The following is a 101,921-nucleotide window of genomic DNA, read 5'->3' as shown; positions in this document are numbered from 1 at the left end:
CCAAACCCACATCACAACCACCAATCCAACCTATAACCACCACAAAGCACAAAGCACAAATCACAAACTCACGTTAGAAATCACAAAACCCACATTAGAAATCACAAACCCACGCCACACCGTGGCAGAGATGAGCAGCGACAAGTCGGATTGACATTGGAGAAGATGCTTATAAAGTCTAAAATCATAAATTTCTTTGCTGAATGTTTATAGATTCTTTTTTTGTTTTGATTGAGAGAGAGAGTGATGATTTGAGATACATAGAGAAAACCACCACACAAACCCAGCCATTCTAAAAACCCACCACACAACTGTGGTGACAAGCAGCCCATGACAAAACCACCGCACAAACCCAGCCACTCTGAAAACCCACAACACAACCAGGGCGACAAGTGACCCACGACAATGATCAACATAGCCAACCACGGCTCCCAACGACCCTGCAGCCACATGAGCTATCCATTACACCAATCAACATACTCACGGCACCCAAACACAACGAAAATCACCGCACAAGCCTGGGCGAAGGGGAGAGGGGGCTAGGCTAGGCGGAGATAGTATAGCATAGTCATCGAAGAGTGGACGAGGTGGATGAAATCATACTGTTTGTAACTAAAAAAGAAATAGATTAAATTTTATAAGAATGAGGTGTAAAAATTATATTTTATACTATTTAATAAGTGATTGTCATATCAACATTTTACATAAAATAAGATAGTATTAAACTATTAATGATATTTGAAATTATTGAGACTTTTTTTTTTTTTTTTTTTTTTTTTTTTTTTTTTTTTTTTTTTTGAGAAGGATGTGCAAGAAATCATTACGAGGCTTTAGGCAGAATACAAACAAAAGACTTGATTTATAACAAAACTAATATTCAAGGAACTAATTGTTCTACAGATTATTATAAAAATATAAATAAATAGAAGGATGAGCCATGTTCAAAATCAAAGTCTGAGAACACTAGTTTATCAAAAAAAAGTCTGAGAACACTAAATGAACACTCAGTTAACGTTGGTACAAAGATGATATTTGTAAAACCGAAAAAAAAAAAAATGAAATAAATATAGTATGACTGTATGAGCTCCTATTATGAATGAATTTATTATTAAGAAACCTACGCTTCTCAGCAACGTTCACACAAATTTGTCCTTGAGACTTGAGAGACCTGTTCATATAAATTTGTCCTTGAGAGACCTACGTACACCGATCCAACATGTGTGATTGAGAATAAAACATGAAACAGCAACCCATCTTGTCCACAAAATAGCGTACAGAGATATAATAACCAAATAAACAACCAGTAGTATTATGCATGTGCAACATAACAGATCAATAAAAAATCGTATCATATCATATTATATTATATTATATATAATAAAAGTTGAGTTTAGATACTGTGGTTGCGACAAATGTTTTTATTAAATTGCAAAAATTTTATTAAATTTTTAGATTTTTAAAGAACTAAAATTCGTTCTTATCATTAAGTAGTTTGTCTCATGAAGATTCTAATTCATTCTTATCATTAATTAGTTTATCTAAAAAAAAAAAAAAAAAACTACTTCACATAAAAGAAAAACTACTTCACCTCACGTAAGTATTTTTTTAGTAGTTTATCTTAAAAAAAAAAAAAAAGAAGAAGGCTACTTCACATACTTCACGGAAAAATTTATAAATTTATTTCTTTTTTGTAGCTAATAAAATTAACTATTTTTTTGGATAAAGTATACCTAAACTTCTTGATTAGATAAATTCCTTTTTCTTTTTGTTCATATCAAGTTATTTTCTTCTCAAATCCTAGATCTATATTCTTATACACTAAGCTATTTAGTATTCCTCTCATTATGTGAGCTCACCCTCACAAAAAAACTGATTAACTTCGCCCATCATAACCAATTTTCGGATATAGAATTTCACCATATGAGTCAGGTATACCCAACTTTTTTTTGTTTTGTTTTATTTATTTATTTATTTTTGGATGTGAGGATGAGGCAAAGAAAAAAAAAAGAATATTTGAATTTGAAAAAGAGTACAACTAAGCCGAGTTTTATTTTTTATTTATTTATTTTTTAATGAACTCAAGTAGTTACTCATAAATACACACGAATGGAACACGATTTTCAAAACAGCAGGGTCTGATTATTAATTATTATTTTTTTCCTTTGGTTGAGTCTGAGTTAAACCGTGCAATTTTCTAAAAAAGAGAAAAATACCGAGCAACTTATAAATAATATTTATTTATTAGTAATATATGATATATATTTTTTGAGAAACAGATATTATTTTTTTAATGATGTTTTGAATGCCATATTTCTAATTTCTAAAGGGATTTTTTAAACTTTAGAAGTCCTATCCGATGTGGATTTAAAAAAAAATAGTTAATTTGATTTGCTAAATTTATTTAAGTGGATTATATATATATATATATATATATCATATCATATCATATCATATCATCATATTATATTATATTATATATTATATAAAAGTTGATTGTCTTCACCAAATTGAATAAATTTTATTAAATTTTTAGATTTTTAAAGAACTAAAAAATTCATTGATATCATTAAGCATTTTAACTCATGAGGATACTAATTCATTCTTATCATTAATTAGTTTATCTAAAAAAAACTACTTCACGTAAAAGAATTTTTTAGTAGTTTATCTTAAAAAAAAAAGCTACTTCACTCTACTTCACCTATTTCACGTAAAAATTTATAAATTTATTTCTTTTTTTGTAGCTAATAACATTAACTATTTTTTTGGGATAAAGTATACTTAAACTTCTTGATCAGATAAACTCCTTTTTCTTTTTGTTCATATCAAGTTATTTTCTTCTCAAATCCTAGAGCTACTAATATTCTTATACACTAAGCTATTTAGTACTCCTATCATTATGTAAGCTCACCCCCACAAAAAAGTTGATTAACTTCACCTATCACAAAAATCTAGAAAATGCAATGCAATGGCCCAAAACAATAATCAACTCAAAGAACAAAAATACGTTGATAGAGAATAGTGATGGTGGGATTATGAACCTTTGAATCTTTGATTCTTTGAACCAATTTTCCGATATAGAATTTCACCATATGAGTCAAGTATACCCACCCTTCTTTTGTTTTTATTTATTTATTTTGGGTGTGAGGATGAGGTAAAGAAGAAAAAGAATATTTGAATTTGAAAAAGAGTACAAATAAGCCGAGTTTTATTTTTATTTTTATTTTTAATGAACTCAAGTAGTTCCCAATATAAACAATGCAACACAATCGCCACAAGCTTGATCCAATGATTAGGAGGAAGAACAAGACAAGGAAGAGGAAATCAAGGTATGAATCATTACCAATTTTTTTCAAATATAAATGTAATAATGATCTTAAAATAAATAAACTTATATAATTCTCTTAGACTATATCTAATTATATATATTGATTTAATTAAGTAAATAAATCTATTTATTTACTATTTCTTAAGTTTAAATATTACTAAAAAAAATACTAAATGATGTAAGCGGAAAAATTTTAATTCTCTAATTTAATGAAATTAATTAGGTTAGAGAGAAAATCTCTTTGGAACCATATAAAATATTAAAATGAAATAAGATTTTTCAATTTTAGATTTATAGATAAAAATTTTATTATAATTTTTTTAATCGAATCTTTTACTAAACCATGTTTTAAATTATTTTATGGATTGCATTTATATATTCAATCTTAGGCATTTTCATTTATATCTATGTGTATATTGTGTTTTCTATGTTTTAACTTAAACTAAAAGAGTACTTCACTTCCAAAAAAAGAAAGTAAAAGAATAATTTATTTTATTATAATTTTATTATTTAATTTCAATGAAACTAAGAAATATTTTCTTATTTTCAGTTTACACGCAATTCTTGATTAAGCCCTATGCATTGTACGGAATTTTTGTACTTTCTTTTATTGAAAAAAAAGATATAATTTTTTTTTTTGTTCTTATCTTCTTCTCCTATAATTTCTAAGTTGATAAATTGGATTACAATCCAAATTCATCATCTAATCCTTTTATTATTAAGAGTAAATAAAATCCTATCTCCAAAATAAATGGATTGCAACACCATCATTTTGTTTAGTTGATTTTTTTTTTTTGGAAGTCAACCCCATCATTAATATATAATTAACTTCACCAAAAAAAAAAAAAAAGAATTGTATTCATCTCATTTTGGGTATTATTATTATTATTATTATTTTAGTCTCATACAATACACATTCATTATATAACTTAAAAGAAAAATATTCATTTATTTTTATTTTCTGTTTTATTATTTAATTTTAAGTAAATTAATTATAAAATTATCTACATATAAATTTTGATTAAACCGTGCATCGCACGGGCATAATGCTAATACATATGTAAACTAAAAAAAAGTAAATAATATAGATAAAATTGGACAATAAAATCAATAATATTAAAAATAAGAGAACAAATATTACTTGAAATTCATGACTAAAGTATATCGTGCAAGATCAAGTCTTTATCAAAATTAAAAATTATAACAGATTTATTAAAATACTTCCAAATAAATAATCAGATAAGAAATATTGTACAAAATCCTCAACAAACTTCTAACAGCATCTACATGGTTACAATAAGAAAACTTCCAACCCCCCACCCTCTCTTTGGCCAGGAGCCAAGGGGAAGGGGTGTTGTGACGAAATTTATGTTTTGTTTGGATGGAGAGGAAGTAGAGTGAGGGAGAGTAAGTTAAACCTTATTTGAATGTTTTTTAAGAGAGGAGCGGGAGGGATTTGGATGGGTTATAACTATTTCTAATACCTCATTTTTAATTCTTCCAAATTTTATAGATTTGGAAGGAGAATAGAGCATAGAAATGTTTGACCAAATGTACTACCCAATTTACACTTACCATATTAACAAAATTACAAACTATGTTATATATGTTAAAAAAACATCTATAACATTGAAAAATTCTCTCAAACCTCTCTTAGTTGCTCTTGAAAACTCGCTCTCTCTCTCTCTCTCTCTCTCACACACACACACACTCTCTCTCATGCCTAGCTTTCTCTCTCAAAGGTAAACTCTGTTTTAATTTCTATTTCATGGGTTTCTTTTGAGTTTGATCAAATAACTATGTTCTTATAATTGTGATTTTATTGGGGTAATACATGCTATTTGTGAGTGGGTTTCGAATTTGAGGGCTTTTTTCACTTAAATTTTAAAGTTTCAAAGTATTACTCATAAGGTGTTTGATAAAGTGCTTGATGAGTCTAGATTATGAACTTGCATAAATTTGTATCTCAATGATGATTGTAGCTATATATAGATCGGTGTTTCTTGTTTATTTTTTCTCTAAACACTTGCAATCCTACTAGTTCGTGATATATGGATGAACTGTGGTTAATCCTAGGCTTTGTGATTGTGTATACTGTGTAAGTTTGATTTTATGGTCAAGTCTTTTATATATATATATATATATATATACTAGATAAAAATTCTACTTTAGCCTAATTTAAGTGTATATGTATGTGAAATACCCTTCTAGAGACTTGAACTCTAATCCTTGCCCTCCATACTCTACAAGTACTTATACTTGTGGACTTTGATTATTGGTTTGTTTTTGTGATTTTTATTGGGTAATTTCTTGTTTTTTGTGAATGGGTTTCTGATTTGAGTTTTTTTTTTACTAGAATTTTAAAGTTTCAAAGAGTTACTCACAATGTGTTTGATAAATTGCTTGTTTGATTGTGTATAATCAAACTCACATGAGTTTGTGCAGCAATTGGTTTTTGAAAGTGTGTTTATGCATATTTGGGACAGTGGCTACTTTAAGTAAACAAAATATCATATTTTTTTAAAGAATTAATAAAACTTTGAATATTGGTCTTAACAATGGTTCTGCTTTCGCTTTTCTCCAATTTCATGAAGCTTTACACTGCTTATTCATCTATCTCGTTATTATTCTTGTTTTCTTTGTTATTTATGATACATATTATATTTTTTTTTATGTTTTTTCCTATTTGACATTCAAGTCAATTAGAACCATTTCAAAGTTAGAAAAGATATGGGGTTTAATCTAATTCTAAGTGTAAGGGGGGTAGGCTGTGCTAGTGGTGTTGGGCTGCCTCCTGCTGCACTAAACTCAAGTTTTCTGGATAGGAGAGTCGGGACCGGCCCAGCTTCAGCTTAAGTTGGTCCGGCTTGTGCACAAACTAGGCCAAGTCTGCCAAGGACGTGTTCATGGCAGGCGCAATTGTTTCAGATAAATCGTGGTAGGCAAACATAATAACAATAAAATAAACAGAAAATATCTAGTCACTTTAATGGGAAATTGACCAAACAGTCCTTAAAATCAATTACAACAACAATACCAATTGTTTTCTTTTTTTGCAGAAGAGAAAAAGAAGTAACAGGGGATATCAAATGTTAATACGCATGGGTTAGTCGGAATATTAGAGGAAATCGACCGGAAATCCAATTCGCAGGAGCAGAGCCACAAAAGGAAGAACGTTCCTCCTCAAAGCAGTCAATCTCTCAGGAAAAAGTCCTGCCGTAGAGGTTAACTGCCCTGAGGGAAAAGGGTCTGAGTGGTTTTCTGCGCAGATACTCTCGAGTTTTCTTATAGAGGGCCGGATTTCATGAGGGAGAGAAGGGACTAATCTACCGGTGCATGCCCACCTTTCTAATTCTCACTATTTCTTTTTTTCTCCTCACTTCGTTCTTTTTGTTATTTCTTTTAAGTTTTTTATTTTCTTAGTCAAAGTTCCTGTTGTTCCTCGCCTTCCTGTTCACGGCAAGATCCTCCTTTTATAGTGCTTGCTGTGATCAGATTTTACTGTTTTAGCCTTTAACTCCCTTTGTCTGGTCTGGGTGTATTGGCCGACCATTACTGTTCCGTCTGTGTGTCGCCCTCCCATCGCCAGACAAGGAAGAGTATTTTGTTTGCGAGTCTGCCGTGACACTCTTTTTCTGCTGCATTCCGGATTATTTCTCTCTCCTTATCCCTCACGGCATGCACCTAATGGTTCCAACTCAGCTTGTCTCTTTTGGGTAGTAAGCCATCCCAGTAGGACACCTCCCTGAAAGAGCCCAAGCCAGAACCTTCAAAATAGATTTTTCCCTTCTCCCCACCACCAAACCATGCCCTCTGAATCTTTGACCCCCCGACCTCATCATGCTCTGTATTGGCTGGGGGTGCTTGGGCCTTATGCGTGCTTTCATTCCATATGTGTCCAAAACTTACCTGCTGCCCATTCGTCTGCCGTGGTTTGGAGGCTCGCCATCTGTGTTTTTTTACCTCTTATGTGGGCTGCTTTTTGTTTTCCCGCTTTTTTTAGGAGCTGGACTTTATTTGATGATGGGTCTTACATTTCTTTAGACCTTTCCTTGGTTTCCCTTATTTCTTGCAATGTCGTTCTGTTATTCCTGCTGTAATAACTTAATCTTGTCGGGCCTCTTTTAGACCAGCCATTTATTCCTTCTCTTAGTGGCTTGGCATGGCCATTGGTTTGCTTTTATTTATGGGCTCCTATGTCCCTTTTGGCTTTCCCTTGGGCATCTTCAGCCCGTTTGCTTTCTTTGGGCTTCCTCGGCCCTTTTGCTAATTCTAAATCCCCATAAACTTTTTACTAACTTCATTGGGCTTCCCTGGCCCAATAACCTTGTTCTCATTCTTGGGGTTTATGGGCCTGCCATAAACCCCTTACTTTTTTAGTTTGCATTAGTTTGGGCCTGCGGCGGCCCTTTCTCGCTTTTCTACCTCATACACTGCCCATGGGATGCTGTTTCTCTCTTTCTGGGCTTCTTTGAGCCCACTTGCCTTTTCAAAACCCATTTGTTTATTTCTTGGGTCTGTGATCCATTATTCCTGCTGCTTGGGCCTAATGGTTTTGCTGTCTGCTTTGTCAATTCTTTGTTGCCCTTGTTATTAGGCTTTCTTTCTTTCCACCTGAATTCTCACAAATGACCCTCAACACTAAGCAATTATGGAAAGAATAACTAAACATAGTTAGTGTTGAGACAATGCTGAATTGAATCGTAATTACTACCTAACAATTAGTTTTGCTATTGCATTTCCTAATGCAAAATGGCATTAGGAGCAGTAAGTGAGAGTTATACATGTGATACTAACTTAGGGGGAAAAAAAAATAGCCTATAGAAAAATGCTAATGGTAAAAAACGTACCATTGTATCATTCTATTTTTATAAATTTTTACAAAAATTGGAGTTACTACTTCGAAGCCTACCTTTCCCTTCCCCCTCCCCTTGTGGCCAAAACTCATTGAATATAAGTAGCAGAGGAAGTTGCATATTTGGGCGCCAAATATGTAGAACAAAATTTGATTTGGCGCCAAATGTGTAAATTCATGTGTGATACATTAGTGTTCTGTTCTAAAAAGTTTCCGTAAATAAGTAAGAGCAGTATCGGTGGCATTTATATAGCCTTGGTAAGACTGATTTATTGTTTTAAATTGGAACAGATTGCTTCATGTTTCTACTTTATCAATAAAACCCACATGGTAAGCCAATTTATCATATGGGGTACTGGTTGTTAGTAAGAGAGGTGTCCTCAATGCATACATTAGGAATACATTTAATTGTTGCTTGAGTGCTAGGATGACAAAAATTATGCCTTTTCTTTTTGAAATTATTTTAATAATCACAAATATGAAACATATAAATTTTTTCATAGTTTAAATTGTGATTTTAATGTTAAATATATGTGCCACTTTGCTATCTGTGATTCATACAAAATAAGATTTTCTGCTTGGTATACGGTATACCACACCCAAATTAATACAATCCCTAAGAGAAAATGGGCAAATACCCCTTTCAAAAAAAAAAAAAAATACAGCATTTTGCCATCTTTCCCAAATTAATTAGGGAAATGCCCCTTTTCTGAAACTCGATTTTCTCAAAATCAAGTTATAAAAAATAAAAAATAAAATATTCTGGAGCCCTATAGTGGCATTTTGAGAAACCTATAGTGACGTTTTAAGGACCTATAATGGCATTTTGTAACTCGATTTCCATGAAGTCGAGTTACATGCAATTTTTTTTTCTTTTTTTTTTACCTATAACTCAAGTTCAAGGAGCTCGAGTTTCAAAATGCCACTATATGTCCTTAAAACGTCACTATAGGGCTTAACACGATTTTAAGAAAATCGAATTTCAAAAGAGAGGCATTTCCCTAATTAGTTTAGGAAAGGGGGCAAAATACTGGATTGGTTTTTTAAAAATGGCAAAGGCCAATTTTTCCCACAATCCCTATAATGCATCTAAGGTTAAGAGAGATAAATATGACAGTTGTCTTAAGTTCTTTTATATCAGAAGCCTTTAACCATTTGAACATTTAAGTAAAAAGTATGAAAGCATAAATTTTCTAAAGTCTAGGTATAAATAATCTATATCCTCCGATATCCTTTGAGACTTGTTTAATCTCCATAAATGTTAAAAATTAGATTTTAGGTTACAAAAATTAAATGCCTATGCATATGTGCTAGAGGACATGATATTTCCTAGAGGGAACATGGTTTGTCAATTAGTAATGGTGATAGTTTTATTTGTCTTGTAAAGTTGTTGATGATGAATATAGTACATACTGCATAGGTGAGTTTCTTTGATTGTGTGCATATTCTAGCATGTGCGCACACACATGCATTCAACATGTCTCTGTGTTTGCATGTTGTTCGTTGCTATGAAGTTGGTTCTTTTAGTTGTTTTTAGTGTGTTTATGCATATCATGGGTTGTAATAGCTTTGCTGCCATGGGATAATTTTATTAGATGGATATACAAGAGAATAAAAGGAAACGTGCATTGCAAATTTGGGAATGGAGACGTCGAATGTCAGTTGCTTATGTAGTTTGTTTTGTAGCCTATTGGTTAATACTTCGAAGGAGGCCTTAAAGGAGACAAGTAACTTACTCAATTAGTACTTTGAGGTTAGAAAGACAAACATTCGCCATTTTTGGAATGATCAAGATTTTGGGAAAGTCTAATCCAGGTTTGTCATTTATATTATGTATATATATTTGTTTCAATAACGGATCTACTAACATGGACTTGTACACCAGTTGAGTTAAGATGAGTTGTAAAAATAAATATGTTGCAATAAGTACTATGTGACCCTTCCTAAGCAGTCATAATTGAATGACAAATTAACCTCTTGAGGTTTGACAGACGACTTGACTTCTCAATTCTCACAATGATTATCTTCTCTTTGTTGATCTTCATTATTTGCAACTTTAAATATTGAGGTTTAATTCTAGTTATGATAAATTGACAATTATTAATATCAATCACCATTGGTTTTGGAAGCTATAATTTCTTATGTGCTAATTGTTTGATTACAATTAAACTTGTCAAGGTCATTTCATTATACTAATACAATTCTTATTTTGTTGCCATTTTTTAACAGTAAGCTAAACCTAAAGCAAAAGGGCTTAAGAACAAACCATTTCCAAACTACAACAAATTGGTTGAGCTTTATGGAAAAGATAAAGCAATTGGGGAACAATCTAAAAATGCATTGGAGATGAGGCAACAATGGGCTACTTCAACCAGAGAGGGCTCTATTGAAAACATTGAAGAAATTGATCATTTAGTTGCTCAAAATGAAGTTACTTTGAAGAGTTGTTCATTTGTTTTGGTTAAAGTCACTTCAAAGTTGTTGAAATTTGTGTGCTATTGCTTAGTAGTTAGTAGGGTTGAGAATTTTGGGTTGCTTTCTTTTTTGAACTTCAGCTGTGAACTATTGTTTAGTTTTTGAATAGTAAGTGGGCAAATGCTTGAGTTTATATTACATATTACATAGTAGGATCCCCTTTTTTACTTAATTCAAAGAGTCACTCTCCCTGACTTTTATTTTTTTATTTTTTTGGTCTCAATTCTTCTTTGAATCTGCAAAAATTAAATTCACAAACTAGCAAAATAAAAAATATTAAAATAATAATAATAATAATAATAAATGAAAGAAACACTCAAAATTCAATATTTCGTTGATTATTTTAGTAAACAAACAAACCAAACATTTTTTCCTATTTTAATTATTACCAATAAGGGATGGGTTTTTTTTAGTTAAATATATATATATATATATAATTAATCATAGATCAATGTTGATTATTTAATTCAAATAAAATATATATATATATAATGCATGTTGTAGTCACAATTATTTAATCTAACAAATTAATCATAGACCAATGTTGCAAGTCTATTTTCAAATAGGGGTAAATTCGTCTATTTAAATATATTTAATCATTTCCTCTTCTAATTTTTAAAACATCCAAACAAGAGGAAGGGCTGATTATTCCCATCCCCATACTTAATTTTAAAAATATCCAAATAAGTTGAAGACTAATCATTCCCCTTTACTTCCCTCTACTTTCCTTTCCCTACAAACTTCCAAACATAGCATTAGGATTAAAGAAAAAGCTACTCGAAAAGTATGCTCCTCAGCCTTCTAGCAGGGATGAGCACAAGAAACTCTTCAACATTAATACAACTACGTAACTACAACAACATGCTCAATGCATTTGCTACAATGGACTAAAGTCCAAGTTTTTTGAGAAGCTTGTACCATCTTGGAGTCTCTTCATTAAAAATGTTGGTCAAAAGAGAAACAAGAACTCCATTGCCTACAACCTGCATCAGTCAATATCCATACAATTAAGTTTGCAGGTGGATTTCTGGTCAGGGAAACTCAATTCAATGTGGAGCCAGATACAAAAATCCCTAGCGAGATGAGAGATGCCAGAAACTAGTGTCCTTGTTTTTCAACATATATTATATAGTTCAATACAAAAGATGGGCACAGAGATTTCTTATGAGTTCAAAATCTACATGTTAAGACTCAAACCCCAGTAACTGGTGCTACATAAACTGGACAAACCTGCATGTCATACCGGGTTAAGTTGAACCAACCTGTTAAAAACAAGCTGGTTTTGATTGTTACGGTCAAGACATTTATTTATTTTTATTTATGTTCTTAGATTTCTTTGTGCTTCCCTTTATACTTCCTGTGTACTAGGGCTAGAGCCTTTCCATTTTAAATTTTTTTTATTACTTACAAAAAATGATTGTGGAAAACTTAGTTGGGAGAATAAAAGTGATTGATTTCATTCCAAAGCACACCTGCAGTCCAGATAATGATGGCTGACTCAGTATTCTCTCAGCCACTTCCTCCGCACTACTTCCCCTCATGTTTGCAGAAACCTGCCAGTGAAGTGAGTAAGCAACATAAAACTAAATTTAAATAAAATGCAACCCCAGCAGAAGAACATGACATACCCTGAACTGACCAACAGTCTCCAAACGTTTCTCCAATCTTTTAAGAATCTTACGTGTTATGTCCAATGCACCTTCCCTCTGCATCAATGCTTTCCGACTTGCAACAAGAACAGCCTGAAGAATGTTGTATGACAAGATGTGATAAAGACAAAATGCAAAATTAACTGTGTAAGAAAAGCAGTTACCCGAAGTCCCTCTTTTAATAGCATTCTAGAAACTACAAAATTTGATGCTTGGCAAGGTCCAAGATAGCTAACCTGGCTTTTCAACACAATTCCACCTTTAATTTCTTTCAAGTCGTTTTCTTTCAGTGTTGTTCCACTACTCACAAGGTCCACAATTGCATCAGCTACGCCCATCTGAATTTACAGTAAAGACAAGTAGTCTATATAAAATTCATGTGGAGATAGCATGTATTTATTAAGCAGTCAGCTACACTTGATAACACCATTATCCAATACAAAATTTCCATTTTAACAAGTGACGTCATTATCCAAACCACGAACGTCTCAAACCAAAAGGCAACATTTTCCACGGGAAATATTATGTAACAAAATGAATTATTTTATTCATATTTTAATTGCTTTACATACAGAACTGTCACCCAAGACCCACAACTTTCCTTTAGAAGCCATTGCGTATAGCTCTATGTTATGACAACCTCAACCAATTGGATATTTGAAGTGCTAAATCTTATTAGGGAAAATACTGCAGAAAGAGCTGTAACGTGACAACAGACGGAACAAAACAAAACAGAACCATATATGATCATCCGTGTCGTTTGTTATCCACAGCTTGTCGAAGCATTCAGGATTCTTAATTTAGGACATATTTATCAACATTTTAGTGAGCATTATGCTCATCACCTAAAAACACCAAAAGGGAGAATGAAGGGTAAAGAGAAAAGGGTCATCATTTCTTTTTTCTTTTTTTTGGATAGGTAATAGAAGCTTTATTGAAAAGAGTACTTTGTGTTCACGATAGTGAACAAAATGTGCTTGAGGGGTCATCGTTTTTTCTTTCTCTATGGAGAAGAAGTGGAGAGAATTCAAAGGAAGACAAGTAATTTGTCCAATGAAAATCAATTATTTCAAGGTTTCATACAATTTTTATTTTATTTTATTATAAAACTAACAGAAGTAGAAAAGTAGCCAAGCTCAGTCATGCGGGCTTGTGACCCAGTCTGGGTTGCATTGTGGTGGGTTTGAAGAGTTACCAGACAGAAAAAAAGAAAAAAGAAAAAAAAAGAAGGTGGAATGTAGAATCTAAATTGCACTTTACAACTGTCTCCTTTCATATGAATTAAGGTCAGCTATACATTGATTCCACACCCCTCAAAATAAATAAATAAAGCCATCTTTTCCTAACCGGTGAAGCCAACAATATGGACTCCTCTGTTGGAGACTGCCTTCCCCTCTGCATAGCTCACTTAGTTGTGTTCAGTGAATGAGCTCAGCTATTTCAATTTCAGTCTTCAAACCCATCTTAGCTTCTATTTCTATTTTAGTTGTGCTTCTATCCACTTTTTATTCATTCTCTCAATTTCTTTCTGTGCCTTTTTATGAACTAGACCAACTTCCCCCCACCCTCCCACCCCCACCAAAGAAAAAAAACCCATAATAGCTTATTTATAGTTTCCATTCTTATCATCTTTCAAAAAAATTACGTCTCTAAGCAATGGGGGAAAATGAAAAGAGATTGTTCAGTGCTGTATACAGAACTGACAATCAAATAATTTATCTCATCAACCACTAATCTGGTACAACAGTAAAGAATATAAATAATTAGCTAACCAAAATAAACAATCTTCTTTAAAAGGGAAAAGAATATTAAGAATATGTTAATAACAAATAAATTGACTAGTAGGGTGATCAATATTCTGGATCAAAAGAAATTCTAAGCCTCTTCCCCAAGAACAACATGCATTGTGCTAATATATGAAGAGGGACTAGATTAACTATCTCAATGGACAGCAACAATTCAGTTCTAAATTGAGGAAAAAGAGAATAACAAAAAGAAAGAAAGAAATCGGCAAATCATAAAGAAAGAATGCATTTCTCACCGCAGGAGCTGCCTCCAGTGCTCCATCAGCAGTTGAAAAAGTCACATACTTTAGTCCATTTTCTTTCATAAATTTAGGACCTAGCTGTGCAGAAGGATAGGGCCGAAACTGAAAATGTTACAAAAATAAAAAATAAACTGAACTTTTCATAAAATAATAAAATAAAACACAGATCATACGTAGGTGAATCCAGTAGCGACTCGCAGAGGATTTTCAGCAGTCCATTGAGTCATTTGTGCTAGGTCTTTTAGAGAATTTATGTTCTCAAAAATCCCATATTTGGGAATCTGAAAGGACAAAGGATATACCAAGATTGTTATGATCGGTGATATACCAAGATTATTAACAGTAAAAGTTATGAGATAAGCAGTAAGTTTCAGTTGGCTATCCACAAGAACAACTTACCGCCAGTGATAAACGGCATTCCCCATACTTAAGAGCATCATGAACAATAATAAGATCTTCATTGCCCTGACAGCAGGAACAAAAATGATGAACTTTTAATGGTAATGCACTTCCTCATACCAATTCTTGATAAGAACACATGGATTTTTATTTTATTTTAAATAAGTAATAAAATTTCATTAAAAAAAAAAAAGAGCAAAATAAAGCACTATCCTAGTACACAGGGTCTACACAAGAAACAAGGAAATTTTGCTAGTTAAATTTCATAATGAGTCCATGATCTGCTGCTAATTGCAACTCTTCCCTTTGATAAAAGTGTCATTCCCTTTACTAAAATTCACATTTATGAGTATGGCAGAGCATCTACCAGCCAATTACAGGATGCCATTGCATTTATATGTCAGTAACCCCCAATATGGAGGGTCTTGGAAGCACTCTGCCTATTTTCCAAGGTGTAAACTACGTGCACGAGTTTCTATTGAGGTAATGACAAAGGGAGGAATGCTTAACATAATTAGTGTTCATTGGATGCATATGTGCGTGTTTAAGAGATTAAATTCTTCCCTGAAATAAATCTTACAATTTTTCTCTGGGTTCTAAGCAATGCTTCAGTATCTAACCCCCTTTTTTTATGAATGAGCAAATTTTTATTTAAAGGAAATACATCAGATCAGTACAAAGACATTATAGAAGCACAGCTGGAACAGCCAGCAACACAGAAAAAACACAGTAACACATAGCAGAGAGCAAAAGAAAGTGACAAAGCTTGCTTGAGTATCAAACCTTATGGGCATTTTGAATTATTCCAGTTAGTAACATTGAGTAATCAACTTAATAGGCATTCTTAATAACTTTAGCAACATTGAGTATCCAATCTTAATGATTTATAGATCATTGATTTTGAAGATGTCATAAACTAGGTTAGAATCAAACATCCAATACAAACCTAAAGTTCAATTTTTATTTAAATAAATATATATATACACACACTTGTGCACACTCTACAAGCATTTTCCTCATCAAAGTACATGATACTTTTTCAAACGTATGGCCTTCAAACTAACCACACAGAGAGAGAGAGATAGAAACTTCCAAATGAATATCACAAGAAAGTAGGGTTGGATGTAATGGTAGGAAAATTACTCTTAAGGCAGAAAGGGGAAGGCATTTCAGTTTTTACTTTTCAACTTATAAAGCAAAATATTGTCACTATGCCCATATATATGTAAACCTCAAAATAACACCCAGGGACCCAGTTACCCAAATAATGAACCAGAAACAGTTCGTAACTTAATGCTTACCTGGCCATATTCACTGACTATATCAAAACCCACAATACCAAGGTCTATATCTCCGGATATCAATCTCCGGACGATGTCTTTCGGCCGCTGGAACCAAACTTCCAAATCGGCAAGCTGCAGAACACATGGGTATTAAAAATATTGGCTACAGAATGTATTTAGGATTAACTATTTATATTATTGGTCAGTCACACAGGCATCCAATGGGTTTGAACCCAGGAAGTGCCATTATAACTGATTGACCTATGAATTATTCGAGCACACAATAACACAAACATGTGACAATTTTTTTAAAAGCTTCCTACACGTCTTTTCCATTGTTAGCTTTTCAAGCAACTCATACAAATTAAATCAAGTAATATGACACATACCCCACTGTACTTGCCCTAAGACGCTAGGTCAAATTACTGCATTGGGCAGCATTATATTCTGAGCTAACATCTAAGAATCTTTCATACATAGATTAATTTTTTCTTAGTTCATTTATTTATAAACTAAACCAAACACGCTAAACATGGCTAAAGTTGGGCATGACTCAAGTCCGGTTAATTGAGTCAAATGAGACTATTGCTGCATGCTGTAAAATCAACTGGGAATGCAATCTCAGCATTCTTTACTTAAACAAGTGCCAGACTCAAAACCAGTTGCTTATAAAGTATCAGTAGAACAAAAGTTTTCGCATACCTCAGGAATTTGCCCAACGTATTGTCGTGGTTTCTCTCGATTCACAGGCAATTGACAAGCCTTTTACACAAACAAAACAAAAGTTATAAGAAATTTCAATGCTATGCAATTTTCTCAGGAACCAAACAGAGAGGAAAAGGAAAAAAAAAAAAGAAGAAAAGAAGGGACAATGTGTACTTCGAGAAGCCTTAGAGTATCGGACTCCATGCAGCCTTTGCTGGGGAGGCCGAGACGGACCTTGGTTCGCTCGGGGACCCTAGCGTCGGACTGCTGCGACGAAGCGCAGCACACCAAAACGGTGCGTTTGAAGGGGAAAGAAGGCATTGAGGCTGAGAGGCATGGCTGGAGCATCACCGACATTGCTTTTTCGCGCGAAGTGCTTTTTTTGAAAGAGAGAAAGAGAGAGGTGATCCGCCGGTTTGGAGCAAAAGTCGGAAAAAATAAATGAGAAAGAGATGATTTTTTATAGTTAGGGTTTGCTTTACGTTACTTATGAGAAAGAGATGATTTTTTATAGTTAGGGTTTGCTTTACGTTACTTTATATATCCTTAAGTCATTCTACGGTACCTCTCAAAAAAAAAAAAAAAAAAAGTCATTCTACGGTACCCACATATTTTTTTAGTGGGTACCGTACCCACCCAAATCTTAACCGTGTATTTTTATTGTTTCAATCCTGACCATTTATTTAATTTAAGTAGTAAACCTATTACCGGCTGAATGGGTAGTGTATAAATAAAAAACCAAAAAGAAAAGAAAGAAACAGAGGACGAGCGATTGGTTAAAAAAAGAGAAAAAAAAGAGAGAGAACGAAAGAGGGCCAAGAAGATGAACGAGAGACCAGGCAAGCAATGTTCCACCTTCAGATCATCTGCCACTGTCATTGTTGATCATTTTTTTAGCATTTGAGAAGATGTTTATTTATTTATTTGCTGTGGTTTTTCGAATTGATTTCTCAGCTTCTTTGTGCTGATTCAGATTGATTTTAATTCTGATTCAGTTGTTGGGTTTTGATAATTTTCTTTTTTCGATTTGAATTCTAGGGTTTCGGAAAAAAATTACCGCCGGAGCATCCAGATTTTTGCTACGCTTTTTTGAATTTGTTGTAAGTATTCTATTTTATTCCTGGTTTTTTTTTTTCAAAATAATTGTTTTGTTTTTGGTAAATTTATTTGTAAATAAGTTTAGGTAATATATTTGATTGATTTTTTTTTTAGGGTTTCTGTTAATTGTGTAGTTGATGTATATATTGTGTTAATTATGGTTAATAAATGATGATTGAGAATATATGGTAAGAAGAAATTGTATTTCCGTTGCGACCATTTCAGAGTCTGAAATGCCTAACAATCTGGATCCTTTTGTTCTTGTATGTTGTGGCCCTTGAGCCTTGAAGAGTAATTTAAGTCTCATAAACTTTATGTTGTAGTAAATTCTTCATTCTAGATTATTTTACTAACATTGTTGGATGGTTGAACCACAATGTGGAAAGGAGGGAGAAGGAGTGTATATTATTTATTAAATTTATTGTCAGCATCTTTGCTTCCCTATAAAAGAAAAAGAGAAAGTCTAAAGGCTTAAGTTTAACGCAATATACAGAAGTTGAGTACAAACTATACTGTGTTCTGTGTTTGGTATTCAAATCTGGATTTTGATTTTTAATCCTTTTCCTCTCTATTTGTTGAAGTCACCCTATAACTTGTTACTTTTATTACTAAGATTTGTAAATATCAAATTTCATTTGTGGTTTCATAAGTAATTTCTACTGTTGTTTTATAATGTTCATTTCTATGCATAGATTTGGTTAATGTAGTTCCTGATGAGCAGAGCTGATTTGGTCTGGGTGCACAAAGAGGTCGGTATCACTCTGGTTGTTGTTCTTTCTTATTTTTGCAAACCCCTAGTGAGTTTGCAAACTATGAGAATAAAATCTTAAATTTAGTAGGCTTCTTTATTTTGGGGTCAAATATCCTCCATTTAATTTGTGTTTCTTTTAGTCCAACTTGTATGTATTACTATGTTATTTATTTGTACACACTATAAAGTTTATAACTTTGTGTTATTTAAGTTGCAATGTTTTAGTGGGCATACGTGCTAGGCGTTTGGGGGAATGACTAAACATCTATACTTGCAATTAGCATTCTCTATTTCTGTTTTGTTAAAACTTAAAAACTCTGTGGTCATTGTGTGATTTAGAACTTTTTAACTTTCGTTCAAGTAATATAGAGTCATAGACTTTGAAAGAGATAGTGAACCCCATCTTTTGTTTTCATTTTAAACTGGTTCCTGTCTAATCTGTAGGTTGTTTTTGTTCTCCAAGTCAAGAATATTTCATCTGGGTCTTACTGTTTTTTTATTTTTTCTTTTGGCCTTTAAATATAATAAACATGATTACTGCTTAGTTTTTGAATTTGATTGAGTTTTCTAGGTTCATATTTCATGGTTTTGGAGATGCTTGAGTCTCTTCCACTCATTGAGTGCAGCAACCTGAGGTTTTTTTTTTTTTTGGATAAATTGCAGCAACCTGAGTGTTTTTTGATAAACTGCAGGCTGCAGCAACCTGAGGTTTTTTGATAAACTGTAGCAACCTATTGTTTGTTTGATAAACTGTAGCAACCTGAGGTTAGTTCTTTTTCTTCCTCCTTTATTTGGTGGATATATGATGGCTTGTGGGAGATCTGCTTTTGGTTGTTGCATTTGGGAGTTTTGAACAACATTTGATGATTTGTTCTAAAAATGCACACCATGTGTTTGATGTTTTGTTCTATAAGCTTTGTAGTAGCCTAGTGGAGCTAGTGTGCCTATCTTATGCAATTTTAACTAACTAATTTACTTAATCATGGAGTAAAAGATTGAAAAATTTTCAATCAAATCTTGATGCAAAATAATAGATAGGAAATTGATAATGTTATTTGGATAGTGTCTTGTTGAAGTGGCATAGCATCTTTTTCTTTCTCTTTTTCTCTCCTGCTCAAAACTTACATTTAATATGAAGTTAAATCATTTTGCAAGGGTAGGATGAAGAATTGGCTCATACAATTGAAGTCCATGTAACAAGACCAAGCTCTAAAATAGAGCTGAAAGCACCCACAATCATTTACATTATTACTCAACTTTTAGATAATAAGAAACCTCTCAAAGGTTCATTATATGATTATATCCTTTTTTTAGCATGTTGTTGTTTACTAGATTTTTTTTATTTAATAAACTTATTATATATGATTTTGAATTTGTTGATATTGTCAGGTTGAGCTAGATGAGCCAAAGTTCTTGAATAATAATAGTTATATAAATAAATATCTAAGGCTCTATGCAAATAGTTATATCATGTAAATGCAAATATTTCTGTTGTCAGTGGAGTTGCAGAATGGATAATAAGAAATTGCTACAAGTTAGAAGTTGCCCTGTTGAGAACTTAAGAATGAATGATCCAGAAATGCATATGCTTTTGATTGTCTCTTTTTCAAATATAGATGTGAACAATACACATTGTAGTGGATTTTTTTAAAATGATTTTTTCCCTTTAAAAATGGATTTCTTTGTAGTTTGTATGCTTCTTTTAGATACTTTGCAACAAGAGACCGGCCTGTAGTTCATGAAAGTGAGTAATATATCAAATTAAATTATAAATATTATGAGATGAAAATCACCATATTTAGATCCAAGTGCAAGTAGGTGGTCTGATTTCTTTGGATCATCTATAGCACATACAAACAAAATTAGTGAATTTTGTTATTTCATATGTGAATTTATGGAAAAGTGATTTCTTAGTAAACAAATTGTGGCATATACATATGGAATATTTCCCTTGTCAATATATTAGTGGTATACTTCTCGATTTTAACTAACCTAGTAATCATAATAGATTTAATATATTTAGAAGTAAAATCTACCCCCACCTTATTGTGTTTAATACGTGTAAGTGACTTGTTGGAACAACTCATAAAGCCTAGTTTGCCTATCCAAAATCTATTCAAGGAGGCATTCATGGCTTCACAATGTTGTGAAGTCTTGTACCTAGAAAAAAATGACTTCTCATGTAAGATAATCTTTTGCATGAATGTGCATGATTGTCCATAATATCTAGATTGATTATAATTGTACTCTCCATTGATAATGATTATAATGGAACAATAAAAATTATTTTTAGTAATATGATAAATTCATATTTTGCAAGTCCAAGTTGTTACTAATAGCAAATTATTAGTTGGATATGATGACAAATTTTTACTCATTATCTTGTCAATTAGGTTATCAATGGCATTTTCATTACCTCATGTATTTATTAAAAATGTTACTAAAAATGTAGAAGGTCTAAGAAAAAAAATATTTTGAAAAAATATTTTATGATCTTAAATTCAAATTCAAATTTAGGTATCACAATGGAATTTCAAATCCTTTGTTGTATAAGAAGACCCAACCAAGGAATTTTAAAATTAATAGATTTCAAATCAAGGCATTTTAAATCCATTGGTTCAAAATAATCCAAATGTTGTCATCCAAATGAATTTCAAATATTTCGGTCATTTTTTAGGTTTTAGGGGTTTTCGATAATTTTTTAGGTTTCAAGGGCATTATGGTCATTTTTTAGATTCTAAGGGGTTTTTTTTTTGTCTTTTTTTTAATTAATTAATTTATTTTTATGTTCTATTGGTATTTTGGTCATTTTATAGGTTTTAATGGCATTATAATCAACTTTTAGGTTTTAGGGTCATTTAGTCATTTTTTTTAAATTCTAAGGGTATTTTGATAATCTTGTAGGTTCTAAGAGTATTCCGGTAATTTTAGAGGGTTTCGGGGGTATTTGGGCCATTTTATAAGTTTCGAGGGCATTTTAGTCATTTTTAAGTTTTTTAGTCATTTCGGCCATTTGTGGCAAAAATACTATCATATATGATATTGGTACTACTTAATGTGATAATGGAATCATTAAATGTGAGGAAAAAAAAAGGAACTATTGAATGTGACAAAAGTACGGTTATATGTGATGTTGGTACTACCCAGTGTGACGATGGAACTGTTAAATGTGAGTAAAAATTAAAGTACCATCGAATATGAGAAAAATACAGTCAAATAAAATGTTAGTACTGCTTAATGTGATAATGGAATCATCAAATGTGAGAAAAAAATAAATGAACCACCGAATGTGACAAAAGTACAATCACATGTGATGTTAGTACTGCGCTTTGTGAGACTGGTACCATAAAATGCGAGGAAAAAAAATAAGAGAACCGTCGAATGTGACAAAAGTACAATCACATGTGATGTTGGTACTATGTAATGTGAGGATAGTACCATAAAATGTGAAAAAAAAAAAAATAAGAGAACTATCAAATGTGACAAAAGTGCAGTCACATGTGGTGTTGGTATTATGCAATGTGTAGATAGTACCATCAAATGTGAGAAAAAAAATAAGGGAACTACAGAATGTGACAAAAGTATAATCACATGTGATGTTGATACTGTGCAATGTGAGGATGGTACCATCAAATATAAGAAAAAATAAGGGAACCACTGAATGTGATAAAAGTACAGTCACATGTGATGTTGGTACTGCGCAATGTGAAGCTGATACCATAAAATGTGAGGAAAAAAAATAAGGGAACCACTGAATGTGACAAAAGTACAGTCACATGTGATATTGCTACTGCGTAATGTGAAGCTGGTACCATAAAATATGATGAAAAAAAATAAGAGAACCACCGAATGTGACAAAAATACAATCACGTGTGATGTTAGTACTGCGCTTTGTGAGACTGATACCATAAAATGTGAGGAACAAAAAAAAGGAAATCATCGAATGTGACAAAAGTACAGTCATATGTGATATTGGTACTGTGCAATGTGAGGATGATACTATCAAATGTGAGGAAAAAAATAAGGGAACCACCGAATGTAACAAAAGTACAATCACATGTGATATTAGTACTACACAATGTGAGGATGATACCATTAAATGTGAGAAAAAAAAGTAAAGGAACCACCGAATATGACAAAAGTACAGTTATATGTGATGTTAGTACTACACAATGTGAGGATGGTACCATTAAATGTGAGAAAAAATAAGGGAACCACTGAATGTGACAAAAGTACAATCACATGTGATGTTAGTACTACACAATGTGAGGATGATACCATCTACTGTGAGAAAAAAATAAAGGAACCAACGAATGTGACAAAAGTACAGTCACATGTGATGTTGGTACTGCACAATGTGAGGATAGTACCATCAAATGTGATGTTTTGGTAACCTGATATAGCAGGTTGCCTATTAGTGGGTACCATACCAAAAAAAAAAAAAAGAGGGGTACTGTAGAATTACCCATCCTTATAATTAGGGTTTGGTTTACATTCAGTACTTTATATATTCTTGGGTAAACTATGTAATTTGTCCCTATCTTATACATTATATTTCAATTTGATCCCTAACCTTTTAATTGTGTGAATTTGGTTCCCAACATTTTAGTATCATGTCAATTTAGTTTCTACCGTTATCTTTTGAATGAAAATTTATGACGTATCTAATCGTCAAAACAAAAAATTAGCTTACGTTGATGAGACAATAAACTTAAATTTAATTTTGGTCATTTGTCATGTTAGCAATTTTCATCTAAGATATAACATCAGGAACTAAATTGACACGACATTGCAAGGTTAGAGATCAAATTGAAACAATTGAAAGGTAAGGGGTTAAATTGAAATATGGTGTAAAGAATAAGGACCAAATATGTAGTTTACCCTATATTCTTTTATTTTAAGAGTTATTCTATGGTACTTCATATTGTTTTAGTGGCTATGGTACCCACTCAAATCTTGACCATTAAATCTAATAGTTTTTAATCTTGATTGTTTATATTCAATTTAAGTGGATACCAATTAGTTATCGAGAAGGCAAGTTAACATATATAAATGGTCTTAGTTTTTATTTTAAATGCTTGTTAATTGCATATTACTGCTGCCCCCCTCTATTTGCGTGCTCTTGGTTTGTTTTGTTTCCTCTTTCTCTTTCATTAGTTTAATTTCAAAGCAATTGATTGCATAAGATTTAATATTTGAGTAATTCTAAGTGGATTGGACTGAGACCTTGTGAAAAATCAGTAGCAATTACCATTTAATTGCTTTTTGTTTTAGAACCCTGATTTAGTTACCATGCTTTTTGAGTGGAGTTGTGGTGTGTTTTTCTGTTAGAACATCTTTTCCTCTCTCTTGTGTGTGTATTTATTTCTTTAAAAAAAAAAAAAATTGCTTTTTGTTTTGGTGGGTTAATTTTGAAACTATTCTTACTGGACTGGACTAAATACCTTGATAAAAATCTACCTTATTAGTCAAATCCTTTATGGATGTGTTTATTAAATAAGTTATAATTTTTGCTTATTATGTTCTATGTATTGCTTCTGTAAATGAGTCCAAACACTTATAACATATTCTTTTAAAAATAATTACTAATTTTAACAACTTAACTTATCAGTATGAATAATTTTCTCTTTGTTTCCTTTCCAATGTCATCTTGTGCTAGGATTGATTTCTTAAACCATTAAGGTAAAAATTATATACATAAGAATCAGTGATGAATCACATGTACATACAATTGAAGTCCATGTAAAAAGATAACATCTAGAATGCATATGCACATACAATTGAAGTCAATGTAACAAGATCAAGCTCTAAAATAGAGCTGAAACACTGTTATGCATCCACAATCATTTACATTATTACTCAACTTTCTGATGGTAAGAAACTTCTCAAAGGTTAATTATATCCCTTTTTTAAGCATGTTGTTGTTTACTTGATTTTTATTTTTTATAATAAACTTATTATATATGATTTTGAACTTGATATTGTCAGGTTGAGCTAGATAAGCTAAAGTTCTCAAGTAATTATAGTTATTTAAATAATAACTAAATATCTAAGGCTCTATGCAAAGAGATATGCTCCTAACGAACATCTTTGTCTTTTTAAAGCACTAATAGTTATACCATTCAAATACATATGTGATGCAGTGCAAGGGGCACAACCAACAACTTTTACAAAGCTAGGACAGCACACAATACCCCAAATTAACACACAGCTTTGTTTAGGATGGACCCTTTCATTTTGCTGCTACCTGCCATTTTGCTTCTAATGAGTTGCGGGTTTAATTTGTTACTTTTTGAATTGTTAGGGTTTAATGCTTTTGAAACTATAAATTTTAATTTGTTACATTTCTAACTACTGGATTTAAAATATAACTATTTAATCATTTTTCTTTCTTTCTTTATATATATTGATTATAGAGAGCCCAGGACCTGAGCTGAAGCATGCGAATTTGCAAGGCACAGCGGCAAAGATTTACAATCCCAAATGACCTCGTAGAAGACTCAAGAACATACTTTCAAGACTACCAGTGAAGTCTCTCATCCAATTCAAGTGCGTATCCAAAGCATGACACACTTTGATCAGTCGCCAATTCGCTAAATCCCATTTTCAGAGAGCATCTCAAAAACCCAGCATGAACGTTCTTGTTTTTAGTAACAATTGTGGTTTATCGTTAGGTTATGAAACACCATTTCAAACCCGTGCTCTTGGTCAACCAGTTGATGTTGATTTTCAAGGTTTTCCATTGTGGGGTGAAGAATATGTTGAGACAAACTTGGCTTCTTGCAATGGCTTGGTATGTATTGAATAATATATAATAGGCGTAAACGTACATCCAAATATTTGGTTTGGAACCCATCTACCAAAAGTTGCAAAAACATACCAAGACCAACATCAACACCTGATTCAATGTCTTGTTGGTTTTACCGTTTTGGTTTTAGCTATTATTATTCCACTGATAGTAAGGCCCTACAAGATTTTCCCTTTTGATATAAAAAGGATTGAGATCTTTTCACTCAAGACCTTTACTTGGAAGACAATTCTGGTGGATGTGGACAATATTTGTAACCACAGTGTTCCATTGATCCCAAATACTACCTACCGCAATGGGGCAATTTATTGGAGTGCTAGGAAATATGTGAAGCCGTCAATCATTTATTTTGAATTAGCAAAGAAAATATTTCATAAGCTGCCATGGCCTGAATCTGTTTTGCATTGCATAAGAGACGGATCATCAGGAAAACGTTTCTATACATCGAGTTTATAGGAGCTGGGGACTTTTGGAGAACGCCTGTGTCTATCTGTGTGCACCGACAAATCCCGCAAAAACTTGTGTATTCAGCTATGGGAGATGAAGGAATCTTGGACCAGATTAGCGACCATTCCATATTTGGGCACTTGTTTGAGGCCTATGTGCGCCTCAAAGAATGGTGAAAAGGTTTTAATGCGGGAGACAGAAGTTAAACGTGTTGGAATGAGTTTAGAATGCTATTACAAATTGATAGAATACAATTTGACAGATTAAATCTATACAGGTACATTATATAATCCCAACCCAAAAATCGAGGCAGCTACATATGTTGAAAGCCTTTATCTGCAATGATCGGCTTGATGTGGGAGTGAGAATAATTACAATGAAACAGCAACCCATCATGTCCACAAGTGAGCTCTAACAACCAAATAAACTACAACTAGTCCCATGCCTGTGCAATATACATTGCAGAGCAATAAACAAAATATATGTAAACAAAAAAAAAAAAAAGTCAATAATATAAATATAAAAAATAAGATCACAAAAATTGCTTGAAAAAATTCATTACTAAAGTACATCGTGTATGATCAAGTCTGCCTTCTAGCTGGGATGAGCACAAAAAACTCTTCAACATTGATGCAAACAGCATAGCTGCAATAACATGCTCAACACAATTACTACAATGGACTAAAGTCCAAGTTTTCTGAGAAGCTCGTGCCATCTTGGAGTCTCTTCATCAAAAATGTAGGTCAAAGGGGAAACAAGAACTCCACTGCCTCCAACTTGCATCAGCCAATATCCAAACAATTAAGTTTGCAGGTGAATTTCTGGACGGGGAAACTCAATTCAATGTGGAACCAGATACAAAAATCCCTAGAGAGATGAGAGATGCCAGAAAATAGTGTCCTTGTCTTTTAACATATATTATATAGTTCAATACAGAAGATGGGCACAGATATTTCTTATGAGTTCAGAATCTACACGTTAAGTCGCAAAACTCAGTAACTGGTGCTACATAAACTGGACAAACCTGCATGTCATACCAGGTTAAGTTGAACCAACCTGTTTAAAAACAAGCTGGTTTCAATTGAAAAGGTCAAGACATTTGTTTCTTACGAAATACCTAGCTTGTCCATACATTAAAAGATCTTATCAATCCTAGGGGGGAGAGGTGAACCTTTCAAAAGCTGGTTAATTCTGTAAAATTATCCATCAGAGAAAGAGCAGATACCTCACAGATCTAAAACATTTGCTACTCTAGTATTATCTTTTAATCCAAAAGGCTAAACACTAGTCTAATGGGAAAATATCAATCCAAGCCACAAAATGACACACAAGTCTGAGCCAAAGAACTAACATTTTCCTCATGACACATAAGGAGAGACAGAAACACAAGCATACGTACAAATAATTAATATTACATAGAGATAAAAAAATGAACTTGTAAAAAAAAGATAATAAAAAGGCTCACCGCTCTCAGTTGTTTTACAGACTTGTACAATGCCTTTTTGGGTACACATATGACTATGGCAAAGTAATCTGAGGCTACCTTCCCATCACGTTTACGAAATACTGGACTTACAGTAGGTCCCTGCACAAATATAACGGATTAAGAAAAGCTCTTGAAATTCAGGAATGGTGATTAAAAATCCAAATCATGATTTGTGATTCACTCATCCAAATATGAAAACTAAAAATGGGAAACCTTGAGGGCGATTGAGGGCTTTGCTTCTTACTTTTTTTTGGAAATTTTGGATCTTAGATTTTTATTTTTTTTGTGTTCTTAGATTTCTTTGTGCCTCTCTTTATACTTCCAGTGTACTAGGGCCAGAGCCTTTCCATTTTAAAATTTTTTATTACTTATAAAAAACCATTGGGGGAAACTTAGTTGGGAGAAGGAAAGTGATTGATTTCATTCCAAAGCACACCTGCAGTCCAGATAATGATGGCTGACTCAGTACTCTCTCAGCCACTTCCTCTGCACTACTTCCCCTCATGTTTGCAGTAACCTGCCAGTTAAGTGTGTAAGCACCATAAAACTAAATTTAAATAAAATGCAGCCCCAGCAGAAGAACATGACATACTGTGAACTGACCAACAGCCCTCAAATGTGCCTCCAATCTTTCAAGAATCTCATGCGTTATGTCCAATGCACCTTTCCTCTGGATCAATGCTTTCCGGCTTGCAACAAGAACAGCCTGAAGAATGTTGCAAGACAAGATGTGATAAAGACAAAATGCAAAATTAACCGTGTCACAAAAGCAGTTGCCTGAAGTCCCTCTTTTAAGAGCATTCTAGAAACTACAAAATCTGATGCTTGGCAAGGTCCAAGATAGCTAACCTGGCTTTCCAACACAATTCCGCCTTTAATTTCTTTCAAGTTGTTTTCTTTCAGTGTTGTTCCACTACTCACAAGGTCCAAAATTGCATCAGCTATGCCCATCTGAATTTACAGTAAAGACAAGTGGTCTATATAAAATTCATGTGGAGATAGCATGTATTTGTTAAGCAGTCAGCTACACTTGATAACACCATTATCCAATACAAAATTTCCATTTTAACTAGTGACATCATTATCCAAACTATGAATGTCTTAAACCAAAAGGCAACATATTCCACGGGAAATATTATGTAACAAAATGAATTATTTTATTCATATTTTAATTGCTTTACATACAGAACTGTCACCCAAGACTCACAACTTTCCTTCAGAAACCATTGCATACAGCTCTATGTTATGACAACTTCAACCAATTGGATATTTGAAGTGCTGAAACTTATTAAGGCAAATATTGCAGAAAGAGCTATAATATGACAACAGATTGAACAAAACAAAACTAAACCATATATGATCATCTGTGTCATTTGTTATCCATAGCTCGTCGAAGCATTCAGGATTTTTAATTTAGGACATATTTATCAACATTTTAGTGAGCATTATGCTCATCACCTAAAAACAACAAAAGAAAGAATGATGGGTAAAGAGGAAAAGGGTCATCATTTTTTTTTTTTTTTTTGGATTGGTAATAAATACTTTATTGAGAAGAGTACATCGTGTTCACAATAGTGAACAAAATGTACTTGAAGGGTCATCGTTTTTTCTTTCTCTAAGGAGAAGAAGTGGAGAGAATTCAAGGGAAGACAAGTAAGGTGTCCAACGAAAATCGATTATTTCAAGGTTTCTTACCATTTTTATTTTATTTTATTATAAAACTAACAGAAGTCAAAATAGAAAAGTAGCCAAGCTCGGTCACGCAAGCTTGTGATCCAGTCTAGGGTGCATTATGGTGGGTTTGAAGAGTTACCAGTCAAAAACAAAACAAAACCAAAAAAAGAAGCGGAAAGTAGCATCTAAATTGCACTATAGAACTGTATCCTTTCATGTGAATTAAGGTCAGCTATGCATTCACTCCACACCCCTCCTCCAAAGGAAAAAAGCCATATTTTCCTTTTAAGAAACCTGTGAAGCCAACAATTTGGACTCCTCTGTCGGAGACTGCCTTCTCTGCTGCATAACTCACTTAGTAGTGTTTTCAGTGAATGAGCTTGGCTATTTCTATTTCAGTCACCCATCTTAGCTTCTACTTCTATTTTAGTTGTGCTTCTATCCATTTTTTATTCATTCTCTCAATTTCTTGTTGTGCCTTTTTATGAACTAGACCAACCTCCCCCCACCCTTCCATCCCCACCAAAAAAAAAAAAAAAATCCATACTAGCTTAATTATGGTTTCCATTCTTATCATCTCTCAAAAAAATTATGTCTCTAAGCAAGGGGGGAATATGAAAAGAGATTGTCCGGTGCTGTATACAGAACTGACAATCAAACAATTTATCTCATCAACCATTATTCTGGTAAAACAATAGAGAATATAAATGATTAGATAACCAAAATAAACAATCTTCTTTAAAAGGGAAAAGAATATTAAGAATATGTTAATAACAAATAAACTGACTAGCAGGGTGATCAATATTCTGGATCAAAAGAAATTCTAAGCCTCTTCCCCGAGAACAACATGCATTGTGCTAATATATGAAAAGGGACTAGATCAACTATCTCAATGGACAGCAACAATTCAGTTCTAAATTGAGGAAAATGAAAATAGAAAAAAGAAACAAAGAAATATGCAAATCATAGAGAAAGAATGCATTTCTCACCGCAGGAGCTGCCTCCAGTGCTCCATCAGCAGTTGAAAAAGTCACACACTTTAGTCCATTTTCTTTCATAAATTTAGGACCTAGCTGTGCAGAAGGATAGGGCCAAAATTGAAAATATCACAAAAATAAAAAAATAAACTGAACTTTTCATAATATAATAAAATGAAACACAGATCATACGTAGGTGAATCCAGTAGCAACTCGCAGAGGCTTTTCAGGAGTCCATTGAGGCATTTGTGCTAGCTCTTTTAGAGAATTTATGTTCTCAAAAATCCCATATTTGGGAATCTGAAAGGGCAAAGGATATACCAAGATTGTTATGATCGGTGATATACCAAGATTATTAACAGTAAAATTTATGAGATAAGCAGTAAGTTTCAGTTGGCTATCTGCAAGAACTTACAGCCAGTGATAAATGGCAGTCCCCATACTCAAGAGCATCATGAACAAGAATAAGATCTTCATTCCCCTGACAGCAGGAACAAAAATGATGAACTTTTAATGGTAATGCACATCCTCATACCAATCCTTGATAAGAAAACAAGGACTATTTTTTTTTATAAGTAAAAGAATTTCATTAAAAAAAAAGGAGCAAAAATAAAAGCACTATCCTAGTACACAGGGTATACACAAGAAACAAGGAAATTTTGCTAGTTAAATTTCATAATGAGTCCATAATCTGCTGCTAATTGCAACTCTTCCCTTTGATAAAAGTATCAGACCCTTTACTAACAATCCACCTCTATGAGTATGGCAGAGCATCTACCAGCTAATTACAGGATCCCATTGCATTTATGTGTCTGTAACCCCCAATATGGAGGGTCTTGGAAGCATTCTGCCTATTTTGCAAGGTGTAAACTACGTGCACAAGTTTCTATTGAGGTAATGACAAAGGGAGGAATGCTTCACATAATTAGAGTGTTCATTGGATGCACGTGTGTGTGTTTAAGAGATTAAATTCTTCCCTAAAACAAATCTTACAATTTTGCTCTGGGTTCTAAGCCATGCTTGAGTATCTTACCCCCATTTTTTTATGAATAAGAAAATTTTTATTTCAAGGAAATACATCAGATCAGTACAATGACACCATAGAAGCACAGCTGGAACAGCCAGAAACACAGAAAAAACACAGTAACACATAGCAGAGAGCAAAAGAAAGTGACAAAGCATGCTTGAGTATCTAACCTTATATGGGCATTTTGAATTACTCCAGATGGTAGCATTGAGTACTCAACTTAATAGGCATTCTAAATAACTTTAGTAACATTGAGTATCCAATCTTAATGGTTTATAGATCATTGATTCTGAAGATGTCATAAACTGGGTTATGATCAAACATCCAATACAAACCTAAAGTTCAATTTTTATTTATTTAATATACATATATACACACACACTTGTGCACACTCTACGAGCATTTTCCTCATCAAAGTAAAGGATACTTTTCCAAACGTATGGCCTTCAAACTAACAACCGAGAGAGAGAGAGAGAGTGACAAACTTCTAAATGAATATACTGGTAGGAAAATTACTCTTAAGGAAGAAAGGACAAGGCATTTCAGTTTTTACTTTTCAACTTATAAAGCAAAATATTGTCACTATGCCCATATATATGTAAACATCAAAAGAACACCCAGGGACCCAATTACCCAAATAATGAATCAGAAACAGTTCATAACTTAATGCTTACCTGGCCATATTCACTGACTGTATCAAAACCCACAATACCAAGGTCTAGATCTCCAGAAACCAATTTCCGAACAATCTCTTTTGGCCGCTGAAACCAAACTTCCAAATTGGCAAGCTGTAAAACACATGGGTATTAAAAAATTTGGCTACAGAATGTATCTAGGATTAACTATTTATATTATTGGTCAGTCACACAGGCATCCAATGGGCTTGAACCCAGGAATTGCCATTATAATTGATTGACCTATGAATTATTGGAGCACACGATAGCACAAACATGAGACAATTTTTTAAAAAACTTCCTATACATGTCTTTTCCATTGTTAGCTTTTCAAGCAACTCATACAAATTAATTCAAGCAATATGACACATACCCCACTGGACATGCCCAAAAACGCTAGGTCATATTACTGCATTGGGCAACATTATATTCTGAGCAAACATCTAAGAATTTTTTATATATAGATTAAATTTTTTCTTAGTTCATTTATTTATAAACTAAACCAAACACACTAAACATGGCTAAAGTTGGGCATGACTCAAGTCAGGTTAATTGAGTCAAATGACACTGGTAATGAGACTATTGCTGCATGTTGTAAAAAGGAAGGGAAAATCAACTGGGAATGCAATCACAGTATTCTTTACTTAAACAAGTGTCAGACTCAAAACCAGTTGCTTATAAAGTATCAGTTAGAACAAACGAGTAAAATCGTCTTACCGATTTGGTGCAACGCTTCTGCATTATAATATTCAATCGGCAAATCGTTTAGTCTTATCCAGACAGCAATGGAAGAAACGTTAGCCATCGCCGGACGAAAGTTTGGCGTCCACGGCCTAATGGACAGAAAGTGCTCACCGATAAACCACGGTCCCCTTTTCAGAACAGTTTCGAAATCTTCTCTCAAATAGAACCTTGTGAGAAAGAACCCATTGCCTAAGCCCACGCAATCTAATCTACCCGCTGGTTTCCATAAAGCCAAAAGCCTATTATGGAGGTAGTTAAACCCAACAGACCGGCCATAAACCTTCACAATGAGAGTTTTGCCCACGGTGTACGAATCCGTTGCTTAAGATCCTTGGAGAATTTCACTGCTAGAAGGCCGTCACGAAGAGCTTCAACCTCATCATCCGACTCCACATCATCTTCCATAAGGTCGCCGAAACTAAAAGCCTGCGTGAATGCTCCTGGAATCTCGCCTACCAGCTTTTCTTTGAACGAAGTTGCGTGGTTCCAGGGGCTGAAACCTTGACTTGGCGTTGAAGGAGTAGACTCCTGGCCATCTTGGAAGCCTGCATGGCTAACTTTTTTAACTTTTTTTATTACTACGTGCTAATTCCTCCTGTTCTTCTCTAGAAAGGGAGAGAGAGCGTTCCATATTCATTCTTTAAATGCGATGTTTCATGCATGTATCTTTCATCCATTAACACCAAAGGAGACCTTAATAAGTGAAAATTGGTGTTGTCATTTTAGCTAATGCTGACCACCCTTCCTTACATGGAGCTTTGACTAGAATAATATTTGTTACAGTTTGAAATGTTCTTTCAATTGTTGTTGTAGGGAATTAACACGAAATTCCCAAACCTATAAGAAACAAAATAAAGAAAACACATGTCAAAGAAAAAATAATCACACGTACAAGACAATATTTACGTGGTTCGGCAATTTGCCCTACGTTCAGAGAGTTGCAGGGATTTCACTCTTATCAGGGAAAAATATAAAATGCGATAGTACTGTTTTTCTCTCTCTTAAAAAGTACATCAAGAAACTCTAATCACCAAAACAACAGTTTTTATATCCTATGCACATGATTTCCAATGGACTACAAAATGGGCCAAAACTTGGGCATATCAGCCCAAGTCTCCACTCCGTAAACTAAACCTCTAGAAAATCACCCATTAAAAACCACACAACATCATTTCTAGTGGGGTCATCATCTGGATCAAACATAATTAGATTCCACAAAACTTAATAGCTGTATCACATCCTTTTATGTAAAACAAGTAGTTGTCACACTATGGTCCATTGACATTGCTTTTGTGGCCAACCATTCACATGAATTAACTTTCTTTTGTCAATCACTTATTTCTTTGACAGGACTCCAAGATGGCCCATTCCAAACATTATAGTTTATTTACTTATTTTTTAAAAAAAAAATTATTTCATTTTTTTTTTTTGGTGATGGAAAATGTTTCAAGTTTTTCGTCCTTGTACATAGGAATATAGGATATATAGATGATCATATTGCGACAAGTGAGAGCTAAGAATTAAGCAAGGTTGTGGGTAAAAAGCTCTTGTGAGCTATCACCATGCGAGTCTAAAAAGTGACAATTCTCACTATTACCTTAGATTATCTCACATTATTTATGAGTAAGATTTAGATAGATTAAGGATAGCGATCAAACATGCTAACTCTTTAAAGTAAATACAAAACTGAATTAAAATTGAACGGTTCTTGAGATGTGTGCCCCCTTGTAATAAGACATTTTCTCATCTTTTGGAAAGACAATTTGAAAATTTTTTTGGTTTCTAGTATCTCATGCTTTTGTGCAACAGGATTTATACGTTTTGATTATGGTCCATCATTGGTTTTGTGGTCCACGTAATACTACAACTTTCTTCTGTGACCTTGTTTGAAAGACTACTAGAGACCCAGTTCGGCTTTGTTGGCGTTTAAACAACAGTTTTTTATGTTTAAATAATACAATACGTATTTTTATAATACTTTTTCATTCATATGTATTTTCACAACACTTAAACAACGTTACTAAAACAATATTACCAAATAGGTCTTTTATCTTTCATTTACTTCTCATTTATTTTCGTGTAAAATATTTTCCATATATATATATATATGTAAGGACTCAATTTGTAATGACCCCAAGTTGGTGTGTTGGGTTTGAACGTTAAAGGCCCAAACAATAAATTTGTAGAGAATGGGCTGAAAGGCTAGGCCTTGGTCACCGGACGGTGGTCAGTCATGGATTTCATGGTAATCGCACTAGGATGAACCTAGCATATCTAACCAGACTTTTTCTCGGCACGGCCTGAGTGGCTCCGGTCCTTAGACCTCGTTCGAGGAGCTTCTTGATCTTATTATTCTCCTTTTGTAGGGCTCCATGGTCCAGGAGACGATTTGTCCCCCCTCCTTCTTGGCTGCTTTCCCCTCCTTTTATACTAGTTTTTCCCCTCTCTTATGCGTCCACGTGTAGGTTTCGCTTTTTAGGGCTGGTACTTGTTTTTTCAGCTCATACCCAAAGTGGTTGGGAGTGGTTGTAAAAGCTGAAGAGCATGGTGAAGAGCATGGACCTGTCAGACGCAGAGTACTTAATTGCAATATTGGTAGCCTTTTACTCGGGCCGCTCCTACACTGTGCTCGCCCTTTCTTTTAAGAGCGCTCTGGGATGCCGAGGACAAAATCGTCCTCGACTATATCCCTAGGCCATTCGAACTTTCATTGCAGGTCCTCGGCAATGCCTCTCCTCGGCTCGGGCCTTGGGCCCTAATGTAAAGTGAGCCGGGGTCCCAAATTCTCTGGCCCCACAATATATATATATATATATATATATTTATTTATTTATTTATATTTAAGTGTTTAGGCTGTTTAACACAATTAAAAATTGCTAGTCAAATTTTTCTCCAAAAAAAAAAAAAAAAATTGCTAGTCAATTAAAAGTATTTTAAATTTTTTTTGAGGAACCACATACTGGTGGCCACCACCCGGCTTGCCCATCACCACTGCCATTGTTACTGGCACATCATTTTTTGGGTTGCAACCAAAAAAAAAAAAAACCATTTCTCTTGAAATCATTTTTTTATTGAAAATCATTTTTGTAGGAATTTTATGCCAACACAAAGGAGACTTAATTTTGTTTTCTTTAATCACTGGAGTTAGACATCCACGAACAAGACCAACATTGTATTTTTTTTTTTTTTCTTTAAAAATGTGCACATGTGCCGCTTGCAAGCACACCACAAAAGAATAGAAGGGAAAAATGAATTCAATTTACATAACAAAATGAGAAAAAAATGGAATAACTTTGCATTTTTTTTTTCTCTTAAATAAAAATAATAATAGCTCAAATCAACCTCACAAAAAATTAGGCCAATAATATTTGTAAGAAACTTATTTAAATTGAATATTTGTGTCTTGTAATTCAGTGATATTACCTACTCCTGTGGATGGCAAATCTTTATTGGATAGAAATGCAAATCGTGTACAACTAAGTAATACCTAGATCAGAAAATCACTTGTGAAACTCTTGCTTCCCAGTTTTATCATAGATCACTCATATTGAGATGTGCACGTCATAGGATCTGTTGCAATCATTCTGATGGTGCAATTTTGTTGATTGTTCAATTAAAATGGTGCAATTCAACCTCTCAAAAAAAAAAAAAATGGTGCAATTCTTTATCAATTGGACCACCTTGAATTGGGTTTACATATGCTTGAAGGAGACAAATAGAATTAATAACATTGAACTCTTTAGCCAACGGGTTTTTTAGTCTGATTGGCAGCTGCATCTAATCCTCAGTCCCCTTATTGAAAAAAAAAATGAATTCTTTGGTAGCTGCCACATAGATCACATTGATTATATGTATATATTATTGCCAAGTATGATAGTGTGATTCTTTTTTTATTAAATAAAAAAGGGTAAGGAGTGCGTCCAATGTTGTGATTATGATAGTTTTTTTTTTAAAAAAAATTATTTTATTTTATTTATTATCGTTGTGGAACCAATGTTTGAGGGGTCGCAATGGGGTTGAGAAGACACCGGTGCTCTCTCAGGCGAGTTGACTGGGCCTACTCAAAACACTAGTGGTTTTAGGCAGTGGGAAATAATAGTTCATAAATCATATTAGTGTGTAGTTGAAGACCTGAAGATTGAAATGCCTAAAGTGAAACTTAAGTTATAACAAATTTGTTTTGAATTTGTGCATACAAGACTTGCTTTTCATTTTGAGAAGTCTTCGCAATATTTAGATACCTTTTTACTGATAAAATGAATTCTACGTTGTGTCATTGTGCAATTGTTTCAATTGCAATTTAGATGCATCATCTCTCGACCTTAGAGAGAGAGAGAGAGAGAGAGAGAGAGAGAGAGAGAGAGAGAGAGAGAGAGAGAGAGGAACATGGAAGAAATATCTAGTAGTATCTACCATGTGGTGAATGAAAAGAAATAAAAATAGACACACCTGTAGTGGGGTTAAATCTTGTAAGATAATGAGAATCTATCATGTACTAAGTCAAAAGTTTTATTGCCAATTTTGGGCAAGTCATTATCATAACTTCCATGTGTTGCACTTTCCCTGCTCTCGCTCTCAAACATGCCATGGGTTTCACCTGAATTGATGTCACAAATTAAAGTTGAGAGAACTCAAGCCAGTTCAATGACACAAAGATTAGGCAATTTCACACGTAATGAATCAACATCCTTTCAACTATCTAGAAAGCATCATGTTATCCATAATCACGGCACATCAAAGTCATTACAAATTAACTTGTCTTCAACCCCATCATAATCTATGATATGCTAGCTTGAGTTTCTCACCTTTTTTTTTTCTTTGCCTTCTGTCTGTAGTAATGGAATCGTTGGATTAAGGAACTCGAGGGGTTTTATAGCTCTACTATATTAAGTTCTTAAAATCATTGATATAAAGTCACTGATGGATTCTTAAAATTTTAAATTTTCATGGTTAGATAAATGGTTCAAATTTTGATATAATTATAAAATATAATTATAATACAATAAACGCATACTTCCCCTTCTTACATAAATAATGGGTCATACAATTAATTTAACTATTGAAATCCACTATTATATGAGACGAAAGAGTAAATATTTATTGTACTCCATAATTAGTTAATTAGACCAAATTTTTTCATATTAACTACTACCATTTTGAGATACATTTAGGATACTAATAACATTATCAAATTTTCATTTAAGCATGAAGCCATGAATAGTTAGAATTTTAAGAATTTCTTTTGTAATAGATCATCTTTCATAATTATTCCATTAAAAAAATACTTATTACATGTAAATGGTTTTATAAATCATTATGTAATAGGTTAGAAGAGATTCTTCCAATTTGGTTTGGAGAAAAACTATGTACATCTTTGATCTCTATATTGTACCTTGTCATGTTGACAAGATGATAATTATGAAGCCCATTATATATAAATTTGCTTATGATCTATAGTTTGCATTAAAAAATTTGGGACTCAGATTTTGTTGTTGTATTTTCCAAATAAAAATATATTAAAATTGCACCATAATTTCCTTCTTTGAGTAATATTTACTAAATTAACCACAAATTGTATCAATTAATATAAAACTCAAATTTCAACCCAATAGCCCATTCACAAAAGCCCTCAAATTATCCAAGCCAATAACCCATACCGATGGTCAAAACAAGTCCCAGGATTGAAGAAGTTCAGATTTGGGTCGTGGTACTAATTGGTTCAACACGTAAGTAAAGAGGGAAGTTTTTTGGTCTATTTTTTGAGCCAGCCCAAAATGGAATACATGTGCCTAGCCCGTGAGGCCTAACTCAAAGCTACAGACACAATCTCAATCATGATAACCTGTATAGAATGCTTTTTCAAGATTGATAAGCTACGAGTGCCTACGACCGAGTACAACACTATATCAGATAGTGTATGCTTCAACACGTCCAATGAAGTATTTATTGATGGTTGCCTTGCAAACTTCCAGGCATTTTGTTCAAATTTTGGAGTGGAGATAAGCTAGTACCCTACAAGAATGCAGACACACAACAATAACAAAGAAATACATAATTTGTGTATTTTACATTTTTTTTAAAAAAAAAAAATTTGAATTAACCATTGGCATGACCAGATTAGTTCATTTTTGCTCCTATTCAGTATAGAACCTTCAATTACAGTCTCTTTATAACTCAAATGCAATTTGGGTGACATTTTGTTTCAAAAATAAACTTAGTTTTTAGTCTACGATTGATGCAAACCATTGGATCATTTAAATCAATTGAAACCCATTTTAATGCTTCTCAGCAACTTAACCATTTCATTCATATCCTCTTTACGCATGAACCAAACCCTTTCCTCCATTATCAAAAGTGCCACTGCCACCTCTGCCACATGAACCATGCTCTGCACTGCCTTCACTGACATTGCTGCAACAATCGACTTCATAACAATACGTTTCATTCCGTTTCATTTATAAGTATAATTTCAGCACAAAAGTTCACCAAACGTGGGAAAGAAGGGAGCAAATAAATTCCTCTTACTTCTAGCAAGTATTACTTTTGAGGTAGTTCAGGTACTAAAAAGGTTTACGCTTGGCAAAAAAGTGTGACACTCAATGTCACTATATTGGCAGAAACTTCTTGACATAGAGCTACAAAACTGGGAATAACGAAGCCTAATCAATGCGTACGTACACTCGCTTGAATAAAACTTGTCAAAGTGTTCTTCAAAACACTGAAATTTGTAGGGTTTTCAGTATGAAACCTACAGTCAATAATGCTAGTTTCCCACAATGATACTTCGAAATTTTGCACCATATTGATATACTTTGTAGATAGATGCCATATCTAAAGTAACATCAATAATAATAGTAAAAGTGATGTGGATTTTGTTCAGATAGTATCTAAAGTTCAAAGTAAGTACACAATTTTTTTGTTTAACTCACACAAGATCCACAAGATGAATCTTCATCTTCTTCTTCCTCCTCAAATTCAAAATATTCTTCCGTAACATTAGCATCCTCTGGTGGAGGAATTATGGCCTCTTCAACAATTATCACTATCTCTTCATCACTTTGGAGGGCAAATCTTGGATTTTCTTTCGTAACTTGAAATGCTTCTGCTAGTTTCCCTTTCAACTTCTTCTTAAACCACCGGTGCTTCATGATTTCCTCAATGGCAATCCTCTGCCCATAGGAATAAAAGAAAAAAGAAAGAAAGCAAACATGATATAAACAACTTCTCAATCTATTTATCATAAATGATGAGAAAGACTTCAAAATCAATGACAGAACAGTTGATTAACAAAAAATTAAAAAGAGATCAAGGACAAGGACTAAATTAAAAGATAATTCCCCTATAGGACCCATGTCTATCTCTTACACCTGTTAGGCAATAACGCCTTTTCTACACTCCAAAAAACGTGTCATACACACCATACTTGTGCCTTTTGAGTTACATAACACATTTAAAAAAATAAAATTGGGTTTCCAATAGTCTGTTGTTGAATCCAGCCAACCCTACATGTTGACTCCTAGGTTTTCTATCATGATTGGTACAAACTCCAAGCAACCTTGGGTGCTAACTCCTAGGCGATTGTTATTGTTGTTCTTTACTATTTTGTGTTGCATCAAGTTTTGGGTTTGTCTATAATGTTTGAGAAAGAGAGTGAAAACTAATGTCTATGATCGTAGAAGGCCATAATTTTTTTTTTCTTTTTTTGATAGATACAATTTTTCAAGAAACTATAAAACCTCAAATCTCCCAAGACATTTCAGATTCAAAAAAGAGCCCCCCCAGAGGAGGAGGAGGAGGAGGAGGAGAGAGGGGGGGGGGGGGGGGAACACAATGTTGTTCACATCTTTCCAAAGCAAGTTATCCAATTTATAAGCAAAGATCTGCAACTCAGGGTCATACGTAGTTACGACTGTTATGTACCTTTCGAGGATCTACAACAAGCATGCGAGCAAGGAGATCCTTAGAATCTGGAGATAAAGAGTCTGGAAGAGAGAATGGACAGGCATTTGTTTCCTGCATAAGAATGATAAAGGAAGCATTAAACTGCTAAAATAAGAAACATTAATTTTAAGGATGGCCAAAATGAAGGTAGATTACATAAACATTACTGGCTTCCCCTGTATCATTTGGTCTATACTTTGGGTGTTCCCCCCACCAGCATAGTATAAAGAATCACTCCACATGACCATAAATCTGCCAACTGAACAAACATGAAGAAAAATTAAATAGGACCTGCAAGGTAAATGGTATTATATCCTTTGCACCCAATATAAAAAAAGAAAAGAAAAAAGAAGATACTTCTCAAACAAGAGGGCAGAACATAGTTTAACAACTTTTTGTTCTTCCCAGGCTGGAGAAGGGCTTAACTGTTTGCCTTCTGAAAGTATCTCACAACTTCCATTGTATTCTTTCACTCATCAACCCATGTTAAATTCCAGTCCTTAAAACAGCACTCTAGCTCAAGAAATAATCAATTTTCATATATTTATAGGGAAACTTTATAATTCATAACAACCCATTGTTATTCAATTGTCTCAGATTCCTAGAATTAGAATACATGAATCATCTAAAAACAACGCAAATCCAAATCTGACTTATTAGTTACTAACAGCAAAATAAATAAATAAAAATGAAGTCTGTAACAAAGGCTTAATGCAAATTATAAGGAGACAACAAACCTTCCCATCATACTCTCTCGAACAAACCTCAGGTGCACTATATTGTGGAGTTCCAATTGCTGACTTGAGTTTTGAATGCATCCGATATTGCTACACAAATAAAACACATCAGAGGAAAACACAATTCACATATACCTGAGAGAAAAACTTCCCATAACAAGTTGAATCTGTAATTAAACCTTTGAAAAACCAATATCACAAATCTTCAAGCATGGAAGATCACTTCCATCTAATAAGATGTTCTCTGGCTTCAGATCTCTATGGCACATTCCCTTCAGCACAAAGGAAGTTAAGGAAAAAGTCAAAAGCAAGCAGAGAAAGGTAACAAATATAATTCTACATATCAGGACCTACATATATTTTCCTAAAACTGAAATATATATATATATATATATATTAGTTTTTATTACCTTAGTGTGACAGTAGAAAACTCCTGATATAAGCTGCTGGAAATAATATCTGGCCTGAAAATTTGCAAAGGAAAATAAGTGAATATAATTCATAGTCTAAAACTCTTTAGGGGATCTTCTACATAACTATTTGTATTTTTCTAAACACTTTGTGATCATCATTGTGTTTTAAATGTTGGGCTGTTAAGAAGCAACATTATAATAACATGAGTGTAGCTAAAATTAGAATGCTAGGATAAATAAATGGAAATACACAAAAAGATAGGATTCAAAATGAAGAAGTTCGCTTAAAGATAGGAGTAGCCCCTAAAGACATAAAGATGATGGAGATTCGCTTAAAATGATTTGCTTGGTTTGCTTTATTTGCTTTATTTTCTGCATTCCCATTTTCTCTCTTTACATGCTTTAGTTCTTTGTTGTTTATGCTTGCAATATTGAACTTGGTTAATCACGTGCATTGGACTAATTGGTAGTTTAGGTAAAAAGTAATTAAGCTATTAATATATATATATAAGAGAGAGATCAAAAATCACATTAGTAAAAGTAATAAAAAAAAGACCTGTCAATTAAGCGAATAACAAAGAGTATGGCCTTAGATCAAGCAGAATGCTAGAAAATGATATGAACGGCCGACCCTAACTAATCATGAACAAAGAGTAGTCTCATATTTTAATAAAATTGCATACTTAATAATAAAATAAAATAAAAAGTAAAATCCAACCAGCTGGACTGGAATCTAATATATGGAGATTTTTCAAATCATGCAAAAGATCCACAAACTATTTTTCTATTCTTCCTACACATTCTCAACAAACAAACATGATACTACAAACCCACAATCACAAAACCTGAAGTTTACAAAATTGGAGCTTGCTATCAGTCAAAAACAATGAACAAACCGTATTTTCATTAAGCCCTTTGATAAAAATTTTATTATATAGATCTCCACCCTTAGCGTACTCCATCACGATGCAGAGATAGGTTGAACTCAAAACCACCTAAAAATTCAAAAAAGCCGCAAATTACACCATTAAAAATAATAAAAATAGAATTCAAACTGTTTTTTATAAGTAATGAAAAAATAATTTTGAGATAAAAACAAACCAAGTACGCCATGGGCGTACTCAGGGACTAGTACAATCAATCTCTCAAATTACAATGCTCGACCAAATCTAAAAAGGTCAAACAAGGAGCAGAATGAAAAACAACACTCCAATCCAACAAAGTACAAAGAAAAAGGGGAAAAAGGCCTTAATTTCAAGGATAGACCATTCCTATCCCTCAAAACTTCTAGCATTCTGTTCCCACCAAAGACACCACATGATGCAATATGACACAACATTCCAAAAATCTATTGCAATGTCAGCCTAAGGTACCCTGCCAAGCTGAAAACATATCAACAGCCATCTTTGGCATAAACCATTGGAGACCAAACAAAACGCACACCATTGTCCACATCTCATAAGTTATAGGACAATGAATGAGAAGATGATCAGTTGACTCCCCACTTCTTTTACACATTCAGCACCAATCCTATACAATAATACGTCTCCGATACCATATAAATCGTGGAAGCCACTATAAGAGGGCAATCACCACACCACTAGTCATGCCAAAACTTCACTCTAGTACCATCCCCCACATCAAATTGAAGAAACCAGGAAATTTTCAACCTCCCCATCTTATGGATTTACAAAGACTCACAGGTATAGGGCCCGGGCCCCAGACACACCTTTAGTGCACCATCGCCCCCCCCCCCCCCCCCCCCCAAACAGTAAAAAAACAACATTCACACCCATATTTTGCCTCTATAAACCTCCTCCAAAGAACCTCCCCTTCAGTTCCATATCTTCACCAACCACTTCCCTAAATATTAGAATTCAAACTTAGCCATATATACTCCAACAAAACCCATATATATATATATATATATATATATGCATGCATGTATGTATTTATTCATTAAAAGAAAAATTAGCACATGCAACACAAGCACGTACCTCCTTGAATTGGATTACGTTGGGATGATAAAGCGATTTCTGGATTATGATTTCTCTAGCCAGATATTTATCAATCTACAACCAAAAATAAAAAAAATAAAACAACCAATCAGAAGATATATAAACACATACACATACAGTGAAATTGGAAAAAAACAACATCCAGGTATTAGTCCCAAAATTTTTGGGTTCTACTAAGCAGACTAATTACGGTTAGCCACATTCAGTGGATCCATTCATAATAGAGCAGCTGTGAACCCGACACATGTATAAGCTAAGCACAGACATACAAAGAGTTATATATCATTGAGCTCTTAAGGACCAAACTTTCAGTTTGTTTTAAGGTTATGATAATGCAAATATATATACAAGAATTTTGAGGCAAAATCAAAGTGTTTAAAAAAAATATATATATATATATATATATATATATATATATTTATGGACTGGGAAAAAAAGTATGTACCTGATGACCACGCTTAAAGCATTTCATGGCAAAGAGTTCCGTGGTCTTTTTGTTTTCCACGAGCCATACCTCTCCAATGCTCTCATACCCTAGATATTCAACTTGCTTGTACTTTTCCATTGTGTCCTAATGGAAGGAGGTAAAATATTTTCCTTCAAACAGTCACTCAAAACAAATAGAAACCAAATAAAATCAAAACAAAATCAAAAACCCTAAAAAGAAACAAGATCTGAAACATAAATCATAAATACTAACTCATATCAAACAATCAATGCATTGCACAAAGAAAATAATGTCACAACCAAAACCCCCCAAAATACCCAGATCCGAAAACATTAAAATCATAAACCATAGCTCATATCAAACAACCATTTACAGCCTTTATTTATTTATTTAAGTTTTAGTTTAAAAGCTCAAATTGATTTTTTTTTTTTTTAAACAAAGCGTTTGGTAAAAATTGTCAAAAAAGTGTTTTTGAAAAATCTGAGTGTTTGGTAACACTTATCAAAATTGTTTTTGAGGTGCAAATTACTAAAAAAGATAATATATATAGGAGAATCTTTTCATACTTATGGGTTTACCTACTTATTAATAATTTATAGTTTTGTTGAGAAGGCCAACAAAAAGGATTCAATTTGGGTCTAGTGTTCTGTGCATTGAACCCAATAGGATGCTGTCACGTGTTCAAAAATTGTCATGCTGTGGCATCTCACCGGGTCTCATGCAAAGGAAACACTAGACCTAAGCCTCTCCCCAACAAAAGTACCCAACTTTTTTTTACCCCCAAACATGGACCATTATACCATTCAAATTTACTTATGTAGAGGCTTAGGCACTCTCCATTGTAGATGTAACAACCCAAAATTTTAAATCCAACAAAAGTACCCAACTCTTTTTCTTTTCTTTTTTTCAAACATGGACCATTATATTATTTGAATTTACTTATGTGGAGGCTTAGGAACTCTCCATTGTAGATATCACCATAGTTTTAAAAACCGAACCAGACTGACCAGTTGAATCAGGAACCGACACCAAATTTGATCCAGTAAAAACCCAAAAAACTGAGAACCATGAACAAAAGCGGTTATTTGACCATATCAATTTTTAAAACCATGGATATCACGCCCTAGAATTTTAAATATAGAAATCCAATCTCAAGTCAAAATGTCTATAATAGAACTAAAATATGAAGTTTCATAATATCCAAAATTTATTCATAAATCCAAACGTATAATAATTCATTAAGCTCCAAATAACAAAATAATTTGGACTCCTAAGATAAAACATAAACAATAATACTCATGACTCTTAAGTCTTAAAACAAAGTTTAAACTTCTAATACATATAGATAATTCTTTAAGAGTCATCATACATTTCAAATCACAGTAATAGTCCACTTGATGATTTTGTGATCACGTCCTAACAATATCTTGTGACAAATATCTTGTGATAATTCTTTAAGAGTTATCATACAGCAAGTGTTAGAACCTTAGGCTCAGCCTCAAAGTTATCAGGATCCCTTTTTTAGGGTTCTTCAGAAGACGGGGGGAAAAACTTCCACAATAGAAGAAACTGTGTGATGAATTAACCTTTGGATCCGTAAAAGTTTGTGGCTATTTATCTATATATGTATATATGAGCAAGTTTATTTTCGAGTGAAAATTAAATAACCATTAATTCATTAAATCTGCAAAATCTAACAGAGAAAATTCATAATTCATGCGGCTTTTGTCAAACTCACACAGATCGTCAACTCCAAATCCAAAAAATATATATAGATGAAATTTAATAAAAATATGAATACATACGCAACTATATATATATATATATATACACACAGAGAGAGAGAGAGAGAAGGAGATGTGAAAGGATACCGCAGGGTTTTCAGTGGAAGGGTTTGGACACTTTCGCGAAAAAGTGCAGTGAAAACTGTGAGGGAAAGAATAAAAATAGAGAAGCGTAACAGATCAGAAAGTGCGTATATATAAGTTCTACCACCCTTTTAGGGTTCTTCAGAAGACGGGGAGAAACTTCCACGTTAGAAGACGCTGTGTGATGAATTAACCTTTGGATCTGTAAAAGCATGTGGCTATTTATATATATATATATATATATGTATATATGAGCTGGGCCGGCCCTAGGCTTAGGCCTGTTAGGCCATTGCCTAGGACCCCTTAATAGAGTAGGCCCTAAATGTGGGGGCAATTTTTTTTTTTTTTATATATAAATAATTTTTTTTTTACCATTAAAAAAGCTCATAGAATTAAGTAATGTTAGAAATAGCGATAAGATAAATTTAAATAAATAGGTCTTACAAATAGACGTGTTACTAATTACAAGTAATTCAAATAGGAAAATGTTAAAAATACTATAAATTTTACTACATAACTTTTATTTATTTAATTATTTTTATACAAAATAAAAAGTCTACTTTAGTCTAATCTAAATGTATATGTATACGAAACTCTCTTTTAGAAACTTAAATATCAATCATTACCCCCATACCTCACAAGAACTTATACTTGTGGAGTGATCACTACACCAAGGGTGCGTGGTAGTCTCCATAACTTTTATAATTTGATATGACAATGAATATGATAGATGGGTTTCAACAAACTATTGAATGCATTTTTGAATGAATATTTGTGATTGGTGATATTTCTTTGTAATTGTCATGTTGTAAATTTTATAATATTTCTAGTATTTTTGTAAGCCTTATGTCATTGATCATAATCATTACAACACCGGTTTGTAGTAAAATTTGTTATAACTTTAGCATTTTCTCAACAACAAAAAAAATCATATTAAAAAGTAAAAAGAATGGATTTAAAAAAATATATTATATAAAATGCTAATTAAATATTATTTAAGTGATAACATAAAGACCCTATTTGAAGATTTCGCCTTAAGCCTATGAAATGCTTGGCCGGTCCTGTATATGAGAGTGTTAATGGAAAGAGAGAAGCTCATGGAAATTTGAGCAATGGGTGGCTTGGGAAAGAGGGTTTTGCAATTGCAAGACTACAAAATATATAATGTAATCTTCTTGCTGACGCACCCATTCCATAAACCTTTTCTAGAGCCTTCACTTTCTTTTTCCTCTTGATTGATTGGACTGGAGAGTGTATTTTATTTTATTTTATTTTATTTTTATTTTTTTGAGAATGGGTTGACTTGTTGAGAATGTTCCATATATATATTGATTAAAGAGAGCCCAAGACCTAAACTGAATCATGCGAATTTGAAAGGCACTACGACGAAGCTTTACGATTCCAAATGACCTTGTCGAAGACTCAAGAACATACTCTCAAGACTACCAGTGAAGTCTCTCATGCGATTCAAGTGCGTATCCAAAGCATGACACACTTTGATCAATAGTTGCCAATTCGCTAAATCCCATTTTCAGAGAGCATCTCAAAACCCCAGATGCATGAACGTCCTTGTTTTTAGTAACAATTGTGTTTTATCATTAGGTTATGAAGCACTATTTCAAACCCGTGTTCTTGGTCAACCAGTTGATGTTGATTTTCAAGGTTTTCCATTGTGGGGTGAAGAATATGTTGAGACAAACTTGGCTTCTTGCAATGGCTTGGTATGTATTGAATTACATATAATAGGCGCAAACGTACATCTGAATATTTGGTTTGGAACCCTTCTGCCAAAAGTTACAAAAACATACCAAGACCAACATCAACACCTGATTCAATGTCTTGTTGGTTTTACCATTTTGATTTTGGCTATGATTATTCCACTGATAGTAAGGCCCTACCAGATTTTCCCTTTTGATATAAAAAGGATTGAGATCTTTTCACTCAAGACCTTTACTTGGAAGACAATTCTGGTGGATGTGGACAATATTTGTAACTACAGTGTTCCATTGATCCCAAATACTACCTACTGCAATGGGGCAATTTATTGGAGTGCTAGGAAATATGTGCAACCGTCAATCATTTATTTAGATTTAGCAGAGGAGATATTTCATGAGCTGCCATGGCCCGAATCTGTTTTGTATTACATAAGAGATGGATCATCAAGAAAACGTTTCTATACATCAAGTTTATGGGAGCTGGGGACTTTTGGAGAACACGTGTCTATCTGTGTGCACTGACAAATCCCGCAAAAACTTGTGTATTAAGCTATGGTTGATGAAGGAATCTTGGACTAGATTGGCGACCATTCCATATTTGGGCACTAGTTTGAGGCCTATGTGCGCGTCAAAGAATGGTGAAAAGGTTTTAAAGCGGGAGACAGAAGTTAAACGTGTTGGAATGAGTTTAGAATGCTATTACAAATTGATAGAATACAATTTGACAGATTAAACCTATACTGGTACATTATATGATCCCAACCCAAAAATCGAGGCAGCTACATATGTTGAAAGCCTTTATCTGCAATGATCGGCTTGATGTGGGAGTGAGAATAATTAAGATGAAACAGCAACCCATCATGTCCACAAGTGAGCTATAACAACCAAATAAACTACAACTAGTCGTATGCCTGTGCAACATACATTACAGAGCAATAAACAAAATATATGTAAACTAAAAAAAAAAAAAAGTCAATAATATAAATATAAAAAATAAGATCACAAAAATTGCTTGAAAAATTTCATTACTAAAGTACATCGTGTATGATCAAGTCTGCCTTCTAGCTGGTATGAGCACAAAAAACTCTTCAACATTGATGCAAACAGCATAGCTGCAATAACATGCTCAACACAATTACTACAATGGACTAAAGTCCAAGTTTTCTGAGAAGCTCGTGCCATCTTGGAGTCTCTTCATCAAAAATGTAGGTCAAAGGAGAAACAAGAACTCCACTGCCTCCAACCTGCATCAGCCAATATCCAAACAACTAAGTTTGCAGGTGGATTTCTGGACAGGGAAACTCAAATCAATGTGGAACCAGATACAAAAATCCCTAGAGAGATGAGAGATGCCAGAAAATAGTGTCCTTGTCTTTTAACATATATTATATAGTTCTATACAGAAGATGGGCACAGATATTTCTTATGAGTTCAGAATCTACACGTTAAGTCGCAAAACTCAGTAACTGGTGCTACATAAACTGGACAAACCTGCATGTCATACCAGGTTAAGTTGAACCAACCTGTTTAAAAACAAGCTGGTTTCAATTGAAAAGGTCAAGACATTTGTTTCTTACGAAATACCTAGCTTGTCCATACATTAAAAGATATTATCAATCCTAGGGGGGAGAGGTGAACCTTTCAAAAGCTGGTTAATTCTGTAAAATTATCCATCAGAGAAAGAGCAGATACCTCACAGATCTAAAACATTTGCTACTCTAGTATTATCTTTTAATCCAAAAGGCTAAACACTAGTCTAATGGGAAAATATCAATCCAAGCCACAAAATGACACACAAGTCTGAGCCAAAGAACTAACATTTTCCTCATGACACATAAGGAGAGACAGAAACACAAGCATACGTACAAATAATTAATATTACATAGAGATAAAAAAAATGAACTTGTAAAAAAAAGATAATAAAAAGGCTCACCGCTCTCAGTTGTTTTACAGACTTGTACAATGCCTTTTTGGGTACACATATGACTATGGCAAAGTAATCTGAGGCTACCTTCCCATCACGTTTACGAAATACTGGATTTACAGTAGGTCCCTGCACAAATATAACGGATTAAGAAAAGCTCTTGAAATTCAGGAATGGTGATTAAAAATCCAAATCATGATTTGTGATTCACTCATCCAAATATGAAAACTAAAAATGGGAAACCTTGAGGGCGATTGAGGGCTTTGCTTCTTACTTTTTTTTGGAAATTTTGGATCTTAGATTTTTATTTTTTTTGTGTTCTTAGATTTCTTTGTGCCTCTCTTTATACTTCCAGTGTACTAGGGCCAGAGCCTTTCCATTTTAAAATTTTTTATTACTTATAAAAAACCACTGGGGGAAACTTAGTTGGGAGAAGGAAAGTGATTGATTTCATTCCAAAGCACACCTGCAGTCCAGATAATGATGGCTGACTCAGTATTCTCTCAGCCACTTCCTCTGCACTACTTCCCCTCATGTTTGCAGTAACCTGCCAGTTAAGTGTGTAAGCACCATAAAACTAAATTTAAATAAAATGCAGCCCCAGCAGAAGAACATGACATACTGTGAACTGACCAACAGCCCTCAAATGTGCCTCCAATCTTTCAAGAATCTCATGCGTTATGTCCAATGTACCTTTCCTCTGGATCAATGCTTTCCGGCTTGCAACAAGAACAGCCTGAAGAATGTTGCAAGACAAGATGTGATAAAGACAAAATGCAAAATTAACCGTGTCACAAAAGCAGTTGCCTGAAGTCCCTCTTTTAAGAGCATTCTAGAAACTACAAAATCTGATGCTTGGCAAGGTCCAAGATAGCTAACCTGGCTTTCCAACACAATTCCGCATTTAATTTCTTTCAAGTTGTTTTCTTTCAGTGTTGTTCCACTACTCACAAGGTCCAAAATTGCATCAGCTATGCCCATCTGAATTTACAGTAAAGACAAGTGGTCTATATAAAATTCATGTGGAGATAGCATGTATTTGTTAAGCAGTCAGCTACACTTGATAACACCATTATCCAATACAAAATTTCCATTTTAACTAGTGACATCATTATCCAAACCATGAATGTCTTAAACCAAAAGGCAACATATTCCACGGGAAATATTATGTAACAAAATGAATTATTTTATTCATATTTTAATTGCTTTACATACAGAACTGTCACCCAAGACCCGCAACTTTCCTTCAGAAGCCATTGCATACAGCTCTATGTTATGACAACTTCAACCAATTGGATATTTGAAGTGCTGAATCTTATTAAGGCAAATATTGCAGAAAGAGCTATAACATGACAACAGTTTGAACAAAACAAAACTAAACCATATATGATCATCTGTGTCATTTGTGATCCACAGCTCGTCGAAGCATTCAGGATTTTTAATTTAGGACATGTTTATCAACATTTTAGTGAGCATTATGCTCATCACCTAAAAACAACAAAAGAAAGAATGATGGGTAAAGAGGAAAAGGGTCATCATTTTTTTTTTTTTTGGATTGGTAATAAATACTTTATTGAGAAGAGTACATCGTGTTCACAATAGTGAACAAAATGTACTTGAAGGGTCATCGTTTTTTCTTTCTCTAAGGAGAAGAAGTGGAGAGAATTCAAGGGAAGACAAGTAAGGTGTCCAACGAAAATCGATTATTTCAAGGTTTCTTACCATTTTTATTTTATTTTATTATAAAACTAACAGAAGTCAAAATAGAAAAGTAGCCAAGCTCGGTCACGCAAGCTTGTGATCCAGTCTAGGGTGCATTATGGTGGGTTTGAAGAGTTAACAGTCAAAAACAAAACAAAACCAAAAAAAGAAGCGGAAAGTAGCATCTAAATTGCACTATACAACTGTATCCTTTCATGTGAATTAAGGTCAGCTATGCATTCACTCCACACCCCTCCTCCAAAGGAAAAAAGCCATATTTTCCTTTTAAGAAACCTGTGAAGCCAACAGTTTGGACTCCTCTGTCCGAGACAGCCTTCCCCGTTGCAAAAATTCAGTTCCCGAGAACAAAAGAAATTCTAAGCCTCTTCCCCGAGAACAACATGCATTGTGCTAATATATGACAAGGGACTAGATCAACTATCTCAATGGACAGCAACAATTCAGTTCTAAATTGAGGAAAATGAAAATAGAAAAAAGAAACAAAGAAATATGCAAATCATAGAGGACAGCAACAATTCAGTTCTAAATTGAGGAAAATGAAAATAGAAAAAAGAAACAAAGAAATATGCAAATCATAGAGAAAGAATGCATTTCTCACCGCAGGAGCTGCCTCCAGTGCTCCATCAGCAGTTGAAAAAGTCACATACTTTAGTCCATTTTCTATCATAAATTTAGGACCTAGCTGTGCAGAAGGATAGGGCCAAAATTGAAAATATCACAAAAATAAAAAAATAAACTGAACTTTTCATAATATAATAAAATGAAAGACAGATCATACGTAGGTGAATCCAGTAGCAACTCGCAGAGGCTTTTCAGCAGTCCATTGAGGCATTTGTGCTAGCTCTTTTAGAGAATTTATGTTCTCAAAAATCCCATATTTGGGAATCTGAAAGGGCAAGGGATATACCAAGATTGTTATGATCGGTGATATACCAAGATTATTAACAGTAAAATTTATGAGATAAGCAGTAAGTTTCAGTTGGCTATCTGCAAGAACTTACAGCCAGTGATAAATGGCAGTCCCCATACTCAAGAGCATCATGAACAAGAATAAGATCTTCATTCCCCTGACAGCAGGAACAAAAATGATGAACTTTTAATGGTAATGCACTTCCTCATACCAATCCTTGATAAGAAAACAAGGACTATTTTTTTTTATAAGTAAAAGAATTTCATTAAAAAAAAGGAGCAAAAATAAAAGCACTATCCTAGTACACAGGGTATACACAAGAAACAAGGAAATTTTGCTAGTTAAATTTCATAATGAGTCCATAATCTGCTGCTAATTGCAACTCTTCCCTTTGATAAAAGTATCAGACCCTTTACTAACAATCCACCTCTATGAGTATGGCAGAGCATCTACCAGCTAATTACAGGATCCCATTGCATTTATGTGTCTGTAACCCCCAATATGGAGGGTCTTGGAAGCATTCTGCCTATTTTCCAAGGTGTAAACTACGTGCACAAGTTTCTATTGAGGTAATGACAAAGGGAGGAATGCTTCACATAATTAGAGTGTTCATTGGATGCACGTGTGTGTGTTTAAGAGATTAAATTCTTCCCTAAAACAAATCTTACAATTTTGCTCTGGGTTCTAATCCATGCTTGAGTATCTTACCCCCAATTTTTTATGAATAAGAAAATTTTTATTTCAAGGAAATACATCAGATCAGTATAATGACACCATAGAAGCACAGCTGGAACAGCCAGAAACACAGAAAAAACACAGTAACACATAGCAGAGAGCAAAAGAAAGTGACAAAGCATGCTTGAGTATCTAACCTTATATGGGCATTTTGAATTACTCCAGATGGTAGCATTGAGTACTCAACTTAATAGGCATTCTAAATAACTTTAGTAACATTGAGTATCCAATCTTAATGGTTTATAGATCATTGATTCTGAAGATGTCATAAACTAGGTTATGATCAAACATCCAAACAAACCTAAAGTTCAATTTTTATTTCTTTAATATACATATACACACACACACACTTGTGCACACTCTACAAGCATTTTCCTCATCAAAGTAAAGGATACTTTTTCAAACGTATGGCCTTCAAACTAACAACCGAGAGAGAGAGAGAGAGTGACAAACTTCTAAATGAATATACTGGTAGGAAAATTACTCTTAAGGAAGAAAGGAGAAGGCATTTCAGTTTTTACTTTTCAACTTATAAAGCAAAATATTGTCACTATGCCCATATATATGTAAACATCAAAAGAACACCCAGGGACCCAATTACCCAAATAATGAATCAGAAACAGTTCATAACTTAATGCTTACCTGGCCATATTCACTGACTGTATCAAAACCCACAATACCAAGGTCTAGATCTCCAGAAACCAATTTCCGAACAATGTCTTTTGGCCGCTGAAACCAAACTTCCAAATTGGCAAGCTGTAAAACACATGGGTATTAAAAAATTTGGCTACAGAATGTATCTAGGATTAACTATTTATATTATTGGTCAGTCACACAGGCATCCAATGGGCTTGAACCCAGGAAGTGCCATTATAATTGATTGACCTATGAATTATTGGAGCACACGATAGCACAAACATGAGACAATTTTAAAAAAAAATTCCTATACATGTCTTTTCCATTGTTAGCTTTTCAAGCAACTCATACAAATTAATTCAAGCAATATGACACATACCCCACTGGACATGCCCAAAAACGCTAGGTCATATTACTGCATTGGGCAACATTATATTCTGAGCAAACATCTAAGAATTTTTTATATATAGATTAAATTTTTTCTTAGTTCATTTATTTATAAACTAAACCAAACACACTAAACATGGCTAAAGTTGGGCATGACTCAAGTCAGGTTAATTGAGTCAAATGACACTGGTAATGAGACTATTGCTGCATGTTGTAAAAAGGAAGGGAAGATCAACTGGGAATGCAATCACAGTATTCTTTACTTAAACAAGTGTCAGACTCAAAACCAGTTGCTTATAAAGTATCAGTTAGAACAAACGAGTAAAATCAATCTCAGCAATCCTTCAGAATTATCACTGATTCCTGATTTTCAACAACAAAATGTCATTTCTAAGGCCAAAAAACTAAATTTGATCACGTTTAGTCCCTAGAAAACTAAATTTGATTGCTTTTAGTCTCTAAAAAAATTTATAGTTATCGATTTTAGTCCCTAAAAAACATAACCTAATCATTTTTAGTCCCTAACAAGCTTAAAGTAATAGTTTTTAGTCCCTAACAAGCTTAAAGTAATAGTTTTTTGTCCCTAACAAGCTTAAAATGATTGTTTTTAGTCCCAAGAACTTAAATAGATTGCTTTTAGTCCCTCATAAACTTGAAATGATCAATTTTCGGTCCCTAACAAACTTAAAAGTGGTCACTTTTGGTCCCTAATAAACTTGAAATTATCAATTTTAGTCTCTAGAAAACTAAAATCGCTCATGCACAAAACTTTAGGGACCAACAATGTATTTAAGCCTATTTCTAATTCTCACAAATGCAATTCACAAAACAACAAGGTAACGCTTTCGCATACCTGAGGAATTTGCGCAACGTATTGTCGTGGATTCACTTGCTTCACAGACAATTGACAATCCTTTCACACAAACAAAACAAAAGGTTATTAAGAAATTTCAATGCAATGCAATTTTCTCCGGAACCAAACAGAGAGGAAAAAAAAAAAAAAAAAGGACAATGCGTACTTTGAGAAGATCTAGTGTATCGGAGGCCATGCGGCCTTTGCTAGGTAAACCGAATCGGATCTCGGTTCGCTGGGGGATCCGAGCGTCGAGCACCGGTCCGTTCACCAGCTCCACGTGGGACTGCTGCGACGGAGCGCAGCACACCAAAACGGTGCGTTTGAAGGGGAATGAAGACGTTGAGCCTGAGAGGCATGGCTGGAGCATCGACATGGACATTGCTTTTTCGCTTTGCTACAGCTCGAGCTCTGTGTGTGTGTGACAGTGTTTGAAAGAGGGAGAGAAATGATTGAAACGCCGCCGCTTGAGAGGAAAAATAGGCAAAAATAAATAAGAAAAGATTTTTTGAGGTATATACTCTGAACCGGTGACGTGTGTGGGGTTTGGATTCATTGACATTTAACATTACAAAAGTACCAACTCAAGATATATCACGAGTTTTTTAAGTTTATGTTTATCCTTGTGGAGAAAAAAAATACACTTTGTCGGTCGGATAGGTTCATTTACTTATTTAATTATGGTTTATCCTTTGTATTATATTTCGTCCCTATTTTTTCAATATCTTGTCAATTTAAACTTTACCATTATTTATTGAAAGAAAATTATTGACTTGATAAACAGTTAAAATAAAAAATTAATTTCCATTGATATAGCAATAAAATATTTTTTTTTATTTTGATTGTTTGTTACATCGACAATTTCCATCAAAGAAATAACTGTACAAACTAAATTAACATAACATTGGAATGTTAAGAACTAAATTGATTTACTAAATTAAAATATGATTTAAAGGATATAGACCAATTTAGTTTACCTTTTAATTATTTTCTATAGCTAATTTTGCATATGCGTTTAACAAATAAACTATTTTTTTTTTTTACTAAAACAAATAAACTATCATATGTAGGTTTTAATTAACTAAACTTGTAAAAAAAAATTTGTAATAGATTATCTCTATAAAAAAAATAAAATAAAAGAAAAAACCTAATTAACTCTTTCAAAAAAAATTTGGCTCAAAGCATCCAAACCAACATGAATTATGTTACATTGATAGAAAACACATGTAAGGCTACATTTGTTTTTTCAAATGATTAAAAACTGATCGGATCAAATTGGTAAACTAAAGTAGAACTAGAAATCGCAGTACTTAAGAGTAGAATCAAATGGTGATTAGCATGCTTCTCTTATGCCACCCATTCACAACTGCGGAGTATCACTAGCCCTGTCTGCCGAAGAAAAATAATGCAATTCAAGCTCCTTGAGGCTGGCAGCTGCCTCCTCTCCAATTCTTGCCAGCATGTGGTCTGTCTTCTCTGCCTGTTGATTAAACTCAGCTGTTCTTTGCTCCACATGGTCATTAAGGGATGCAAATCCAGAGAAGATTGCGGTTTGCTTAAGCTCTGATACCAACTTAAGTAGAGAGTCAGCTGTCTGAACCTATAATTGAAGATGTTGGTGTTCAGTAACTAAAATAGAATAAGGCTTAGATAGTCTTAACAGTAAAAATAATAATAATAAATTTTTAAAAATCCAAAATTTTAAATCCATTATCAACAACCTTATTTTTAGCAAGTATCTCATTATCTCAGTGAAAAGAAAAGAAAAGAAAAAAATCTATATAAACTCGTATCGTCTAAGAAATTCAATAGCTCAATGGGAGATGCATCCTTGAGTTCTTCAATTTTTTATGGGCAAGTGTATGGCTTTGTGGTGCGTGGAATCTCTCTAAATCCCTTAAAAAGGATATGCAAAAAAGAAACTCACAAACTGCATCCCAAACTTTCCTTTTGCACCACAACAATCTTTCCAAGATCTAAATCTAAAAATAGATGAATGAGATTTCAATTTTAAACTATATATACATGTCTACATTCTTGTGCATGCTCGCATGAGTGAGAGAGAGTTGTAACTGTTCTTACCATTCTAGCTGCACGCATCTCCATCATGAAAGCTTCTTGTGAATTTCTGACAGGAAGATCATTCACCTACATTAAGCAAGGTTCCATGAAAATAATCACATTAAACAAAACTTCTAAGAATATATATGTTCAAATTTTCAGTAATAATTAAAACATAAACCAAAAGCTCAGGTTACTTCCTTAGAAAAAACCAATTAAACAAGCGGGTTCTAGATCTAAACTACTCAACTCTGGTATATTTGGATGGGTTCTTAATTGTTCGTTTAATTTTCACATTTTAAAAGGCAAGTTTGTTAAGAAGCACTTCCCAAAATTTGAAAAGGCCTTATGTCCCTATAGCTCCCTTTCCTGATTTTACACCTTGGCAATTATAGGGAAGAAGGCTCCCTTCCATTCTAGAGATTAAAAAATTATAATACATTAATAGCAATTAGTAGGTATAAGGTTCCCTTCCCTTCTAGAGACTAAATGATCCTCACTGATCCCAGAGACAAGGGGGCACCCACCAAATGTAACAAAACATCAAAATACGAAGTTCTAGCTTCATACCAACTTCAAGAGCTAGTTAACAACAACATCAGTAACTAAGTTCACTCAATCAAGGCAATGAACTAGTTGGCACAAAAAGCCAAAGTTCAAAATGTGCAAGCACTGGCTGGGAGGTGATTATCTGCAAAGGCATCTTTCCCTTTTACCAATAAGCAAGAAAATTTCCTCGGTAATGAGTTAGCCCATTGTTTCCTTAGCAAAGTGTAGGCAATGCAGTAGTGATACAATGAATTAAATGAAAATGCCCATGCCTACTTGCTTCACTTGAAACTATGCGTTCTTAGATCTTTGTTTGATTGGTTGAGGAATATTAGGTATGTTTGTTGTTCTCTTTTAGAGCTCTTGGATCTTTTTAATTTTAGGTCTTAATTTGTTGGGTTGCGCTTGCATACTTCTCATGTATTCAGGCTTCGCCTTGTTTCTTTGAAATAAAATTTTAGTACTTATTAAAAAAATTAAAGAGAGTGCAAGAACTTCCATGGGAAGTAATTGTAGCTAAATATGATCTTTTAGCAGATGAATGAATTGAAATTTTGAGTTTTGTTGAGTTTTATTACACCAGTGTTGTTAAAAGCGCGCTTAAACTTTTGCCTCAAAAGCTAGGCTCATTCAAAGAAGCGTGCCTTTTTGGAGCTTTTTTATATTTTTCAAAAAAATAAACCAAAACTAAATTAAAACTATAGGATCTTGACATTATTGATATAAAACATTGATTGACATATTTTTAGTGTAACTTACTTATTAAAAAAATATATATATATTTTGAGTATAACTTGTCCTAAAACCCAACCCACAACCTCCCAATTCTTCTCTATTTTTATTTTTTCTCCTTGAAACAGTAACCTACCTAACTACTTCTTATTCTATTTTTTTCCCTTTTGGATATCTGCTTGGTACCAATTATCATGTTGCAATGTCCTCATATTCTTAGCTCATTCATGAAAAAAAAAAGTATGATATAATATATGTGGTAATTGTTTAGTTACTTTAGTGGTTGATGTTGAACACAGCAAACTAATTCTTATAGGGTTATAGTCATTAAGTGATTAAATTATTAACTAATAGAGTAAAATACTATTTTGGTCCCTAAAATTTAATGAAAGTTTGTTTTTCATCCCTAAATTTTAAAAAGTTCATTTTTCATCCCTAAACTTTGTAAAGAGTTTTTTTAATAGTTTAGAGACACAAATAGGGATGAAAAAAGAAAATTTTCCAATAGTTTAGGGATGAAAACAAACTTTTAGTAAAGTTTAAGGACATAAATAAAACAGTTTCAATAGTTTAGGGATGAAAGATGAACTTTTCAATAGTTTAAGGATGAAAAAAGAACTTTTAAAATTTTAGGGACAAAAAACAAACTTTTGTTAAAATTTAGAGACCAAAATAATATTTTACTCTAACTAATATTACTAATTAGTCATAGCCTCATAGGGCAATATGGATATAGGAGATTTAAGAAAGGATATTAGATGGAAGTACTCATATCTAGCTTATCCAAAAAAAAATGACTTGACTTGCAATTTTTGTGTTAAAATTGTAAAAGTAGGGCATATCTAGTGTTATATGAATTATATAAAAAAATTTATTTCAATTTATATGAGAAATTGATCATTTGATTGTTGCATTTCTCATTAATAATTATTTTTTTAAAATGTGACCTTCACTTCAATCAGGTGTGCACTTGCGCTTTGCGCTTTGTGCTTAGGCTCCAAGAGGCCTGTGCGCCTAAGTGCGCCCCTCGCTTTTACCAACATTGTATTCGACTCCCTCCCCTTCCCCTCCTTCTTTCTTACCTTCTTTCTCAATTCTCTCTTGCTGATATTCTCAAATCCACTCTCTGTCCCCCTTGCTAAGTTCTCAGCATTCTCATTCTATCTATTTCCTAACTGACTTAATCTGATGTCCAACCAAATCAGATTATTTCTCCCCACTTCATATCCTGTCTCTTTGCCAAATCTTCCCCTCTTGATTCCCCCCCCCCCAAGTAACACAGCCTTGTAATCCTAAAGTATCAAAGGCTTTCATTCATCAACTGACCTCCTAGATAAGTTGATATTGGGTAATATGGGATCTATAAAACAACTATTCAACACAAAACAAAAGCTTCCATTAAAAATGACATGTTGATACCAATGATAGGCACAAGCTATGCTACCGAGGCTAAGGATGATGGGAACAACCATTTGTTCAAATCTTAGTACAGATAAGAAGAAAACCACAAGATAAGGCTAGTCAGTTCAATCTGTTAAACTACCACTTAGTACCAAAACTTTATGCTGATAGGAAATGGCAAATTTAACCACTTGACCATCATCCTAACACTCCCTCTTGGGTGTGAGCCCACCTTTAGTCTGTTTGGATTGAGGGGGAAGGAGGGGGAGTAGGGTAGAGCTAACTGGAAATTAGCCTAATTCTGGCCAACTATATTCTACTTCCCTCCACTCTCCTTTCCTCCCTCCTCAATCCAAATGGACTAGAAATGTGACGTAAAGTGGAGACATGGTTAGACTTTAGGACTACCTACTTTGATACTATGTTAAACTACCCCTTTAGTTTGAAAAACTTAAGCCAATAGAGCATGATAAATTTAATCACTAACCATTATTCTAATACAAACAATGCATGTGTTAATGAGAATAAGCATGCAACCAACCAAGACAAACAAAACAACCATTTTAAAGCTAGATACAAATCAACAATGCTAGGACCCCAACAAATTACACAAATTTTGTCACAACTATATGTGAACCCACATAGACCAACCACTTTTTCTCCACCACTCAAGTTGTGACAAAAGTTGTGTAATTTGTCGTGGTCCTAGCATTTTTCGATACAAATTCTTGGTTAAATTTGTTGATAGTGAAATGTAATAACTCAATTCATAAATCAAGCAATTTAACATTTGAGTGTAGCACAGGTTTCCATGATTAAGCAAGGAAGATCCAAAAGTTTTGTCCAATAAGACCCACAAAGACTTAAAATTTTAATAACCCAGTTAGAAAAGCTTAGCAAAAAAACATCAATGTAATACAAATATTTGAATACCCGTGAGACATTGACGAGGTGGGTGAAGTTGTCAACGATGTTGCCAATATCGGCTTCGACTCTTTGTAGTAAGGTCTTCTGCTTTTGAGCTGCTGCTGCCGTTGCAGCCGCGGTGGGTCCACTTCCGCAACTGCTGCTCCCACTTCCGCCTCCACCCACTCCACCTGCTCCGCCTTTATTCATTCTCTCTCTCTCTCTAGGCACTCTCACACAAACGAAAGCCTGAAATGGCTAACTTGGGCCAAATTCTGTCCTGGCCCAAAAAAGACAAATAGAGGTTAGGCCTAGAAGAAATACAAAATCAACAGCAAAGAGGAACGACGTTAGAGTGGAAGGGACGATTTCGACCTAAGCAGTGGAGTGGCGGTGGTGGAGGGTAGGGGGTGGACAAGCATGACGGAGGAAGGCAAGGACGATAGTGGCAATGGAGGCACGCCGCCGATTGATTTCCTCTCTCTCGTGGGTTTGTGTGAGACTATGGGTTGAGTTTGGTTTAGGAAGAAATCGAGTCAGTCTATGTGGAGAGATATTAGGAGAGAAAAACAGATAATTTTTTTTTTTTTGGAGGAACAGAAAAACAGATAAAATAAGTAGAAAATTTAGCTACAAAATTGGTTGTATCCTAAAATCACAGTCTTACTCAATATCTTTCACATTATTACATATTTTGAAAATCTAACAGTTGGATTGCATATTCTTTATGTTTTTAATACACATATCAAATTTTGTGCTAATTGGATATTATTTACTTTATGATCTATAAATTTATATTTTATGCATAATTTTAAACTACAAAAAATTGCAATTTAAAAAATTTATTGATGACATGGTTATTGATATTTAATTTTATAGAAATTTTGTAAGCATTGAGGATATAAGAAGAAAATGTAATCCAACGGTGGATTTGTCAAAATTTACTCCCAATAAAAAGATATTGAGTAAAACTGTAACTAATTTTGTTGCTAAACTTTGTCTATAAAATAATTCTAGTAAAGAAAGATTAAAGTAATAATGAAGAAAATTGTATTTAAAAAATAGTTAGATAAAATACTAAAATTGGTTGCTCTCCAAACCATGTGAAAATTTGGCTAAATTATTGAAGATGCTCTAATTAATGTTACCCCTATTTGGTTATCAATGGGATGGATTTATTTTTTCTTTTAATTTTTTGAATTCATTTTTAGTTTATCAATTCTTGTATTTATTTTCTCTATCCAACCCATTTCATGTTTGGCATTATTTTCTGGTCTAGTTTTTGCTTCTTCTTCTTTTTTTCACTTTATATTTTTCAATTAAAAATTCAACACAATTGAGAGAGAGTGTGTGTTTTTTGATGGGACAAGTCAATGTTAGTGGGATCCATAGATTTGATTTTTTTTACAAAAATACAATTGTTTTCATTTTTAAGAAAATGAAAACACCAAAAAGTTGTATTTAGTTTTTATATTCAAATCCTATTTTTTTGGATACTGAAAATGAAAACTGAATACAAATACAAAGTCAAACAAGTTTTTTAGTAGTGGGTCCCACGAAAACTTGAAAATGAATACATAATGCACCCCCTTTCTGCTAAAATCAAACAGGCCTAGTGTTACTAAAACTTTAAATATATTCAAGTTGTTCCTTAAGAACAAAAATTATTATATATCTACTATTAACTTCAACCTCGTGTATATAATTTGTTGGTGTGGGTCTGTGTTCCAAACACTTTTATTCTTATTTATTTTATAACTTTTGGAAATTTATGAGTAAAATAGCCATTAGTCAATTATGAGAAAAATAGTTGTAAGGACGCGTTTCGTGGCGGACCGTAACAGTGTCAGGTTCGCACGTGAAAAGGCCCCTAACAATATCATTTGTAGAGTGTGGGTTTGGAAGGCTAGGCCTTGGTTGATAGGCGGTGGGTTTTTCACGGTATTCGTACCAGTTTAAGTTTTCCTACACCCCTGGAGTCTTTCTCCTGGAGGTGGGCTGGGAGGCTCAGGTTTCTGGCCATTTTTCCCAACCCCCTCTTTAGGTTGCTTATTTTTCCTTTTATATTTTCCTGCGTTCATTGTCCTTCGTCCACGTATTGGATCAACCTTTCCTAGATTGATACTTGTCCCATCAGCCCATATTCAAAGTCGTTGGGGGTGGTTGTAAAAGCCAAAGAATGCGGCTTTGTCAGGTTCAGAGCACTGAATGGCAGTAAGGGCAGCTTTCCCTGGATATTTTAGATCTTTTTTCCGAGTTTCAGTTTTATACCATTTTTACCCTTCTTTACGAGGGGGAACTTTGGGTCTGCCGAGGACTGAACTACCCTCGGCGGTACCCAAAGTCTATTTCGTTGAACTTGGGCCATAATCCTCCTCGGCTTGGCCCATAAATCATTTACACCCTACAATAGCAATTAGGCAATAATTGATAATATAGACATTGGGCTTTTAAGAGTTATTAGTAACCAATAACTATAAACTATTATCTTCATAAGTAGCATATATAATACTCATCATAATACCTTCTCTAAAGGGTCTTTTACTATTCTATATTTAGATATACACAATTCTACGATCTTTCTCTTCCACATATTTTTCTACAAGAATATTTGTTTTTTAAGGAAAGACAATAGAAGATTGTTCTTAAACCTTTTGTGAGTGGAAGTGCGTACATCACAAAAGTCGATGCTATAATTTAATCCTAGGGGGTTGTTTGACTAAGAGAACCAATCGCACCAAGTTTTACTTTGGGTGGCACGAATCAACCTTTAAGAATAACGCTCTTTGCGTGATTCTATAGCACTGTGAGATTAATCCTATTTACTTAAATTTATATTACTAGTCTCTAACCCGTGCGATGCACGGGAAAGTTATTGAGTATAATATAAAATTTAATCTTGGTTTATTTTACTACAACACCAAAATTGAATTTGTAAAATAAAATCATGTAACTAAAACATTTGCTAACAGCTATACGTCCAAGAACCATCTAAAAGTGACAACATTGTCTCAACACATACAAACATGATGAATATATCATCGTTCATTATAAATAAAGAAAATTTAGAAAATATATAACATGTGATTGAGTTATAGAATTAAAGAAAAACTGATTTCTTGGTGTTCTAGTTTTCTGCCATGATTGTTTTTGAAAATCTCTTTTGATTTTTGAACCTATATGCTATGCTACGTTTCATATATGAGATATATATTGATTCACGTTAATCGTAATAGGCCATGATTATGTTTCTTTGCATCAAGTGCCGTGTCATGCTTTTATATGCATCAAGAATTTGTATGCATTAAGTTTTGATTTTTTTTTTTTAATTTCTATTAAATCAGTTTTCTTCATACTTTGGAAATATAATAAAAAACATAGTATTTATAGAAGATCAAATCATAACTATTATTGTATAAATAAAAGATAGCAAATAGGCGTTAAAAAAGGGAATATTCTTTCAAGCATGTATCTATTGTTAATTAGCATTTTTATGCTGTAAATTTTTGTTGAAGATGACATTAATAATTATTCTGAATATGTAGAAAAGAAATGCAACATAAACTTTAAAAAAAAAAATTAGAGCAATTGTTAACAAACCTGGAGTTGACATAGTTATGTAGTTCTTTCCCTCAAAAAGTATGCAGCTCTTTATCCAAAAATGAGAGGACCTGCAAAATAAGGTTTTTTAAAACTTTTTAATTTTAAAATTTAAACTATCAATTAGGTTCATAAGCCATGTTCACCCAAACATGGCTTATAATTTGGGTGAACAAACTCATTATAAAAAAATTTGAAAAGAACAACAATTCATCCTTCCATTATTTCTATATCAATTGAAAATTTGGGAATTGTAATCAAATCTACTGATTAAGAACAGTGATTATTTATGCAAGATGCATAAAAAGTAGTCAATGACCAGTAGCAACTTAAACCAAGATGCACAAACTATAAAGTGGCTATAAACTAATGCAAGAGTAAGTAAGGCATTTTGTCAAACACAAGGTGTGCACAAAATTTCAATGTCTTAGTTATTAACATTTGTAATTATTAAAAAAAAAAATTAAAACAAAAATACACAACCTGTTGACAAATTGAACAGTTCCTGTAATGCAACAAATAACACAACAAACAGGTAGAACAAACAAATTGAAGAGTCTCTCTCAGTTTCGCAGTTTCGATTCCAATGAGAGGCTGTTGGCTTCAATGATCAATTATTGAGTTCTAAAATAATGAATTTTTTCATTTTAAAATAATTTTTTTCCTTTTTTTCTCACAGAACATAGTCAAATATTGTTTAAACAAAATCATCACATGATCTAAATGACCAACCTTCATCGTTGGCTTTGCGTGATTCTCCTTCAGATGGGGGCTATTATATATTGTAAGGTTGTCTACGTTAACCCACTTTTTATTTCAGATAGAGGGAGAGACAATGGAAAAACAATATTTCTATCAAATTAGTGGAAGGTTACCGTAGTGATTTTGCTGGGTTACTCTGTTTTTTTCTCCACAACCTTTGCTAGGTTTCTTCTCGCAGAGGAAAAAAAAAAAAAAAAACAGAAAACAGAAAACGATAAGAAGAAAACAAAAATCAACAGTGTGGATTTGAAAGAGTTAGACCAACTAATGCAAGAGTAAGCAAGACCAACTAATGTTCATGAAGAAAAGAATTACCAATAACAGTAGTGTCAAGGGCACTCTATTTTTTGTCCACAACCTTCGCTGTAAGTAGTTACCCACTGAAACGGTGTGAGTTTGAAAGAGTTAGACCAACAAATGCAAGAATAAGCAAGACCAACTAATGTTTGTGAAGAAAAGAATTACCAATAGCAGTCAAGGGCACTCTGTTTTTTGTCCACAACCTTTGCTGGGTTTGTTTTCTTTCGCAGTGGGAAAAAAAAAATAGAAAACGGAAAAATGGAAAGAAGAAAAAAAAAAGTAAACCGTGTATATAAACAACAATAAGTAGTTACTCACTAAAACTAAATAAGGAAACCACCGAAAAGATATATTGTTCAATATTTTTAATGGTAGACATGGCATTAATTTATGTAACCAAGTGGCAGAATGAGGAGTGGTCAACAATAGGTCAAACGTTTCGGCTATTAGTTATTATATAGATATAGATAAAGATTATTGCTTATTTACATTCATGCAAATTATTTGGGATATTGTTTGTTGTATCAAAATTGTTTATTCATTATTATATTTCCAACATAATTGTCATAATGTAATCATTGTGAAATATGTGCACTTAAGTTGTTAGAAGGAAGCAGAGTATTTGGAGGAGTAGAGAAACTTTCAAGCGTGTTAAGTGCAGTTTGTGCTTAGAGAATAAATTGGATATTTTTAAAAATAGTTAGTGGTACTTTAATCTTAATCTCGAGAGGCTTTTGCATTTTACTTTAAAAATAATATATTGTATTATAAAATATCGTTAAAAAAAATTTATACTGGTTGATATTGTTTTGTTGTGATTAATGTACAATAGAAATAATGTTAATGATAGATTTAAACAAGAATAATGTTGCATAAATCACAACCAACTATGTCAATAATTTCTTCTAAAAAAAAACTGTCAATAATTATGTGTATATATATATATATATATATATATTTTGTTTTTGTTTTAATCCCAAACCTTACTCTTTTATTATTATTATTATTGTAAGGACTTAATTTGTAACGATCCCAAATTCGTATTGGGTTCGAACGTTAAAAGCCCAAACAATAAATTTGTAGAGTGTGGATGTCAAAGAACTAGGTTAACTCCAAAAGAAAAACGATTAAACTTCACGTTTATAAATGGATTAACACTAATATCATGATCAATTTCTCCTTGAAACAAGTTCAGTTCTTTATTTCATAAGATTTTTCTTCTAAGTCCTCTTTGTTTAGAAGTTCCGATCCTTTTTCTCAATGCATTCTTCCATGTTATATACTGTCCTCTTGGTGTCATCTTCACCACACACGTGTAGGTTGGGTTCGAGGGATCCCTTCCTGTCCTATCCAACACCTCCTGGAACCTCCAACCAGCAGCTATAAGGCTGCCTCATCATTGTTCAGGCATCACCTCCACATGAATGCAGCCAGAGAGTTAGTTGAGAGGCAATTAATGCGGAGGCAGTTGTTGTTAAACCTCTTGGTGTCATCTTCACCACACACGTGTAGGTTGGGTTCGAGGGATTCCTTCCTGTCCCATCCAACACCTCCTGGAACCTCCAACCAGCAGCTATAAGGCTGCCTCATCATTGTTCAGGCATCACCTCCACATGAATGCGGCCAGAGAGTTGGTTGAGAGGCAATTAATGCGGAGGCAGCTGTTGTTAAAGAAATTTATTTACCTTTTCTTTCTTACCCTTGGTTCCATGTCCCACCTTTAGTGGTAATGTAGCTCTGAGTTGTGTTTGCAACAATGTGACATTCAGGTCGTCCTCGGACTCATACTGCCGAAAAGGATTTTGTCCTCGGACGAATACTGAACTCACCTCACGTGATATTTACTCTCCTTTTCATTTGATTACTCTTATAACCTGATATGGGCCTCCTCGGACAGTTTTACGTCCTCGGATGAACCACAGACCCAGTTAACACGATTTTAGTAATTTATTGATTAACCGGCCCCCACAATTATTATTAGTATTTAATCAACCTATTTTATGTAAGAATTTAGCATGTGTTCACATTTCCTCCACCAAAAGGTCCATCCACAATTTAATCTCTCTCATTGTATTTGAATTTGCATAGTTGTTTTACATGATTCCTCCTAGTTTGTTGAAAATTTTAGCAGTGTTTTTTTTTACTCTTGGAATATCTTATTTGGTTTCTCCATTTTTCATAAATTTGTGTAAAACACTACCCACCCAAAAATTCAATTGATCGCTCAAAAATAGGGGTGTGGTTGATTTCTACCATTCCAATGATTAGAAGAGAGTCCAAATATTTTGTCACATAACATGGTTAAGTTGAGTATCGAGTTCACCTACGCTCTATTTGCTTTGATGGGAGATTTTGCATAAAGATAGTTTTCAATGTTTTTCGTTATTTGGTTGTATATTAAAAAAAAAAAAAAGTCAAAGAAAAACTATTTTTAGTCAATAAAAAAAGTATACCTTATTTTTAGAGATTGTTTTCCATTAAATATTTTTAGAAAACAACTTTATCTCTTAACAAGTTAAATAAGAGAAATTAGAAAATTATTTTTTAATTCATTTAAAGTTTCTACCAAATATAGGAATATAAGATAATTTTATAGAAAATATTTTTTAAAATATTACTCATTTTCTAGAAAATATTGGCACCATTTAGTATTAGTGTTTAACACCACAATATATATTTTTATACCCTTTCTCAACCATAGTTATTTTCACAAAATGAAACAACTTTACTAAAAAAATCTCTTAACAAACGGACATTATCTCTTAAACAAATAGAGTAAAATGGGAGTGACAAATTCACCTCAATCCTATAAAACTCAACCTGATAAACTCATCACTTTTTGGACGGCAGAGGCCGACAGTGAAAGACAATACCCATAGCAAATGTGTGGATTGACATATTTTTAGTGTAACTTACTTATAAAAAAAAAAAAAAAATTTGAGTATAACCTGTCCTAAAACCCAACCCACAACCTCCCAGTTCTTCTCTATTTTTATTTTTTCTCCTTGAAATAGTAACCTACCTAACTACTTCTTATTCTATTTTTTTCCCTTTTGGATATCTGCTTGGTACCAATTATCATGTTGCAATGTCCTCATATTCTTAGCTCATTCATGGAAAAAAAAAAGTATGATATAATAGATGTGGTAATTGTTTAGTTACTTTAGTGGTTGATGTTGAACACAGCAAACTAATTCTTATAGGGTTATAGTGATCATTAAGTGATTAAATTATTAACTAATAGAGTAAAATACTATTTTGGTCCCTAAAATTTAATAAAAGTTTGTTTTTTGTCCCTAAATTTTAAAAAGTTCATTTTTCATCCTTAAACTTTGTAAAGAGTTTTTTTTAATAGTTTAGAGACATAAATAGGGATGAAAAAAGAAAATTTTCCAATAGTTTAGGGATGAAAACAAACTTTTAGTAAAGTTTAAGGACATAAATAAAACAGTTTCAATAGTTTAGGGATGAAAGATGAACTTTTCAATAGTTTAAGGATGAAAAAAATAACTTTTTAAAATTTAGGGACAAAAAACAAACTTTTGTTAAAATTTAGAGACCAAAATAATATTTTACCCTAACTAATATTACTAATTAGTCATAGCCTCATAGGGCAATATGGATATAGGAGATTTAAGAAAGGATATTAGATGGAAGTACTCATATCTAGCTTATCCAAAAAAAAAAAAAAAAGACTTGACTTGCAATTTTTGTGTTAAAATTGTAAAAGTAGGGCTTATCTAATGTTATATGAATTATATAAAAAAATTTATTTCAATTTATATGAGAAATTGATCATTTGATTGTTGCATTTCTCATTAATAATTATTTTTAAAAAATGTGCGCTTCACTTCAATCAGGTGCGCACTTGCACTTTGCGCTTTGTGCCTAGGCTCCAAGAGGCCTGTGCGCCCCTCGCTTTTACCAACATTGTATTTAACTCCCTCCCCTTCTCCTTTTTCTTTCTTACCTTCTTTCTTAATTCTCTCTTGCTAATATTCTCAAATCCACTCTCTGTCCCCCTTGCTAAGTTCTTAGCATTCTCATCCTATCTATTTCCTAACGGACTTAATCTGATGTCCAACCAAATCGGATTATTTCTCCCCACTTCATATCCTGTCTCTTTGCCAAATCTTCCCCTCTTGATTCCCCCCCCCCCACCCCAAGTAACACAGCCTTGTAATCCTAAAGTATCAAAGGCTTTCATTCATCAACTGACCTCCTAGATAAGTTGATATTATTGGGTAATATGAGATCTATAAAAACAACTATTCAACACAAAACAAAAGCTTCCATTAAAAATGACATGTTGATACCAATGATAGGCACAAGCTATGCTACCGAGGCTAAGGATGATGGGAACAACCATTTGTTCAAATCTTAGTACAGATAAGAAGAAAACCACAAGGTAAGGCTAGTCAGTTCAATCTATTAAACTACCACTTAGTACCAAAACTTTATGCTGATAGGAAATTGCAAATTTAACCACTTGACCATCATCCTAACACTCCCTCTTGGGTGTGAACCCACCTTTAGTCTGTTTGGATTGAGGGGGAAGGAGGGAGAGTAGGGTAGAGCTAACTGGAAATTAGCCTAATTCTGGCCAACTATATTCTACTTCTCTACACTCTCCTTTCCTCCCCCCTCAATCCAAATGGACTAGAAATGTGACGTAAAGTGGAGACATGGTTAGACTTTAGGACTACCTACTTTGATACTATGTTAAACTACCTCTTTAGTCTGAAAAACTTAAGCCAATAGAGCATGATAAATTTAATCACTAACCATTATTCTAATACAAACAATGCATGTGTTAATGAGAATAAGCATGCAACCAACCAAGACAAACAAAACAACCATTTTAAAGCTAGATACAAATCAACAATGCTAGAACCCCAACAAATTACACAAATTTTGTCACAACTATATGTGAACCCACATAGACCAACCACTTTTTCTCCACCACTCAAGTTGTGACAAAAGTTGTGTAATTTGTCGTGGTCCTCGCATTTTTCAATACAAATTCTTGGTTAAATTTGTTGATAGTGAAATGTAATAACTCAATTCATAAATCAAGCAATTTAACATTTGAGTATAGCACAGGTTTCCCTGATTAAGCAAGGAAGACCCAAAAGTTTTGTCCAATAAGACCCACAAAGACTTAAAATTTTAATAACCCAGTTAGAAAAGCTTAGCAAAAAACAGCAATGTAATACAAATATTTGAATACTCGTGAGACATTGACGGGGTGGGTGAAGTTGTCAACAATGCTACCAATGTCGGCTTCAACTCTTTGTAGCAATGTCTTCTGCTTTTGAGCTGCCGCTACCGTTGCAGCCGCGGTGGGTCCACTTCTGCCACCACTACTCCCACTTCTGCCTCCACCCACTCCATCTGCTCCGCCTTTATTCATTCTCTCTCTCTCTCTCTCTCTCTCTCTCTCTCTCTCTCTCTCTCTCTCTCTCTCTATGGGCACTCTCACAGATACAAACGAAAGCCTGAAATGGCTAACTTGGGCCAAATTCTATCCTGGCCCAAAAAAGACAAATAGAGGTTAGGCCTAGAAGAAAAACAGAATCAACAGCAAAGAGGAACGACGTTAGAGTGGAAGGGACGATTTCGACCTAAGCAGTGGAGCGGCGGTGGTGGAGGGTAGGGGGTGGACAAGCACGACGGAGGAAAGCAAGGACAATAGTGGCAATGGAGGCACGCCGTCGATTGATTTCCTCTCTCTCGCGGGTCTGTGTGGGACTATGGTTTGAATTTGGTTTGGGAAGAAATTGGGTTAGTCTATGTGGAGAGATATTAGGAGAGAAAAACAGATATTTTTTTTTTTTTGAGGAACAGAAAAACAGATAAAATAAGTAGAAAATTTAGCTATAAAATTGGTTGTATCCTAAAACCACAGTCTTACTCAACATCTTTCACATTATTACATATTTTGAAAATCTAATAGTTGGATTGCATATTCTTTATGTTTTTAATACACATATCAAATTTTGTGTTAATTGGATATTATTTACTTTATGATATATAAATTTACATTTTATGCATAATTTTAAACTACAAAAAATTGCAATTTAAAAAATTTATTAATGACATGGTTATTGATATTTAATTTTATAGAAATTTTGTAAGCATTGAGAATATAAGAAGAAAATGTAATTCAACGGTGGATTTGTCAAAATTCACTCCCAATAAAAAGATATTGAGTAAAATTGCAACTAATTTTGTTGCTAAACTTTATCTATAAAATAATTCTAGTAAAGAAAGATTAAAGTAACAATGAAGAAAATTATATTTAAAAAATATTTAGACAAAATACTAAAATTGGTTGCTCTCCAAACCATGTGAAAATTTGGCTAAATTATTGAAGATGCTCTAATGTTACCCCTATTTGGTTATCAATGGGATGGATTTATTTTTTCTTTTAATTTTCTGAATTCATTTTTTTGTTTATCAATTCTTGTATCTATTTTCTCTATCCAACCCATTTCATGTTTGACATTATTTTCTGGTCTAGTTTTTGCTTTGTCTTTTTTTCACTTTATATTTTTCAATTAAAAATTCAACACAATTGAGAGAGAGTGTGTTTTTTTATGGGACAAGTCAATGTTAGCGGGATCCATAGATTTGATTTTTTTTACAAAAATACAATTGTTTTCATTTTTAAGAAAGTAAAAACACCAAAAAGTTGTATTCAGTTTTTATATTCAAATCCTATTTTTTTGGACACTGAAAATGAAAACTGAATACAAATACAAAGTCAAACAAGTTTTTTAGTAGTGGGTCCCACGAAAACTTGAAAATGAATACATAATACACCCCCTTTCTGCTCAAATCAAACAGGCCTAGTGTTACTAAAACTTTAAAAATATTCAAGTTGTTCCTTAAGAACAAAAATTATTATATATCTACTATTAACTTCAACCTCGTGTATATAATTTGTTGGCATGGGTCTGTGTTCCAAACACTTTTATACTTATTTATTTTATAACTTTTGGAAATTTATGAGTAAAATAGCCATTAGTCAATTATGAGAAAAATAGCCGTTAGGCAATAATTGATAATATAGATGTTGGGCTTTTAAGGGTTATTAGTAACCAATAACTATAAACTATTATCTTCATAAGTAGCATATATAATACTCATCATAATACATTCTCTAAAGGGTCTTTTTACTACTCTATATTTAGATATACACAATTCTACGATCTTTCTCTTCCACATATTTTTCTACAAGAATATTTGTTTTTTAAGGAAAGACAATAGAAGGTTGTTCTTAAACCTTTTGTGAGTGGAAGTACGTACATCACAAAAGTTGATGCTACAATTTAATCCTAAGGGGTTGTTTGACTAAGAGAACCAATCGCACCAAGTTTTACTTTGGGTGACACGAATCAACCTTTAAGGATAACGCTCTTTGCATGATTCTATAGCACTGTGAGATTGATCCTATTTACTTAAATTTATATTATTATTGCTTATTTGCATTCTTGCAAATTATTTGGGATATTGTTTGTTGTATCAAAATTGTTTATTCATTATTATATTTCCAACATAATTGTCATAATGTAATCATTGTGAAATATGTGCACTTCAGTTGTTAGAAGGAAGCAGAGTATTTGGAGGAGTAGAGAAACTTTCAAGCGTGTTAAGTGCAGTTTGTGCTTAGAGAACAAATTGGATATTTTTAAAAATAATTGGTGGTACTTTAATCTTAATCTCGAGAGGCTTTTGCATTTTACTTTAAAAATAATATTATTGTATTATAAAATTTCGTTAAAAAAAATTTATACTGGTTGATATTATTTTGTTGTGATTAATGTACAATAGAAATAATGTTAATGATAGACTTAAACAAGAATAATGTTGCATAAATCACAACCAACTATGTCAATAATTTCTTCTAAAAAAAAAACTGTCAATAATTATGTATATATATATATATATATAGGGATAATTACAGCAAACCCACCTGAAATTTGGCCCGTTTGCGCTTTGCCTACCCGTGGTTCAAAACTTATCACTTTGCCCACCTGAGGTGCCTTCCGTTAGAGATCTGTTACCCACTTCTCCCTTTGCCGTTAGAAAAACACATTTTTAGAGAAAAACAAACATAACAAAGATAAAAAAGTTAGGGTTTTTTATTACTTAAGAAATTCTTTGAGAACAAAACACAGGAATAGCACACAGATCAAATGCTCAATGAAATCACTTTTAATCTATATCAATATCAATAATCTCATAACAACTCAAAATTGTAAACCAATTTTTACAAGAAGACCAACAATCTCAAAACAACCATAAACATTATTAACAAAAGAGAGTGAGACAGAGACAAGCGATCAACAACCAAAGAATGAGGTAATGAGAAATCCAGCTGTGGGTTTGCATTGTGGTAGATCAGCCATGGGTTTGGTGGCGTGGTGGCGACCCTAGGTGCTACTTGTGCCTCTCCTAATTCTCAATCCTTTTCTGCAAAACCAAACACCACCAATTAAGGAAAGGAAAGGAACCTTCCAACTTCAAACTCACTCTGAATCCCAACCACAGTAGCAAACCCACCCCCAATTCCAACTTCAAACCCACTCTAAATCCCAGCCACAGTAGCAAAACACCTGAATAAGCAACTTGACGAAACCAAATCCGACGACCCCACAACTCGACGAATCCGACGGCTCTCCTTGCAGCTCCTCAACCCAGATCATGATCGTGATTAGCACTAAGAAAGCCAGAAATTCAAGCCAAAAGAAACAAAGAAGTGAGAAAAAACAAAGACAGATTTATATATTGATTCCTTCCACTTTCTCAAGAGACTAACTGAAAAAAATAATGAAGGAAAAGTGAAGTGTACCGGCAAATAGGTGACCGGTGAGGAAGAGGAAGAGTGCGGCATTGCGATTGGTGGATCTTCTTCAACTTTGTGTTGTGAGCCAATGCGACATGCGAAGAAGAGTGTGAGATCACTGCTGAGAGAGAAGCCATGGCTGCGCCGCTGAAGCTGAGAGAGAAAGAGAGAGAGAGAGAGTTAAGTTTTGTTTGGTAGCTTTGTGAAATGTTTGGCAGCCTTTGATAAATAGGAGATTGCTTTTTAGGCAAAGAAACAGCTCAGAGTACAGATTCAAACCAATACATGTTTGAATAACCCATTGGGCAAGGGAATAGCAATTGTTGATTTGTGTTTTGTTCTCAAAGAAGTTCTTAAGCAATAAAAGGTCCTAACTTTTTGATCTTTGTTATATTTGTTTTTCTCTAAAAATGTGTTTTTCTAACGGCAATGGGAGAGGTGGGTAACAGATTTCTAACGGAAGGCACCTTAGGTGGGCAAAGTGATAAGTTTTGAACGACGGGTAGGCAAAGCGCAAACGGGCCAAACCTTTGGTGGGTTTGCTGTAATTATCCCATATATATATATATATATATATTTGTTTTTGTTTTAATCCCAAACCTTACTCTTTTATTATTATTATTATTAGTATTTAATCAACCTATTTTATGTAAGAATTTAGCATGTGTTCACATTTCCTCCACCAAAAGGTCCATCCACAATTTAATCTCTCTCATTGTATTTGAATTTGTATAGTTGTTTTACATGATTCTCCCTAGTTTGTTGAAAATTTTAGCAGTGTTTTTTTTTTACTCTTGGAATATCTTATTTGGTTTCTCCATTTTTCATATATTTGTGTAAAACACTACACACCCAAAAATTCAATTGATCGCTCAAAAGTAGGGGTGTGGTTGATTTCTACCATTCCAATGATTAGAAGAGAGTCCAAATGTTTTGTCACATAACATGGTTAAGTTGAGTATCAAGTTCACCTACGCTCTATTTGTTTTGATGGGAGATTTTGCATCAAGATAGTTTTCAATGTTTTTCGGTATTTGGTTGTATTAAAAAAAAAAGTCAAAGAAAAACTATTTTTAGTCAATAGAAAAAGTATAGCTTATATTTAGAGATTATTTTCCATTAAATATTTTTAGAAAACAACTCTATCTCTTAGCAAGTTAAATAAGAGAAATTAAAAAATTATTTTTCAATTTATTTAAAGTTTCTACCAAATAAGATAATTTTATAGAAAATATTTTTTGAAATATAATTCATTTTCTAGAAAATATTTGCGCCATTTAGTAATAGTGTTTAACACCATAATATATATTTTTATACACTATCTCACCCACAGTTTGTTTTTTTTTTTTTGAGAAATGAAACAACTTTACTAAAAAAAATCTCTTAACAAACGGACATCATCTCTTAAACAAATAGAGTAAAATGGGAGTGACAAATTTATATAATTAATAAATTTTTTTAAATAACCAGTTCTTTCTATTTTATATAAAAACCAATTAGTTCACACAAATCCTAATAAATTACTATTGTTGTTTAGTTATTAGTATTGTTTGCTTTTAAAGAGTTACATTGATACTAATATTTAGGTTTTTTTAATATATTAATATTTATATTTTTTTTACTCAATTTAATAATAATAATAATAAAATTTGTCAAATCAATAGATTCAACCCGACTCATATGGATTAAGTTGAGTTGGGTTGGATTTATGTGATAAGTTAGGTTGGATTGAATTTTTTTTTTTACTCACCGTGATAAATTTGATCAAAAAATCTCAACCATGCACACTGTTAATAATGTAAAATGGGAGTGACAAATTCACCTCAATCCTATAAAACTCAACCTGATAAACTCATCACTTTTTGGACGGCAGAGGCCGACAGTGAAAGACAATACCCATAGCAAATGTGTGGCGGGCACGTGCTTTCTTACAGTTGGTAGTCAAAAAGAAACAAATAGACAGACACCTTTTCTCTCTCTTTCTCCCGACATTTTTTTATTCACTTACACTACCAATTTCTTTTTTCAGCGTATTCTTCTCCTCTATCTTTCTCCATGATAAAGTTGAGCTAAACCCAAGAAAAAAAAAAAAAAAAAAACTTTGGCTTCCTCTTTCTGAAGATCCTGTTTTTCTTCAGTCTACATGGAAAGTATACGGAGGCAAGCGAGCAAGCTCAGAGAGCAAGTTGCCAAGCAACAGCAGGTGATCTCTTTGTTCTTTTTGTCAAAGAAAAGACCAACCCCTTTTTTGCTTTTGTTCTAAGCAATCATGTAATTATGGTTCTTATGGTGATTTATATGTGACACTTATAAAAGAATGATGCTTTAACCTTTTTAGAGTTTTGAGATGGCATTTGGAAGATATCATATCATGAACACCAACATATCATGTCAATTCTAGCTTTTTCCATGTCTATGATATTGATTACCTATAAAAAAAAAGTGGGCATTCTTTCTATTTTATTTTTTAAAACATTTTTTTTCTTTATTTTTGACAGGCTAGGGGTGATTTTGTTAAAATGACATAAAAGTATAGATGTGACCGACTTGACTAGTCTGTTGAGAATCTATTACCAGCCCCAAAATTTTGGCGATGAGGATGTTATTATAGGAATGATTCTCTAATCTCACAAATGTGAGACCTCTTCGGAATGCTTATATGTAGAATATTAGTATGCTGCACTGCATTCTGCTCAATAGATCAGTAGAATGCTGATATTGCTAGTAGTAGTTAAGACTAAAGACACTTTGCAAAAGCATCTTTAGTGTCTATGCATCTCCCCAGATGTCATGTCAAATATGTCAGTGTGCTTCTTTATACCTGTTTATGTGTAAACTGATTAGGAGTGGTTTTTCTCGTACGTGTATCCCAAGTATATTGTGTCCTGGTTTCTGAAAAATGATTGTATCCACATGGTATGTGATGCCTGATATCGCTGTCACATACTCGGATTCCAATGATCATTATGTTGCAGGCAGTGTTGAGACACTTGGGACATTTTGGTCATGAAGTACTCATGGTTGATGACGCTGAACTTCAATGTCAGCAACAACTTCAAAATCTATACAATTCTACAAGAGTAGCTAAGGTAAAGTCCTCAAAAGCATTGTTGAGTAATATCAGGGTTTACTTATTTGTAATGGTGAATCTGATGGATGAATTCTGTGATGCAACGTCAGCTACATCAATGATGGTTTATTCTGTGCAAAGTCTTAAAAATATTTCATGTTGCACAGCATTTTCAGCGGCATATTGTTCATGGAATTGAAGCCTTTGTTTCTATAAGTTCAAAGCAAATGGAGATAGGTGAGTATAGTTCTGCTCCTTTCTTGTATTACTACTTATAAAAAAGGAAGAAGTTTGGGTACTTTCTTGTGTTTAGTTCCTTTATGAGGTGGATACATGAAATTTTTGCACTAAATATTCTAGTAAGGAAGTTGGCTCAAGATTGTTGTAAATATGGAGGTGATAATCAAAGCACCAATTCTCCTCTTGCAAGAGCTGCTCTTCACTTTGGTACCTCACATTCTTCAATGGAGGAGGAGAGGGAGACTTTGCTTGGGGTCCTTCTTGATCAGGTAATTTCTTCACATATTTCATTTATGCTATAAATACTTTGGTATTTTTACCAGACAGTCAACCCATCTCGTGAATTGAAATTTTTGTATCTATTTCTTTGATGGGATTACATGCCAGAGTAACTGAATAACAAGATACATTATCACATAGATATATGGTATTTTTGGTTAGCAATTTGAATTTGCTCTTAAATTTCAAAATAAATACTTCCTAAATGTTGAAAAAATAAAAATATGATGGTGAGATGCATGATTGTATGTTTAATGAGTTGAAAATTTTGGACAAAACCATATGAAGTAGGATTTGGGATTCTTAGCATCTGAGAGTTGGTATAGGTTTTTTAAGGCACTCTCTCCCAATTTTGGGTTGTGTAATGGACCAAAGTTTTGACTATCTTGAATGGTGTACTCTATATTTTAAGACATAAATTTCCAAGAAAAAAGAATACTTTAGGTTATGTTCTGTCATATTTTAATGCATTAATTTTGGAGCTTTGTCCAATATTACTTTTATTTTTTTATTTTTATGTCTCTAATTGTGTTACAGGTACTGAATATGTAGGTTTCTGAGCCATTGCGGGCACAAATAACTGGAGCTCCTTTGGAAGATGCTCGCCACTTGACACATCGTTATGACAAATTGCGCCAGGAGGTTGAAGCCCAGGTGATCATTTATGTCTTATCTTATCTGGGTGTAAATAGCACTGAAGGTTCTATAGCATATCACATTGTAGACATCTTCTCAATAGGCAGGTGAAGTATTGAGGCGCCAATTGAAGTCCAAGGAATCCTCTATTTCTGCTGAGAGTTCAATGAGGCTTCAAACGGCGGATGCAAGACTAAGTGAGCTAAAATCTACAATGATGGCACTTGGGAAAGAAGCAACTTCTGCCATGTTATCAGTTGAGAGTGAGCAGCAACAAAAAACTTTCCAGAAGCTTCTTACTATGGTATTTTGCTTGTTTCTGCTGTGTTTGACCGAGACTAGTTATTTGGTTTTCATCTATCTTGGTATTTTCTAAATCTATGGTATTCTGCTTGTTACTGATTTACTTGACCAAGACTAGTTGTTCAATTTTCATTTAACCTGATATTTTCTAAAGCATTCTCAATCAACTATTTCTAGTTATGAATAATGATCCTTCTAGATACTTAAAAGTTTGTGATAGTGTTATGTTGCTCATCCTACTAGTGGGGTTTGTTTGATGTAAAATTGTGCATCTTGTTAAAATGTGGTTTAGATCTCCTAATTTTTCTGCTCATGATCATACATGCATAGTTTTTGAATCTGAAAAGAAATCATTTTGCAGGTAGATGCTGAGAAAACCTATCATCAAAAGGTTCTTGATATTTTAGACAAGCTACATGCTGAGGTTTGTTACTATGATGTTTGACTCATTCATCTGAGAATTTGTTCTATTCCCAGGGACTGTTGTATATTTTCTTGGTTGTCAAAGGATTGCCTTTACTAGTTTCTTATTTATTGTATGCTTATGATTGGAGGTAGATGATACTGGAGAAGCAACCGAAACAGTCTTCCTTGCATTCAGGGAGAATGAAGGGAGATGTGTATAATCAGCAGGTGCATGAAAATATTAATTCAAATGTATCTGATGATCACGGACATATTAATCAAAATGAAGAGTACTTCATTGCAAAGGTGATTTCTCTGAACTCTCTCAGGATTTCATCCTCCCACCTTTTAAAATATCCTTTCTATAGAGATTTTTTTTTTGTTTTATATAAAAATTGTCCATCCCTCACTATTAGAACTGTTTTATTTTGTCACCTTGAAAATTTGCACGTACTTGCATAGCACTTGGATAATTGGATTTATTATCAACTATAGAATTATCTCATTAACTTTACTGTCGATTTTCACTACCATCAAATTACATTATTTTACTCTAAAGAATATTAATTTCTGATACATAAAATCAAGTTAGGAACAAAAAGAATCTTCTTTGGTTACTTTCTAACCTTAAAAAAGAAGCATGAGAGTAAGGACAGTTGCCAGTCCTTAATAGTTCTTAACTTACACATAAGCTAAGAGCCTTGTAGCTTAATTGGCATCTCCTGGTATTTCTGATGGAGACATCTAGGTACAAATCTCCCCACCCCCAACTATGGATGTATAAAAAAGAAAAGGAAAAAAAAAAAAAAACACCTCACATAAGGAAGTAGGTGACTATGTTGCAACTAATGTGGAGAAGCATGCGAGTCATTACGTTATTAAACGTGCCAAGGACATATTTGATCTTTGTTAAGGTCGCTAGCATTTTCATGCCAAAGTTCTTGGTTTGGAGGTCAGGGTACGTAAGAAGATTTTAAGCACTCACCTCTCAGTATTGGAGGTTAGATCAATTATCAGTTAAACTAGTCTGATTGACCCGTCCAGTTTGGTCTTCAAAACAATGGTTTTAAATATGACTAGGTGATAATAAAAAATCCATAGGTAAATCTGATTTATTTTCTTTAAAATAGTAATTGCTGCGCTTTTCATCTTCTTGTGGCCAACTTGCCATGCCAATCAAAAACAAAGAAAACTCAACATTGTTGATCATTTGTTATTTGTAGAAACTAGTAACTTAAAGAAAGAAGAGAACAAAAAAGTACTAAGCTACAAGCATTAATATAATTTTACTTTTTAAAAAGGAAGTACTGATTTGCTCGTTTTGGGTTATATGCCTTCGTGATTGTAGACTCCCCAGTCACTTCACTGCTAGGCAGGCTACAGTTCATCTTCTTTTTGAAGTTCCTATTGTTCCCCACTGGATTCACCATAGGAGCAAGACCTTTATGCCTCTCTTCGCTATCAACATGATTTGACACATGCTTTTTTAGACTAGAGAACATGAATGCAATTGCTAGGTGAAACATACATGTAATAGGAACTCTGGCTTACTTGGAAATATTTAGAATTGAAATCGGTATCACAATCCTAGTTGTTGAAATATATTGATATTAGATTTTTCTATGAATGTCTGAGATTTTCTATTCCTAGTTGACTTTGCCTTTGTTGCTTTTAACAAGTCAAGCTTTGTTCCTCCCCAACTCCCTCCCTCTCCCTTTGTTTTCCTTTCTTGCAGGCAGTACATTCATTTGATGCTCAATCAGAAGGGGAGTTAAGCCTATCAGTTGATGATTATGTTGTGGTTCGTCAGGTACATTCTTCACTGTTAATTGAAATATGGACTGTGCTCTTGAATGGCTAATGATGCAAGCCTGAAATAAGAGTCGAGTAGCTGTCTTTGAAGAGATTTTCAGTTTTAGTTGCTAAGGGCTTTCCATATGTAGGAGTTGATAAACAACCATATGTCCCAAAAATCTTAAGCTAATATGCAAGGGTGAATTTAAGCATTTAACCATTATTCTAACACTCTCTCTTATGTGTGGACCCGTGATTTTCTCAATTAAGTGAGGCATAACGCGTGGAGTTTTCTTTTAAATGGGAGGTAGAGTGAGACATGGTTCAAAATCGAGACCACTTACCCTGGTAAATTATCACTTGTTTTGAGAGCTTAAGCTGGAGGTCTCAGCAGCATTATGCCTGTCTTATTCATTTTCTGATGCCAAATTTGTTTCTCACAGCAATTTAGACACATTAAAATACGGCTAGCCCATCTCATACTTTTTCTTTTTTGATATTTACTTTAGCCCATCTCATACTGAATTGGTTTATCTTGGATTTACATTTACTTTATCTTTTATGCATGTAATTGTCAGGTGGCTGCTAATGGATGGTCTGAAGGAGAATACAATGGGAAGGCTGGATGGTTTCCCTCGGCTTATGTAGAAAGGCAAGAGAAAGCACCAGCAAGCAAGTTATTAGAAGAAAGCTCGAAAACCTGATCACAAGGTTGTCCTTGTCCTTGATTAAAAGCTGTACATTCCTTTCTTCTGTATTAGAGTTAGTTCCTCTTGGATGCAAAACTTATACACAACTTTTGCAAGCTTCAAGCATTGTGCTGCTTGCACGTGCTGATAGGGGTCTAAATTTGTAAATTTTAATCTAAAAAAAGGGTCGTATTTAGTATAAAAAATCCCACTTTTGTGGGGTTATTTAAAAAAATTAAGTATGTGGATACGCAATAAATCTGGTTTCCACTGCATCTAGCTTTATGATTTCTGCATTTCTTTTTTAGAAACAGTGATCAGAAAGTTGTCCTTACTGAATTCTGATTAAAGTTGTATAGTCCACTCTCTGTATTATAGTTCTATTAATAGTTCTGTTTGCAAAATTCTGTAAAAAGGACCTATATTTTTAAAATCGATTTGTTGTTCTAACTAGTCTTACAGAATTATGGTAAGAATGGTCTTAACAATTTATCGAAGGCTTGCTATAACTGGTCTCAGTGAATCATGGTAAGGGTGACTACAAGATAGTTTATTTTATTTTATTATTTTATAGGGACTACTAGCTAGTTGTTACACTAGGATGGATATAACTTAAAAGTTTTATTTATTTATTTATCAACGATATAACTTAAAAGTTCAAACAAGTTTGGCAATGTAGTATCATTTTCATGGCATAGGGAAAGGAAAGGAATTTATCATAAAGTAATATAAAAAAAGGGGTTTGAAGAAAAACATATTAAATGGAATGGCAGCTGGGGGGAAAAGAGAGAAAAATATGAGAGGCTGAATTATTTTACCAAAAATACACTTTTGAAAGTTATTTAGTTAAAAACATGGTTTCAAGCACAATGAGATTTTAGTAAATAGAACTTGATTTAGTAAATAGAACTTGATTTTTTACAAACTCAAGTTCTATGTATTTTTTTTTTCTGTAAATTTAATAAGGAGCACAGCCCTTGAATTTGGTTTGAAAAAACTTTTTTTTTTTCTTGTTATTATATTTCTATTATTAGTAACAAAATATTCTAAATTTCTTCAAACATCAAGTGAAGAGAGTGTAACAAAATAAGCAAGGAGAGTGATAAATTTTATAAAAAATATTTTTATAAAAATTTAGAATATTTTGTTATTAATATAAAACTTCATAAAAAATTCTCAAATTTTAAGTATAAAATTTAAACACCCTTCAAATATTAGGAGGTAGAATCTAATTACTCCTAAATTTTAAGTAGAATAAAAATTTCGAACTTAATAATGTAAAATTAAAACATTTTCAAATTTTAGAAGTATAATTAGCAATTTAACCTTTAATTTTTAAGCAGAAAGAAAAAAAAAAATAAATAAATAAAAAATAAAAAAGGGCCGTGGAACTCAAACTTGGACTCCTCTCTCGAAAAAAAAAAGTGAAAGTACACTTTCGAAAAATCTGTTTAGTCCTGAAAAAAAACAGAAGTCCTATCATTTCTTTACGTTGAACTCAACACTTGGACTCCTCTCTCTCTCTCTGATCTGAATGGCGGCCTCGCTGCTGCCCTCACAGTCACACACACACCCCTCCCTCTTCCTCAACCATTACCGCTTACTTAGCCCAAACCCTTTTCCTCTTCTCCTCCGTTTTCCCAATAAACCCCACAAAAAAACCATTTCCACCACTCTCTCTCTCACTCTCACTGTCCACAATTCTCTCACATCTCTTCAATCATTTACCCACGACGACGACGACGATGACTCTCCAAATCCCAAAACTTCGTCGTCGCCGCTTCGCCTTGCCGCCGTAATATTCTTCCTTGGCTGCTTCACCTTTACCGCGGCGAGTGCTCGTCTCTTTAAGGTCCCTCCTCCTGCTCTCGCCTCAACAGTGCACGACCAAATTCAAGGTAACAATTTGCATACGCACAAGACACACGCTTATATTAGTTAATAGATTCTATTTTGAATGTTTCAAATACACTTTTGGTGAGTTTAGACTAGACCCATTTGAAGTCCATGTGGACAAACTAAAAAAGACACGTCATCACTTCACTAGACATATCAGTTAGAAAGCATGGACACTTCATTTATGGTGCCGCTGTATCTTGTCGTACTGGCATTGTATCGGCCATTATATGTTATAATTTTTCAGAAATTGCTTTGTGTCGCTGTGTCTTACTCGTACCATCAACCATGTCTGGGTCTGTGCTACCTAGCATATTATGACTAAAAGCAATCACTTTAAATTTGTTAGAGACTAAAAACGACGACTCTATGTTTGTTAGGGACTAAAAATGATCAGCTTAAGTTTTTAGGTACTAATAGCGATCGCTTGTTAGGGACTCAAATTGATCACTTTAAATTTTTTAGGGACTAAAAATGATGACTTTTATGTTTGTTAGGGACTAAAAGTGATTAGCTTAAGTTTTTAGGTACTAATAGTGGTCACTTGTTAGGGACTCAAATTGATCACTTTAAATTTGGTTGGAGCTAAAAGCAATGACTTTATGTTGTTAGTGACTAAAAGTGATCAACTTAAGTTTCTTAGGTACTAAAAGTGATTACTTGTTAGGAACTCAAATTGATCACTTTAAATTTGTTAGGGACTAAAAATGATGACTTATATGTTTGTTAGCAACTAAAAGTGATCAACTTAAGTTTCTTAGGTACCAAAAGTGATCACTTGTTAGGGACTCAAATTGATCACTTTAAATTTGTTAGGAACTAAATACAACAACTTTAAGTTTGTTAAGGACAAAAAACGATCATCCTAAGTTTCGTAGGTACTACAAGTGATCACTTGTTAGGGACTCAAAGCGATTGCCTTAAGTTTGTTAGGTACTAAAATAACTTGTTAGGGACTAAAAGGTTCCATTTGAACTCCAGGGCTCATGGGGTAAAGTTGAGAAATGGATTGAAGTATAAGAACTCAACAGTGTATTTTGGCTTTTCTTTTTTTATAAACAAACAAACAGTGGAGTAATTTATGAATTTGTTTTTATTTTTTGTGAAACATGGATGGAAGATTAGATGATCATGGTGGTGATAGTGCAAAACCCGAGAATGTGGAAAATTTAGAAGATGATGACAAGGAGTTAAGGGCGAAATTCCAAGCTTGGAAGTCTAAAACTTATGCTCTCACTGTCCCTCTCACAGTTGTTGCTCTACGTGGCTCTCTACCTCCTTCTTGGATTAAGGTCTGTCTGTTGTGAGTAATTTCTCTTTGTTTATAATTATTGGTGGAGACAGTGAATCATTGTTATCGTTATGCAATATATGTGCGGATTAAGATAATATGCTTAGGGAACATAATATAGTAATAGTAATAACAACAACAATCAAGCTTTAGTTCCAAAATTTTTATAAGTACTAGTAAACAAACTCAAGATATTAGAGGTATTAAGAATTTTTTTTGGATTTTTCAATCAAAACTACTAGCTTTTGTTGTCAATCAATAAACTTTAGCTCAAATAACAATTTCTTCTCATGTGAGAATGGGATCATCAGATGAAAACCCACTAGATGTAAGTTTATGAATGATTGGCGATCTAAGCAATTTAGTGGGAAAAAAAAGAAAAGAAAAGGGAGAGAAAAGCAATATATAGTACTTATCAAAGAAAAAAAAGAAGAGAAAAGCAACACATAGAACTAAATGTGGATAAGCAGTAAGCCTACATGCATCTAATTTTCACTATCAGGAAAGAACAGGGATTACAACATACATATACTTCCCCAGTTAAAGCCCTAACTATATGCATTGAAATCTCCACTTGTCGTGCTTACGCTCTTCTTGCTTTGCTATGCTCAACTGATGAGGCCTCTATACCAGAGATTGGTATTACTTTCTTATTTAGAATATGAGCCACCATCTCTAACAATTCATGTGTATGTGTAACTTACCAATCAAGGAAAAAAAAAAAAAAAAGAAGAAAAAGAAAACTAGATGTTGTGATCATATAAACTATATTCTTCCTGATTTGTATGTATGTAGGACTTTATAGAATCACAAGGAAGGAGATTGAAGTTTCGCCTGAAATACAATGGAAGTCTTGAGGGCATTTTCTCTGATTTATCGATGCCCTCTCGAAAAGGTTATGTCTCACCATCATCTACTTTGGCTGCTGACATTGTGAGTGTTGGTGACTCCTGGCTCAATTTTGCCATTACCAAGGCTATAATTGAGCCCATACAAGGGGTAGAAGACCTGGAATGGTTTAAAGGCTTAAGTGACAAATGGAAGGTAAGAATGCAACTTCTCTCGTGTCCTTAGATGAATGCTATCTCTGAAACCTGTAATCTTTTTTTACTCCATTTGTGATTTTGGGTGCAGTTTTATTGTAAGTATTGTACACTTATCAGAAGTTTTCAATTTTCTTATGTGGAATTTAGTGAACATCAGAAACTTCTAGTTTTAGAAATATTTTGGAAAGACAAAGTCGGATGGTTGATGGATTAAGTTATCTCTGACATGTCAGATTCTACAAAGGTTATCCAGAGAGTGACATTGCTGTCCTCCTAATATCAATCCCACATACTAGTATGCTAGATATTTGCTGTTATAGACTTTGTTATGCAAGACATTTTTGTTGAAATGCATCATCCGTAACTTTGATGTGTTTGGATGTTTATATATTTTCAATGTAGATGCTAATTATTCCTCACCGATTTTATCTCCTTGAGAGATATGGCTTGTGCTTGAATTATTGTATCTAATAATTAATCCCTTTCTGTACTTTATACTTGTACTTTCACTAAAAAAGTCTCAGGTATATCTACGCAGGAACTCTGTGGGGGAAATAGATCCTGAAGGTAAAATCTGGGCTGCTCCATACAGATGGGGCTGCATGGTGATAGCATACAAGAAGAGTAAATTTCAACAGCAAAAATTGGCTCCCATAGAGGTATATTGTGTTTGAAGGCATTCCGTTATGTTTACTACTTTAAATCAAAGACAAGATGATTTTATATAAGTATTGATATCTTGTTGGATGTGTTAGTTTTTCAGGCTTAGGACTTTGTTGTTGTTGGTATAGCATGGTTGCCACACAATATGTTGATCCAAGTGGTCATATATATTTTTGCCATGGTTGCAGGATTGGGCAGATTTATGGCGGCCTGAACTTGCAGGGAGGATTTCAATGGTTGATTCTCCTAGAGAGGTTATTGGTGCAGTTTTGAAGTATATGGGGGCATCTTATAACACAAATAACATTGACTTGCAAGTTGCTGGTGGGAGAAGTGCTGTCCAGAAAAATTTAGAATTACTTGGGAAACAGGTTTGGGATAGAAAAGATATCTTATTCTCACTCATCTAGTATGCTATAGTTCACTACCATCTTTGAAAACCATGATCTGTGTTCGCTCAATCCAAAACATGGATTGTTCCATAATTTAGTTGTTTTCTTCTTTTTCTTATCTTATTTACCAACTTTAAAGGCAACTTAATAAGCAGTATTTGAATCTTACATATTGAGCCCTAAACGTCTTAAATACTTCACTCCACAAAGCATAGGCAACATGACAATGGAGCAATAAATGGTCACTGTTTCCCCACTACACTAACACATACAACACCAGTCAGCTAATGAGAAACCCCTTTTGATAATGTTATCATTAGTAAGAATTTTACAGTAAGCTGCTGTCCACAGAAAGAAAGACACTATCTTTGGGCCTTAAGGCCCTTAACACACCCTCTTTGGGGCCTTAACACATCATCTGCTCTTCCAAGAGAATTAATTAACACTGGTGCCACAAATAGCCTTATAGTAAGAACGAACATCGAAATTTGCCACTCCCATTCAAATGCCATCTCATCCTATCAACCTCCTCTCCCCTGGGCATGTGTGAGTAAATATGGTTTAGAAAGGAATTCGCCGATTCCATCACAATAATGAATGTCTTTTGAAATGCACATTTCAACTCCTAACCCCTTTCGTCCAATTGATAATTCAAACAAGTAGAAAATAAGGCTTCCCTATTAGATCAAGGTTTTCTATTTTACTTCTTTGTCTGATTTGCTTGATAGATGTAGTTTTTATATTTCTTAGATATGTTTGTTCTCATGCTTACCTTGGTACACGTCCTGTGTGCTTTGGCCTTTTGTATTAGTTTTTCTATCTTGGAAGTTTATTACTTATAAAAAAAAATCCTTACAAAGGAAAGTGTCCACTCCATTGATCATACCAAAATCTTACTCGGGTGCCGTCACCTACCCAAAGCCACATGTTGGAAGAAACTATCATAACTCGCTCTAATACTCCACCAAAGACTACACCCATTCATTCCTCTACCTGATTTTGTATATCATCCACCCCCTTCTTTCCCATATTTCAAATCTATCACCCAACGCCACAAGTGCATAGCTTCATGACCAAAGATTAACTTAAGGGTCCATTTGGATTGAGCTTATTGTTGCTGAAACTGAAAACTGAAAATTGAAAACTGAAAACAGTGTAGCAAAATAATTTTTAAATGTATAAATAGTACTGTGGGACCCATTTTTAATATTTTTTAATACGTGAACAGTGTCAGCACAGTATGTGAACAGTGAATTTACTGTTCATAACAGTAAATTTTGTCTCCCGAAAGTCAACAAATGCGGGCAAAAAAAAAAAAAAAAAAAAAAAAGAGAAAACGTGAAACGCGGACGCACAAAACGCCCAGCCCAAACGCCCTCTAACTTTCATTTGAGAGTTATTTTCATGTCAAATAAGCCTATCCCAATCCTTCCACATTCCAAGTTATTTGGCATACCAAGTTCTTGTTTTCTTGTACCACAACAATTCCTATTGTATAGAAAACTTAGATTTTGAAATGGAGGGTGGCATTCCCATTTTAGGTAACTTAGATTAAACATGGAGGGTGGCTCTATGAGGTTGATGCTCAGAGTGGTAAAGTAACAATTAACTTTCACTTAAGATTTCTTTTGAAATGTCAATCAATATTGAAGCTAGAATCTTAAGTTCTTCATTACAGTCACAAGTATCTATTTAACAAGACCCAAAAAATGGTGGGCACTATCATATCATTTACTATTAAAGTTACCCAATTGAATTTGAAGTTTACCTATTTCAAATACTCCTCTCTTTCTCTCTCTCAAACACACGCACACGCATAAAAAAAAGAAAAAAGACTCTTGCATGTGAGTGCAGTAGTAGTACCTTGTGCGGATTCAACGATTTTTATTTTATATGTGATTAAGGCTATGTTTGGCAACATGTAAATTATTTTCCCGAGTGTAAAGTATTTTTAGGTGAAAATATTTTTGAGAAAGGCAAATATTTTCTAGTGTTTGGTTGCATTTTGAAAATTGTATTAGAAAGTATTTTCAATTGTTTGGTAACATTTTGGAAAATGCAAATTTTCTACTAGTTTCTCACATTTTCTCAGCTTCTAAACAAATTTTATAATAGAAAATTGCAGGATATAAACTTTTTAAAGAATCAAAAATCAAAATAAAACCATTAACTTTCAAACTCGGTCAAACAGAGAGGGGGAGGAAGAAAGAGTGAGAGATTGAGGGAAAGAGAGAGGTAGATTGAGAAACTTGGTTGAAATTGAGTCAAGGGGGGGGGGGGGTTGATCTAGAGGCGGTGATGACAATCGGTCATGGGTGGGTTGATCTAGAGGGCGGCGGCGACGAGATCAAGAGAGGTGGAGGAGACGAGCTATAGAGCGGCGGCAACGAGAACGAGATACAAGGCTCCGATCTATGTTAGGCGTTGACGACGAGCTTTAGCGGTGACGAGAACGAGATGACAAGGCTCCGATCTGTTTTTGGTGGTGACGACAAGCTTCAGGCGGCAACTATGAGCCGGTGACGGTGATGAGATTCTCCCAAGTTCAAGCTCTCTCTCTTCGGGTTCACTTTCCCTTCAATCTCTCTCTCTCTCGTGTCTGGTTTTCAGCCCGTAAAACTTGATTTGAAGGTATGGGTTGGTTCGGATGAGGGATGGGTCAATGGAGGTGGGTCGGTGAGGACGAGGACAAGGGACGGGTAAGTGAGGATGAGGGATGGGTCGGCAGAGGACAAGAACAAGGGATGGGTCGGCGGAGTGGCTTGCATGCGATGGCGGGGCCGTGTGTCAAGGGGTTGTTTTGGGCATCACCGGCAGTACCCTTTTCTTGCTCGGCTTGGGCTTGGCGTGAGTGATTTCCGGTCTTCTTTGGGTTTTCTCTTTGAGCTCTCTCTCTCTCTCAGTCTCTCTTCAAATTTTTAGTCCGTAAAACTGAGTTTGAAGGTAAATCAAGTGTGTAATTGATTTTACGGTTCTGGGGCTGAATTTTACGGTCAATGAAATGGTTTCTAGTTTGACCAAATTTTACGTGTGCAACCAAACACACATTAGGGTGTAAAATATTTTCTCAAATTCATTTTCAGCTGAAACAAATGCAGCCTAAGTAAAACCACAAGATTAGAGTGGTAAACTAATTGACAGGAACTTCTTAAAATTTACAATGTAGTCACAAAAATAATTAATCCAGCAAACTAGAGTGGTTTCAACTTAAATTCGTCTTTTCAAGTTTAAATTCAAGCTGGCAAGTTATCTCAATTTTATGCTGGGATTGTGCAGTAAAAGTTTATATTAATGGGTAGACTTCATCAACCTCCCATTAGGTTTTTGAGGAAATGTTATGGACTTGACTCCTATTTCTAAAAATAACACTGCTTTGGGGCTAGTTTGATTATATTTTATTTTTCTCTGATTTTCCTTGTCATCACTGTCTGGTTTGTAACTACTATGTGAGGTTACTTTGGTTGGGAATTTAATTTGAAAGAAGAATATTTTGTCTCAGTTGGCACATGAGTGGTTGTAATGGTGTATCTGATACATGGATCGCAAACTTTTTTTTTTTTTTTTTTTTTTTTTTTTTTTTGAGAATCATGGATCACAAACTTTGGGGAATAGAGTGTCATTTTTTTTTTCAAATGGAAAAAAAAAGAAGGGAAGTCCATAATATTTCTCCAAAATCTTAAGGGGAGGTTGGTGTAATTTACTCAAAATTTTAATTAGTGGTAGTTGGATTGAGTTATGGCTTTCTATTTGTATCTAATGTTTGAACAATCCCTGATTAATGAGAGCATGGACATGTCAATTTTGATTACTCATTTTCCTTTCCCATTAAATTAAGTGCTAGTACTTTTATCTTCAACATTTATTTCACTGGTTTTGTAGGTTCGACTATTTGACAGCGTAAACTATCTAAAAGCATTTGGAGTGGGAGATGTGTGGGTGGCTGTTGGGTGGAGTTCTGATGTTATTCCTATTGCAAAACGCTCATCTAATGTTGCAGTAATTGTTCCCAAGTCTGGGGCTAGCTTATGGGCAGATTTATGGGTATGCCTTCTATCATCTCATCTTCATTTGACGTTTAATTTTCTTATAGAATTCATGATCCTCAGAGGACATAATTTAGGTACAAACAGGAAGTTTGTAGAGACAAAATGGGTACTGAGCAGCTTCCCTTATGATTCAATAGTGCATTGGTTGTCAAACCTTTACTTTTCTGAACATCTCACATTTTAGTGTGAAATATAGCCTTCCATTTCAGATTTCAGATATATGTTATTTTTGTAGGCCATCCCTGCCGCCTCTAGATTTGAAACAAACCAAATTGGGGGCAGAGTTAGAGGGCCATCTCCACTGATTCATCAGTGGATAGAGTTTTGCTTGCAAGCTGCTAGAGCACTGCCTTTTAAGCAGGAGGTAATCCCAGGTGCATCTCCTTCTGCCCTTGAAAGTGCACAAGTTAAGATGCCTGCAGAGTTCACCAAGGGCAAACCAAGGCTGGACACAAACCTCATTGCTGGTATACCCCCACCTGAAATTCTGGCTAGGTGTGAGTTTTTGGAGCCATTATCGGATAGCACATTGTCAGAGTATCAATCATTGATTAGTACCATGCAGAAACCTGGCCATGGTTTGATCCAAGGAATGCACCATTATATATCTTCAGTGATTCGAAATTTTTGGCCGGAAAGAAAGCTGCATTCAAAAATAACCTGAACACGAAAATTTGGGAGGGTCTCCCATGCCTGTCTCTTCTTAAACAATTTCAAAGCTTCTATTCTGAGAACTGATTCATGAGTATACATGCCAGTGCTCTTAAATTTGAAGATCAGAGATTGCATGATGTTTCACCAATTCAAGCTTGGAATAAGTGTTCTGATACTGCAGATACAATATAGTTAGGGAAATTCATGTTTAGCTGCTCACTTTGCTGCAAATTTTGACATGTAGTAAGAAAGCTGGTTCTATATTAGAATTGACTCTCAAGCACCACCACGTATGATTGTGGATCATGTGGTCTTAGTTTATCTTCAGGGTTCCTTCCTACTGAAGAATTGTCTTGAAGGAAATAGACTTGCATGCGCATATTATGTTGTCCCTAGTTGTCATGTCAGTCCAGTGCCTCTGGAATTATGTCTTACTTATATATAGCACTGCAATTTGGATTGGTGCCATTATTCCAGTCCACAACCCAACAATAAATTGTTGTAATTTTACAGTTAGTAGCCATTGTAATTCTTTGGGGTCAACTTCTGTATAAATACTGTACGCATAAGGTGAAAACAAAATTCATGTTTCTCACCAGAAAAGATAAGAAAGTAGTTTACAGGTTGCTTGGCTAGGCCTCAAAAGATACCTTGCTGTTGTGCAGACTGAGTAAATATTGTTTGCTTTACAATATGTAAAGTTTCATTTTCTGTTGTCCATGCTCCTTAATTTTTATAAACTTAATGGGAGGAAAAAAAAAAAAAAAATCGTTTGAACTTCACTTGTATACGTGAAATAATTGGAAGAAAGGAAGTAATCTGGCATTACAATTGGTTGAGAAATAAAATTTAATCATAAATATTTTAGGGACACAATAAACACAATCAGATTTGATGCTGTAAAGGTCTTTTGGACTTCACACAATTGCAGGAAAGCCAACAATCGGGCAGTACAATGAGTTGGAAATAAAATTTTTGCAAAGTAATATGAGGATACAATAAATGCAATTTATATCTATGGTCCGTTTGGATTGAGGGAGAGAGAGGATAAGTAAAGTAGAGTAGAGTAGATTTGGCTCAAAATTAGTCTATTTTCAGCCTATTTTACTCTATTTTCCTCCTTTCACCCCTCAATCCAAACGGGTTATATCCCATTTTGGAGGAGTAATTTATGAATAGATTAAGTCTTGACACATGGCAATCACAATAATGATTAACATGGACGAATTATAATTTGCCACATGGCACTGTTGGCCTACATGGACTTTGAAGTAATACAGGAATTCGCCACATGTCAGTTCATAGAAAAAGCAAACACAACACATCACAGACTCTCAAGTTGAGCTTGTGTAACTACATTAGATATAAATATACTGTGTTAGATTAGATTCCTATGACAAGAGCAATAATATGCAATGTATCACGGAAAATATCACTCATAATTTATTATCTAGCTGCATTAAACACTGAATTTCATAACGTTATCCCCTTCTTAATTCCATCAGAGGTGTAAAGCCAGAATTCTTAATGGCCCCAACCTCAAATCTGTATATACCACTTCCTCTTCCTTTGACTTTTCACATACCATACCTTGCATCTGCATCGCCCAGTAAAATGTTTAGACTTCCAAAACTGAATACATTTAAATAGACCAATCAAATAATCTTTTTAAAAAAATGTGTAAATTGTTTTATATAATGTAATCTTTTGACCTTCCACGTTATGATTCTAAGTTCTATAAATTCAGTAATGTCCAATGTGTTTTTGTCACATCTCATTCAACCTTTCCTTCTCATATTGTCAAGTCATGGCTGCAGCTTTGAGATTAAACACTTTCCTCTCTACTTTATTAGTAGTACTTTTACTTTCATTGACAAAAGCAACTTACAGTGGAATCACAGTTGATCTCATACTGCGTGATTCGACAGAGTCTCCATCGTACAATGCCTCTCACACCCATTACGATCGCTTGTACAAGGCTTTTGCTCGTTCCATTTCACGGGCTAATCATTTCAGGCCAAGCTTAAAATCTAAGAGTTCAATCCAATCAAACGTAATAGCTAATGGCGGAGAATACCTCATGAAGATTTCCCTTGGAACCCCAGCAGTTGAGGTGCTTGGCATTGCAGATACAGGCAGTGATCTAACATGGACACAATGTGAGCCATGTGAAAAATGTTACAAGCAAAACCTTCCTCTCTTTGATCCCCAGCAATCTTCAACATATGGTAACGTGCCCTGCAATTCAAGTCCTTGCAAGGCATTAGACACTGCCTCTTGTGGCACTGATAAAAACACCTGCCAGTATGGTTATTCATATGGAGACCAATCATTCACTAATGGTGATCTTGGTGTTGAAACGTTAACCATTGGCTCAACTACTAGCCATCCGGTCACATTACCGAATATTGTATTTGGGTGCGGGCACAATAATGATGGTACATTTAGTGAGGCAGGATCAGGCATAATTGGCCTAGGAGGTGGCCCTCTTTCTCTGGTCTCTCAACTAAACAATTCTATTGGTGGAAAATTTTCTTATTGTTTAGTTCCCGCAGAAAATTCAAATGTTACAAGCAAGATTAATTTTGGCAGCAATGGCTTGGTTTCTGGCAATGGTGTGGTTTCAACACCCTTGGTTGCAAAAGATCCTTCCACATTCTATTACCTTACTCTAGAGGGCATTAGTGTTGGGAACAAGAGGTTTGCCTATAAGGCTTCTTCTAAGGCTGTTGCTAGTAATGAGGGTAACATTATTATTGACTCAGGCACAACTTTAACCCTTCTTCCACCTGAATTTCATGAAGATTTGGTATCAGCCGTAGAGAAAGCTATTGATGCTAAACGTGTTAGTGACCCGAGGGGTGTTCTTAGTCTTTGTTTCAGGTCTAAAGATGAAATTGATATCCCCATTATCACGGCTCATTTTACTGGTGCTGATGTGAAGTTGAAGCCAATCAATACATTTGCTAGAATGGATGATGATTTGGTTTGCTTCACCATGATACCATCTGGTAGTGTGGCCATATTTGGGAACTTGGCTCAGATAAACTTCTTGGTGGGATATGACCTCAAGGCCAAGAAAGTGTCCTTCCTGCCTGCTGATTGCACCAAGCACTAGTAGAGATGAATTTGTTGAAATTTGTGACTCTGCTTATGAAATTATATATGTGGAAATTATTTGTCTATGAGTTATATTAAAATCATTTGTGATGGGTGTTTATTTTATCTAAAAAACAATGTTTCAGTGTTTTTTTTTTTTTTTTTTTTTTCCTGGCACTTGGAATTCGGAAATTATATGACCATGAAATATATTAGTGAAATCATAACCCAAAGATAGATCCAGTAAGTGCAAACTCAACATAATTAAAAAAAAAACTAATGAAATTAATTAATATTTTTTTTTTCACAAAAAAGTATCTTGAATAAATTACTTGTCACAACTGTTTTCAACAATATTCTGAAAGGGTATTTCAGCGCTATCAAATACATCTCTATTAATATATGTGATCAAACCATGGAATTGTACAAAATTTGTGGTTAATCATTTGGAATGATATAAATGGAAAAGCTTATTGATTAGTACTATTTTGCTCCTCAATAATGTGATTTTTATTTTGGGCTGTAACTCAGAATATTTTAAACAAACAAAGAGAACCACAAAACAAGACATAACAATGATGACAATGTGAGAAATGACTTGGGCTACCAAAATTCATGACCCCATTTTAAATTTAAGCCAAAAGTAGGGATATATATATATGGAGCAGGACAAGAACACAGCTCAAAAGATTCGAAGGAGACGTTTCTTTCTTTGCCAAAAGCTCAGTACACTGATTTCCTTCGGTGGATTTATTGGAGATGAACCTCTTCAAAATGTTGGGAGTACAGACCTGCCATCAGAAATTAGAGCACTATATAAGTTAGAAGAGTCAGCCAGGATTTTATTTAATGAGAGGATACCTACTGCTGGCTTAGCATCTATTTCAATGGTAATCTTGTGGATATTTGGGCTCTGTACTAATAAGTCCATCCCTATGTCCCTAAAGTTCAGTAGTCATAAGTGAGTCTCCTATGCTTTTGGAGAAGCCGCCAATCCTTGTGCCCTTGCAATGAATATACATTTTTTAATAATTAGGCCTTAGTTGTAAAAGAAGCATGCACTTTTAATTTTGAGGATGCCTCTAATGCACCATTTTGATTCCTACTCTGTATCCAAACAATACATGATGGGGGACTTCAATTCGAAGAATAACGATTGCTGAAAGGAGGAATCGTGTGGAGGGAGGCAAGGGATGAATAGACTTCCTAAAATACATAAACTATCTTGAGCTCAAGCTTGAATGAGAGTGACCTGCACAGGAAGGGATCATGCATATGATTGCATTTTATTTCATAGGTTTATATAGACTTTTCCATTTTGGGGACTTGTTGCTGTCCAAGCTTTCTTGAATCTTATTGACATTTTTTTTCCTTTCACCTTCCTATTTCTATAGCCTAACTTAGAGCCCAACTTAATAATCCTAGGTAAGACTTTCTCCAATCCAGTTTTTAGCACATAAAAACACATTGAAAATCCTTTCTCACACCAAAAATCCATGAGGGCCAATTGTGTAATCGTAGGCGTATGTTTAGGGAGAGTGTAATTTGATGACTCACATCTACTGATTACTCTCAAATATATTTCTCATGCATGTCTGCGTTCTAGGGGAGAGGGAGATGTTGAAGCTAGCTCTTTATGTGCAACAGGGCGTCAAAAACTCTTTGTTAGTAGTTTTTCTTTGTGGAAGGAGGATGTTTCTTTCCACATTAATAATGTACTCCTAGCCAATTTTGGCTAATTTCAGTTTTAATGGCAAAGTTTGGTATTCATTCTTTAAGAAAAATGTTTCAATTTTCGAACACTTGGAATTTGGAAATTATGTGACCATAAAATTTATTAGTAAAATCATTATCCAATGACAGATCTAGAGTAAACTCAAGTAAATTAATAAAATAAAAATATTAAGTACATTAATTGATATTGTTTTCCACAAAAGAGATTTTATATATAGGAAAATGCTAATGAATGCCCTTAGGGTACTGGTTAATAATCTATTTAAAGAAAGTTTTTATGGGAAATGAAAAAAAAGTAATTAATATTTTTATAATTTTTTTCATTTTCCATAAAAATGGTATCAAAACTTTTCTAAAATTGATTATTAATAAGTGCCCTTAGGACACTCGTTAGCATGACCTATATATATATATATATATATATATAGGATTAATAACTTGTCACAACTCACGATTGTTTTCAACAATATTCTGAAAGTTTAGTCATTTATTGTCAGAGCTATCGAATTATGGAAGTGATACATGATTAATAGTTGGTCTGTAACATCTGTTGGTTCTTGGTATATATGGTAAATATGACAGCTTATTGGGCACTATTTTAATCCTGAATTATGTGAATTTTTTTTTTAGCCGTAACTCAAAAGGCTTAAAGCAAACATTGAGAACCACAAAATAAAACATCATAACGCGACCTCACAAAGCAGGACCTCCATTACCATGCGTTTTTTTTTTTTTTTGGGGGGGGGGTTCAAAATGTATGTTATAGGCCTAAGAATAGAAGGTGGTATATGCTGTTCTGTTCTGTTGCATATATTCTCCCTCTGGCATGGGGTGAACCCCAATCTTGCTCATAAGAGTAAAAAAGAGAAGTTACGTTACCCAAATTCATGACCCACTTTAAATTTAAGCTAATGGATATATAAATAAATAAATAAATAAATATATATATATATATATATATATCTTCCACACTATTTTCTAATGATCGCCATTGCCTTTCATATATCCTAAATAATGAGGCTGTTGTGTCATGTCCCATGTGTGCCTCTTATTTCTAAAACAATGCTACTCTAAAATCATCATAACAATTAACGTTGGCCCAATTCTTACTGAGCTTCAATTCTCTGAATTTTGATCAAATTTTCATTCAGACTAGAAACACCACCATTTCATTGTTACGTGACAGAGGACTCTAACCAGTAAAAATAAATTCAACATTTTTTGCCTAAACCGCCTTATGCTCCTATAATAAATCATTTAAGAAATACACATAAAGACTAAAACTTTGATAAATATAGAAGACTAAAACTACTCCCTAAAATGTGATAACTATTATTATTATTATTATTTCCGCTGTAAACATTACCATACTATTATTAGGTCTGCAAGCTTCCTTGTCAAAAAAGTCTGCAAGCTTCTGTCCTAACTAGACTAATCCAGGATAAAAGATGTGCACCAGGTAAATGGAGTTGACCTCCTTTACAGTGTATACAGAAAGAAGAGAAGATGATGATGATGATAACGTGAAAAATGGACCTGGGTTACCAAATTAAATTCATTACCTACTTTGAATTTGAAGGCTCTAGCCTGAGCCTCTTAGTCCTATAAATTCTGTATAGCCCAATGTGTTTTTATCATATCTCATTCAACCTTTCCTTATCATACTGTCAAAGTCATGGCTGCTGCTTTGAGATTAAACCCTTTAGCAGTAATACTGGTATTTTCATTCACAGAAGCCACTAACAGTAGTGGTTTCACTGTTGATCTCATACATCGTGATTCGACACTATCTCCGTATTACAATGCCAATGCCTCTCACACCCATTTTGATCGCTTGTATAATGCTTTTGCTCGTTCCATTTCATGGGCTAATCGTTTCAAGGCAAGCTTACAATCTCGCAATTCAAACCAATCAAACGTAACAGCTAGTAACTCAGGAGAATACCTCATGAATGTTTCCCTTGGAGTGCTTGGCCTTGCGGATACAGGTGGTGATCTAACATGGACACAATGTAAGCCATGTATAAAATGTTACAAGCAAGACCCTCCTCTCTTCGATCCTCAGCATTCTTCAACATATTGTAACGTTTCCTGCAAGTCAAAGTCTCGCATAAATTTGGATAGAAAAGCTGTTTTATGTGGTGAACGAAACATTTGCTTCTATAATTATACCTATGGAGACAATTCATACACTAGTGGTGATCTTGGTGTTGAAACCTTAACATTTGGCTCGACTACTGGCCATCGGGTCAAAATACCAAAGATTTTTTTCGATTGCAGCAACAATAATGAGGGTATATTTGATGAGGAAAGCTCTGGCATAATTGGCCTAGGAGGTGGCCCTCTTTCTCTAGTCTCTCAACTAAACAAGTACATTGGTGGAAAATTTTCTTATTGTTTAGTTCCCACAACTTCAAATGTTTCAATCAAGATTAACTTTGGTTCCAATGGCTTGGTTTCTGGCAAAGGAGTGGTTTCAACACCCTTAGTTGCAAAAAAGCCTTCCACATATTATTACGTTACTCTAGACGGGATTAGTATTGGGAACACAACGTTTGCCTATAGAGCTTCTTCCAAGGCCAGTGTTAATAATGTGGGTAAAATGATTATTGACTCGGGCACAACTTACACCTTTCCTCCACCTGAGTTTCATAAAGATTTGGTATTGGCCTTATTGAAAACTATTCATGCTAAACGTGTTAAAGACCCAAAGGGTGTTCTTAGTCCTTGTTTTAGGTCCAAAGGTGACCTTGATATCCCAATTATCACAGCTCATTTTACTGGTGCTAATGTAAAGTTGAAGCCAATCAATACGTTTGCTAGAATGAATGATGATTTGGTATGCTTCACCGTGTGAATTCACACGGTGCAATTGTGTTGACGTAGGATACAACCTCGAAGTGCACCCAGAGGGAGAATATTAAAGCAAATTTCAATGGTGCTGTCTTCAAGGAGTCCGGCAAGGCGGGGATTGGGGTTGTACTAAGGGACTCAAGTGGGCAGCCTATTGCAGTGCTTAGTGCAAGCATCCCATTGCCATCAACGGTGGAGGAAGTTGAATTCTTGGCCGCCAGGCAAGCGTTGCTGTTAGCATCATAAATGAAATGGGTCTGCAAGGGGTAATTTTTTAGGGTGATAATGACACTGATAAAGATGATCAAATCCATTGATCAGTGTATGGCCCTTCATGGTTATATCACTGAGAACATTAATATGGAAGCAAGGAAGATCTTGGATTGTGTGGCCAAATAGTCGTCAATGTGTATGTGTGCAATGGTCAAAACTCAATAGAAATTGTTTTGCATGAACTTTGCACAATGTTGTAGATGAAATAATTATTATTAATAAAATTATTTGAATAATGGGATTGCATGTTTGGCCATATTTGGTTGTGTAGGATTTGACTTGATCAAGTTATGTAATTGAGATTTCTCAAAAATAATGAATTGTGAGTGGAGGCACTAAGGTAGATAAGAAAGTTGATTTTAACATTCAAATAAATGTTAGAAACTTTAACTTTCATGTTCTAATTTATAGGAACTGAAATGGACGTTGGCAACTTTAAACTTTTCAGTTAAGCTATCTGAGATAAGATAATCACACAAAAATCCTAGAGTGAAAAACTAACTGCAACTCAAATATCATTCACTCTTATTTCTCCATATAATATGTTGTGCTTTAGATTCTTGTAAAACACAATACATTTAACCTAATTTATTAGTCAGGTTGTTACTTAAATTAATTATTATTTAAAACGTAATATAATATAATTTTTTCTTTCCATTTAATTATATTATACGTGAGTTTAAGATATTTATTGTTTTAATTTTTTGCTTCTGGAGCTGGTCTGGTGCTGATTTCAACAAGTACAAAGGCAAGGAAGCTCATGATCTAGCAAAGAAAGCAAGACCACTCGAATGAGCTTTGATATTACTGTTCCAACAGAGATTGCAAATTATATTCTTTCTGATATTTCCTGAATAAAAGTACTGATTTTCTACTAAAAATATAAGAATATTGTTGAAAACAGTTGTAACAAGGTATTAATTCGAGATGTGTAAAACAATATCAATTAATGTAACTAGTTTTTTTTTTTTTTTTAATAATTTAAAGTTTGCACTAGCTAACTGGACCTGTCATTGGTAATGATTTTTCTAACGTATTTCATGATTATATAATTCCAAATTCCAAGTGCTTGGGGCAACCAAAAAAAAAAAAAAAAAAAAAATGTTGTAGCTTAGTTTTTAGATAAACGTCCATCACATAGCTAATGATTTTACTAATATAATTCATGGTCATAGAATTTCCACATAGTTCATAATTAGAGTCATCACAAAATTAAACAAACTCATCTCTAAGTTGTTTGAGGTGTTTGTCACGGAATTACCATTATTGGAGGAAATTGTTAGGATATTTAGTGTTGCCTAAATTCCATGTCAAAAAATTTCAAAGGTAGTTGCATAATTTCGTTGTATTTGTATTTTCATTTCGATGTAATTGCATTTTGTCAATGAGGATCAAGTTCAGATGAGAGTCTTCAAAGGGCAATAGCAGGAATTTCAGTTGAGTAAAATGGAGCTATCAGGCGAGTTTATCAGAATCCACACAACAATCATGGACATAATATTTCACTTGAAACTCGGTCAAGTAAGATAGTTATGGAAAGTCAATTTCGATATTTTCATGCTTAATTTTGTCGCCAATCAAGCCTCAATTGTGACGCATATATGATCAAAATCAAAACCCTAAAATCATAAGAAGGAGAGACTACCTATTCCCTTGAGAGAAGACCCATTGTAGCCTCCGCACCTTCACCCTCTCCAAATTGATACATCCTTGAGAAGAGATTTCATCCAAACACCTTGAGCATTCTTGAGTGTATTGGATTGGTGCTAGAAACCATAGAAGAAATTACAAATCATCAAGTAGCCTTGGGTGATCTAAGAGATCAGATTTGCAATTGACGTTCAACTTGCATCATCGATTTATTTTGAAGAGAACTGGCTGGTGCAGTTTTGTTACAAGCTAAAGAAAGGAACTCGGATAAAAGTACATTACTTATACAGGAGGTTTTCTAAATTGTATTATATCACGACTATTTTCTTAGTGGATTTGGTGAATTGGTCATTGTCATGCACATAGTTCACTTGTAGAAAATTTGTTGTGTTAGCATGCACATGAGTTCTGTTGTGGTTGTTTATCTATTTGCTTTATTCATTTTGTAAATGAAACCGACTAATTAAGTACTTGGACATTAATTTGAAAATTTGGTAAAATTGGTGTCTAAGCCATTGTCGGGGACTAAAGTCACTAAACATGAACTTTCATGTAGTACCCAATAATTTTAGGCAAAATATACATTGTTTGCATCCTTAAAGTCTGCATGAAGTTGTTATTTGATCCTATACTTTAAAATATTTCCTTTTCATCCTTAAATTATTGAAAATGTTACACTTTTTGTCATTAAAATTTTTAATTTTTTTAAATTGTCCCTAAACTATTGTAAAATTTCTTTTTAAAACAATTCCTAAACTTTAAAAAGATTATTTCACTTAATAAGAAGAAAAAAAAAAAAGATCTTTTCATACTATGCTTGTGACCAATAGTTTTGTGCCACTTGTTCACTCATGTGCCTCTCTTTTTTTCTCATGCTTTCTTAATTGTAATGTACATGTTAGACATGCCAATAATACCAAAAGTAGTGCCACTTAGTATAAAAGTGAAATAAGGTTCATCAAAAAAAAAATTAAAAGTGAAATAATGGAGGAAAAAAAATGCTAGAAAGTGTGGC

General features: G+C 33.8%; 9 protein-coding genes and 1 long non-coding RNA gene across 19 annotated transcripts; 5 read left to right on the top strand and 5 right to left on the bottom strand.

Moving 5' to 3' along the window:
- Nucleotides 1–11,260: 11,260 nt before the first annotated feature.
- On the bottom strand, nt 11,261–17,212 carry LOC115977535 (ATP phosphoribosyltransferase 2, chloroplastic-like). Of its 2 annotated transcripts, none has more exons than XM_031099430.1 (10): nt 16,904–17,212; nt 16,736–16,795; nt 16,052–16,165; nt 14,751–14,816; nt 14,525–14,632; nt 14,346–14,429; nt 12,541–12,642; nt 12,284–12,397; nt 12,128–12,208; nt 11,261–11,638 (listed from the first exon to the last, which is right to left on the bottom strand). In XM_031099430.1, exons 1-10 carry the CDS (start codon nt 17,093–17,095, stop codon nt 11,543–11,545), a joined length of 1,017 nt encoding a protein of 338 aa, XP_030955290.1. In that variant the 5' UTR covers nt 17,096–17,212; the 3' UTR covers nt 11,261–11,542. The 2 variants fall into 2 exon arrangements, with proteins under 2 accessions (XP_030955290.1, XP_030955291.1); XM_031099431.1 differs by having other exon boundaries at nt 16,913–17,212.
- A 560-nt stretch (nt 17,213–17,772) lies between these two features.
- Nucleotides 17,773–19,970, top strand: LOC115977538. Of its 2 annotated transcripts, none has more exons than XR_004088570.1 (3): nt 17,773–17,838; nt 18,529–18,585; nt 19,280–19,970. It is a non-coding gene; the product is annotated as an uncharacterized LOC115977538 (long non-coding RNA). The 2 variants fall into 2 exon arrangements; XR_004088571.1 differs by having other exon boundaries at nt 19,251–19,970.
- Nucleotides 19,971–26,356: 6,386 nt separating this feature from the next.
- On the bottom strand, nt 26,357–32,829 carry LOC115974034 (ATP phosphoribosyltransferase 2, chloroplastic-like). The gene is made up of 10 exons (XM_031094259.1): nt 32,725–32,829; nt 31,681–31,794; nt 30,395–30,460; nt 30,172–30,279; nt 29,992–30,075; nt 28,178–28,279; nt 27,921–28,034; nt 27,765–27,845; nt 27,308–27,427; nt 26,357–26,619 (listed from the first exon to the last, which is right to left on the bottom strand). The coding sequence occupies exons 1-10, from the start codon at nt 32,827–32,829 to the stop codon at nt 26,524–26,526; spliced, it is 990 nt and encodes a 329-aa protein (XP_030950119.1). The 3' UTR covers nt 26,357–26,523.
- Nucleotides 32,830–39,108: 6,279 nt separating this feature from the next.
- LOC115977537 (serine/threonine-protein kinase SAPK4-like) lies at nt 39,109–46,050 on the bottom strand. Of its 7 annotated transcripts, none has more exons than XR_004088564.1 (10): nt 45,853–46,050; nt 43,979–44,104; nt 43,513–43,587; nt 42,412–42,510; nt 41,513–41,566; nt 41,282–41,374; nt 41,103–41,192; nt 40,522–40,624; nt 40,345–40,437; nt 39,109–39,593 (listed from the first exon to the last, which is right to left on the bottom strand). XR_004088564.1 is itself a non-coding variant. In XM_031099432.1 (8 exons), the coding sequence occupies exons 2-8, from the start codon at nt 44,096–44,098 to the stop codon at nt 40,556–40,558; spliced, it is 600 nt and encodes a 199-aa protein (XP_030955292.1). In that variant the 5' UTR covers nt 44,099–44,104; nt 45,853–46,050; the 3' UTR covers nt 40,521–40,555. The 7 variants fall into 7 exon arrangements, 1 of the variants encoding a protein (XP_030955292.1); XR_004088568.1 differs by lacking the exon at nt 45,853–46,050 and adding an exon at nt 45,787–45,801; XR_004088566.1 differs by lacking the exon at nt 45,853–46,050 and adding an exon at nt 45,351–45,763.
- Nucleotides 46,051–48,422: 2,372 nt separating this feature from the next.
- On the bottom strand, nt 48,423–55,295 carry LOC115977533 (ATP phosphoribosyltransferase 2, chloroplastic-like). Its single transcript, XM_031099428.1, has 11 exons — nt 54,898–55,295; nt 54,732–54,791; nt 53,498–53,611; nt 52,212–52,277; nt 51,989–52,096; nt 51,809–51,892; nt 50,368–50,469; nt 50,111–50,224; nt 49,955–50,035; nt 49,498–49,617; nt 48,423–48,808 (listed from the first exon to the last, which is right to left on the bottom strand). Exons 1-11 carry the CDS (start codon nt 55,111–55,113, stop codon nt 48,713–48,715), a joined length of 1,161 nt encoding a protein of 386 aa, XP_030955288.1. The 5' UTR covers nt 55,114–55,295; the 3' UTR covers nt 48,423–48,712.
- Nucleotides 55,296–55,910: 615 nt separating this feature from the next.
- On the bottom strand, nt 55,911–60,917 carry LOC115963635 (mediator of RNA polymerase II transcription subunit 22b-like). The gene is made up of 4 exons (XM_031082727.1): nt 60,756–60,917; nt 60,408–60,655; nt 56,814–56,879; nt 55,911–56,331 (listed from the first exon to the last, which is right to left on the bottom strand). The coding sequence occupies exons 2-4, from the start codon at nt 60,588–60,590 to the stop codon at nt 56,092–56,094; spliced, it is 489 nt and encodes a 162-aa protein (XP_030938587.1). The 5' UTR covers nt 60,591–60,655; nt 60,756–60,917; the 3' UTR covers nt 55,911–56,091.
- Nucleotides 60,918–75,875: 14,958 nt separating this feature from the next.
- Nucleotides 75,876–81,478, top strand: LOC115977531 (SH3 domain-containing protein 1). 2 transcript variants are annotated; one of them, XM_031099424.1, is made up of 11 exons: nt 75,877–76,096; nt 76,392–76,528; nt 76,869–76,982; nt 77,131–77,200; nt 77,324–77,472; nt 78,035–78,136; nt 78,222–78,422; nt 78,783–78,845; nt 78,980–79,132; nt 80,562–80,636; nt 81,199–81,478. In XM_031099424.1, the coding sequence occupies exons 3-11, from the start codon at nt 76,911–76,913 to the stop codon at nt 81,322–81,324; spliced, it is 1,011 nt and encodes a 336-aa protein (XP_030955284.1). In that variant the 5' UTR covers nt 75,877–76,096; nt 76,392–76,528; nt 76,869–76,910; the 3' UTR covers nt 81,325–81,478. The 2 variants fall into 2 exon arrangements, with proteins under 2 accessions (XP_030955283.1, XP_030955284.1); XM_031099423.1 differs by lacking the exon at nt 76,392–76,528 and having other exon boundaries at nt 75,876–76,096.
- Nucleotides 81,479–82,767: 1,289 nt separating this feature from the next.
- On the top strand, nt 82,768–91,944 carry LOC115977530 (spermidine-binding periplasmic protein SpuE). The gene is made up of 7 exons (XM_031099422.1): nt 82,768–83,207; nt 84,331–84,497; nt 85,292–85,540; nt 86,067–86,201; nt 86,394–86,576; nt 90,477–90,638; nt 90,879–91,944. The coding sequence occupies exons 1-7, from the start codon at nt 82,844–82,846 to the stop codon at nt 91,305–91,307; spliced, it is 1,689 nt and encodes a 562-aa protein (XP_030955282.1). The 5' UTR covers nt 82,768–82,843; the 3' UTR covers nt 91,308–91,944.
- A 1,160-nt stretch (nt 91,945–93,104) lies between these two features.
- On the top strand, nt 93,105–94,415 carry LOC115974033 (aspartic proteinase CDR1-like). Its single transcript, XM_031094258.1, has one exon. The coding sequence runs from the start codon at nt 93,105–93,107 to the stop codon at nt 94,413–94,415; it is 1,311 nt and encodes a 436-aa protein (XP_030950118.1).
- A 3,390-nt stretch (nt 94,416–97,805) lies between these two features.
- On the top strand, nt 97,806–99,229 carry LOC115974032 (aspartic proteinase CDR1-like). The gene is made up of 2 exons (XM_031094257.1): nt 97,806–98,969; nt 99,017–99,229. The coding sequence occupies exons 1-2, from the start codon at nt 97,806–97,808 to the stop codon at nt 99,227–99,229; spliced, it is 1,377 nt and encodes a 458-aa protein (XP_030950117.1).
- The last annotated feature ends 2,692 nt before the right edge of the window (nt 99,230–101,921 follow it).

This window comes from Quercus lobata, chromosome 2, assembly GCF_001633185.2.
Source record: "Quercus lobata isolate SW786 chromosome 2, ValleyOak3.0 Primary Assembly, whole genome shotgun sequence".
In the NCBI taxonomy this organism is placed as follows: Eukaryota; Viridiplantae; Streptophyta; class Magnoliopsida; order Fagales; family Fagaceae; genus Quercus; species Quercus lobata.
Note: the sequence above shows the minus strand (reverse complement) of the source record. Positions and strands in the feature narration are given on the sequence as shown.

Coding starts and splice junctions, on each gene's coding strand:
- LOC115977535 (XM_031099430.1), bottom strand. CDS start 17,095: ATGTCGGTGATGCTCCAGCCATGCCTCTCAGCCTCAATGCCTTCTTTC. Junction 12,643..14,345: donor CACTGGAGGCAGCTCCTGCG/GTGAGAAATGCA, acceptor CTGTAAATTCAG/ATGGGCGTAGCTGATGCAAT. Junction 12,398..12,540: donor GAATTGTGTTGAAAAGCCAG/GTTAGCTATCTT, acceptor AACATTCTTCAG/GCTGTTCTTGTTGCAAGTCG.
- LOC115974034 (XM_031094259.1), bottom strand. CDS start 32,829: ATGGAAGATGATGTGGAGTCGGATGATGAGGTTGAAGCTCTTCGTGAC. Junction 30,280..30,394: donor ACTGCCATTTATCACTGGCT/GTAAGTTCTTGC, acceptor TTGCCCTTTCAG/ATTCCCAAATATGGGATTTT. Junction 27,428..27,764: donor CATCATTATCTGGACTGCAG/GTGTGCTTTGGA, acceptor ATATTTGTGCAG/GGACCTACTGTAAGTCCAGT.
- LOC115977537 (XM_031099432.1), bottom strand. CDS start 44,098: ATGGAAAAGTACAAGCAAGTTGAATATCTAGGGTATGAGAGCATTGGA. Junction 43,588..43,978: donor GCTTTAAGCGTGGTCATCAG/GTACATACTTTT, acceptor TTTTGGTTGTAG/ATTGATAAATATCTGGCTAG. Junction 40,625..41,102: donor CGAGAGAGTATGATGGGAAG/GTTTGTTGTCTC, acceptor ATGTTTGTTCAG/TTGGCAGATTTATGGTCATG.
- LOC115963635 (XM_031082727.1), bottom strand. CDS start 60,590: ATGAATAAAGGCGGAGCAGGTGGAGTGGGTGGAGGCGGAAGTGGGAGC. Junction 56,880..60,407: donor ACCTCGTCAATGTCTCACGG/GTATTCAAATAT, acceptor TGCTTAATGTAG/GTGAATGATCTTCCTGTCAG. Junction 56,332..56,813: donor AGATGCGTGCAGCTAGAATG/GTAAGAACAGTT, acceptor CTTCAATTATAG/GTTCAGACAGCTGACTCTCT.
- LOC115974032 (XM_031094257.1), top strand. CDS start 97,806: ATGGCTGCTGCTTTGAGATTAAACCCTTTAGCAGTAATACTGGTATTT. Junction 98,970..99,016: donor CTAGAATGAATGATGATTTG/GTATGCTTCACC, acceptor GTGTTGACGTAG/GATACAACCTCGAAGTGCAC.
- LOC115977531 (XM_031099423.1), top strand. CDS start 76,037: ATGGAAAGTATACGGAGGCAAGCGAGCAAGCTCAGAGAGCAAGTTGCC. Junction 76,097..76,868: donor AAGTTGCCAAGCAACAGCAG/GTGATCTCTTTG, acceptor ATTATGTTGCAG/GCAGTGTTGAGACACTTGGG. Junction 76,983..77,130: donor ATTCTACAAGAGTAGCTAAG/GTAAAGTCCTCA, acceptor CATGTTGCACAG/CATTTTCAGCGGCATATTGT.
- LOC115974033 (XM_031094258.1), top strand. CDS start 93,105: ATGGCTGCAGCTTTGAGATTAAACACTTTCCTCTCTACTTTATTAGTA.
- LOC115977533 (XM_031099428.1), bottom strand. CDS start 55,113: ATGTCCATGTCGATGCTCCAGCCATGCCTCTCAGGCTCAACGTCTTCA. Junction 51,893..51,988: donor TTGCTACTGGATTCACCTAC/GTATGATCTGTC, acceptor CCTTCTGCACAG/CTAGGTCCTAAATTTATGAT. Junction 50,470..51,808: donor CACTGGAGGCAGCTCCTGCG/GTGAGAAATGCA, acceptor CTGTAAATTCAG/ATGGGCATAGCTGATGCAAT.
- LOC115977530 (XM_031099422.1), top strand. CDS start 82,844: ATGGCGGCCTCGCTGCTGCCCTCACAGTCACACACACACCCCTCCCTC. Junction 84,498..85,291: donor TACCTCCTTCTTGGATTAAG/GTCTGTCTGTTG, acceptor GTATGTATGTAG/GACTTTATAGAATCACAAGG. Junction 86,202..86,393: donor AAAAATTGGCTCCCATAGAG/GTATATTGTGTT, acceptor CCATGGTTGCAG/GATTGGGCAGATTTATGGCG.